At 37.7% G+C, this 130,641-nt stretch overlaps 2 protein-coding genes across 2 annotated transcripts; one reads left to right on the top strand and one right to left on the bottom strand.

The window, feature by feature from the left end:
• Positions 1–17,120: 17,120 nt before the first annotated feature.
• CEP85L (centrosomal protein 85L) lies at positions 17,121–102,578 on the bottom strand. The gene is made up of 13 exons (XM_081094582.1): positions 102,156–102,578; positions 90,047–90,208; positions 72,885–73,672; positions 44,896–45,017; positions 42,874–42,991; positions 37,967–38,146; positions 34,258–34,410; positions 30,215–30,369; positions 26,926–27,043; positions 26,372–26,422; positions 25,421–25,528; positions 23,380–23,611; positions 17,121–19,600 (listed from the first exon to the last, which is right to left on the bottom strand). The coding sequence occupies exons 1-13, from the start codon at positions 102,226–102,228 to the stop codon at positions 19,437–19,439; spliced, it is 2,424 nt and encodes an 807-aa protein (XP_080950708.1). The 5' UTR covers positions 102,229–102,578; the 3' UTR covers positions 17,121–19,436.
• PLN (phospholamban) lies at positions 66,826–69,088 on the top strand (the record flags this gene model as incomplete). The annotated part of the gene is made up of 1 exon (XM_081094583.1): positions 66,826–69,088. One exon carries the CDS (start codon positions 66,826–66,828, stop codon positions 66,982–66,984), a length of 159 nt encoding a protein of 52 aa, XP_080950709.1. The 3' UTR covers positions 66,985–69,088.
• Positions 102,579–130,641: the final 28,063 nt, after the last annotated feature.

The following is a 130,641-nucleotide window of genomic DNA, read 5'->3' as shown; positions in this document are numbered from 1 at the left end:
CTGAACAAAATTGTGAAATTTCTATTGTTAGGAAAAGTATTGGTATATTTTGTCCATGAATAGATAAAGAAGAATGAATGGGCCCTTTATGGTAGAGGGCCCATACCAACTGTTAAGCTGACATGGTGAAAAATCCCAGTGGAGCCATCACATCCTTAAGGCCAAAGAGAACATTTTGAAAGGCTGTGCTGGACAACTCTATCTCCAGGAAGTAATTTTGTTCAGACTCAAGGAGAAAGAACATCAATGTAAAACATGGGTTGGATCTTAAACATGATCAAAGGGGACATGAGAATAAAATTACACTTTCCTTAGATGAAAAGTTGGAAGTCTCACCAGGCTTTTAAGATAGGATTGGAGAAAGCAGTAGGATGCCCATCTATTTCCATTCTAAGGACACCACAACAGATTGGCAATGCCAAAGACGTCTGTGGTTAGACCATGGTTTAACTCAGCCGTGAGCAAACTATGGCCCGCAGGCCGGAACTGGCCCGTTTGAAATGAATAAAACTATTGAAAAAAAAGACCGTCCCCTTTTATGTAATGCTGTTTACTTTGAATTTATATTAGTTCACACAAACACTCCATCCATGCTTCTGTTCCGGCCCTCCGGTCCCGGTCCCGTTTAAGCACCCATTGTGGCCCTCGAGTCAGGAAGTGTGCCCACCCCTGGTCTAACCACTGCAGCTGCGCTGTCCATTGTAGTAACTCTGTTTTTGACAATTAAGTGCGTACATTTGAAGATCAGATGTTGAATGTTGTTAACCCGATCTCTGTAATAGGACCATCTGCCATGGGCCTTGGCTCTACCCAGGTGTGCTTACTGCCTGAGGTCAGAAAGCAAAGGATCCAGCTGTGACGGAGAAGGAGAAAGGCCCTGCACCTGAAGAGAGGGAGGGGAAGAAAGCAAATGGGTGGAGCCTGAATCTTGCTTCCTGGCCCAGTTACTCTCCCACCAGCAGACTTGGCTCAAACTCAACAGATGTCAAGTTCTAACTAAATTGCCCCCTCCTTCTCCCATAGGGAAGGGAGAGTAAGAAGATGGAGAGAGGCAAACTTTCCAATCTCAGCACTTACCCTGGTGCGAGAAGGGTGGAAACCAGACTCCTAATAAGAGTCTTGATGAAAGAATAGGGTTTGGATTAGTTGAAATGAGAGGGTTCAAGTGGTTAACATGGGAAAATCAGTAGTCAAGAGCACGAAGGCAGGAAAGGGTGGGAAATCAGGCAGGCTCTGGTCCTGCCACGTGACCTGTACTTTTTTAGGGCTCCCACCCCAGGAGGGAGCTAGATGTCAGCGGGAACCAAAGCCTGACTTGTGATACGAATTGTGCAAATGTGTAAGTCGTTAGGAAAGGGAAGTTTCAGATGTCGCCTGGATACACAGGGTCACTACCAGGATTTAGAGCAACAGAAGTAATTCCAAAGCAATCCCCAATCTACAAGCAGAAATTTCCTAAAGGGTATCCAACACTTACTAGCTGAAAATTAGGCAGCTATTCCCCAATAATCCCGACCTCCTAAAAATGTGGCCCTTTAGGCAAGTTCACCCTGAAGTTGGCACCTTGCAAAAATATTCATTTAGGGCCCAGTGAGTCTCCAATAGACCTCAAAGCTCCAGTGCTTCTACAGGAACCATTCTTGTGGTCTTAAAAATCAACTAAGACTTCAATTTGCATTTCATTTCTCTACTTGCCAGACAACGCATTTCCTGGTACCAACCCACAAATTCCAGTTCAGCTCCAGAAGCTGAAAGAATAGGACCCCTGCCTTCTGTCTGATGCAAAAGCCAGTGGGGAACTCTGCTTTGAAAAAGCAGCTAAGAATAAAGCCGGCACAGGAAAGAAACCAGCCCAGCTCCTGCCCAAAATTGTTGTATTATATGCTAACTCCCACTTTAAGGTGGCAACCACAATTTAGTCTCTTTCCTTTATAAGACTGGGTGGAATTGGAGTTGTTTGGAAGTCAGCGGGGGCAGCGTCTGCCAAGAGCAGCCAGCCCAGTTAAGTGGCATTTCCATGGTGCTCTTTTTCATAGTGACAAATGGACCTGGGTTGATGAAATCCCTGTGAAAACGAGGCATTTACATGGAGCTCCACGTGACTGGCCATGTTTAGGCAAAGACTCACCAAGGAGTTACGTGGAAAGGTTCTTGTTCAAGGGGAGAAATGTGGGTGTGGAAATGGTGGGTGTGGGGGAGGTGGGATGTTGGGTCTTTAAAATATTCAGGACATCAAAATAGGTATGCAGGTTTGGAATATCCTTCAGAAATACCCAACCTAATGGCACCTACTCTTCATTATGGAATGCTTTAAGATGATTAATAAAATGACCGTTCACTACCTTCTTTTTGACATATTTTTAAAGCCTTCAATAATAAAAACAGTTGCTTCTTTGTCAATTTCCTATGATTAAAGGAAAATGTATAAAGTCATTAGCGTTGAAATTGCGGCATCTAAGCCACCAAGCATTAGAGACATGTAAACATATCATTGAGTTTTGAGATTTAACTTTGAATGGGGGCTCAGTCTTCCTAAAACATGCTCTGATGATAGGGCTTCCTTATATGCTGGCCATATCTCTGCGAAGAAGAGGATAGCCTTATGGGACTACACACCCGTGGTTTAAACTTAGGCAGTTTAAAAGAAAAAAATAATTATTAAGGGAAAGGAGTTGAGGCTTAGATTGGGAATCCAGAAAGAAATATCTGCAACTAAATCTCTCTCTCCTCTCTCTCTCTCTCTCCTCCCTCTGTCTTCTCCTCCTCCCCTTATTTCTTCCCCTTCCCCCTTCCCTTTTTGCTTTCCCCTCTCCATCCCTCCCCCTCCAGTTTGTGCGAGGTGCTTTCCTGTTACTCAATTTTACCACTATGGTTGCATCTATCGCATCCTATTGTAACTGTGACTATTTCTCCTACTAGATCGTCAGCTCTTCCAGTGCTGGTGCTGAGAAGTTTCTTTTCCCTAGGACCTGACACATAGCAGGCATCCAACAGTTTCAGCTGAATAAAAGAACGAATAAGTTGCTATTTGAATGGAAGAAAAAAATTGCAAAGGATTTGGGGAAGAAAGGGCAGCTGATGGTTGTAGTGGGTGGAGACAGGGAAAGCCTGGAGGAGCTGGATGCAGAAGGAAGATGAGTTCATGGCCCTGGAGGACAAGGAAAGACATACCAGCTGGGGTCATGGCCACAAAGCAGAAATGCACTCAGTTTATTGTGAAGCAGCGAATTCTCCAGCGTGGCTAGAGCAGAAAGGTCTAGAGCAGGTCGTCGGGAACGGAATTGGGAAGCCAGAGCCAGGCTCCAGAGAGCACCACATGCCAGGCTAAGCTTTACCTTTGTCCTCTGTTTTAGGTTCTTAAAATATTTTGAGCAACAGGCAACGTAACCAAGTGAAGTTTAAAAACAGCTGGCAGATGTATGAAAGAGTAATTGGACGGGAGAAACCAATTACACATAAAAGGAGAAAAGCAATTCTCCTGCCAAGCTATGAGCCAGAGAGGTAGGACCAAGTTTGGCTCTGGAAAAAGCAATTTGGAAGGGATTTAAAGATTATTTACAGATTCAGTGATCTCCTACCCCTAGCTTAGAGTTAACATTCTCCCCGAGGTGACCTGAACCCCACATTCTAATGCTTCACCTCCTGTCAGACGCCATCATTAGCTGTTACCAACATGACCTCTGTTGCCTCATCTCTGGGAAAACCTTGGTGCCAGGAATACTCTCCCATGTACCCACTTCCTCCTGTCAAAATCTGGCCTGTACTCCCACCCTCCTCAAATGCTACCTCACCCGTGATAGAAATTCAAATGTGCATATGCATCACCTGGGGAATCTTGATAAAATGTAGGTTCTGCTTTAGTAAGTCCGATTGGGGGCCTGAGACTCTGCAATTCTACCCAGATCCTGGTGATGAGGATGTAGGTGGTTCCCAGGTTATCCTTTGAGTAGCAAAGACTTAAAGCACATAGTACGCTGTCTAGTCTGCATCTGTGGTTTTCAAAGTAGGTCTCGCTGTCAGAGATGGGCATGGAAGACCAAGGGCTGCTCACTTTATGGGGCAAATAAAGTATAATTCTAGACTTTACTTTTTATATTCGAATAAGTGCTGCTTAGTGATGGGGGTTCCCAGTGGGAGATTTCGCCCTCTGTCAGTGATTGGTAATGATATAAAGTGCATTCATTTATTTGAGACCACCAGAGGCCACTGCCTGTGAGCCAAGCACTGGTCTGGGTATTGGGAGTACATCTGAACAAAACAAGTAAACAAATAAAAACTCCCTGTTCACATGGAGTTTCCATTTAATAAGGGAAATATAATGAATAAAACAAGGCATGCACATAGTTAGAATTCCTACACTTTTAGGAAAACATGTTTTTTATCGTATGTCAGTGTCTCCTTAAGCTGGTCATTGGTGTTTCCAGTGCTGCCATCCTGCCGTCCATTGTAAATGGATATTAGTGTAGCTGTAATTATCAACTTAATTGTGGCCTGTTTTGTGATTCCAGTGGTGGGTAGTGACGGATGTTCGCAGCAGGTTATTTTAGGACTTTACGTTTGAGACTCAATTATGAACCATTCGCATTCCATTCCCAACAGTCAGATTGATGTCACTAGACTTGGTTAACTGGTGACCTGCAGCAAAAGTCACAGATAAACCTGTCCGTCAATTGGACTCAAAGAAAATTGCTCATAACGGCATGGAGCAAATCCTACATTTCTATGAGCATCATCAGCAACAATCCGAAAGCAGATTTACCTTATCTCTTGTCAAATTCTGCTTTTCCAGTGACATTTAATTGTGATCACCAATTCCTTTTTTCACAAAAGGAAGAAATGGGGAAGGTAATTGTGCCTGTTCACTAAATCCTTATGGGGAGACTGTTAGAGGTTGCAATTTATGAGGATTTCTGCCATAATCACAGAGTTCTACCACCTGGAGTTTGACTTTTCTGTTTGGTTGATGATCGCATTAGCCATGTGCCTCCTGAGTTTCTGCTTCTCTATCCTTTCTCTTTAAAGTCAGGGGAGCTATTCTGAGTTTAATTTTCTCCTTGTCCACTAGCCCAGGGTTTCTTTCCAAGTTTGGACATTTTCAGATGTTGGATATTTCCCCTCATTGGGCTCAGTCCAAGTAGACATGATGGATGTCCTGGTAGTAGTTTGGGAGTCAGAGTGACAAGTGGCACCTCACTTTGTCACTTTGAAAATGCATTATCTTTTAAAAATATTCTACTATGAGCACATACTATTTTCATAAATGTAAAAGTATTTTAAAAATAAGATACATGATTTGTTGAGGATGGCTAAGTATGGTCTCTCTGCCACAAGATTTTTAAAATATTCACTTCTTTTTTAGCTGAAGGAGCAGTGATTTTTTATTTTTTTATTTGATTTTTTTATTTTTTTATTTTTTGCTTCAGAAAATCAAGTACCTATTACCCTGGGAATAGGGTTTAACTGGACCTTTTTACTTTCTGTGACTTAGAAAAGGTCCCCACTCTTCTCAGAGCTCTGGGAAGTGTCATGATAATTTGCATACTTCTGGAAGGGGAAGCCCAATTCCAAACCCCTTTCCCCAAATCCCATGGTATTTTCTAACCGATAGAGTGGACCAGACCAAAGGGCTGATGGGAGAGGGCACCCCAGAACTCACCTGGGGAATTCACCTACAATACCAGGGACAATAGCTGGTGGTTCTGTCTCAACTAAGGGCCCATAGGCGTGTGAGAGAGCAAGGGTCTACAGAGCATGTGCGGGTGGCTGCAGGCACCGCCACATCCGGCTGACCTGCCAGTGTCCTGCTGGGTACAAGGCAGAACTCACCAAATCTGACCCAAATCAGCCCCCACATTTCTAGACCAATCCAACGGGGGAGGAAAGCTCACAGGGAAGATGCCATGCTTTAGCCATGAATAGGGAACTATAACCATATTTGTACCCTAAGCTAGTGAAATGAGTTTAGTTGCACTTTTCCTTGGGTTTGCTGTGGGCAAGGGGAGGTGGCAATATTCCCTCAATCAAGTTCAATGCAGATCAGGAGCCTGGATGCTTGTTGATGATATTCTGAATAAAGCTTGAGCAGCAAGTTTCATCTGCACGGTGACTGCACTACACATTACAGCTGTGAGTTTGCACGGCCGTTAACCTGAGAAAAATACTCAGGAGACCCATGGGCAGCACAGTAAATGGTGACAAAGGAATGTGGCAAATTAGTAAATGTCGTGATGCCTCTTTGCAGCGTGGGCCCTCTGATTGGAGAAGAGCCACGCCCTACCTGTGAGGGGAGGCTGTTTGGAAGTTTGGGTGTCCACTCCCCAGGACTTACTTGAAGGCAGGAGGGAGCTATGGCTCCTGCTTTTTTTTACAAAATCCCTTACTCTGGAGAGAAGGGGAGTTCTACAGCTTCTGGGAACATTTCACTTGCCCTTAGGAGCCTTCCCAGGCAGGGGCTGCAGTGAATAACAGGGCACCACAAGCCTTCATTCCTCTGAAATGTGCCTCCCTGGGGGCCATTTAAAGCAGGGGAATGAAACCCACTGAAGAATACCTAAGGGGGGGGGCGGGGTCAGGGAGAAAGAAGCCAAATGCCACCTTGACCTCCATTTTGCTACGGCTCGCATTTGGCTGTATTAGTTTCCTAGGGATGCTGTAACAAAGACCCACCAACTGAGGACCTGAAAACAACAGAAATGTATTCTCTCACGGTTTTAGAAATGACAAGTCCAAAACCAAGGTGTCAACAGGGCCCTGCTGTCTCTCAAGGTCTAAGGGAAGAATCTTCCTTGCTCCTCCTTAGCCTCCAGGATCACCACCAATCCTTGGCCCTCCTGGCCTTGGAGATGCATCCCCTCAATTTCTGCCCTGTGTGACATGATGTTCTTCCTCTGTGTCTGTGTCTCACTTTATAAGGACATCAGTCACTGGATTAGGGCCCACAATAATCTAGTATGATCTCATCTTAACTAATTACATCTGCAAAGATCCTACCTCCAAATGTTTGAAGTTTTAGGTGGAAATGAACTTGGAGAGGACATTCAACCTAGTACAGTGGCTATACCTTTCAGCTCTATTTGCTATTCCTAATATTCTAAATATAAAAAATTATCAAGTTAAAAAGAGGACGTCTTGCAGCCTGGGTTAATAGACAGTAGATAGACTTTTAAAATTTATTTTTAAATTATGCCTTTTCACTAGATGGGGTCATTCAAGGCCAAAAATCACTTTGCTTGGGGTTGGAGCCCACTGATGAATCTTGTATGATATAGTGTTCCCAGCATTCACAGTATAGGCAAGAAAACAGAAAAAGAGCTTTCCCTCAAATCTGACTTTGGATGTTCCTTTCAGCAAGTTCCCTCTAGAATATCATGATTTGCATAGGTCTCCCCTCCCCATTCGCAACCTTCTTCCTGTTGACAATAATTTCTGGGACTATGGGAATTAAAATAAGCAAATTCATGTAAAAGTATTGCTGACACCTTTCTGCAGACTCCTTTAGGGATACCCTTTCTAAACATCTAGACTGTATGAAGAATCCAGAAAGAAAGAACAATTACTAGTTAATACCATGATAAAAAGTAGTACTTCATCAAAATACAGAGCGCTGTCCCACACTCATTGCCTACATATCAGATATACAAGCTGAAAAAAAAGTGTATCACAAGCCACAAAACTATCCAGCTGATGATAAGGAGAGAGAAACAAAAGAGGCATGCTTCCAAAACATAGAAAATAAAAGCCAAATGAAGTAAAAAAAATATGTATTTTCTAAATAGTCCTATTGTACTATAAGGTATTAACAGCTGTATTTTATACATCTATCCCTGTCTGTTTCAGTCCTTCGTTGTTTTATCTAAAGTCACCCAGTGAGGAAAAACCACATTGTCTGGATCTGGTTCAGGGAGTTTATGAAAGTCTCCTATACCCATAAGACTTAATAGTTTTTGAAGTGATACAAATGCCCTGAATAGTTTTTGAAGTGATACAAATCTAAAGAAGAATAGGAGCACAAAAACATTTGTAGGGAAATTTGGAATAAGAAAAAATGGTTACCGGGTGTCTTCAACAGGAAACGATGCATCATTTAGAGCCTCTGAGGTTATCTGATTTAAACCGGGCAATTGGAGCCATTTTATAACTCTTGGCACCTTGGAGCTCCAAGAATTATCAAGCATTGGAGCTATTTTATAAATCTTATAAGTTGTAGATAACTAATAATAAGGCAAAGTAATTGTCTATCGGCAATTCTTATCTATCAATACACAATAAATCTGACTAGTGGAGGCGCAATTGACTTTCCTTCCCCAGGATGAAAAAGCGTTTTGCAGCCGCTTGCAAATGCATTTCAATATTCCTGATTTATAACTGTGTTTTTTCCTCTGGATTCTCTTTTGAATCAATTGTAATAGCTTTTCCAGTTCCCTCATTTAATTATGAGTTAAATAAAATCTTTGACACATGTTCATTTTATATTCATGAGTCATGTTGCTTTTTTTGAAAATTATCCTTTAACAGATTTATGCAAGAAAATACTCCACCATTTTCAGATTGAAAAGAAGCCTTCAATTTTTTACTGAAAATTGAATCTAGCCATTAGATTAAATTTAAGTGAATTTACATATTTCTGGAATAGCACTCTTGTATTAAAGCATTAATCCCTGCATTGATGGACTATTAGTTCAAGGTTATTAGATGCATTGTTTTTCCATAGTGTCCTCATTTTTTATGACTTCTGCCTGGAATTTTTCAGACCAGCTCTGCTCCACACTTAAGGAATCATTGGGATCGAGTCATGGAAAATGTGAATTCATTTGGTTTGCTTTGTGAATTACAGCCTCAAAGCTGAGATTAACAGCAATGTAATTCTAAAAATAATTTATCACTTGATGACAATGCAATAGCTATTGCATTTGAATAATGAGTTCACAATTTACCTTCACAGTGTAAGTGGAGAAGGAGCCGGAAAGGGAATGCACCCTTCAGTCCAATCCTTCACATTGGGCGTAGGGACGCACCTGGACTAAAATTCTGGCTGCAGGTAACCTCCTCACCCCCACACACTCAGGCCCCAGGCAAAACTAAGAATACATTAGAGCAGCCGTGGGCAAACTACGGCCCGCGGGCCGGATACGGCCCGTTTGAAATGAATAAAACTAAAAAAAAAAAAAGACCGTACCCTTTTATGTAATGATGTTTACTTTGAATTTATATTAGTTCACACAAACACTCCATCCATGCTTTTGTTCCGGCCCTCCGGTCCAGTTTAAGAACCCATTGTGGCCCTCGAGTCAAAAAGTTTGCCCACCCCTGCATTAGAGAGTATGTCTTTGGTATATGTTAGCTGTCAATTTATGTAAATCCATTATGGCTACCTCAACAGCCAGTATCCTATAACTCAGCCCCACCTGTTAATAGAAGATTCTGAATAATTCTTTCAAACTAAAATATTAAAAACTTTCAACATTACCTTTCCCAGAAGGAGCTTTATTTTAAAAGGAATCGCAACCCACACGTATATAGTCAACTGATCTTTGACAAAGAGCAAAGGCAATTAATGAGAAAAGATATTCCTTTCAACAAATGGTGCTTGAACAAAGGGACATCAACATACAAAAAAATGAATCTAGATAAAGACCCTAAAGCTTTCACACAAATGAACTCAAAATAGATTGTAGACCTAAATATAAAACACAAAACTATAAAACCCTGAGAAGATAATATAGAAAACCTATGTACCTTGGGTTTGGTGATGACTTTTTAGATGTTCCATCAAAAGCATAATCCAGCAAAGAAAAAATTGAAAAGCTGGACTTCATTATAATTAAAAATTTCTGTTTTGAGAAAGACGCTATTTAGATAATGTAAAGATAAGCCATAGAATGAGAGAAAATATTTGTAAAACACATATTTGATAAAGAACTTGCATCAAAAATAGTCATGGCTGGTGTGGCTCAGTTGGTTGGACATCATCCCATTCACTGAGAGGTTACCAGTTTGATTCCCAGTCAGAGTACATGCCCAAGTTTCAGGCTCAGTCCGGGTAGGGGACATGCAGGAGGCAGCGATTGATGTTTCACTTTCACATCAATGTTTCTCTCTCTCCCTCTCTCTATAAAAATTATTTTTTAAAAAAGAACTTGTATCTAAAATATACAGAGAACTCTTAAAACTCAATAAGAAACCAAACAGCCCAAATAAAAAGGAGGCAAAAGATCTGACCACCTCACCAAAGAAGATATACAGACATGCAAGTGGGCATATGAAAAGACGCTCAATATCATGTTATTAGAGGCCCAATGCATGAAATTTGTGTGAGGGCCTTGGCCCCTACTCCTGCCCGCCGCTGCCACTGAGGCCAGGGGCCTCTGCCACCTCTGCTGTGTCCCCCACCTGCTGTGGCTAATTAGCATATTACCCTTTTATTATTATAGATTAGAAAAATGCAAATTAAAACAATAATAATGAGATGCCACTATTCCCTAACCTAGCAGAACCAGAGGCCCAGTGCACAAAACTCGTGCACTGGTAGGGTCCCTAGCGGCTGCCGGCTGCTGGCAGGGTACTCCCTCCCTTCCCCTGATTACCTGTTGCTGCCAGCCAGGGCCTCCCTCCCTTCCCTCATCTGGCCCTGCCCTCTGGTCAAACTCCCGGACTAACTCCCGGTCGAGGGGACAATTTGTATACTATGCTTTTATTATATAGGATGGTTAAGATCCAAAGCACTGATGATAACAAATGCTGACAAGGATGTGAAGCAGCATTCATTGCTGGTGGGAATGCAAAATGGTACAACCACTTTGGAAGACAGTTTGGCAGTGTTTTATAAAACCAAACATGGTTTTACCACACAATCCAGCAATCACGCTCCTATGAACTTACCCAAAGGGGTTGAAAATCTATGTCCCCACAAAAACCTGTGGATGAATTTTTATAACAGCTTTATCCATAATTGCCAAAACCTGGAAACAACCAACTGTCTTTCAATAAGTGAATGGATAAACTGTGCATGGGAAGATATCAGGGAATTTTACATGCATACTGTTAAGTGACAGACACTAATCTGAAGTGGTTACATACTGTATAATTTCAACTATATGACATTTTGGATGTCATATAAGGCAATTATAAGGCAATACTATAAGGCAATCCTATAGTAAAAAGATCAGTGGTTGCCAGGGGTTTGGTAGGAAAGAAGTGTAGGTGGAGCACAGAATTTTGGGGGTGACCAAACTCCTGTATATTAATACTCCAAGGGTAGGTACATCACAAAAACCCACAGTACTGTCCAAGTAAAGATGACCCCTAATGCAAATTATGGACTTTAGTTAATAATAATGCATCAATATTAGTTGATTAGTTATAAGAAGTGTACCACACTAACGCAAGATGTTAACAGGGAAACTGCATACTGAGGCAGAGGGAGAGTAGGTCTATTTTCAAGTGTTCTAAAAACAAAATCCATTCAAAAAGAATTGGACAGTGAGTAAACTGTTTAACACAAAAGTGTGACTCGCTAGTTGTGAACTATTGGTAACAGTTTTGGAAAAAGCAATTTCCCCATCTTGTCACTCACATCGCAGAGAAGCCAGCATTCCTTCGGTCAGTCACGTGGCCTTCTCGAGTACTATGGAGGGATTTTGCTTTATTCTTTCTTCTCCAGACCCATCCCTCTTGTCCACTCCTGCCCCAGACTCATTGATGGGCAAACACTAGCACTGAGTCTTACATCATTCCATATTTCTGCACCCTTTGCTTTTATACATAAAAGGTAATCCGATGGCCTTAAAAGAGGGAGATTATCCTAGACTATTGGGGTGGGCCCAATGTAATCACAGGGGCTTTTAAAGGGGAAGAGGGAGTCAAAGAGATGGCAGTGGGAGAGGGACTGGACCTTGCATTGCTGGCTTTGAAGAGAGACGAATGGGATCTTGAGTCAAGGAATGCAATAACCTCCAGTAGCTGAAAAGAGCAAGGAAACATATTCTCCCACAGAACCTAGAAAGGAAGGCTGCCCTGCCAACAGCTCAATTTTGGCCCAGTGACACCATTTTTAAATTCTGACCTCCAGAATTCTAAGATAATAAATTGTGTTATAAACTAATAAATTTGTGGCAATTTGTTACGGAGGCAATAGGATGGGGATATGGGGAGAAAACCACCAGAAAGGATTCTTGCAATGAAGGTGTAACTTACAGGCATAAAGACGCTTAAGGAGGAAGATTAGGGAAGGTGGAGGGGTTTAGCTATTTTTCTTGTCTGATCAGCCAAAAATATATATTTTTTGGCGTGCTGTAGAATTTTAGTAACTGGTTTACCTGTGCCATGAGATGAAAATGGTTGAGAATCACTGTCTAGTGAGTGGTTCAGAGTCAGGCTTGTTCTTATGATAGCTCTGCCTCTAACAAGCTGCTGCCACTTGGTCAAAATATCAAACCTCTCTGTGCCTCCTCTCTGTCTGAAGTGGGGAGAATAATGCGCTACTTCATAGAGCATCACAAAAAAATAAATGGGATACTTAATATGAGGTCCTTGTACTTGGTTGCCACGTGCTCGGATGCTGATGAGGATGATATAGAAGACACTTCCTGTGCAGGTTTTAGTAATCATGGGCCATTAAACAATGCGAACCACTAGTTTTATGACTAAATAATCAGTGTAGGAATAAAAAATGTAATTTACCTTGCTTTCTATTATTTTCCAAACATATACATATATGCATTTGCCTTTTAAGTTGGTATTGTGTTCCTCTTTTAAACCAGCCCTTGGATTCACCCTTACAAAACCTGCACAGCTGGCCCAAAGCCTGATAATGCTATGCTCTTGGGGCTCTGGGGTTGGAAAGTCACCGTGTCCAGTCCTGTGGCCTGGACCCACAGAAGGGCAGAAAGCGTAGTCACATGAAAGATGAACAGGAGATCCAAGAGATGGAAGAAAATGGGACTTGCCCAAATAGGATTTATCATCACTGTATCCCTCTCCCATCAAAAGCTCCAAACAAACAAACAAACTCCACAACCTCCTAGGGGGAGCTATGCTTTGACCACATTTTCTCCTTGCTGCTAGAGTTCTTACTTCCTGGGGCTAAGGGCAGATACTCGCACATCGCGGGAGGACGGTATATTCCAGTTGCTCATTAAACACAAAATTTAATAAGACAAGGCATCACCAGCACCCCAATAGCAAACAACGGCATAGAAAGTTTGTTTCAATAAGGATGCGACCAAGCGCTTCATGTGAATTGTGGCGACATAGAGAACAGAGGTGGCAGCAAGACAAAGGACAATACCCCAGAAGGAAGTATAAACACAAACGCCTCTAGTTAACAGAAAGGCTGTTTTCCAACTCTGATTCTCGACTGCCTTATGTATTAAATGTTACTCCATTTTCCAAAAAAAAAGTATATAGATTATCACTTAGAGAAGTCAAGATGTAGAAAAATGCTGTTTTTCAACTCTGGGTGGAGAACTCATACTGAAAAAGTATTTCCAGTATTTGGTTATTATAAATAAAACTGCTATGAACATTCATCTGCAAGTTTCTTTTTAGGCATATGTTTATATCTTTATATCAAATATCTAGGGTGGAATTTCTGGGTTACAGGGTAGGTGTAAATTCAGTTTAAACTTCTATTATGAGCGAGTCAATAGAGATCATGAAGTGAGGCTGGTGTTTAAGTAAAATCAGGTTGGCTAGAATGCAAAGATTTTTTCTTTTTGCTTATACACTAAATTTTTTTTTTCATCGTCAGCAATATTAAACATTCTAGAAATTTTTCATCATAGTTTCAGCCTTCAAAGTGGACTCTCCCTTAAACCCGGGAGTCTCTACTGCCCTGAGGTTGGAGTGCTCTTTGTGAGAAGGTGTCTGCTCTGCTGACCCACTCTGCCCATTACTAACACCCTTCACACCTCTTTCTTAACTGAATTTCTACATAAAATGGTCGTTTGGGGATTTGGCATAAGAAGCTCAAAAATCACTGAGATGCACCCTATCAAAAGCTATTGCCTCCCCCATCAGAACATTTTTGAAACCAGATCAAAAATAATTATATCTTCCATCCTGAGGGAGAAACCTCTTCACCAACTGCCAAAGAAATATTCTAGGATTTTGTCCACTCTGCTTTTATTTCCAAGACATTTGCTTGCAACCTAAAAGAGTCGATGGTGCATGATTTTTCAGTGCTCCCTCTGTTAACTCAATCAGCTGCCTCATTAAAGACTCTGACAGAGCCATGTCAAGTTAGCTGGGCTGGAAACAGATACTGCTAATCCAAATAGTAACCAGCTTCCTAGAGACACTGAGGCCACAGCCCACATGTGTTACAAGGACCCAGGGTGCCATCCACAGGGCATCTCTGGTCTAGGCTGGCAAACCATCAAAGGTGAGATGTCAAGGTCCCTGCATAGTATGATCTTTTCACAAGGTCACATTCGTAGCATATGTTTCAGTCGGGTTTCAACTTTGATTAGAAGGGGAAATATTTGATTTGCTAGTCCAAGCTTTTAGCAATATGGGAAACTAAAATCAAATTTTCTCTGTTGGAAAAGAAAACACTCGATATAAATGGGGATTTTCGAAATCCAAATGGGGGACACAGCACTATTAGTTGAAATGGATATAGATATGGATTTACAGCACCTGTTATAAAAAAAAAAAAATCTCAGTATCCTTCATGGGAAGGCCATGAGAAAAAGCTTTTTAGAAACTGAAAATAAAGTGTAAGACAGACCTAAAGCAGAAGTCTCCACTTTCTAGTCATAGGTTCTCTTATTTATAGAAAGCTTTTACCTAAAGGACAAGTCAATATAATCTTGTCACTGAAAGTTCGAGTCTGAAATTTCAAATACATTGTTATATTAAAATTAAGCACTTGGAAGAGATAAATCTTTTAGTAAAAATTTTATTTCTCTGTAAATACAAAGTCCAACATCAACAAACAATAATCCAGTGGAAAAATACTTAGCCATTAACATTGAAAACTTTTTTAAAAATTTAATAAATAGAACTTTGGCATTCAAAATTCTAGCTGTAAACCCTATTAAAAAACAAAACAAACAGAAAAACAGCCCCTTTACAAAAAAGAGGCAAGAATGACAGATCAGAAGGCATAAGCCAACCAGCGGCTTCACATTCTTTTTACAAGGACTGTATTTCAATTAAGTCATGACCACTGTATTTACACATGAGGTATTCTGGGTGGTTCAAAACTGAACCTAGTTTACAAAAACCACCAGCCATAGTGACTGATTATACACTCTGCTGTGCTTTTCATGTGACCACCTAGCACCTTACCACTCTTGCCATCACACCAGCGTGATGTTGAATTTTATGTTTATATATTTAAATAACTATTTATACATATATGTACACACGCATTCACACACGACATTCCAAAGGAGTTTCCTGCTCACAATATGGGGAAAAGGCTGGGTTCCAAAGACATATATCCGACACCTCCTGTCATGTTTACTAAGTTATCTACCTAGTAATGAAAAACTGCTCCTTGCTTTAAAAAAATCGTTAATGAGTCTAACAAGGTGCGATAGTCATCAACATTCTTATAGCTCTTGTAAAATAGAAATGAATGCTTACTGCAGGCAAAAAGGCACGAAAGGTTCTCTCTGTATGCAGCTGTAAGAGTGTTAATGACTTACTGAATTGAAAATACATTCCTAATTTACTCAATACTTCCTCTAAATAAGAAAAAAAATCCAAAATCTCTCCCCTTCATGATTAAATATTATTAAATGTATAATATTACCATACAGCAATATACCACCATGGCATTTTGGGGTGAATTTGGAAATTATACTCTATATACCAAATAGTTTTTCTTGCTTTGTGAGTACTGAAAAGAATTAAGAATGGAAATGAAGTGAATTAGCTTTGGCTCAGAGAGCTATAGCCACTGGCAATTTCAAGTGATACGGTCCTAGTGAGCATGGTTATGAGAACTGCTTATTACTGTAATTACATATCTACAATGATAGAGATCTATGTAAGAGGATGCCAATAATCCAAACTAAAGGTATGGCTGAGCTGAACTGTGCTATGTAAAACCACAGTCCAAGTGCTCAGCTGCTATTCAATGAACTATGACTGATATTGAAAAAATGTTTTCCCAATAAAGTAGTTCCTTTAAAAATACCCTCGAGATATTCATAAGTCTTGAACTATCACAACATTAATTTATAAGCTTATTCATAAGTCATAAATGTACAATATCTATTTTAGCAACACTTCCTAGCCCTTGAGATTGTCCCTAACAAACTACTAAAAGAAATCTAATTCAGTTTAATCACTGCACTGTCATAACCAAAATAAATTTCACTAAAATATAATATTGTTAACATTAAATATTGAATCCTATTTCAAATATAAAACAGGGCCACACTTCTTAAAAGAAAAGTTCAGGCATGAAAATATCTAGTCAATTCACTGAGGCTTTTTAAAATGAAAGACCACTGCAAATTTACTAACAATTAACTAGAGTCATCCTTTTTCCCTGACATCAAATGAAAAGACAACCATTGTGCCTTTGATCTGCACAGGTAATTTGGGTATTTTATTGAGACCACTGTTACTTTATCTCTGCTTTAATGTGACTAAGGCCGAATAAGTTCAACTTCAAAACCCAGAAGACTAAGAGTAAATTTTGATAATGCACAAAATACTTCCTTAGAAGACAAGCATTTAATCACAAAAGCATAATTTAAAAGTTTTCATATCTAAGGAAATTTTCAAATAGATTTACTTTAAAATTAGGTTACTTTTCACCTCAGACCTATATCACTGTAATAACTTCCAAGAGTACCTCGTTCAAACTGACACAAGAGATTGTCTTGGGAACGTGCATTTTCTGAAAAATGAAAATCAAATTTAAATACTGATGAATTAATATACTACTAGTTTGATTTTCTCCCAAAATACCTTCCAAGGCCAATCACTTATCTATGTCCTTTCACAAACTCCAGACTCCAAGAGATTACATTTTGCAATTCAAGGCTATACTTAAACTATCACATCTTAATTTCCTTTTTTAATGGAGTTGTATACATTTTGGAAAGTGAAATATATAAACAGTAATTTGTTAATTTCCTACTAAGTTAAATTTTTTTTTTACCTCAAGACATATGAATTAGGTGCAATTCTATAAAAGTTTTAGAAAACTTATTTTAAAAAAATAAAATATTTTATCCCAACTAAGCCACAAACAAAATGTATCTATAATAGATGAAAACAAATGACCAAAAGTTTGTTTAAAACAATAATAACCATAAAATCCCCAAACATATACTGAAAACCTAGGAGATATTTAAGTAAGAACCTAGTGACCCAGGTAAATCAGTGATTATTTGCCCGTTAGTACTATATTTTAGGGTGCCTTAATTTCCAAAACTGTGAAGGTTGGGGTGGAGGGTGGGGATTCTATTAAAAAAGAATATCAAAATACATGCTTCATTTAGATGCTCCTTCCTACTTTACTATAAAGGGTCATTTTTATAGATATTAATTTTTACAAGGCAGAATTCTTTGCCTCAGATTTTGGGCACAAATTTACTACTCTCTGAATATCCTCAACCCACCAACATTAGAAAGCAAATGAACACATGAGAAAGCCAAGTTCTTACTAGTGCTCAGTCCCTCCTTAATAGGGCTAGGGGCCTTGGGATACAGAATCACTACCGTGCACTGATTTCTTAGTGTCCAGATCCTAAGAACTAAGAAGAGGAGAGAGGACTCAGGCACTGAACAGAGGGAAGTCTGATGCCCTCACCATGTATTATAATTGACTGCTGCAATATAACTAAAAGTAACTTATTGAGAGCTGTACGTGAACCAAATGCTGAACTGGGCAGTCTTCTTCAAGGCCTTACACCGTGTTTTCACTGCTGAAAATATTTAAGAAGAATCTCTTCCGGGAGCAGCCTTTATACCAGGATATAAGCCTGGCAAGAAAACAGACATGTGATATGCTCTTACCTTGCTTGACTCACACCCCTTATTCTGTCTACCTCTTACGTCTTGACTTAATGAGACTTAGCTGCATCAAAGAAAACACACCAACTTATAAAGGACAATGACTGTCATAACAAAGTATATTCAAAACAACGTAATTAATGCTCTGAAGGAAATAGAATATATAGTCCTTCCACATTACCAACTAAAACAGAGAGATAGTCGTTTGGAAGTTTAACTGATTGCATGTCTACTTAAATAACAGTTCCATTTCTTAGTGATAGCATGTACTCCAGTAGAACTACCCTGACCAAGTCTGTATTCTATGAAAACGCCTGTTTTTAATGTACCTACCTAATAAAAGGAATTGAAATATCACCTAATTTTAAATTTTGTTTTCTGTTTGTGATGATTCAAATATAAAGAGGACAAGCTGGCTTTTTCTTAAAGTAGTTTCAACTTTAAAACATATATGAAACTGTTAAAATGTAAACATTTGAGATTTGGATAAATAGGCTATTGTTCTAGAGTCACTTTGTTAATCTTTTACAAGAATAGGGAGGCCTTAAAAGGTCTGCATTAATTATATATGGCTTTGCTTACATTAAACAAATGTATATAACATATAAGTAGAAACCATAAATAGTAAGGAACATGTCAAAATTAGTTCAAATTATGTTAAATTGCCTTGTGATATATACTATGTGATTTTACTATGCTAATGAAAAAGATCACATCAAAATTTCACACCTTTAAGGCAATCAATCCTTCTGGAAAAAAAGTTGACCTATCTACAGTACTACAACCAACTCAACCCTACACCTCATCATCTTGGCACAGCGGCTGTTCAAAACACAATGGGTTTGCCTCCTGTGCTACTATTAGAACACCTGCCTGCTGTGGGAACTCTTGCTCAGCCAGCCTTTGAAACCCCAAAGTCTAACACAAGCTTCTACATGAAAGAAAAAAAAAATACAAGTGCTTGTCTTTCTCAGAAGCTTTGCTCTGACCCTAGAAATCCTTACTATTTTATGAATAAACACACATGCGCGCGCACACACAAACATGTAGTCACATAAAAACATAGGATAAAAAGAAATCCTCCCCCCTTTATCCAAAGGGCACTCTTCACAGCTTGGTCCTACCCTCAGTAGTTTGAGAATACAGAATTTTTTTCCCTTATATACTTAATCACATTTTCAAATTGTAATTTGATTGATTGTCCTGATTAGATAAGCCCTTTGAGACCGCCTTATATCCCCTTTCCCCGCAACAAAAGAAATCCACAGAAAAAAGATCCTATGTGCAAGTCATATGTCACTTGCAACTTTCCAACACGGCACCTTCAGAGATCAGACGAGACTGGGTGTGTTCAGGGTGGTGTGGCCGTAGACCCACATGGCTCCTAAAAAGAAATGTGAAGACTAGCACAGCAGCTTTGAAGAACAGGTCATTATTGCTGTGGGACTAGCACTTGATCACTGAGTAATGCAGTTGTCGCCCATGTCCTGAGCATAGCGGTCTGATATGGTAGTCCTCAGCTCATCAATGTCCCTCCGTAACTGGCAGACATCGGACAGTTTTTTAGTGAGTGTTTCTGGGCTGTGGTCATTCTCAGTGTCTTCAGCTGAACAGTTCAGTGCTGTGGAAATAAAATAGGGAGAGAAGGTCTCACATTTTTTTGAACAAAGGCATTTTAGGATTTTCCACTTAATTATCATTGACGATACAATGTTATTCATGGAACACCATTCGGGGTCAGATTTAAATTATGCATCATTCATTATTAAATAGGTCTTATCTACTTGGTCCTTTCAAAACTTTGTTAATTAAAATGCATTAAATTCGTACAGTAATGCACACAAATTCATGTTTAATGGATGACAATATTCCAAAAGTAGAAAAAAAATCATCCTCTAGCAACTCTATTACAGCTTACCTAGACCACTTGGTTCTTCCCATCTGACAGAAATCTGAGAATCATTTGTGTAGTGAGGGTGATACCTCACATTTTTATACACTGCAAAGTGGGTTTGTTGGCATGAAAACAAATTTTCAAAATATATGGCAAATATATATATATATTCACACACACATAACACATATATATATATTAAACTGGGACCCCCAAATCCCAAGCAATTGAATTAGGCTGATTGCTAGGTACCCAATGGCTGAATAACTGAGGGTGAGGCCCTAAGCCAGATAGCTTTTAATCATTTACTCCAGTTCCTCTGTCAGCATATCTCAACATAAAAGCAGGTGGAGCCAGTGACTGTAAAATAAACCTTTCTTTATATCTTCATTGACCTTGGTAGCTTATTAGAGCCATAGAGACAGATAACTTATTTTAACAAACATTAAGTGAATACCTGCCATGATCCAAGATGTTGAGGTTAGCAAAAATAATGTAGGGTAACCCCCCAAAATGTACACACACTTTGAATAATTATAAAGGCAGTGTTTATTAAAATACATTTCATTTTCAAAACTGAGCTATCAGCTGTTAAAGTGTGTATACATTTTGGGGGGGGACACCCTGTAGATATAGTGGCTTATTCTTTCATTTTATTACTTTTTTAATCCTCACCCAAGGACATGTTTCCAAGGAGGGGAGGGGACGGGAGGGGAGGGAGGGGACGGGAGGGGAGGGAGGGGACGGGAGGGAAAGAAACATGGATGTGAGAGAAACATCTACTGGTTGCCTCCCATATGTGCCCCGACTGTAGAGGGAACAGGTTCACTGGAAGGGCCAAGGAAGCAGAGTAAGCAAAGGTATAGAAGCAGAAAACCAAATAGTCTGACAGAATTTGAAAAACTTCAAGAAAATCAGTAACCAGCTCTAATACAGTAAAGCACAAATTATGAGAGAGGAGAGTGCCAAGAAATAAGGCTGAAGAGACAGGTGTGAGCTACCCGCCTATACTTTGGGGAGTGTAAGTATTAGGAAGTCCACAGATCACTCTGGCAGCACTGTGAAAAATGGACTGGGGGAGGGGCAAGATGGTTGACAGACCAGTCCAGAGGAAAGCTTGAATTAAGGCCACAGTGCAATGAAGTTGTAATGGCAGAAATACACAATAGGAGCAGGAAGAGACTGATAAAAACAACAGAGTCCAACTACCCTCAATATGCATAGGGGCCAGGGATTGTGTATGGGACACACGACAGAGGAAAGAGGATAAAGTCCAATTGGGGTGACAGGTGGATAGTGCTACTCACTAAGAGGAAGAGTTGGTTTACAGAGGGAAGGGAAGTAGGCTCTGCTTTGGACATATTGAGTCTGTGATGCCTATGAAACAGCTGGTCCTAACGTACAAGTCAATATAATCAGGAGCCCAGAAGGGACATTCTAGGCAGAATAAGAGATAAATGTCTCTATGGGTCAAAGGTACAGTGATAACAGAACACACCAACAGGATATTAATAAGATTATTCAAAGAAAACATCTAAAAAGAGACAAAAACCCAACAACACAAGGTATCTGGGGGAGCTCAGTATTTCAGGGGCAGAGAATTCCATAGAAGTCTGAGACTGAGCAGTCATAAAGGTAGCAGCAGACCTACAGGGTGACGTCATGAACACCATGGTGGCAGAGCGTTTAAGAAGCATGGGTGAACATTGGGGGGATAAGGACACATTTGTATTATTTTATTCAATAAAGGGGAAAAAACCCAAAAACAAACAAACAAAAAAGCATGGGTGAGCAGTGCCAACAAATAATACACAGAGTGAGGAGATGGAGATTCAAAAGAATTAGCTGTACAATGCTGAACTCCAAGGTAAGAATTCTGGGGTTAAATTGTGAAGACTGGAAAGAGTATTCATGGAGAGATGACTGTGGCAATGTTCTTAAATCTCCCTTTTATTCATATTAAGATAGCTCTCTTATCCTATTACTAAAAACATTAACAAATTATTATATAGGTGTAGATATAGGTTACAGAATAAGTAAAAGAGTGACCATCTCTGAAATGGTGGAGAAAATGAGTTCTGACACTGAGCTTTTGCTTCTTGTTCCAAGAGATCATTGCTAACTGAGCCACCCCATATTCACCTAGCAAACTCCTCCTTTAAGATTCAAGCCAACACCAGTCACTCCATGCCGTCTTCATAGCCCTTACCAGGTCGATTCAGTTGCTTTCCCTTGTGCTCCCACTGTCCCTGTGCCCATCTCAATTATACTTATCACAACGCTCTCAGAATGTGGTTAATGTGGGAGGCAAGGGCTATGTTCCAATTATCTGCATTATCACGCCTGGACTGAAGAAGGCATTTGATGAATATGAGGGAAATTCTGCTAACATTTCTGAGCACAGTTACGTTTCATTTAACAAGTGATACATTTTGATCAAGAGTATTATGTATTTGGTTTGACAAAATAATTATTGTGATACAAGATGGTGGAATCTTTTTTTAAATATATTTTTAATTGATTTTTTTACAGAGATGAAGGGAGAGGGATAGTTAGAAACATCGATGAGAGGAAACATCAATCAGCTGCTTCCTGCACACTCCCCACTGGGGATGTGCCCACAACCAAGGTGCATGCCCTTGACCGGAATCAAACCTGGGACCCGTGAGTCCACAGGCCGATGCTCTATCCACTGAGCCAAACCAGTTAGGGCAAGATGGTGGAATCTTTATAAAACTGGAAAAAAACCTAGTCCCCTCTCTAGGTACATATTTACTATATTATTAGGTAATTACTCAATACAACATGTTGCTGCATAAATGACCTGACTCCTTTCCTACCTCCTCACTGAAGTCCATTTCTTCTGTATTAAAAGGAGACTAACACGCCAATAATAAAATTGAGAAGCACATGCAGAAATGAGTGTCCCTGCAACAGCAGCACAGAAGGGACGTGACACTGGGACACCCTGTGGCAGCTGTCACAACTCCGTGTGGAGGAAGGCAGAGTGGCCAGAATGGGTGGTGTCACACCAAAAGGGACAAAGCCAGCAGGTAGGCATGACAAGAGCAAGAGACCTGTAGGCATGAAAACCTCCACAGAACAAACGCTACAGAGGAAAGCGAGGGAGTATCTTTACTCCAATATTTTCTAGTGGACAGATGGCTGGGTCTATTGAAAGCCAACAGAATTATCATATTTAGAAGAGTGGTCAGGAAACCACACCTATCATCACTCCATCAGAGATCCGCACAGCTCAGCACGCAGGTAGATTTGCCATTCCATATCACCTAAGGCCACGCTCACTTCTGTAAGCATGAGGTAAGTCCTACTAATGAAGTAAAAACATGTATTCACGACCCACAGAATGATTCAGAAATTTAGAAATCTACGTAAGAAAGGAGATTAAAAACAAATACGGAAAATGCAGTCCGAAGTTCCTAATTCATGAAGACCGGTTTCTAACAGTTAAGCAATACCGTAAGGACAAGTCATGGGCCACTTACATCTGATTCCCAGTAATAATGAAAGATTTGGCTCCTTGCCCTGAGCCCGCTGATTAAGAATACTGCACAATGCCTTCAAGTCAAACAAACAATAGGACATTTCCTTGAACAGCTGGTCAATCACACTCAAATCAAAGAGTGGTCGTTTGGAAAGAACCGTCTGCTGCCTGGGTTGGTCTGCTTCCTGGCCCTCATCCAACACAGAGCATGTCTCTTCTGTGTGTCTTTGGTTCTGCAATGGATGAAGAAAACATGGTTAAAACAGAGGATAGGTACTCAAAAGCCATACAGGTTAACATTCCCCCCACCAAGTCTATAAACGAAACAATGGAATACTATATGCACATGAACCAAATTTAGTGGGGGAAAAAAAGAAAGATAATTTAAATAATGGAATGGTTCCTTTGCCCTACAGAGGAAATACAATTCCAAACCGTCTTAGTTTCTAGGAGTCTCTCACATAATGAGCATCTTGGTTGTATATGTACTTTTTTAAAACAAGATTTATCCTAAGAACAAAATGAACCACAAAGGAACTTACACCTCATCCTGTAGTTTTATGGTATTAGTAGCAATAGTGATTTAGTTACTAAGTATGTATGTTGTTATAGTAACCAGAACCAATATTTTCAGTGTAAGAGAAAAATACAACTAAAAACTCAAAGAAAAAAAGACCCTGAACAACTGTAAATTGTTAAATTTGAATTATCAATATGACTCATGATTTGCTACACTTCAAGAAAGTTACCCTCGCCTCATCTCCCAAATTGTCATCATCTACTCCCATCCTGAAAAGTGCTCATGAACGGTAAGTTTAATTAGCTTTCCAACTGAGACTGTATTTCAGAATAACCAAATAGCCTGAGTTGATGAGAAAAAGATTTTTTAAAAATAGATGAGTGCCAGTTGGTAAATGTAAAAGGAATGATGCAATTAGAAAAAAATACCATTCTTTTAATCATCTAATGATGCAGATAATGATCACCGTTGGATACTAAAACCAACAAAGTAGAGGGTGCTGGCAAACTACATATTCACACAGTTGCCTAAGCACCACCCACAGAATGCCTGCTGTTTGCAGAGGCTCTAACATGACACTGGAAACGATCGGCTGTCACCCTTCACCCAATGAGATGAGTACTGGTGTCACTAACAGTGATATAACCAAACATATAACTTGATGATGTGAACAACACCTACAAAAAATGCTTGACCTGAATCTAACGATGTGTTTAGCTCTAACTTCTAGCTCACAAGAAAATAGAGGGGGTAGAGAACAAGACAAATGACACCACGAGGAAGCAATCAGACAAACCTAGAAGTCTGACAAATAACAGTCTACAAGACAAACAGGCATAGTTTTATCAACAAGTCACTAACTTGGGAGAAGGGGCCTTCGGTTTATAAGACAAAAGGAAATGCAACTCACTGTGTTTACTGAATGCTAGTTTCAAGTCACTATAAAAAGCATTTGTAAAGAAGACTGGGTATTATCAAATATCAAGACATATTATTCTTACTGGGTGTGACGATTGTGATATGGTTATACAGGAAAATGTCCCAAATTTTTGGAAATACATTCTGAAGTATTTAAGTGCAAATGTCACAATGACAGTTAAAAACTAAAATTAAGTATTATCTGTATAACATGTCCTGAAATGCAAGCCAAGTAGTTCATCTCATAATTAAGTGAAGGAAGTGTAATCTGTTCCAATGACAGTGTCAACACTGCATCTTCCTTAAAGATTCCCTAGGGTAATTGTGTACATTCAATTTACGCCTTATTCGATGATTTTGGGCCTAATCTCTATCTAACATTTGACTTAGAGTAATGTCTGTGAAATTGTATTCTAAGACAAAAAGATAAGTCTGTCTTTTTATTATAATTTTAGTAAGAAACAATAGATTAAATTAAATGGCACATCAAAATCAAATCTTCAATTTAAAAATGTTTTTTGAATATGTACAAAATAAGCATCTGCTTTAACTTAAATAGATACTGAATCATCCTTTGAAAGTAATTTGAATTTCTTCTACGCACATCAAGCAATGTTTTTGTTAATCTCTGCAGGCTTCTTTCTTTCTTTTCCAGCTCTTCCATCATCCTGTGAGTGGTCAGCTTTTCTTCAGAAAGTTTCCCTTGCATAGACTAGAATAAAAAGAATTGTAAACAAAGCATGTTAAAATTGAAAGCAAAATGCAATCTGTTAAGTAACAAGGAATATTGATTCTGAATAGTTTAGATCTATCATCCCCCCCAGTCCCTTGGAAGATGAAGTGCTCACGTTTAAGTCAAACCGTATTACCTCTAGAGCAGATGTCTATAACGGGAAAAAAACACCATCTTTTCCAAGAATGTTTTTAATCTGGGTAAAATATATTAAATCTACATAATACATAAACAAATAAACTTATGTCTATGTTTTGATAATAAAGGAAGAATACACATAGAATTATTACGAAGGAGAAGGCTCTTGCACAGTGGACTAAAAATAGACCACTGTCAGACCTCCCACTGGCAGGTGAACAAACAGAAATGAGGACAACACCTCATAAACTAATTCAAGCAGATCATTTTGGAAAGAAGATGAAAAATCCTATGAGGTTTTTGAAATGTATTCCTATCTAATAAATATTATAATAGATAATAGTAATAAAAAATAATAAAAATACGAAGTCCATTGTCTTTAGTTAGATCATGATGACCTTAACTAAATGTGTGTTTAGTAATAGAGATAGACTACACCCAATTAAAACAAGGACAAGTAAGGAATAGACAATCTTCACAATTTTTTGAAGAATTGATTCACTGAGCAGCATTTCTGTTCTAAAAAACTGGAAGATTAATATTAAAGAATTTGCAACTTCATCTCAAGTGCTATTAATCTTTTCACACAAATATATACATATGCTTTAATATGTTTAGGTTGTGTAACCATTAAGAGTAAATTGGCAAGTAGCTAAATTAAAATGAGCACAAAACATTTCTTACCTGAATTTCTAAAATCATTCTATTAATCTCATCTTGTTGGCGGTCTATTATCTAAAACACAGAAAACATACCAGTCTGAATCAATTTTTTCCCATTGCTTTTTAAAAGTATTGGTATTTCAAGAAAACAAAGAAAATCACAGGAAATTATAAGTTTTTTTAAAAAATTAGGGTGTAATTTTTTAATAAAAGTATTCATACCAAGTATCCTTTAATAGCCACATATGTAAAATTGCAAAAGTCTTCCTACTTCTTAATAAAAATTTTCTCTAATGCAATTTACAAAAATAACTTTGAAACAGACTTTGAATAATGTAGGAAGGAAAAAGATATCCTTTTGTTTTTTCTAAGAATATAATTTCCCCAGTTTGGATTTTATTTAAGTTTACTTAAATGGGTATTTTATTTCCAAATAAAAACATGCAAACTAAAAATTCCATCAGCTATTAAATATTATAAAAAATATAAATCAAATAACTCTAAGTTATATATCTACACATATGACCATGACCACATAGCATTGATTTCTTGTTATTATGAAAGATACGTACTGACCTTACTAGCATTCTCATTTTTTTCTCTCAAGGTATCATTTTCAGTCTGAAGCTGTTTTGCATCTAACATAGGAAGGCGAATTCCATCTTCAAGGCATCTTTCTACCTTTTGCTGCAAACTGTTTTAGAAAAACAATTATATAAAGAAAATGGGCTCTAGATGCTAACTTTGGTACAAAATTTCAACATAAATACAGCCCCTTCTGAGGGTCTATAATATTTTTTTTTAATATATTTTATTGATTTCCCACAGAGAGGAAGGGAGAGAGATAGAGAGCCAGAAACATCAATGAGAGAGAAACATCGATCAGCTGCCTCCTGCACACCCCCTGGGGATGTGCCCGCAACCCAGGCACATGCCCCTGACCGGAATCGAACCTGGGACCTTTCAGTCTGCAGGCCAACGCTCTATCCACTGAGCCAAACCAGTTTTGGCAAGGGTCTATAATATTTTTTAATCAAGACTTACGGACAGTATATAAATAAGTTTGAGTACCTATAGTTCATGAAAGTAAGAAACATACTGAAGGCTGATCATCTCTTCAGGAATGAGACCAGAGTCAAGCTGCTTAGTATGTGGCATCCTCAGGCCCTCATTACCCTCACCCGAGCTCTGAGGTCTAAGCCCTCTTCTCTTCCTCCCCCACCAAAGCAGAGTTCCTGGGTTAAGATGACTGTGGTATGGAGCCTAAGAATATGAATACACATCTTTTGCCCTTCACTCTGAGCTCAGGAAAAGTTTGTAAAGATAGCTGTTGCCTAAACCAGCAGAATTGCATTTCTCCTTTATTAATAAGAGAAGCAATCTAATATATGTATTACTTCACCTAACAATTTCTCATGCTAGCCATGAAACAGAGTTGCATTTTAGAAGAACAAAAGACAAAAGACCCTCTGGCACACTGAGAATAAAAGGGTAAATGGGAGGATGGTATTAGCCCTGAGAAAATTATAACATTTACAATAATGACCAAAACCAAAATATAACAGAAAGACACTTAGGAATAGCTCCACTTTAGCTTGTGGTCATCCTCAAGAGTTACAGAATAGTAAAAGAAATAGACTTCATCTTATTTGGGTTTTGTTATTTTCATTATTTTTCTCCTTTCAAGTATTATGGCTATCCTGTGTTTTCTGCCTTAAAAAAAAACAAAGGAGCATTTGTGATCTTGCTTCCTGACAATGTCCTCAGTTTGGCTCAATGCATGCTTACAGAATTTCAAAAGAGAAATGCCATATTCAGATTGTGGACAAAGAATTGACAGTCCTAATATACAATATGGGCTTCAGATGTGTTGGTAAATAATGGCACTAGAGAAGTTATATGTATTACAAATGTAGTGTACTGCTTTGTAATATATTACCTGCCATGAAAAAATTTGCTTTCTCAGTCTAAAAGTGAAAAACACATTATTTCAATTTCAGAATACATTTTCCCCCAATGCAGTCAAGACACAACTATGTATTTATAACATTCCAAAAGACATAAAACTTTTGAAAAATGAGCCAACAATGAGGAAGGGAAAATGTATTGTCATGGAAAAATACCAAGTAAGTCTTCTTTCATATATCAATTCTCATTTTCTTTTGTGTTATAAAGCATGCTCACTTAGAAAAGTAATAAATCTCTTGATCAGCAAAGGTATCAACTATTGCATTATTAGGGATCACACCCACATATTTACTTACTTTTCTAATATGAAAACTTTTCTCATTTCTTTTGAAATCTCAAAAGTTCTTATGTATTCATAAAGCATTATACAAAACCGAAAACTGTAATGATATAAACAAAGTCACATATACATCTGCAGTTCTGGCACTTCAGGAATACTGTATCATTTAGCTGAGGAAACGGAAATAACACTTCTGCCCACAAAGTCAAGTGCTGCCATAGCCATACAAGTACTGAAGAATATAGAAGACTTTCTCTGGTTCTTTGCACCCATTTGAAATTGAGCAAAATTTTCTGGGATAATATCATCTCAGAGAGTATCAAGATAAAATTAGGAAATGGAAAATGTATTCTGAAATGTACTGTACTTAGTCTTTCCAAATAAAAAATACCAGTCTCAATGTCTCCAAAAACCTAATAAAAGCGAAAAATCTAAATAAAAGAGAAGGTATAAAATCATATTAAATATGTAAAAGCACACACTGGAACAAAACAAACATTCAAATTATTTTCAAGTGTTCTTAATTCTATATTCATAAAACAACACAGCTTGAGTTTACAATCATAATGCCCTATTAAAAGAGAACAGATACATTACCTCTTTTCATTTTATCAGTCAGATGACAGAAAAAGATATATGGTAGAATTAGTGGAAGTCATAAAGCTATTTTGAGACGAGAGATAGGATATACGATGTGGAGTTATAAAAAGTTCCCTTAAAGAGCAAGAAAGCAGAAAATAGGAGAAAAGTAAAGGTAGAATCAAAGTGTATGAATTTTTCTGGAGCTTAGCTGAGGAACACTGAATTGTCCCAGAAATTGGAATTTTCTGCACTGAAATCCAAGGGAAAAAAGGAGACCAGACATACTTAAGACTCTGAAAGTAGTAAAGCAATATTAACATGGAATCATCAGATAGATTTTGATTAAATAGCTGAGAATACTTGAGTTATATATAACTGATATAAGCATGAAGAATATATTTCTTAAATTTAGTTTTTTGTTGCTTTTTTGTCTCATTCTTCAGGATATTTTATCTATTTATGATCAATAATCTAATAAATTTAAGTTTTACAAGACAGAAGAGTACGTGTACATGCATATTTAACACAGTTGTCCAGATTTTTCAGGAATCCAATATTAATTTCCCAGCTTGAATACAGTAGCTAAATATATTAACAAATAATATTCCCTATAATTCTAACTGCAGTGATTTAAAAGCAAGATCCCATGAGGCAAGATGTGTCAGTCAAACTGAACCGTCCGTGGCAAACGGCCCTATCTGCCCCTCCGCGGCAAGGTGCAGAGGAGCCAATCAGGTCACCGGACACACCTCACTAAGGAGATCAGTCTGAGTACCTGGCTGCCCCTCTTCCTGACACTTCGCGTTTTCACTTATCTCCCTTTGGAAAGATGTCAGTATGCTGCATTAAAATGTTAAACAACAACTGAGACAACCTGTTTTAAGGACACAATTACTTCTGGTTCTTAATAATACCTCTTTAAGATAAAAAGAATAAAGAGTAATAATTATAAATTAATGTATTTTTAAGTGAAATGCTTTATGAAAAATATAAATAATTTTAAAATAACAAAAGAATTACTGAAGGTTTTCTTACTTCTGAACCGTAGTTACCAACTCCTTTTCTTTCTTTTTCTGGCATATTAACTGTGCCTCTTTGTCTTGACCCTGTTTTTTCATCTCTTCAAGCTTTTTTTCCATATCTATCAAAGTCTCTTGCAAATTCTTGTTTTTTTCTTCTAGAACCTGCAGCTAAGAAGAAATGTTTTAAATTTCATAAAACATGAAATATTAAATGTCTTTCTACTAGATATTGTTACTGTGTTCTCAAAGATTAATACACTGGTTAAAATCACACTGTATTTTCATTTCATCCCCTTACTAACACTTTATTTCCTCCTTTGTGTAAAGAGAGCTGGGAGAATGAAATTATGGAGAAGAAGAGAACGGAATCAAAAAGTTCTAGAGGACAGCGAGAGAAGGTGAATGATCTCAATTTGAGGGATTTTTTAAAATTATATTTTTAATTGTGGCAAAATATACATAACAAAAAAGTTACCATTTTAACCATCTTTAACTGTGTATTTCAGTAGTGTTAAGTATATTCACATAATTGTACAACTAATAATCAGAACTCTTTTCATCTTGCAAAACAAACTTTATACCCATTAACAACTCCCTATCCACTTCTCCCCCAGCCCCTGGCAACCACACTGACTTTCTGTCTCTCTGAATCTGACTATTCCAGGGACCTGATACAATATTTATCTCCTTGTGACTGGCTTATTTTACATAAGAAATTACCCTCAAGTTCATCCATCTTGTAGCATGTGCCAGAATTCCCTTCCTTGTTAAGGCTGAATGGTGTGCATGTGCCACATCTTGCTTATGCATTCGTCCACTGGTGGGCACTAGCTGCCTCCACCTTTTGGCTATTGCAAATCATGTTATGAACACACATCATGTACAAACATCTGTTTGAGACCCTGCTTTCAATTCTTTTGGGTATATACACAGGAGTGGAATTGGTGGATTGGATGGTAATTATATTTTTAATTTTTTTATGACAAAATTATCATTTTCCATAGTGGCTACACCATTTTACATTCTGACCAATAGTGCATAAGGAATCTAACTCTCCACATCGTTGTTGCCAACACTTACTGTCTTCTTTTTTTTACATTAGCCATCTTAATGTGGTATAAACCCAGGTAGTATAAACCCATGTTTTAAAATCTATATTCCTTGCTGTTCCTGGTCATGCAAATTCCTGTCCTCCTCCTTCAGTCACCCTCTCTTAGTTATAGAAATTATAAAGTAACTTAAACAGAGAATGTGTTGTAGGTCTAGAGTCAGCAGAATAGTGGCACTCTGTGGATTAGACCAATGATTTCAACTGGAGCAAGTTCCCCTCCCAGGAGACATTTGAAAACATCTGCAAACAGTTTTGGTTTGGGGTGGGGGGAAGGACAAAGCAGTGCTATTGACATCTAGTAGGTAGAGGCCGGAAATACTGTTAAGCATCCTTGAATGCACAGGACAAAACCTACAACAAAAAATGATCCGCCCCAAATGTCAACAGTGCTGAGGCTGAAAATTCCATGATTAGAAAGACTTTGAAAGAAGACTGAAAAATAGGTGGTTTATAAATAGGGTTTCAGGAGGACAGGCCCCAGAACTGGTCGAAAGACTAGGGAGGGGGTATCCTTAAGAAAGGAATATGGGGGCTTCCGAAGATGGCGGCATAGGTTAACGCCGGAGATTGCTGCCTCGAACAACCACTTCAAAAAACAACTAAAAGACGGAACGCACATCATCCAGAACCACAGGAAGGCTGGCTGAGTGGAAATTCTACAACTAGGAGGAAAGAGAATATCATACCCAGACTCAGAGGAGGCACAGTGCTGAAGTGAAATACTAAGGTGCGGAGTGCACGCGGAGCGGGCTGGAGGCGGAGGGCGCAGTTGTTGTTTTCAATCTGGAGGGAGTTTCAGACTCTGAGCTCCAGATCCGGACAAGTCTCTAGGGACCCAGACTCAAACGGGAGAAGCGGGACTGTCTGGCTTCGGCTGGAACTCGAACGCAGCTTTCTCTCCGAGGTTTGCAGCAGTTGCTGGGACTCTGTGAGGCAGAGCCCCTAGGGATGGAACTGAGAGCAGCCATAACTGCTCGCTCTGGCCCGCCCTATAGATCCCCAGGGACCCGCCCCGCCCAAGCCCTGTGCAGAGCCATTTGCCAGATAGCCTCAGGCAAACGCTAGATTAGCACAGCCCTAGAGATCCAGCACAGAAGCTCTCCCACTTCAGACACAGCGGACTCTCATAGCCAGTTAGCCTGGAGGTCAAAGCACCCCCGGTACTGCCGACAACAATCAATGCCTAACTACAACAAGACTGCGCACAAAGACCACTAGGGGGTGCACCAAGAAAGCATAAAAAATGCGGAGACAAAGAAACAGGACAAAACTGTCAATGGAGGATATTGAGTTCAGAACCACACTTTTAAGGTCTCTTAAGAACTGTCTAGAAGCTGTCAATAAATGTAGTGAGATCCTCAAGAAATCTAATGAGGCCCTCGATGTTATGATAAAGAACCAACTAGAAATTAAGCATACACGGACTGAAATAACAAATACTATACAGACTCCCAACAGCAGACCAGAGGAGCGCAAGAATCAAGTCAAAGATTTGAAATACGAAGAAGCAAAAAACACCCAACTGGAAAAGCAAAATGAAAAAAGAATCCAAAAATACCAAGATAGTGTAAGGAGCCTCTGGGACAGCTTCAAGCGTACCAACATCAGAATTATAGGGGTGCCAGAAGATGAGAGAGAGCAAGATATTGAAAACCTATTTGAAGAAATAATGACAGAAAACTTCCCCTACCTGGTGAAAGAAATAGACTTACAGGTCCAGGAAGCGCAGAGAACCCCAAACAAAAGGAACCCAAAGAGGACCACACCAAGACACATCATAATTAAAATGCCAAGAGCAAAAGACAAAGAGAGAATCTTAAAAGCAGCAAGAGAAAGAAACTCAGTTACCTACAAGGGAATACCCATACGACTGTCAGCTGATTTCTCAACAGAAACTTTGCAGGCCAGAAGGGAATGGCAAGAAATATTCAAAGTGATGAATACCAAGAACCTACAACCAAGATTACTTTATCCAGCAAAGCTATCATTCAGAATTGAAGGTCAGATAAAGAGCTTCACAGATAAGGAAAAGCTAAAGGAGTTCATCACCACCAAACCAGTATTATATGAAATGCTGAAAGGTATCCTTTAAGAAGAGGAAGAGGAAGAAAAAGGTAAAGATACAAATTATGAACAACAAACATGCATCTATCAACAAGTGAATCTAAGAATCAAGTGAATAAATAATCTGGTGATCATAATAGAATCAGGGACATAGAAAGGGAATGGACTGATTATTCTTGGGGGGGAAAGGGGTGTGGGAGATGCGGGATGAGACTAGACAAATATCGTGCACCTATGGATGAGGACAGTGGGTGGGGAGTGAGGGCGGAGGGTGGGGTGGGAACTGGGAGGAGGGGAGTTATGGGGGGAAAAAAGAGGAACAAATGTAATAATCTGAACAATAAAGATTTAATTAAAAAAATAAAAAAAATAGAGAAAAAAAAAAGAAAGGAAAATGGTCAGAAAAGATGTCGAAGGAGTAAATGGAGATCATAAAATATAAGAAAGAATTTGTGGAAAAATTAAGAAGGATGAGGAAAACAAATCAAATATCTGGAAAGATAGCAAAAAAAAAGGTCTTGTTGAATCTTGTTGGAGAGATCTCACAGAATGCTGGGAAAAGTCAGACTGCGTGAATGTGTGTATGGGGTAGGTATGTCAGACTGGTTTGGAAACTACCTTTGAGAGTAGAACATAAAGTGAGACAGTTAACATACAGGTTCATTGGGAAGGTAACATTAACAAGAAAGATCTACTTATGCTCAGATGAACAGTTTCTAATTAAAAGTTAATCCTAAAAACAGCAATTAAACAGATTTAACTTATAATTAGACAATTATATAACTACAATTTTATATTATAGAAGTTATGAAATTTCTAAAGCATTAACTGAAAATATGTTCTTCATGCCATTTAAAGACGAGCACTGGATTTCCTGTTACCTGGAGACTCTGACTCTGGACATCATCTAGAGTTGGAAGATCAGCCAGATACTTCTCCAAGGTCTCAATTCTTCTCTGCTTTTCTTTGTTTTGTTCAGATTCCTTCTGGCATTTCTTTTTCAGGCTATTGATGTATCTATCTCTAGTTTTAAGCTATAAAAAGATGATAAATCTTCAGTGGTTTTGTGCCATTAAAAAATAATAACAAAACAAACATTCTAATCTTAGGCATCACTGAATTCTCCAACAGTTCTAGGTTATAGTTGATACTACACCAACTCAAGTAAGATTTACTTTATTTCATCAATTCTAATATTCACATTTTTTCAAATTTCATAGCACTGAAATCAAGTTTTTGAAATTTTTTGTTTTAATTTACAGCTGATGGCATCTTTTAAATTGCAGTAAGCCAGGTAGCAGTAATAAAGTTTTTATTGTATTATTTACTCTAGTTTTTAATGCCTGCATATGTGAAAATTTGGTCAAGGCTATTCTTATTTTTGGCATTTCAAGAGTGTTATATACATGTTGAAACTATGTGTTGAAAATTTTACATTATACTTTGGCACTGACAAAAGTTATTGGGTATTCAGCATGACACAGAAACAGAGCCACGAGGTATAATTTCAAAATCAGTGAAGCAAGTCATTCTCTGGAGGAATGAGTCCAATTCTTATTTCTTGCAAAGTTATATCCAAATGTTTTGAATTAAGAAAGGAAGATAACTACAAATAATTAAATCTGTTCTGTTACTAACAAACTTGCAAAGGAATTGCTTATCATGGACTAAAGCAATACAATCAAAGCTAGGACTTTCAACAATAAAGATTTTTTTTAAATTAAGAAAAATCTAGGAGGACTTACTAAAATTATTAAATACTTGGGAACTGATAAGGGGACTAGCCATACCAATCCATACCTCAAGCAAGACCATTGTTAAGGCATTGTGGCATAATTAAGCTTACAGCCTGTGTACTAAAAATTACATAAAATAAAGCTGTGCCTTACTATTAATGTCATTTTAGGATTGATGAAATATGTTAGCTGAGCACCTACTATAGAACACATAGGGCACATGACACTAGAAAATCCCAATCTATGTAGGCCAGACCTCAGATTTCTATGTAGTAATTTTTTTCACCTTTGCATGAAAATAAGCTCTTTAAATTCCACCTTATATGCAAAGCTCTTTCATACTTAAGATCAATTAAAAACAATATGCACATATAAGCAGTTGCCTAAAAAGTGAACTCCAGACTCATATTTACCTTAAATCACCAGTCTTCCAAACATTTAACATTTTTTAGAAGTTTACAGGGTTTTAAAATATTTTTGCAGCCTTTTCCCATTTTCACCAGGGAAATAAATGCTAGTAATTAGTGGAATAATGGAGTAGTCCTTCATATTTTACTAAAGCTAACACTTGTCTAAAATTTAGTTTCTTCATGCCTTATCTAATTTCTTCAGGTCCAATGTATAACAAATTTTATTAAAACAACTTCAATTGGAAAAATGAATCACATCTCATTCATTCTATCAGTAACATCAGAATCCATTTATTACCTTGGGTAAGAAGCAAAACTGGTAAAACAGACAAATCCCATTATTTAGTGGGGCTTTCTCAGGACTAAAGGCAAGTGTGCTGGTATGACAACTTAACTTGTGATCTATTACAACTCACAGACTGCTGGCACTGATGGTGACCTGCAAGACCACATAGTATATAATTCGCTTTCAGAATATGAGGCCTAGAGATCTTTTGCGACTTAACCACAAATCCCAGAGACAGAGTTGGGATTTAAGCATAGATTGTCTGACTGAACACTAAAGCCGATGTCCTTTCAGTTCTATACCACGAACCAGATTCCCATAAATTCTCTTACAACCAGCTGTGCTGGATCGCACATCAACAAAGCCTGCTCTTCCTTAGCAAATAACTCTGTGATAGAAGTAAACACAACTACCAGTCTATTTTACTAAGTGTTCCAGAATTTACACTTAGTTGTTTAAGTGTCTTAAACATGACACAGTGATGTCCTCAAAAAGCAGCCACTGGAATAGATCAGCCATGTGGTCTTCAATGCGTTTTGGTCGGTCAACTGTCTTCTTTGCTATGTTGCCAAGCTTGCTGCCCTTGATCACAAATCTCTGCCAACACTCTCCTACTGGATAACCTCCGTTATTTGTTGACCACAAGTTGATAACCCATAACCACTGGGTCTTGTTTTTTTCCAGCCTTGCTCACTAACGAGAAGCACTTTGTTTTTGTTTTATTTTATTTTTTAACTTCAAAGTTTTGTGTTGTTTTAGGTTCACAGAGGTCACTGAAATCTGAATTCCAGTAATTATCCCAGGTAAATGAGGCATCACTAATAAATCTTTCCTATCCTATTTATAAAAGTTAAATGTTTTTCCTTCCAGGAAGTATTATGCAACACTAAGATCATTCTTAGAAGGCAACAGGAGGGCCAGGCCTGTTTTAGAAGAAGTTAACAAACAAATTTATTTTTCTTTATTTTAAATACAATAATTAGAACAGAACAGGTAAGTGAGGAAGTGTTTTTCTGTAATTTTTTTACAAATAATTGTTATAACCAAAGCATCAGCTGTGGAGTTAAATTGTCTTGAATTTTACTCCTAGCTTTTTGACAACTTCTATCTACATGCAACTAGACAAATTTCTCAAATTACTTTTCTCAAAGCTTGAGTTACCTCATTTTTTAAAATACGGGCATAGTATAAATCTCACAGGGTTTTCTGAAGGTTAGGATTAAATAAGAAAATGCCCTGAATGCACATTAACATGCTGTCTGGCACATACGAGAAAGAGCTCACTAAAAAGTAACTTCTTTTATTATGCTTATTATTAGCACATTAAATGTTTTTCTGTAAAAAAAAAAATCAGTCTTGATCAGCATTAGAGAAAATACATGAGGAAGAAAACAATGCAATCCAATCTCATGTGGGCCCAAAGTGCTGTGTAGCTGATGCATTACCAATGAGTGTATTTTCCAGCTGCTACACTCCCTTCGGGAGCTCAGCTCCATGTGGTCTGATACACACTTTACCAGGGGTGGGCAAACTTTTTGACTCGAGGGCCACAATGGGTTCTTAAACTGGACCGGAGGGCCGGAACAAAAGCATGGATGGAGTGTTTGTGTGAACTAATACATGTTAACACTGCTCCTGGTGAAGGAGTGGAGGGGAGAGCAAGAGAACCCTCCGCTCTTTCGGCTCCGCGGGCCGGATAGAACAGCCGAATGGGCCGAATCCGGCCCGCAGGCCGTAGTTTGCCCACGGCTGCTTTAGCCTCTACATTCACCCCTTCCTCAAGTTTCCCTGGCACAGACATGTCCATTCTTACCTGCTTCACTCCACAGAGGGCAATTCCTCTTCCTTTCCAAGAGTGCCTCTTCGACCTTGTTGTCTGTTACCAACCTTTCCCTACTTCTCTTAGAAACTCATTTCATCAAGCACCCACTCTGATATCTTTGATATCCCTAATTATTCTTTCTTTAGTCCTTCGTTCTCCAGCCCAGACTGACAGGCAAGTACCCCCCACCCCATGTTACCCTGACGCATGCACCTATCTCCCTCTTCTCCCCACAATAATGAACTTTTTTAAGATTTTGCTCACTTCTGATGGGGTCCGCTCATGCATGTTGAAGAAATGTTTTTGGCCTAATTTAACTTCATTAAAAATACTTACTTTTTCCTCTAATTTCTTCTTCTCTTCACTAAATTGGCTTATTCTTTGTTTGAGAAACTGATTAAGCTGTAAAACCTCTTTCTCAGTAGATGCAAGCTTTTGCTCAAGTTCCTCTTGCTGGGAACTGGACACTGACGGATCTGAAAATGGAGTCTGGAGTGCAGTGCTCTCATATTGTGGCTATTAGGAAAGAAAAACACAGTAAAGACTTTAAAAGCTTACTTGTCTCGAATAAATGAAAAGAAATTGGAAAAGAGGTAGAGCACATATAAGCTCTAGCAATAAACAGATCTTGGCATAAATTCCAGTTTGCCCCTCATTTAATAAAGTGTCACACACAAAAATATAACAAAACTGTCAAAGTGCTAAGATAACTGTCCATGTAGTAGCTACAGAAAGGCTTTATAGATAGGCATACATATAAAAACTCAAATGAGGTGTTGAAGAACTCAAAATGTCCCAAAGGTTTTAACACTGTCCTGTACTAGAGATTGAGTGGTATAGAGGATCTACCTAAAACATAATCACAAACCCAGACAGACAACCAAAATGAGGAAACAAAGAAACAACCCCCAAATGAAAGAACTAGCAAATTCTCCAGAAGAAGAGATAAATGAAGCAGAGATAAGAAATTTATCTGAAATAGAGCTCAGAGTAATGATGTTAAAAATGCTCAACAGTATGAAAAAAGATAAAGCAACTATGAAAACGAACAGTCTGAGATAAAGATGATATAACACAAATAAAGAAAACATTGGAAGCAATATACAGCAGATTAGGGGAAGCTGAGGCTGGAATCAGTGAATTAGAAGACAGAGGTGAAAATATCACTCAATTAGAGAACCAAAAAGAAAAAAAAAACAATTAAAAAAACAGGAGGACAGCTTAAGGGAGCTGTGGGACAATGTGAAATGTAACAATATTAAAATAGTAGGTGTGCCAGAAGTGGCAGAAAGAAAGTAATAGAGAAGGTGTTTGAAGAAACAATGGTAGAAAACTTTCCTAACCTGGTAAAGGAAAAAGTCACACAAGTTCAGGAGGCACAGAGAAACCCAAACAAGAAGAACCCAAACACATCATAATTAAAATGCCAAAAATTAAAGACAAAGAGAGAATAATCTTAAAGGCAGCAAGAGAAAAGAAAACTGTTACCTACAAAGAAGTTCCCATAAGGCTGACACATGATTTCTCATCAGAAACTCTAGAGGCCAGAAGGGAATGGCATGAAGTACTCAAGGCAATGGAAAGCAAGGATCTGAGACCAAGATTACTATATCCAGCAAGGCTATCATTCAAAATAGACAGTCAAATAAAAAGCTTCCCAGACAAAAAAAAAAAAAAAGGCTAAAGGAGTTCATCATCACCAAGCCAGCATTACAAGAAATGCTAAAGGGATTGCTGAGAAGAAGAAACAGAAAGAGAAACCTGGCCATACAGAATTAAAATGGCTATAAATAAGTACCTCTAATAATAACCCTAAATGTAAGTGGATTAAATGCTCCATTCAAAAGGTGTAGCGTAGTGAATGGATACAAAAACACGACCTAACTATATGTTGTCTACAAGAGACCCACCTCAAAACAAAAGACACAGGCAAGATGAAAGTGAAGGGATGGAAAAAATTTTTCCATGCAAATAGAAAAGAAAAAAAAAAGCTGGAGTAGCAATACTCATATCCAACAAAATAGACTTTAAAAGCATCATGCTAAGCGAAATAAGCAAGTCAGAGGAAGATAAACATCATACGATCTCACTCATTTGTGGAATATAATGAACAACATAAACTGATGAATAAAAATAGAGCCAGATGGAAAAAATATTCTAGAATATAACAGAAGTAATCCTGTTATTTGCAGATTTTTAATATTTCCTATAACTTTTGTGATATCATACTATGTTAGTACAATTTTGGTAATATTACTATACTTAAAATCCTTTTATTCTTGAAATATTTATGTTTATTGCATGTATTATATGTAAGATCATTTTTCTTGAATAATTGGTGTTTATTGCATGTAACATCACATTTAAAATCATTTTTCTTGATATTAATGTTTATTGCATATAACATTATATTTAGGATCGTTTTTCTTGAAATATTAAGGTTTATTGCATACAACATTATTACATTTAAAATAGTTTTTCTTTAAATGAAAAAAACTAATAGTAGCTACATAAAAATCATATTTTATCTCTGAAAATAAATTATGACATCTCTTCAAAAAAAAGCAAGCTAGCTGTGTGAGACCCTGAGTAAGATCCTGGAACTGAAATCAGACACACACACACACACACACACACACACACACACACACACACACACATGCAAGAGTCTATAAAGTCTATAGTTGAACTAATAAAAGTCTATAGATAGTTGAATTAATAAAGAACAACAACAACAAAAACCTGACCCAAAGGTGAAGATGCAATAAAAAAGCATATAAATAGATTTATCATGTTCAGGGTATGTCAAAAATGACAGTTGGGCACTGCCTTTTATAAACTGAAACTAGAGGCCCAGTGCACTGCAGGGGGCGGGGAGTCCCTCAGGCCGGCCTGCACCCTCTTGCAATCCTGGACCACTGGCTCCTAACTGCTTGCCTGCCTGCCTGCCTGATAGCCCCTAATCACTCTGCCTGCCTGCCTGATCACCCCTAACTGCTTGCCTGCCTGCCTGCCTGATCACCCCTAACTGCCTCTGCCTCTGCCCCTGCCACCACGGCTTCATCGGGAAGGACGTCTGGAATGACATCCGGAAGGTCATTTGGCTGTCCAGTCTAGTTAGCATATTATGCCTTTATTATTATAGATTATGAGAGACATAAAAGAAACCTTATATAAGTATATATTGGACACAATATCATATGGCAGACAAAGAAAAGTCATATTAAGTGCAAAGTCTCAGGAAGTGTGAGGATAAATGATGACAGCACTGGGAGAATGAGAAAAATGGGTTTACTGGGAAAGTGGCTTTTGAGATAGATTTTGAAAATAGGAAAGATAATAGCGGTAATAAAAAAAAGAAAAAAAAACATTTCAAAAAGGCAAAGGATGGAATATATGCAGAGAATATTCATGTCTGTTTAAGGCATAGGTTATAAGAATGGGGAGTATAAAGAAACATTTAAAAATCTATGTGGATCATATTGTAGAACAGCACGGTTCAGAGTTTAACCTTAATTCACAGAAAATGGAAAGCCAGTGATGCTTTTAGAACAAGAAAGTAACATGATTTCAGAAGACTGTGAACTATGTTTTGTAAATTCCCTGGCTTTTTGGTAACTTCTTGGCATTTTATGAATTCCCTGGTATTTGGCCCGGTCTTTCTTCTTTAGTCTTTAACAAAAGAGTCCACATTTTGTTTTGTTTTTCCATGAAGTCCTTTTAACCACAGGTTGGCATTTTAGTATAAGGCATTATAGTACAAATCACTTTGGTTATACCAATTCTGCCATCTAAACAATCTAGGAAGTTTGAAGTTCAGGGTAAAGACCTAGTTCTCATTTCCTGCCTCTGAGACTTGGTGATGCCTATGTCCCAGGTCATCAGGACTGTAAGGTTATTAAAAGTTTTTAATGGGCAAATAAAAATTACTTCTCAAGAACATGTTTTTCACCTATAAATCCATAAAAGAATGTTATTTTATTTCAAAAACTTGTTTTATTTAACCTAGAATATACAGAATATTAAAGGTATTATTTTCTTCGTTTAATGTGTTATGGAATTAGGATGAACAAACTATGAACCCCAAAATGTACATATGCAAAATGCTGTGCATTAAAATTAATGTTGTTCATAGATTCAAGGTAAAAATCCCTTTGCTAAAGAAATGTTTTATCATCATATTTGTTGTTTCTTCTAACCCCTTCCATTTAATTAGCTCTCTAGATCTATCTAGTTAATACTTCAGGTATCTCCCTTTTATTAACTATCCTAATCATTTAAAATCAAATTTCTTAACAATATTTTAATTATCCACATAATTTAAAATCCTTGTAATAGTTTTAGTAATCTAGCCCCTTTTCCATATCCTTGCTATTTCTATCTGTCCTGGCTGACTGGCTTTGAGAGCCCTCTACTGGCCTGATGCTATGTCAGAAAGGATTTTATTCAGCTTTCGCATACACATTATATTTTACATACCATTGGTAATATAATAATTGTATCATTCAAGTAAAGCCTTTATTCAAAATAATAAAATTACAAGGACAAACTGCACAGTTCTATTACAATACGGTTATCAGAAATAAACCCTCACATATACAGTGAAATGATTTTTGACAAGATGCCAAGACCAGTCAACGGGGAAGAGATAGTCTTTTCAACAAATGGTTCTGGGAAAACTGGATTGTCCACATGCAAAAAATGAAATTGGATCCTTATCTAACATAATATATAAAAAATAACTCAAAATATATCAAAGATCTAAATGTCAGACCTAAAATTGCAGAAAAGCTTAATGTCATTGGATTTGGCAATGATTTATTGAATATGACACCAAAGACAGAGGCAAAAAAAAAAAAAAAGTAGGTAAAGTGAACTTCATAAAAATTAAAATATTTTGTACATGAAAAGACACTATCAACAGACTAAAAAGGCAACTCAGAATGAAAAAATGTTTGCAAATTGCATATCTGATAAAGGATTAATGTCCAGAGTACATAGAGAACATCTAAAACTGAACATCAAAAAACAAACAACTAAATTAAAAAATGGACAGAGGTCTTGAACAGACATTTCTCCAAAGAAAATACAGGCATACCTCATTTTATCGTGCTTGTCATTATTACTTGGCAGTTACTGCATTTTTTACAAATGAAAGTTTGTGGCAACCCTGCATCGAGCAAGTCTAAGTATAAAATTAATATGCCTTTTTAATAAAACTATAAAATCCTCTGTAATCTTACCTGCAAACTAGACAAATAAGAATCCCCACAATTTACATAGTGTCCTAACATGGCATGTTGTGCCCGTAATTCATTATCCCTTATCCGCTCGTGTAGGTGGGTAATTTGTTGCTTCTGCCTGCAAAACATAAATTGAAGTCAGAGTATAAAAAATGTTTTTAAAAAGTACAGCATAGGAAATACAGTCAATTATATTGCAATATGTATGATGCCAGATGGGTACTAGACTTATCGGGGTGATCATTTTGTAAAGTATATAAATGTCTAATCACTATGTTATACACCTCAAACTAATACGATACTGTCAACTGTAATCCTATATAATAAAAGGCTAATGTGCAAATCAACTGAACAGCGAACGACTGGTTACTATGATGCACACTGGCCACTAGGGGGCAAACACTCACACAGGAGCTGCCCCCTGGTGGTCAGTGTGCTCCCACAGGGGGAGCACTGCTCATCCAGAAGCCCTGCCATACGCAGTGGTGGTGGTAGGAGCCTGTTTCGCCTCCATAGCAGTGCTAAGGATGTCCAACTGCTGGCTTAGGCCCATTCCCCATCAGTTGGACATCCCCCAAAGGCTCCTGGACTGTGAGAGGGTGCAAGCAGGGCTGAGGGACCCTCCTACCCCTGAGTGCATGAATCTTGTGCACTGGGCCTCTAGTTGTAAAATAAATTTTTTAAAAAATTAAAGTATTGCCGAAACCGGTTTGGCTCAGTGGATAGAGCGTCGGCCTGCGGATTGAAAGGTCCCAGGTTCGATTCCGGTCAAGGGCATGTACCTGGGTTGCGGGCACATCCCCAGTGGGAGATGTGCAGGAGGCAGCTGATCGATGTTTCTCTCTCATCGATGTTTCTGGCTCTCTATCTCTCTCCCTTCCTCTCTGTAAAAAATCAATAAAATATATTAAAAAATAAATAAATAAATAAAAATAAAAATAAAAATAAAAAATTAAAGTATTAATTTCAGGATTGTACAATGCACTAAATTGTAAGTGTTCAAAATATATACAAGCTGTGACTACTCATATATAAAATTCACTTGTATTAGAAATATCAAATAATTTTAAAGCTTTTTCATAAAATCAATTAAAACTATCTTTTAGAATCTTCATTATCAAGCATTAAGCATATACTATATGTCAGGCTCTGTTCAAGAGAAAATAGTAGAAAATAAGAAAGTCCCGATGTCTACGCTCTAGTTCATACTCTAGTAGGTCTTTAATTCCTAAGTAAAATCTTTTGAAATTTCAACTCTAAAGTATATTTAAAAGTTTGAATTAGTGTTTAATTTTAAAGCTAAAATGTTTGCTACTTTATCCCATATAAGCATATGAAAATAAGTGTAACTAGCACTGATTAAACACCTCCTCAAACTATTTCCCAACCACCATGATACTGAGCATGTTTAATTATCTCAAAAGTATGCATAAATGACAAAGAACCAATACATATCGCAGATAATTAAATAATATTAGATTTATTGCTCAAAATAATCAGAAAACTATTAAATATATCAGAATTATTTTTCATAGCTTTGGTACTCAAACATACAAAATTTTTGGAATATACCCCCATATCCAAAATTCTTATCTGTAAGTCATCTAACTTTAAATATTCATGATTTTCATAGTTTCTGTGCCTTCATATCAAACATACATTAAAGGAAATAATATTAAAGTAGCTTTCCAATTTGATATTTCCTAAGTCTGAAATGCAAACATTTACTTGCAGCTTTGATAGCTCATTAACATTGCAGCTAACTTGCAACATGTACAAAGAAGATGAGTTTCCAAATAACTGGGAGTATGGTAGAAGACAGACAGACAGACAGACTGACCCACCAACAAACCCTTAGTTCTGTGTGTGGTTCTTAAAAGGACTGAGATTGGGGAAAGACAGACAATGTATTTGGTAAAGTTCTATTTTTTTAAAGTCTACATAGTGGATACAAAGGTATTTTTTTAAATCTACATTTCTGTATGCCTGAAATATTTAGTAATTAAAATAAAATAGACTCACCGATCAATTACAATTTCTTTCTGCCTTAGCAATCCTTCCTTTATTTTCAACACTGATTCCCACTTTGTGAAATCCTGATAGCCAGAAGGTGAATAACTTTGACGAGATGATCCAGCCAAAACCTGCACAAACATGTTTATACTGTTAGTATTCTAAACGTGTCTAAAGGAAATATTTATATAGCATCTAGTATTTTCCCAATGATTTTCATTAAAAAAGGGAGAACACCACCTTTGAAAAAATTTTAAAGACTATCTGAAATCATACTTGTGAACACAACACAACTTGAAAACCATCAAGGAAGTTCCAAAGTAAATGTACAAGTCTAAGAAAGAACTAGTGACAATGGAACAGTTAATCTGGCTTACTGTATTACTATATATAAAATCTTGTTCTCATTATCTTGTGGAAGCTTTCTGGAAAAGAGATTCATCATTTCCTAAAAAAGGAGTGCAGTAAAAGAATATACAAGGGCTAGACTAGACAAGCAATACCAGAAGGGTTTCCAAAAGGAAGTAAAAACAGTGTCTGTAGCATTCAGATTTCAAATTGTCATTCATCACATCATCACTTAATTACATTAAAATTTCAAAAGCTAAAATGTTTGCACAAAGTAGTAAATATATCCATAGAAAATATATCCATAGACAATATAACTATTAGGCAGATAATCTAGGTGTCTACTGGCCGCTAGTATAAATATCATTTAGAAAAAAAAATATTCTTAGAATTTAAGAAAAACTTGAGATATTTAAAACATATCAATGACTATAAAAACCAGTATGACAGATATCCTCAAACTTCTACTGCTGAAACAAAAATTTAATACTGGTGTATTGGGTTGAACTGTGTCCCGTCAAAAGGATATGTTGAAGTGCTTAACCCCCAAACATCTCAGAAAGAGGGTTTTTGCAGATATGGTCAAGTTAGCATGAAGTCATCAGGGTGGGCCCTAACCAAGCATAACTAATGTTCCATGAGAAAGGGAGAGCTGAACACAGACATGCACATGCAGAGGGGAGACATTTTCACCATGCGAAGATGAAAGCAGAGATTGAAGTGATATGAGCCAAGGAAAACAAAAGATTGCCAGGAAAGTACTAGAAACATGGCCTGGAACGGATTCTTCCTTCACAGCCCTCAGAAGGAACCAACCCTGCTGACACCATAATGTGGGACTGCAAACCTCTAGAACTGTGAGAAGGTCAATTTCTGTTGTTTAAGTTACCTGGTTTGTGTTCTTTGTTATGGCAACTCCAGGAAACTAATACATTGGTAAATCAAATAGGAACATAAATTCCTTGTCAAGCTAAATGATGCTATATAAACATCACAAAGCAACTTTAAAAGAGTTCAAATGTGCAACGATATTTTTATCCTTTGTTTTTCCAAAGATGATACTGACAAGAGCTAGTTCTGAATAAACCACTAATTGTGTGACATCAACGAGTCATAGATTAACCCTTCAAGTTAAGATGATTGCCAAGTATATCGGACGGGATGCTTCGGGCAGAAAGACAGGGCAAGGTGAACAGACTAAGAGAAGAAACTAGGTTATAACAGAGTACCTGACTGTCAGGTGGGCAGATATCTGGAGTGTGACACAAAGTGCTACAGGGGCAGGTTAATCAGATACCCTATCTCTGCATTTCATTCTTTCCCTTGCCTAACATACAACTCAGGTTTATATTCAGCTAGTATACACCAATACAGACATGTTAGTTGTTACAATACTAAGTTACTTTCACTGTGGTTGGTAACTAGCTACTGCCCAAACCCTCTGAATGTCCTCTCCACTCCCCAGGCCACTGCCTAGGACCTTCCATCGTACAAAAAATAGTTACCTCTTGGCACATAAAAAAGGGCCTCTCAAGATCCTGTTCATTCATAAATGGCATCCTTTCTGTTTGATTGATTCCTGCACTAGTCAGTCCCCCAAATCTGCCAGCTCAACACTCCTACCAACATATATTTAGTTGGAAGAGCTAGTATTCATACCCAGGCAGCCCAACAAAAGAGCACCAAATTGCTTCTACTATGGTCTAATTAACTAAGAAGGTCTTGCAAATTTTATCACAAGGGCTAGAAAAAACAACAACCTGAAACTAACTGCTCTTAGAAAATAAGAGAAGATTCGGCACCATAAACAAATATTGTTGACATTAAGAGAAAGTCTCTACTTATTTCAACTCCATGTTACTTAATGACTATCAATTTATTAGGCAAACCATTTTATAAAGTTTACTTTGTCAAATGTAGCTCAAACAGAAATTAAAACAATAAAAGCTAAGCAAAACAAAAGACCATATCAATAATTCCAAAACTCAACATAAAATCTGGAAATTACCAGAATGATTTGGTGAAACATCTGTGCTATAGCTTATCATACTAAATATATAATTTATTTGGTGACTAACAATAACTATATTTTATTTATATACTGAGTTAGATATTAATATACTTTTACCAGTTGACAAATATATTAAATATTGGTTTTATACATTGTTATCACACCTAACAAAAAACATATAAGGTAGCTTAAAGATCTATGGTCTCTTCTTCCAAAGATCTAAAAATGGCTCCTCCATTTCTCATCATCACACGTCAGGAAAGACCTATACCATAATATTTGAAGCTATGTTGCCTTATAATCTTGTGCCAATTTGAGTAAGACAAGTGCCTAGGCAACAGACGATGAACGTCTCAAGAAGACATTATTCTATTCTTTATAAGTAATCTCAAAAAATTTCCCATGCTAACAACTTCCTAAGGAGAAGCCTTTTCTTGATTTGGCATCAAGAAAGAGAGGGAGTAAACAGAAGGAAAAAATAGGTCTGCAAGAGAAAAGCAAATGACAATACTACTTGGTTTAATACTACTTGGTTTGAACCACTGGCAGAATAGACCACTACATAAAGGGCTTGCCAAATACAATACTAAATAGAATGGAGCTCTTATTACACTTAAGGCTAATACAGTTAGGCATTTCGCATGTAGACATTAGATCTCAACAAAAACAAAATATATAATTACCACACAGAATACCTATACTTTATTTTTCTTTACACTTTATTTTTCTCTCTAAAGTAGAACTGAGGGGAAATGAAGACCCTGTCTGCTAGGGGAGAATATTTAAGTACTCAAAGGTACACTACTTATGACACAATGTTAGTTTCATCTTTTCATCACTTTAGTGCTATTCTACACATGCCAATAACTGAGATCAACGACCAGATGAAGTAAATACTGTATGTGCCATATTTTGGTATGTCGAAATATGACTGTGGGATTTCAGGGCATGCCGCTCCAAAATGTGCTGTTTTGACATTATTCTGAGCTGCAAGCACTGAAAAAAAACATTCAGGGAGAGGCTTTTCTGAACTCCATTCATCTGCCTGAAGATCCTCCAAAAGGAACCTAATTGTCTTTTTGAGTCCCTCCTTTTCCCTGGGTATCTTCCATGTGTACCTGAGAGATATATACATATTAACAAATTGATTTTTCTCTTGTTAACCATCTTTTATTACAGGGGTCGCAGCTAAGAACTAACTCAGAAGGGTAGAAATAAAATTATTTTTTTTCCCTTATAACAACCTACAATTGGTTTTAAAGATTGTCGATACTCTAGGACAGGGGTGGGGAATGTCCGGCCCACAGGCCATATATAAGGCCCACAAAATCATTTGGTCTGGTTCTGACAAGGCATTTGGTCTGGCTCTGGTCAAATTAAATGACCAAATATAGCAGGCTAATTTTTAAGTTGATAATTTTGTATGGCCCACCAATGACGTTATAAATATTCAAATGGCCCTTGGCAGAAAGAAGGTTCCCCAGCCCTGCTCTAGGAGAATAAAGAGGCTTTCTGTTAGAGGACAGCCTTGCCAGTGTGGCTCAGTGGCTGAGCGTGACCTATGAACCAGGAGTCAAGGTGCAATTCCCAGTCAGGCACATGCCCGAGTTATGGGCTCTATACCCAGTAGGGAGGCTCCCTCTCATCATTGATATTCCTATGTCTCTCTTCCTCTCTAAAATCAATAAAATATACATATTTTTTAAAAGATAGGGACAGCCCTGGTCAGTTTGGCTCAGTGGATAGAGCGTCGGCCTGTGGACTCAAGGGCCCCAGGTTTGATTCCGGTCAAGGGCATGTACCTTGGTTGCGGGCACATCCCCAGTGGGGAGTGTGCAGGAGGCGGCTGGTGGATGTTTCTCTCTCATCAATGTTTCTAACTCTCTATCCCTCTCCCTTCCTCTCTGTAAAAAATAAATAAAATACATTTTTTTTAAAAAAAAAGATAGGGACAATCCTGCTTCAAAATATGAAAAAATAGAAAAGTAGTTTATATTCAAATACCCTTTCCTCCTGTGACCCATTAGTAACACATTTTTATCCTGAGTAGTAAGAAAACAAATAAGAATTTCTATTCAATAAAATTATAACTTTCAGGAGAGGCATACCATTTTGTGGCAGTTATATATTGGTAGTAAAATATTCCAGAATGCATAGGTATTGCTTTGATAGAAGCCGAATAAGACATTGAAGAGATATTTGAATATTTCTAGAAAAAAACGCTTTAAAATTCACATATCAATAAAGTAGAAAATTACTATTATGCTGCTGTTCTTAGAATTTCAAGCAGTTAGTCATATTTCTACTTGACTGTTGCCAATATGAGTAATCAAGAAGAACATAATAGCTTAAACTGATGAATACCCAATTCATATTTATAGCTTTTAAATAACATAATTTCAACTGACATGAACATGAGATCTAAAAGATAATTACAAAGGAATGTAACTCTCATCATTGATATTTCTATCCCTGAAATAAAAAAATATATACATTTTTTAAAAAGATAGAGGACAATCCTTCCTAATATGAAAACTGTCTGAGCTAATTTAAAGTATGGAATAAAAAGGATGTCATCAAAGTAACAAACATCAAAATCTGTACAGGTGGAACTAGGGCACTTTTTACAAGTAAATATTTTTTTAAATATATTTTATTGATTTTTTACAGAGAGGAAGGGAGAGGGATAGAGAGTTAGAAACATCAATGAGAGAGAATCATCGATCAGCTGCCTCCTATACACCTCCTACTGGGGATGTGCCTGCAACCCAGGTACATGCCCTTGACCGGAATCGAACCCGGGACCCCTCAGTCCGCAGGTTGACGCTCTATCCACTGAGCAAAACCGGTCAGGGCACAAGTAAACATTTTTCATATATATTTGGTAGTTACCAAACTCGGACAGAAGAGAAGTCCTCATTTAGATGTTCTACCTAAAAATGCCTAAGATACAGTGTTCCAATGATAGTTTAGAGAATAGTAGTTTATCATCCAAGGAGGAATCATAACTCTCTGCATCTAGACGCAATCATCCAGATTCATAGGCCTATAATACACATACAATCTACCTGTTATTGTAAATAGCAATTTCCACGCTCATAACTGATTAGGGATAGTGGGCATCTACAACAACCCAAATACGTGCTACTTAGATGAGACCCAGTGATATGAAAAGTTGCCAAAATGTCACTTAATGGTCAAACATGCTTCTAAAATAAGCTGGCTTTTTGCAGCTGAAAATAGCTCCAAATTCCTTGGTCTCGTCCTGGACATACTGTTAAATTTAGATAATCTAGCGCTACCACACTTAGTTGGAATACAACCTCTGCGATTCTTCAAGTTTGTTATCTCGCCTTCATTTGCTTTTGTTCCTTAGCTCATTCACCACTCACAACATGTCAAATAGCACAGCAAATCTTCCTCTGTTTCCTGGAATAGTCTATCTGAAGAGATACCCTATTAAGAGCTTTTTGGTAAAATAATCATAATGCTTCCCCCCAAAATAAATTCATAAAGCTCAAAAATAAAAATGAACTATAAATTACATAGAATTTAAAGAGCTTTTATTCAGCAAGAAAAGGGAAAACATGGATTATATGATTACTAAAAGAACTGTGCATTAAAATAAAATCTGTACCTTACTATATTACTAAGAGAGCGGTACAATAAAAATCTCTATATTAACTAAGTCCATGTAATTATTTATGAAGTATATTACTACACATTTTCTAACAAAATAAAAAAAAACATATAAAAAATATTCAATCTGTAACTTCTTCCTTAGAGTGACCTATTAAAGACCCAAGTCCACATCTTAACACTTGAAATTTAAATTATAGAAGGAACTGAGCTGTTAATGATATTATTTCTTTGTTTTGTCTTTATTCCTAACTCTATGCTATCTTCAATGGTAAAAGACCCTAGAAACAAATGATAAAAAAAAACTAATGAGAGGAGTGTATATCTCTTTTTCTATGTCATAAAAATACATGTGCATAAAAATAGAGAACCCAGAGGTATTACTGATTTCCACTGTGCTAAACAGCTAATTACTATTAAACCCTTTATTTCCAGGAAGGAACATGTCCCCTCTCAAAAATCAATTTGTTTAATGTCCAATATGTGTTTGTATTACCATGGTGTGTTTTTTTGTCAACAAAGGAAAGATCCATGCACAACACACAATCTTATTACAGTCACAATGCAAAAGTGAAGGGGGAAAATAGTATATCCAAGACTGAGGAGCAAGTCAAATTCAAGATTATAAAATCAGAACAAGTTGATTGCTGTTCAATTTAACATCCCTTTATATATTTTTCTAAAATGTTTAAGAACCAGAGATGTTAGTGATTTGAGCCTAGTTTATTACTTGGCCCAGAGCACACAACAAAAACAAGCTGATTAACTATAATCCCTCAAGTATATTTCTCAGCCTTCAAAAAAAAAAAAAATCTAAAAATATTTCCAACAGCACAGGAAGGTACTGTAATTAGAGTATTATGATAGTAATCAGGACAGTGTTTCCTTTTCCAGTTTAGTCTGTATCATGGTAAACCAGGCCGTAATCTTTTATAACCCCTGGGACTCAGCACAGAACCCAACAATCTTTGCTAAATATTGAGCAATCTAAAAATTATCTACAAAAGGCTGCCATCTTCCAAGTTATCATTACTTAAAATCTCTATTATCATTTTTAGAGCAATGATGTATTAACACAAATATATACACTTTAAAGATACAGTTTAAAGAACAGTCCACAAACTTAACATCTGAATAAAAATCATGTTTTCCACCCTTGATCTAGCTTCATTTCTCTCAGACCCAGCAACTTTCTGAGTAATCTACATAATTAATTTAATTTTAGCTTGCATTTTAGAGAAAAATGTGAGATAGTCATTGGTGGCCATACTGGGTTCTATTTTGGAGGTGTGAAGTCTCCAGCACTTTCTGATTCTCTCACATACATTACACAGATTTTTAATTATCCAAATTTTGAATTATTTTAAATATGTATTTTATTGATTTTTTACAGAGAGGAAGGGAGAGGGATAGAGAGCTAGAATCATCGATGAGAGAAAAACATCAATCAGCTGCCTCCTGCACACCTCCTGCTGGGGATGTGCCCACAACCTAGGTACATGCCCTTGACCAGAATCGAACCTGGGACCTTTCAGTCCGCAGGCCAACGCTCCATCCACTAAGCCAAACCGGCTAGGGCCAAATTTTGAATTTTTAGATATTTTATTTTCTCAGGTTAGATTTTTAAATGTTAATATATTAATGCTGGAATCAAAAATAAACTCTTCAGATATCATGGCCCCAACTAAACAATAAACCTATAAAAATGAATACATTAACAGAGAAGCCTAATAAACAACTCTGCCAAATCATCTCTGGAAACTGACGCAGGGCTGGTCCTGGAACCCACTTACCACCCACCTTTGACCAACTCAAGGGCAAATGGAAACAGCAGATGATATGTTCACATCCTTTGGCTGTGTTTATAAACTTTTAATTCAGAGATGGTTAAAGATAAAGCCCAGATGTCCTGAGATATATTAAAACAATGTACAACTCTCAGTATATTTCTGATAAAAAGTTACAATGTCTCCACATCAAGAAATTAAACTTAATATTTTTCACTAAGACACTTTACATCTCTTGCTTGATAAGGTAAACATGAGTTCCACATATCAAAATCCATTTTACATAACCTTCTCAAACAATGCATCTATACTGAAAAACCAAGGTTCTGTTGCAATTGTGTTCTAGAAACCTAACGAGGACTGACAGTGTAACTGAAGGACAAAGGCTATTATCTTTCAGATGGTCCCACCTGAGGCAATCAAGGACTGAAATGTTAAAATCAAAGTCTTTATATAAAAGCTCAGACCTAAATCAAGGTAAGGGTAACTCCCCCATCCTTAGAGCAGGAGCACAGTTAAAAAGGCCACCTGACCTAAACCCACAGTGTGACTCCTTCAGTGGGCAGGGTGATTCAGTCATATCACTCTGCATGTTGACCAGTTTCAGTCTAATCCTCACCCAAAAAAAATTCTATTCATAGATAATTTTATCAAAGAAGTTTATTGATATAAAAGGAACTGCTGTCACCTAACTACCAAAACTTTCAAAAATTACTAAATTGGAATTCAAATACAAATCAAATTCATTTAAGAGCTGGATCATCCTTGAATAAACTGACATTTAGTTATAACAAGCTTATAGAGTCAAGACTAAAAAAGACAAAGGAAGGTCAAATTTATTTACACAGATGTTCATCGAGGGTTATTTATATATGTTTTATAATGGCAAAAGTTATAAATCACCAAATATCAAATAAGAAACTAGTTCAATATATTATGGCACATTGATATGAGGTAAAAACAACACTCATTTAATATATAATCACATAAAAATGCCCAAAATATAAATACGTTTAGAGAATGTGTGCTTATGGTTTGGCCTTCCTTCACTCTTCGCTCCTTTTTTTGTTTTTTGTTTTTGCCTTCCTTCATTTTTATCCTCCAAATATATTTAAACCTTTTTAAATGACAAGAAAAAAGTTACTTTCCCAGTTATTCTACTCTAATCCCTAATCTCCCATCCTCTTCCTCCTCCACTACAATAAGCTTAAAATGGAAGATTTTATCATTGTCCCTAACACTTACTTCTGCAGGACCACTCATTCACTACCAACCATGCAATCTTCCCTGACTCTCCCTTTATTCACTCTTCCAATCACTCATTTAATCAGTATTTAAGAATTATTATGAGCCAGGCTCTGTACTAGGTAATACTATTCAGAATAAATAGCAGTATAAATATGAGTTATTGGATCAGCTCTCAAAGAGCCTGCAGTCTAGGCACATATACTTATAAATGCAATAAAGAGAGACATGAGAACAGAGGTACATGCAAAATTGTTTGACAGAAGGCAGGGAGGGCTGCACAGCAGATATAAATTGAAACAGCACTTGATGGGCAGAAAGGTTGGTAAGAAGGACATTCCTACAAAAAAGTAGCGAGGCTTAAAATAGAACAATAGCCTGTTCCGAGAGTCGCTGGCAGCTGCACAGGGCCAGAGCACACAATACAAAGGAATGTGATAAGAGATGAAGCTAGAAAGACAGGGCCTAAAAAAGCAAACTAAGAGGTCCGGATTTGAGCCTGCGTGAGAAGTCAGTCCTCCTCTTTCAAATAAGGGCTGCCCCACACAGCTACAGAAATACGCTCTCACACAGGAATTCTCAACTTTTCACGCCATGGACTTTTCTGGAAGACTGCTAAAGCCTACTGATTTGTTCTTAAGATGTTTTATATACATAAAATACATAGGATTCCAAATAATGTTTATAGACATTCCATTGTAAAGGCAGAGAAATATAAGTGTGGGCTATGCATAATGACTTTCTTCTGTGGATACAGTAAGGAGGGTCAGGGAGTAACCTTACAATGTAGAAATCTGACAGACATTACAGCTCAGCCGGGTGATCAAGGTTTAACAATAACAGTGGTAAATCATGTTGACAGCATGTACACTTGATTTGTGATGAAAATGGCACTTTCCCTCTATGGGCTTCCTCTCAAAAACACGTTAACCAGTCTCACCATGAGGAAAACATCACACAGATTCCAACTGGGGAACATTCTACAGAATATCTGACCAGCTCTCTTCAGAATGTTTGGGGTCATCAAAAAAGGAAAGTCTGAGAAACTGTCACCACTAAATGTAATCTGGTATCCTGGATAGGATGCTGGAAAGGGAAAAGACACTACAGAAAACTGAGGAAATCTGAATAAAGTAGGGGTATTCGCTAAACTAATCTGTCTCGGTGCAACTCTTATGACAAAGGTGCCATACTAATACAGAACATTAACAACAGGGGAAATGGTGTGTGTACACAGAAACCCTCTGGACTATATTTGCATTAATTCTGTAAATTTAGAATTGTTCTAAAAAAATTAAATGCCCCCTGAAGAAGGGGAGGAGGTTAGGAAGCCGTACCTTGTCATGCACCATCAATACAGTTCACTGTACCCAGCTTGGAAAAAAAAAAAAAAAGCATAGCACTAGAAAGAAAATGAATTATCCTAAAATAATTCTTTTTAAAAAACAAATCTGTGATGTAATACTTGAGCTTCTTTAATACATTAAATTACAATATTTATAGGCAGGTCTAATTATGGTAATTTCAAAGTAGTGAGGAATAAAACAGTATTTTAAGCTCTGAAATTTTCTGAGATTTCTATCATGACATCAAGTGTATTAACATTTCTGCAGTTTGTGGTCTACAGTCAAAACTTAAGAAGGGCTACATCTCATGTAGAGTTTAGTAAAAAATAAACATGTAATCTTTCCTATCCAAGTTAAAGACCATTGAACTCTATCCACGGACTGTAGGTTAATTAAGGATCATCTTCTAAAGAAAAAGAGAAAGTAAGTACTAACACTAAATGGACACTGTGTTGCAGAATCTCTGTCACTACACATACTTCATCTCATTAAACCCTCACCACAAACCCATTCCACAGACAAGGCAGCAAAGGGAAGCTGCATATGGTCATGTGACCACAAGTGGATTCGAATTATATAGTGACTCCAAATTAATGCTCTGACAGAGCACCTCCAAAAACAGTTTCCAGGCCCTCGTTGTGGAAGTTTTGAAGAACACTCTACTGATTATACTGTAGCTCACCAATGCTCCTATTTATTAAACAACTTTCTGCTTAGGCTGCATCAGGCTAAAACCAAAATGTAACACTTCCGAGAGCTCCCTTTGGACTAATAATAATTAGGAGAAGCAGCTAATCAAAAGGAAATGGGTAAACAGAAACCTCCCACTTTTATACAAATCTGAAAGGTAAATTTCTGCGTCTATTCACCAACTCGGACACACACCGTTAACATCCTTCTAAGGTGGGTGTGTATGCATGTGAGTCACACCTATGTATGCTTCTAAAGCAAATACAGTAACATGTGAGATATTCATGGCATATTTTATTCAGTCCATGGCAGTTCTTTCGTTTATCCAAGTAGATATTACTAGTATTATAATTCTCTTTCCAGAACTAAAGGTGCTTATACTATAGTGAGCTACCCCCTAAGCGTCATTTTCAAATGAATGTATATCTGGCAGGCAAACTTAAAGCAGACTCAAACATGCCAATCTGGCAATGAATTGTAACTCAACATCTGGATTGGAATCCTCAGTCTCTCAGCAGATATGTCATACTTGACAAATAACTGTAAACCACTTTATGCTTATATTTTGAGCCTAGGTTTTGAATTTAAGTCATCACTGGCAATTGATAATGAGATTATTATTATGAAAAGATTGAAAAAAATGCTTATAGAGCACTGAGCAAATGTCAAACATTATTCACGCAATATTTTTAACATTGGGTTTACTTTTAAGTTGTAAATTTTCCCTTAGCAATGTTCACAGGAGATATTTGCAGAAATATTTTTCTATTAGTTGTAATTGATTCTTTAAATAATGAGAGATTTTGCTCTAGAGAATGATTTCTATCTTTCTTTGGAGGAAACCAAAATCATCTCCATTTAAGGACACACAGCAGCTGCTGCAATACATTTCAGTTACCCATAAGAAAGCAGGCTGAGTTCATTCACCCTGCTTAAGTATTAAAAAATTAAATATTAACAAATAGCTCTCCCAAAATTACAGAAGAGACTTAAAAATCAGACTTTGCAGGTCTGGTGATTTAAGTAAATCTAATATATAAACAAAAATCAGAATAAAACAGGAATGATGCCTGGCTTTTCAAAAGAATTCTTTTCTTACTTCTACCTTAAGATAAACTGTTCCAGGAAGTTCAAAATATCATCCCATTTACTAAAATTTCATTTATACAGTAATTTTGAGGAAAACTGCTGTATTAAATGAGGCACTTCCTTTTATAAATACTACACAAAAATTTCAACCTGCACACCTATTGTCATCAAAGTATCATTAACTAGGATGCCAGTGATTAGGAATTTGTGATTATTTCTCTTTTGCTAGAATGTTACGCTTGATTCTGTGTCAACTTATTAAAATTTTAGTAATATTTTATGGTAATTTAATTGCAGCTATTATAAAATCCTAAATACTTCCACTTTAAAGTACAACTTTTCTTGTGGTGATATGCATCAGTTAAATATGAGAATCACTGCTTATATATTGTTAAAACCCTGAAGGAAACACAAATGTATTAAATACATTTATTACTTCTTACTTTAGCCATCAGAAAAAGCTAATTTTTTAAAACCAAAAATTAGTTATTAGCCTGGATTTCTAATACACATAAGTATGAGGAAGCAATGTAAAAATAAAACAGGAAAAGGTATAAAATTTGTTTTCTGTGAAAATGTTTAATTATTGTCTTGTTAGAAGTTAACATTATGAAGCTGCAGAATTAAAACAACAGCAATTCAACAAAAGTTGTTTGGCTTAAGTCAGTATTGTTATTTTCACTCTATTAAAATTCTTATTAATGTAACTATTTTCATTCTTCAACATTATCACTCTCAGTATACAATCATTTCTAAGCCCAAAGCTGCATGAGTCCTTAAAAAGAGCTTTCTACACCCCAAACTTATTTATTTCATTCATCTATCTCATACTTTTTAAAATTAAAAATAAGAAAATGAGGCACAAAATGTTAATGACCTTGCCACACCTAAAGTAAGACAAATGGCATTCTAAAAAGTTTGGCTGTGATAAGACTATGGCTAACCAATCATAACTTCAGAATTCCTGTGTGACATCATAAGACCTCCCTAAAACACTTTTTCTCCTCCACCTACTTCAATTGTTCCCATAAATCTGGTAACAGAGAAAACTTTCCAGCTAAACGCCGATAAGACTTCATACTACTCACAATACTCTATATATTGGGATCATCACAACAGTCAAGGTAAGATAAAATAGATTTCATTGATTTTGGTAATACTTTCTGTAATTCAAACTTACTTAACTTTTAAAAAAGGAATGGCATATTGTAAATTTCAGTTCAAAGTTAGACAATAAAATGTCTGCTATGACAAAAAGCTGAATTTCTAAATAAATGCTTATTCATTCAGCAACAGAAAGAATAAGACAACCTTGAAATGATAAGGGTTATTCATCTTCAATCCTGATTATTGATCTGTCATTTTAGTTTAACTTTCACTTTTATTTTGCTTTTTAAAAGTTCTTTTCTGCCAAGTAAAATATCGTTCAATTATGTTACTATATTTGGTGATAGTGATGAGTTGATTTCTCCATGCAAAGACAATGGCTTCATTTTGTTGTTGTTACTCTACTAAGAAACAGGATGGGAGTGGGCTATTTACATCTGGAATACTATGAATAGTCGTGTGATTGTACAACATGCACATTATTGGCGTGACTATTCCAATATTACCATTATGATTCCCTACAGGTAATAAACTGGCGTTAAAATATATAATATAAACTATTTTAAAATGCTTTTGAAAACTTTTTTCTTTGCTATAAAGTCCAGTCAACTTTAACAAACACTGCTAAAAAAAAACAAAACAAAAAACAAACAAACAAGCATTTAATAAATTGAGTTACTTATATTAAATTCAGTATTACAGCATCAATGAGTTTGGAAATTTTAAAACACTTGTCAAAAACACATGCAAAATTCTTACTAAAATTACAGAATAGTAATGCAGCACTTTAAAAACAGACATTACTTTGGAAGCAAAACATTCCTAAATATCACATTTGAGTGAATATGATAAAATGAGTGTTTATTCTGCCTATTAATGACTATATCTTTTCCAAGTTACTATCTCCAAGTGTTCTTCAGTTTCCCTCCTGCATTTAGGAGGAGGATAAAGGAAAATGGGAAAAAAGTGAAAGAAATGCTCAGGAATAAAGATACCACAATAAATTGTATAACTTCTATTTGAATTCTACTCTACTCAAGATGTTATAATCCTCAATATAATATATAAAATGTGTCTTCATTCTTAAATCTCAGTCATGGCATAAAGAATAATACTTCAATTTTATTTCGTTATTCTTATATGTATGTCAAAATAAAATTTACCTCGAGAGTTCTAAGTTCCTATGTTAACTCTACTGCTTTACACAGACAAGAACATTGTATATCCATAAGCAGCTTTCCTTAAAGCATGCAAAAACATTTCTAATTTTTGTCTACCACTGAGGCACCCTACTTGCCTCTGAATATCATTATATCCATAGCATGTTTTTCCTTTGATATTACACAGAAGTCACCCAGTGAAGGTGTTTTATATGCATATTTATTCATTTTTACTCAAATACCAAATTACATCCTCACATTTCAAATGAGATGTTTGTGAGTATAATATCAGAGTGTCACATCACATATTGCTCCAAAAAATTGACAATTTCTAGAAAGAGCATAAATTCTGCTATTAAAGTTTTCCATAGTGTGTCCAGATTAACAGTGACTATTGTTCAAATTTCAAATATTATGCATCATTGCCAGACATTTATCCCAACTAGTTTATCTCTATCATAAGGTAAAATTTAAGTATGGTCTTTATTTATAAAGCTATGTGGTTTAAAATTAAGTGCTAAAAAAGTGTCAGATGGAATAAAATGGAAGAAATGCAAAAGATGTTTAAATTACAAAAAACACTTGAAAGAGCTGGAGTACTTTGCTTTATTAAGAGACATCGGTTACATCACTGTCATTTCCTAAAACTCAACTTCCATAATTATTTTAATAGTATTTCAGTGAACATTAAGGAAAAAAATATTCCAGAAAAAACTGCATTTGGTTCATATTTGTACATATTGTTTCTTAATCTAATTAGAGAGAATATTTGTATAGATAAAATAGTTAAAAAGAAAGAATAAAATTTTTAACGTGTTAAATGTAATATTTTAATTATATAAGATATATTAAAATGTCAAGTAAACATTAAATGTAAAGATTAGAACACCTTTCTAAGTAAGACTGTATATTTATTACCAATCCTAGAAATAAAGATTCAATTAAAACTTCCTTCTTTATTCTTGAACATTTTCTAAATGCACTGGTGTATACAAACATTTCATTTGATCCTCTTAGTTCCCTATGTGTTTCACACTGCATCTCTAGTTTATAATTTAGTTAACAGATGTGAAAAGGTGAATTCTCAAGGTCACAGAGCTAGGAAATGGTGGAGCCTTGGCCAAGAGCCAAGATTTTCTAACTCTAAACCACATGCACATCCTATCCACAGATGAACGTGGCTTAAAAATAAATCATGACATTGAAAAAGCAAAATAAAAGTCCTCAAATACTATTAATGGTACTCTAAAAAGCAAAGTGAGAGGATACAAACTTATAATTTAAATCACTCCATTTCATTTAAAGTTTATTTGTGCATACGGCATTAAATCCTTAATAGCCTATATAATACTATCCTGATCATTTTCAAAGCCAGGGATGTAAGAAAATTATAGACGACCTTAGTTATTAAGTAATACACCCTGGAAGGCAAAACTCAAAATAGTTAAACAGACTTTAAAAAACATTAACATGATCAATCAAACTTAAGTTTCCTTGAACTTGTTCCATTGCTGAAATACTCATGCTTTTAATCTATTTAGTTCTGATAACCTAAAATCCAGGTTAACTTTTCAAAACTTTTCATACTTTGTCCCAGTTATATATTAAATCCTTAATTTTTCTTAATTTCATTTCTGACCTCCTCACATTCTACCATTTAAAATATTCAACCCCATATATTTTGGGGTGCTTGAACAGAGGAATTTGTTATTTCTGCTACCGGAATCATTAGCCTTCATCAATGCTGTGAATTAACACAGCACTGACCATACCAGCAAAGGAGTAAACCTTGAAGGTTAGTAATCCAGGAAATAATCCTTCTAAATAACAGTGACCTAAGCCATATAATATATAGTCTCCTTGAACATTTCTAGAAATAGCGCTCAGTGATCTTACCCTGCATAAATCTGGCCCATTTATTACCAAATAGACATGAAAATGAGACCTGAGTGTACATCTCCATCCCAGTTTACTTGTAGTCAACTGAGGCCCTCTAGTGCTTTTTACAGTGTACTCCACCTTCAGGTCGTAAAAAATCCTCTCACATTAGTGGGCATATATTTAACTTGGCATTCATTTTTCCTTAAAAGTTCACCTACACTACACCTCCCCACATTATCTTTTCTCAAAAGAAGAATCTAAAGTCTCAACTACCACAGGGTTAAAAGTAATATTTTAATTGCAAATAAATTAATTTTAACAAAATAAATATAATGAAGACAAGCCTACAGACAAAACAGCAACAGCAAAGTGACAATTTCAAAGAGAAAATCTCTCTGCACTGTTGTTCAATATAGTTTCCTCAAGGCACAGCTTTAAAGCAATGGAAACATTTCATTATGAAGTTTTTTTTTAATCCTTACCCAAGGATATTTTTTCCACTGATTTTTAGAGTGTGAAGGGTGAGGGAGAGACAGAGAAACACCTATGCGAGAGAGACACATGGATTGGTTGCCTCCCGCATGCCCCCGACCAGGGCCCGAAGCCTGCAACCAAGGTATGTGCCCTTGACCAGAATCAAACCCGGGGCCCTTCAGTCTGAAGGCCAACACTATCCACTGAGCAAAACCAGCTAGGGCTATGGAGTCGTTTTAAGGTTTGAGAATAAACTGATTTTTATGCTTATACAATTCTTTTCATAACCAGGCAGAAGCAGCTTGAAGATTCTTTCAAATAGTGTGAACTAACAAAGCTCTGAAATGCTGCTGTCACATTTAATTTCAATTAGAACTTTCAAGTTCAGCATTAGGCAACCTCAAAAGGAAAATAATTCTATCAAAATAACTTTTGGATGCTAACAGAATGATAAATCTAATGATGAACTGTCTTGATTTAATCAATAAATCAAAAATAGCTGCATACACAATCACTTCTAGATTATCTACAAAAATGACAGCAAATAGTAAGATAAAATACCAAAATAATACCAATACATACAAATTCTGTAAGCTCAAATCTATACCGAATTCTAATCTTATGAACCAATTAAATGGGGAAAAAATCAAAAAATATGTCAGACTTGAATTTACTAGCATAATATGCCCACACTTACTAAAAGAATAAATAAGCAGACAAAAATAAGAGGAAAGCATTCCACAAGATTTTTAAATCTCAGGAATTTATAATTCAGTAGAGGGAGCACCCCCAAAAACTGGTTCACAAAGTTCTGCAAAGGACTGAAAGTACTTAAACTATACGTGGGATGAATACTCAGCATACACATTAATTGCCTAACAATCCATAAAGCAGACCACGGAACATTTTCGAAAGTGTGCTGAGGCTCCTTTTGCACAAGATGCACCTGCTAATCCATAAGAAAAGGACTCAGAGGGGCTCCTGCAGAAACCCACGCAGTCCCTTCCACCCAAAATGTGCCTAGCGTGGCACACATCTGTTGAAGGATTCGAGCTGCCTGTGGTGTCTTTTTCTTCCACCTCAACAAAACTGAATACTATCCTGAACTTCACTGCATTTATTTCCCAAGTTCAACTTTTTGAGCAAAAAAAGGAAAAGTAAACAAGCAAAGGCTTTATAAATCCTACTGAGAATAGTAGAGTTATTTCTCCCATCCCTCCAAAAATTGCAGCCGAAACGGGTTTGGCTCAGTGGATGGAGCGTCGGCCTGCGGACTGAAAGGTCCCAGGTTCGATTCCGGTCAAGGGCATGTACCTGGGTTGCGGGCACATCTCCAGTGGGAGATGTGCAGGAGGCAGCTGATCGATGTTTCTCTCTCATCGATGTTTCTAACTCTCTATCCCTCTCCCTTCCTCTCTGTAAAAAATCAATAAAATATATTTTAAAAAATTGCATAATTGTAAATCCCACAGACTCACAAGATAACTCTGTGGGCACCTTTCTTCCTCTTTCATGTTACTCAAGAGACAGGGATCTGGCACTTCTACAACTGAATTCCTAGCAAAGCACCTTTCATATTTTCAATATTCTAATTCTAAGGCTTCAGTAATTAATTTTTAAAACATCCTCACTCCTCTTGTTCCAAATACCTAACTTACACATATCGTCATCCTGTAAAAGGGGGAGAGGGTAAGGGCTAATTTCTGTCTTCATGGCTGTTTAAGCCAGAAGCAATTTCAGAACATCCCAATACAATCTATTGCTGGTTATCCTAAAAGAATGCTCTAAAAAATTCAGATAAAATGAAAATAAAGTGAAACTATTTTTCTAGGTTCTCCACCAATATTACTATTAGAGCTTGGCTCTAAGAAGGGGGAGTTCTAAACTCAGAATGGTTATGACTGCAGAGAAGAATGATAAGCCCCTGAAACCATGTTATTGTGATGTAGTAAAGGTCACAGACACCTCCAAAACAGGACTGTGCTGTTCCCACACACAGCTTTTCAATCTCAACATGAAACAGGAAGCCTCATCTGATAGGAATGAATTTTGGCTTATTATCATCATATGAATTTTAGAAGTTCAGCAGAATAGGAATCAACACATTTCAGACTGTACCACTGTAAAATGAATTGGGTACAATAAACTGAATGCATAGAGCAAACACTTCAGCATGTGAAGCAGAGTTGTTTTTTAGTTTTAGCATAAGATTATAAAGTGACCACAAATCATTTCAGAATTATAACATTTCTAAGTTTGACAAGAAAGAACCCACTATCTTTATACTCAATTTGCTTCCAAGAACAAACTATCCTTTTTCAATAATAGCTAGCTATTGAAAGAAGAGATCATCTTTAAAGTATATTCCTTATACTTTCATCAGTAGAGAGCTCATCTCTTTAGGGCACACTACTTTGTATTTTACAAACACCAAATACCCATTTGTACAAAGCCCAGTACAAGGTTAATGTTGTTAATCATTGACAATAACTTTTCGAAAATTTAATTATCTGATGTAAATGCTCTAAGCCTCACTTTCCTCATCTGTAATAGGAAAAGACTCGAGAAGTGTTTGCAGATTATATGTTCAACTATCAAATTCTGTTACTCTAATTGGTTAATCTGTCAATCACAGCACTATCTTTGATCATTATCAATTTTCCAAAAATACTAAAGGAAATCATAAAAATCCCTTATTCAACTTCATTGAGTTATTCAAATAGTACCAACTATGTACCAAGTGCCAGAATACAAGATAAACACGTGGCTCCTTTTATTCATGAACTAGAAGTCTAGTTGAGGAAACAAACATGTAAATCAAAATTGCAACACAGCCTGAGAGCTATCCTGATATAGGTAACGCTAATGCCCTACTGAAAACTAACAGAGCTGATAATCATTCTACCTTAATAGAAGGTTTTATTAGGAAGCGATATTTAAACTGGGCCTTAAGTATCAACTGAAATGTGCCTGGCAAAGAATCCAAGGTGGAGGAGTGGGGGGAACATTCCAGGCAGAGCCAGAACAACATGTGCAAATGACAGAATCATAAAAGGGAATGAAGTATTTATGGAAAGGTGATATGTTTCATGTGACTGACACACCACTCACCAGTGTCATAATAGGGAATGACTCTTGTATATACAATGCTTCGTGATGAACAACTGGCTAGCTTCCGCCTTTTCCATGTTTTGTCTCAAAACAATTTTTAAATTCAGACCTTTTAAACAATTTAAGTCCTAAAACTGCACAAAAATACAAGCTCAAATAGAAATTACCAATCTAATTCTTATTCCTTTCTTAACTGTACTGTTAATATATCCTTATACATCCAACAATATAAAGCAATGAAGATAATCTTCCCCACAACTACCCAATAGTATAAAATCACCAAATCTACTATAAGCAAATATAAGCAGAAACAACTTAAAAATGCATTTTCTTAAAGAATAAGAGAAACCCCTTTATTTCTATAGCATTTTACCTAAGAAACCAAAACAAAAATAAATTAAATATATAACAAGTTTAAGCTGCCATTTTCTAAGTAGAGAGTGTCATAGATAAATTAAGTAACAGCCACTGGTGTTGGACAATTAAGAATTGGTAGAGAATGTATACTAGATTAACACAGGTTGTTACCATTCTTTAAGAGAATGAAGTTTGTGATATGCTGGCTAATGGGATCACTACAGACCAACTCTATGAAGGAGGCCAGAGTCTCCAGCAATGAAAGTGGGTCTAGTATATAATTCCAATCATAACACAGCCAAGTTGAAGTATTGAAACTACAGAATCTAACTACTATATACCACAGGGTGTCCTTGTAAAAATGAATGCTAAGGTCTCACTGACCCATCTCTTCCTCTTTCCCACTCTCTCATTCTCCCTTCTGCTCTCTTCATCACTAGTCTCTACAGAAATGGAGCTAACACATTAAGTTGGGGTTTCCTCTGATATAGAGAGATGGGGGAAAATTAAATCTGGTCGCTGGAGTAAGGCAGTAACATCTTGACTAAAATGCTATTTCAACAAATGTCAACAGCTATAATCTCTAAGCAGTTCAATGGTTTTTTATTCCATAATTTTTCTTATTTCAAAATTTTTATAGAAGTATCCTGATTGACAACAAGATATCCTCAAATCTTCGTAGCTATTATCTTTCTACAGTGATGTATTGTTTTAGGTTTTATTTTGTTTTGTTAATTATCACAAATAATAAGGCAGCAACTAATTAATTAATCATGCAGAATAACTTGTGGAAGCTCTGAAAGAAAAGCAAATGGCACCCACTGCCTATAAGTACAGGTCATTCATAAACAGTTACCATCTGTGCTAGAGAGTGAGATAATGATGATTTTATTGTTAAGACTTCTGAGCCTGATAGTCTTCAGTACTTAGTATCAAAACTTGTTAAAATGTTACTTAAAATAGCATATTCTACCAAACTATCTATAATAATAAAAGCATAATATGCTAATTAGACCAGAAATACTTTGTGGTGGGAGGGGCGAGGCACGAATTTCGTGCATTGGGCCTCTAGTGAAATCAAAAAAGGAATGACAAGTATTTGAATCTGTAGTACTGGTGAAACAATTCTCATTTAACTATTTTATTTTGGACTAATTAACATCCGAAGAATAATTTATTGCATGCATTTCTTATGAGATTTGCTCTAGCGCTGTTAAGACACGAATGCTTACAATTATGCTCATAGAGAAATACAGTATTAATGAAACTATATGTAAGAACTTTTTGCCCAAGGCAATAGCCCAAAACTAGGTGCACCCTAAAACAAACTACATTTCTAGTCATTTTGAGAGGAGAAGGCAAGGAATAAAGTTATTACATTCCAAACACAAGACAAATAAGATATCATGATGACCTTCACCAAAAAACCCAGAGAGACAGGACAGACAAGGAAACACCTGTGTGTGTGCACACACATGTACAGACTACTATAAGATGTGATAAATACAAATAATGTTGAGGAAGATGAATACAAAACAGTGTTTTACCTGTTCAGAAACCAGGTTGCACATATGATCCTAATCCATTTACTCTTTCTACATTCCAGGCTACCTCACAGTATCTCACATTTGGCTGCCCACTTTTTTCCTTTGTCTTGATCCTTTAAAACTTCAGACTTCCTTGCCTTCCGCGTCATGGAGAAAGTCCAATACCTCACTCGCTCTGCTATAAGAAGAGCTTCAACCATTGAAATGCCTCAACAAGCACGTCAAAATCTCCAGAACCTGTTCATCAACTTCTGTCTCATCTTAATATGCCTCTTGCTGATCTGCATCATCGTGATGCTTCTCTGAAGTGCTGCTGCCATGTCCAGCGCTGCAACCTGTCACCATCAGCTTAAGCCTGTCACCCACGGAGAGGGGAAAAGAGACCACTTCCCATGAAGAGGAAATTCTTCATGCAAACATCAAGGTTCAGAAGAAATGATTAGCAAATGTCTTCATCTGCTGGATCTTGCAACCATGAAAAGGGCTCGATTTTCAAAATTAACTTTAAAATGACTATAAGTGTGCATAATGTAACTGTAAATTTCTGCAACAGAGCTTATAAATTTCAATCCCAAATCTTTTCTGAGGATGAACTAGGAGTTTAGTTTTGAAACTGTACTGCTAACAAGTCACTTCATATATAAAGCATTAGCTTCACTGTTTGGGGTAAATATAATTTATATTGTACTGAAAAAGCCTCTTTGATGTTTATTAAGTATTTTTCAGGCCTTCACCAAGTATCAAAATAATCATTCAAATGACATGTCATTATTTTAAATAGCCCACTGATTCCTCACTTTATCGTCATTATTATTATACAAACGTCTCTTTAGTAACTATCATAACCTCCATTCTAAAATAGAAATTGCATTCTTTTCCTATACTTACCTTAGCATTGTTTGAAGTTCATGAGAATCAAGTAGGAAAAAGAAGACCGTACTATTACATAAATAAAATTTCTCTTAACTATTTTTTAAGAATATAGAATGCTAGTACATGTAGATAACCATAAATCTATTTTCTCTAGGACATTATGATAAATAAAGGAGAAGTGCTGGTTAATTTAACAGCTGACAGTGTGATTAGCCATAATTACTAATACACTAATAGAATAGAGTCTAACCTTAATTTATGGCATGTAGTTGATTAACTGAGTTACAGTATATAACTTGCCATACTGTATCTTTGGAATCATGAAATCTTAAGACTTCATATTTTATAGATTGTCTTCTATTCTATCCTCATACTCAATGTAGGCAAACAAAAGAAAAATGTAACATTTCAAATAATGAAAAATAAAATTTTTGAATTCTCTCTCCCAAATTAACTAATTATTTGATTACATTTTGAAATGAACTTTTTCTTATTAATGTTTGACAGAATATAGCTACTTTCCTTAATCTACCAATCAGATGGTAAACACTTATACGGTAGGCCACTCTACTACACTAAATTATATGTCCCACAATTATTTTCTTGCTGAATACATTTTCTATTTCCCCTCTGGTCATTTAAAATATCTTCCAACTACTCATAAAACAACAGAAGGAAAAATTAGTGATGAAAAATATATTCAACCAAAATTTGGCAATTTAAGTGGACTCAGTTGAAAATGAAGTCTAAAATGGTTTACACATACTGTACCACCCAATAATTTTAACTTCAGTTCAAGACATATTACTAATATAGCAATTATTAAAGGAGTATAGAACATTTAATTTACTGTATGATTTGTTAAAATATGGCTACTAAAAGTATTTGAAAAGTCAAATACTTGATTTGTAACACCAGTGCTGGCAGCGGAATAGTGATAGGGACATTATTTTTAAAATTTTTCTGAATTCCTAAGCAGTACTGGAGATAGGAGGGGGTTTGCTGACAACTGAGGAACAGAGGGGAAATGGATCTCATACTGACAGGGGCATTTCTTGAGCAAAGTCTTACCTATGGGTTAGAGACCCCTAATATCAACTAGAAAGCATATAAGTAAGACACACATTCACCCCACTGGTGTAATTACCCATGCAAAAAGTAACCCAAGTTCTATAATTAGCTGCATGATCTTATAAAAAGTGGAAAATTTAAAATAACAAGCTCTATTCCTTTCAATATATTGTTCATCACCACATCAACTTCAAACTATAAACTGTTCAGATATCAGGTTTTCCTTAATAAATTACAAGTAAAGTTTTTTTTTTTGTTTTTCATTCTGCCTTTAATAGAAATTAAAACCTTATACTTGATGATTACAGAACACTATAATCAGGTATAATGCAGAACAAAAACCCATTCTTTAAATGTAACTTATTTATTCTGTTTATCATGATGTATAATAAAGCAATGTATTTTTTAAAATGTAAATGCCAAATGCTCAAATACTTTCTACTGTAGAATAAATTCCAAACTTCACAGTTCTAAAAACTAATTACTTTTAAAATGTTGCCTTTATATTTTAGTTTACATTATTTATTTAATACAAATCACTTATATTACAATGACCTTCTTGAACTCAGTGAAATCATTCTTTAATATACTCATGATTGATATGATATATTATCATAAAAAATCTAATATAAGCAGTTTTGATTTTTTGGGTTGCTTTTGGTGACTATCCCCATATAAAATAAGATCAAGATTTTCTAATACAGACACAAGAGGGCAGACCTACATAAAATAATGAATTTCCTTCTACCTAGAAATGACTTATACTTTGATTACTTTTCAGTCTTATGGCAAAGTGGGAAAATGATAAATTTTCAAAAAAAATTGTGCTCTTCTAAGTAACAGCACACTTTAAAATGTCTAAAAATTATATTCTAATACTATATAGAAAAGTTGACAGATAAAAAAAATCAAGTATTACTAATTTTATTTATTAAAGCATGTGTACAAAATTCATTTATATGCTTTTTCACTAACTAATGAATGTGTCCAATGGATACTGCTGTGTGTAGAAGGACACATCCTCCATATCCAGCCCCTCCCCCAAAAAAGAAATGCAACAGGAACATGGAAAGACATACATTTTTCCATAGAAAAAAACAAGACTGTTTTCTCTTCTTGTAGGGTCAGACAACTTCTGGGGAGGGAGGGAGGAGAGGGGTGATGTATAATAGAGGAAAGGATCAAAGACACTGGTGGGCATTTCACATGGAAGCCTACATGCCAACCAACCGAATGCACAGAAGGCTTCTCTTCATTCGCAAAGGAAAATGCCTCAGAGCACTGCACGACCTGCACTGCCGCTGATTTGGTAGAAAACGTGGGAATCAACACTACGCATGGAAGACTGTGAAGCTGACTCACTAATTATCCTGGACTGAGTCCTCAGAAGACCAAACTTCCATGTTACAATATTAGTCATCTGAGGAAAATAAGAGGGCAAGGAGGCTGTGAGGGTTAAATGAGATAAAATACTCCAAGAGCTTCAAAGTTCTATATAAACCTACCATGGTGTTAGATCATGACTCGCCAGATTCCTTTTCTTGGTTTTAAATTTTTTTTTTCACTGTGAGAGTTTTGTAATTGTGCTTAAAAATCATACACATTCTCACATGAAAGAATAAGCTGATCCTTATTGTAGCTCTGCCCTCCATGTAAAAATTAGACTAAACAGAAGTCAATGTTTTAAAGAATCTTTTTAAAAACAACTATGATAAGAGCTTTTAAAATAATAAAGATAGCACTGGACACTCCAAGGAGAAAGTTATTTATGAATTTTTTTTCTGACCCTAGCCAGCTTTGCTCAGTGGATAGAGCATCAGCCTGTGGACTGAAGGGTCCCAGGTTCAATTCTGGTCAAGGGCTCATGCCCGCATTGAGGGCTTGATCCGAACTAGGGGGCATACAGGAGGCAGCCAATCAATGATTCTCACTCATCATTGATGTTTCTATCTCTCTCCCTCTCCCTTCCTCTCTGAAATCAATAAAAATACATTTTTTAAAGAATTTTTTTCTGTAATAGTCCAAGAAGGGAATTAGACAAGAAGTGATCATTTAAACATTGCAATTGAAGTGTCTGCGTTTTCTTTACCTAGTTTCATCTTCCTACTCCAAAACTTTAAAGCACTATAGAGATAAACCCAAATAGGGTTAATAAAAAAGTAGAACTTTCCAGGGTGCGTGCAAATTTTGCCGCTTAATAGCTTTCTTCCTCTACCACGTGCTGGGAAGATTTAAAAATAAGTTTTGCTCCACAATACACCTTCAAGATGCAGCACTGTTAGGTTGGGGAAAACTTTGTTTATGGTAGAGATTCATTCATCTAAGCAGAATGAAAGAAGGAATAAATTAATACTTAACCTTTAAATTCAACCAATATTCTCAGTTACCCTTCTATCGCCCCCACTTCAGGTTGGAGTGGAATACTCAGCCTCTCTGGACAACTACAATTCTGTGCAAAGACCAACTGGAGAAATGACTGCTATAACAAGCATTTGAGAACTAAAATATAGTATTTTTAAAATTAGGTGATTCTATCTTGCAGTCACTTGAATTGATAAATCACAAATAAATCTGGTTAAATTGCTCTTTTATGACTTGTAATTCAGATATCACAATGATGCTTCTGTCTAATTATGTGCTTTAAATATACATAATCAAGATTTTAAGAACTAGGGTCCAACCCAATAGTAAAGGCGGCACGTGGGATGTGTTAAGGGTTCTCCCGTGAATGCAGCACGTTAAGCTATGTATGTTTGGGGTTGAGGTCAGATGTGTGAGGTTCCTAGGTAAGTGATCTTTTTCTTTCATAGAATATATTCTTTTAATCTTTAACATTTTTATTAGTACCAGGAATAAATAATAATTTTTTAAAATTGCTCTAGGGAAATTTTGCAGTTTTGTTAGAATTACTTTGTTTATATGAAAAGGTGCTCAATATCAGTAATCATCATGGAAATGCAAATCAAAACCACAATGAGGTATCACCTCACACCTTCTGGATGGCTATTATAAAAAAGACAAGAGATTAAGTGTTAACAAGCATGTAGAGACAGAAAAACCCTGTGCACTGCTGGTGAGCATGTAAATTGGTGCACTCACCATGGAAAACAGTATGGAGGTTCCTCAAAAAATTAAAAATAGAACTACCATATGATCCAGCAATTTCCCTTCTGGGGACTTATCCAAAGGCGGGGGGCATGAATCTGAAAAGATATGTACATGCCCATTTTCAATGAAGCATTATTTTCAATAGCTGAGATGGAGGCAACCATCAGAAGATGAATAGCTCAAGAAAATGTGGTACATACGGTGGGGGGCAAAAGTAGGTTACTGCTGTGAGTTAGCGAAACATAGTTTATTCTTGTATTATTTATTAATTTTTATATTATTTTTCATACAAACAACTATAAACCTACTTTTGCCCTGCCCTATACACAATATATTTTTCAGCCATAACTAAGAATAAAACCTTGCCATTTGTGACAGCATGGTTGAATCTTAGAGGGCATTATGCTCAATGAAATAAGTCAGACAAAGACAAATACCATATGATCTCACTTATATGTAGAATCTTAAAAAAAAATAACTCATGGATACAGAGAAGAGATTGGAGGTGGTTCCCAGAGGCGAGGGGCTAGAGGCCCATATTATAAGTTTGAAAGCTGCTAAGACTGGAAATCTTAAAAGTTCTCATCACAGGAAAACATCATTTGTAACTATATATGCTGACAGATGTAAACTCAACTACACTTACTGTGGTGATCACTTTGCAATATATAAATATATAAAATCCTTATGCTGTACACCTGAAACTGATACGTCAATTATATCTCAAGTAAAAGAAAGAAAGAAAAACTGAGGCCCAGGGATATTAAATCATCTAGGTTCTGAATCTGACAGAAACAAAATCCAAGACCTCATATTCCCAAAATTAATGTCCTATGATAACAAGCCAGAGCCTATGTTTCTGTTTCAAGTTTTTCTAGAATTGATGTTTTCTGTGTTTTTATGTCCATTGCACAAATGAGAAGGAAAGTAAAGGCCAAGTTTTTCATATTAATCAGCCTCAAATATTTTCTAAGTTTTGTCTACCAATGCAATCGTTTGGGCATTGACAGCATCTTAGCTTACTTTACTTTCAGGCAAAAGAAAAAGCTAAACAATAAGCCCACGGACACACTGCCATTGCTTACTGCACATGTGCTGTTACTGTACTCACAGCCTCCACTGGAGGGAAGCACATGCTAGATTTTGAGCCTTACCTGCATTGGTGTTTCACTTTCTTGTGGAAACTCTTCAATTTGCTGCTGTTGCCACGGAGCTAAACTGTAAGAGTCTTCCGTACTTCTGCCTTCCAAAGGGTTTGTCCGCAACTGCTCTGTCAGCCACATCTGTGTCCTCACAGAAGGCTGAATGGGAACTCCACCTACTGCCTGCTGACCAAGCATTGAATATTTTGGAGGTTCAAAAGCCTCTGAACTTGCCATATTGGGCTTGCTTTCGGGTAAGGCACTATATGTCATGTCCAAGGCCTGTCTCCTAAGAGTGGAAGCAGCAGCTCTAAAATCCTCTTTGCTACAGCTCTCAAATTTATATTTACAGTCCAGAGTTGATGATCGTTTTTTATTTATTTCCTTGTCCTCTAGCTTAAGCATCTCCATGCTATCATGTAAGCAGCTGGGCCCAATCGTCCTTGGCTGTGATGTTGAAGCCCTGCCTCTCCCTGTCTTTTCCAGGCCACTCCTCGACTCCTCAGTGTGTGCAGCAGCACCCTGACTGCAGTTATCGGGGGCAGTGAGTTTGGATAAAGATGACCATTTCCGGAGGGGCCGGAAGTCCTTCATGTCTAGTGAAGAGTCCTGCTCCCCCTTACTGTGGCTTCCCAATGTTTGCAGGAGGCTTATAGTCCATTTTGAGCCATCTGATGTCAATGACTCCCTGTGTTTGGAAACAGAAGCGCTGGAGTGAGACGGCATGACATGGGCAGTAGGAAGAGCAACCAATGATCGACTAGACTTAAAAGTTAATGTGCCACTTGAAGTTGAGTGATCTGGAAAGAGAAAAGAATTTCAAATTAGTGTAATTGACAGGAAAAAAGAGGCAAAGTGCTAAAGGCCAAAACAAAACTCTGCACAAGGTTCCCAGCACTTTTTTAGAGGCACTTTATCAAAACAAGGGAGTAATTATTATTACTATTATTATTCCTTTAAGTTTATCTGAAACAGATCAAGCTTTCAAACATTATTTTCTAAAAATGGACTCATAACAAAATGTATGCCCATTTACCATCTACTGAGATATGGTATATTCATCCCATTTAATCTAAGTGTTGTACCTTTAAAAGAAAAATGCATCTCCCCACTGACAGGTCTTACTCATAATCCAGCACTGACAACTCAGACACAACTCTATCAGAAAATTGTATTTTTCATCATTTTTCCTAAACTGTGGAAATGTGTGCCAAATCTAAGCATTTTAGTGCTTCCCCTGAACTCTAATTCAAATCAGAAATATGGGTAAAGGAATTCTGGCAATATCAGAAAATAATCGGAAAGGGTTCCAACAATGTATCTGCACATACTGAATAGTTCTTATGGTCCCAGTCTTCCCTAGTGGCATCATCAATGATTTATTTCCCAAATTAGAACTCTTGTTTGGAGTATACTTTGGTTCCTATCTTTCTCTGCACATTCACTTCCAAAATGATTACACAGCTACTGCTGTAGGTGGGCCTTGACATAGCATTATTCTACACACAAGAACAGTTTTAGTAGGCTCTATGTAAGCCCAAAGAATGAATAAGTGCCTCTATACTCAATGAACTTACCATCAAGTGCCAAATAATCATCATACTTGCCAAATTAAAAGCAAAAATTAATTATAACTTTTACCAGAGGATATCTATAAAGGGGATAGCCATTTGAAGTGTGGGGATAGAGGTGGTGATTGGTAAAAAGCAACTTTCACAATTTAGTCTATATTTTTCCATAACTGTTTGATTCATACTAGAATATATTTAAATATTACTTCTGAGCTCTTACATTGTTTTAAAGAAATAAAGTAATGGGGAAAGAAATGTTGAAAAATTCATAAGAAAATTCAGATAAAGAACCAAGCAGACTAATTCAAAAATGAAATTCCAGTAGGTCTTTGCATGGAATTTATTAACCTGGAGATGAAGAGGGAAAATATTATGATGGAGGAATATAAGCAAAAATATTATAGTGGACATTTATCATATTCAAGCTTCTCTTATCAGCTTCTGCAGAATCTTCTGAATTCAAGAAAATTCATACCTTGTAAGCCTAACCTCCCGAAATAAATTTTAGACCTCAAATTACCAACATATACCCTGCAACTATGATGCAGACCTTCGGAAGCATGCGCACAAGATTTCAGTGTGGAGGGAGTCACATGAGAAAAAGGGATGACTCTGTGGAGCTACCATTTTGGGCTGGCACAGGCAAGGGCAGAGGCACAGCCTTCCACAGTGGCGGCAGCAGAGGTGGCAAGCCAAGTGCCAGCCCAGAGGTGGCAGCAGGTGGGCAGCAGTGGTGGTTTCCTTCAGCACTTGGTGGCACAGGAGAGGGACAGTTCTCAGAGGTGATTTGGGGCATATTACCTGCAGGCTTAACCTTAACCCTGGTTCTCCAGCTCTCCCCCCAAATTCTGTGAGGTAACAAATACCATTACATAAACTCCTCATCTGCTGCTCAGACAGTCAGCTTCTTCTGCTGATTAGAAATATGAATTGATCCAAGTAGGAAGCCAGAGAATGTGGTTCGAAAAGAAGGAAAACAAATGATCCCATTTATCTGCAGTATGGAGTAAGTGTCAAGAAAAGTTGCTCTAGACAATTCTTGAAAGGTAAAGGTGGAGCAGAGTTGTACAGGTCTTCAAAGGCTCTCAAAGGAAAGAGCCTGGCCTTCACTCAGCAAGAAATGTGATAGCACTGCAAGTTTCCAAACAAAGGAATGAGTGACTGGTAGCCGGGCTGAGGATGGACTAAAGCTAAATGATTGGCAAGAGGGAGAGTAACAGGCTATATGAAATGAGTAGAAGAAGAAAATGAAGCGGAATATGCTACTGAATGTCAGTTCTAAATAGAAATAGGGCAAAAATGTTCCCAGAGTATTAGGATATTATAGTACTAGAGGCCCGGTGCATGAATTCGTGCACAGGTAGGGTTCGGCCGGCCTGGCCCACCCCAATCTGGGCTGATCAGGTCGGGCTGGCCGGGGGGAGGGGATGCAGGAGGTTGGCCGACTGGCCCCACCCCCTGATCAAACTCCTGGTCGAGGGGACAATTTGTATATTGGCCTTTTATTATATAGGATTACATCTATTTATCATATTTATATGTTTACTAGAGGCCCGGTGCACAAAAATTTGTGCACGGGGGGGGGGGGGTGTCCCTCAGCCTGGCCTGTGCCCTCTCGCAGTCTGGGACCCCTCAGGGGATGACCACCTGCTGGTGTAGGCCCACTCCCTGGGTGATTGGGCCTAAGCTGGCAATCAGACATCCCTCTGGCAGCCCGGCAACACTCGGGGGATGTCCACTTGCCAGCAGAGAGCAGACCTAAGCTGCAGTTGTACATCCTTAGCGCTGCTGAGGCGGCAGGAGAGACTCCCACCACCACCGCTGTACTGGCAGCCATCAGCCTGGCTTGTGGCTGAGCAGAGCTCCCCCATGTGGGAGCGCACTGACCACAAGAGGGCAGCTCCTGCATTGAGCATCTGTCCCCTGGTGGTCAGTGTGTGTCATAGTGACCAGTCATTCCCAGTCTTTCTGCTGTTAGGGTCAGTTTGCATATTACCCTTTTACTATATAGGACAGAGGCCTGGTTCATGGGTGGGGGCCAGCTGGTTTGTTCTGTAGGGTGTCCCAGATCAGGGTGGGGGTCCCCACTGGGGTGCCTGGCCAGCCTGGATGAGGGGCTGATGGCTGTTTGCAGGCTGGCCACACCCCTTTAGGGTAAGGGTACCACTGGGGTGCCTGGCCAGTCTGGGTGAGGGGCTGAGGGCCGTTTTCGGGCTGGCCTGCGACTGAAGCTCCCAGCCTCTCCTTTTTTTCTTTTCTTTTTTTTATTCTGGGATTTATTTACCTTCTATAATTGAAACTCTGTTGCCTTCACTGGCGCTCCCAGCTCTGAGGCTGCAGCTGGCTGAAAGCAGGTACCTGGGGTTTGTTTAGCTTCTATAACTGAAACATTGTTGCTTCCAGAGCTCAGAGCTGGGCTGCGGCAGGCGGGGAACCTTGGCTTCCTCCATCACTGGAGTAAGCAAACCTCCTGCTCACTTCAGCTGCATGGCTGCCGGCCGCCATCTTTGTTGGCAGTTAACACATTGTTTGCGGGTAGTTTTTATCGCGCGCTAACAGGTGGCGTGGGCCATTTTTGCTAATTTTTTGCGCAAATGGCAACGTTCAGTAAATACGGTAACTTTAGTTTACATATATGTTACTCGCATCCTACCGCTAGTCTATAAAAAACGTATTAATACGTGTCCCGCGATCTACTACTACAGTCAACGTAAAACGTATAAATACGTTTGCCACATACAATGTGTTAATTTGCATATTTCACTGATTAGCCAATGGGAAGCGTAGCAGAGGTACGGTTAATTACCCTTTTTTGTCTATCATTAGATTAGATGTTATATTCCTAAATATTTATATTAAAATCATGCAGCCTCTTACGTAAACATATAGTGGAATGTTTTGAAATAAGTGTTTTTACATTGAAATCCTGGCTCTACCACTTAGTAGCCACGTGTGTTCCAACCAGTTATTTAACCTCCTTGCATAACAGTCACCTCGTCAGTGAGGACTCAACAAAAGAGCACACGTGAAAGACTCCGAGAAAGAATGGGCACAAAGCAAGGTGTGCGACACCGGTGAAGAGCTGGAAGTAAACGTTATTCCAGTGTAACAGACCAAAGGCTAAACGTCTGGACTGCACAAAGAACTACACGAACAAACAAAAATAACCACAACCAAACTTTAACATAGGCAAAAGAAATCAGTAAGCAAATCACCGAACAAGAAATGTTTCTTCAATGATGAGAACATAAATTGTTATAGCTTTTGGAAGAAAAAGGGCAATCCATATATACATGCAAACATATACGTGAATATGTACAAACACAATTTTACTTATTCATGAGCAGAGAAACGGCCTGAAAGCATACACCCAAAACTTAACAAAGGTAACCCCTGGATAGTGTAACAGATCAGTGCGTTCCAATTTTACTTTATACAAAGTCTTGTTATAATTTCTTTTCAAGAGCATTACCGTTTAGTCAAACTTCTGCAAAGATGTTCTGTTTTGTGACCTCAAAGAGTTTGAAATATCTCAAAGAACACTGTTCTAAAGTATGAATAATATATCAGGTGACTGACTGGCTCACTTTCCATGTCACAGCTGAAACCTCTGAGCGCAGAGATCACCAGTCTTTGCAGCTACTTATATCTGATAATGTGCTACTTTCTTGTCTCTCTTTGGTGGCTCATTATTTCCCACCTGCAGGGAAAATCAACAATTGGTAATAAAAAAAACAACACAATTCCACATCAGGCTAATATTTACTTCTACAAATCTGAAAATAATTAAAACTTTTTAAAATTTTTATTTATTAAATTTATTGGGGTGATGACATTGGTTAACAGGAACATATAGGTTTCGGGTGTGGGTTTCTATGTTACAAGATTTGTATATTTCACTGTGTGTCCACCGCCCAGAGTCAAGTCTTCTGTCACCATATATTAGGACCCTCTTCTGCCCCCACCCTAAAAATTCAAACTTGAGCATACAAACCAAGTTACCTGGCATGTAGAGCCTACTCCAAGAGACTGTGATTCAGCTAAAGTAAGAGGGGGCCCAGGAAGTAACACTTTTAATAAGGGACTCTGCTGCTCTAGTCACTACAACATTACTGCACCTGGGTCTAATTCCAGTTCTGAAGCCTTCAAGTGTAATATCCTAAGTTCAACCATCACCAACATCTGAGTTCTAGTGTAAAATCTGATTTCCTGTGACATTCAGAATTCATTACTGTCAAAACTAAGGATTAAAGCTTAGGCCGTTCACATACATATGCACATGAATACACATGTACACACACAACATGAATTAATGAACAAGGAATTAAAAATTTGGCAGGATGAGTATCTGAAAAAGGACCGTTATATCTTAGACAGAGATGAGTCCAGAAAATACTAATTTTAACAATTTTGACACTTTAAAAATGTTATCTTGGCCCAATAAAACACCGTCAATTGGAGGTAGATGCAATGCAATTCCTAATGTGCTTTTATTATACAATCTAATTGTAGCCACAAATCCCAAATGCAAATTATTACAATAACATCTAGCCCACATGTAAATTACAACAATGAAATCTGAAACCAGCAGAGGGCAGTTCTTTTAAAAGCCAGAGGCAAGGTTTATAACAGTCACAGAGCACAGAAGAGCTAATGGTCTCAGACAGATTCCAGTTTGTGAGGGAAACTCTAAGAGGACACTGCTGTAATCTGACAATGCAAGTTCATTACATTTAGGATAACATATTCTAAATTCTGAAGAAAATCCCAGCCTCCTGCTTTACTCGCATGTTATTCATGCCTGACAATGGATAAATACATTGGTTATATCATCTCTCTTTATAGGGAGAGTCTATGTCTCTGCTCTATCCTCCTTAAAGTAAAAAGGAATAAGACCGCACCCTCCAGACCTATAGTTTAACAATAAATCATGAGTCTTTACAGTCAAAAGAAAAAGTAATCAGGAAACTATACAAACCTGTATCTAAAGTATTCTGATTTTAAATGTAACAGCTTAATGTATTTATCAGTCGATAGTAAATACTATATTTCATATTTTTAAACAAAAATGTTAACTCTAACCCAAAGTCAGTAATTCAATTTTATACAACACCATGATACTTTTTTCCTCCTCTACTATTGTCACAATCATATGAGGGAAAAACAATTTTTTAATGCTACATGTAACCTCATTCTTCTTTAAAAACAAACAAAAAAAAAACCGCAAATGAACATTTCTAAGCATTCACTATATTTTCAGGTATATATTTTAGCACATTCTAAACTACACTCTGGTAGGAAAAGGGCTATCTACAGAATCTTAACGATAATCAACCAAAGACTCTCTGAGGAATGTATTACGTGCAAGGTACTGTGCTAGGCAGAAAAAATGATGCAAACATATTCACAATAACAATATGAATACAGTTCTACGCCTAAGGGTTTACAATTTCGCTGTTACACATGCAGCTGCAGAGCAGGACTAGTTTATTGTAAGGAAACTACAAAACACCAGACAACGAGAAGTGAGCCAGAGAAAAGGCAGGCTATTCATAAAAGAACTCTCAGAATGACAGCCAAATGCTCAACTGCAATAATGGAATCCAGAGCACAGTGAAATAATACCTTCAAAGGGTTAGAGTGAATAACTGGCACCCAAGAATTGTTTGGAAATGTGTGCTATCTTTCAAGATTGAGGGCAAAATATATTTTCAGCTAAGCAAAAATGGAGCTTATCACCAAGAGACTCACTAAAAGAACTACTAAAATCTCCTCAGTTTCTTTCAAGAAGAAGAAGCCCTGAATTATAAAAAGGAATGAATTTTTTAAGTAAAATTACAATTAAATTTAAAAAACTAAGGACAATGATTGCATAAGTCAATAAAAACAATACCAAATTTGTAGGTTTAAAAAACAAAACAAAATATTTGACAATTGCAATATACAACTCAAAACAAGGGTGGATCAGCATTCCAGGGTTTAAAAGTCTTTGTGAGAGAAGGAAAGAGATTCTAACCACCATTATAGATAGCCAAGTTAGGGTTGCATATTATAACCTCTACAGTAACAACTAAAAAAATAGGTAGAGCTAGTGTAGTTGTACTACCACCAGAAAAAATAATCAAGTTGGATTCCTACTTTTTCCCATCCACATGTATTAACTCAAAATGAATCACGGCCTAAATATAAACTTTTCAGAAGGAACCATAGGTGCAAATCTTCATGTCAGGCAGTGGTTTCTTTGCTACAGCACCAAAATCCCAAGTAACAAGAGAAAAAAATTAGACATCATCAAAATGTTTTAAATTTTTGCTGCAAATGAGACCAGCAAGAAAGTAAAAAGAGAACTCATAGAATGGAAGAAATGTTTGTAAATCATGTATCTAATAGGGACTTGTATCTAAATTATATAAATAACTTCTACAACTCAATAATAAAAATACAAATGACCCAATGTAAAAATGGGTGCAGGATCTGAATAGGCATTTATCCAAAGATACACAAATGGCCTTATTAAAGCATAAGAAAAGATGCTCAGTATCATTTGGTCATCAGGGAAATGCAAATTAAAACCACAGTGAGACACCACACCACACCCACTAGGAAAGCTATCATCAAAATGAAAGGTAATGTGTTGGTAAGGATATGGAGAAACTGAACTGTTCATACAATGCTGGAGGAAATGTAAAATGGTGCCCCTGCTTAGGAAACAGGATGGCAGCTCCTCAAAATGGTTAAACATGGAGTTAGTACCATATGACCCAGCAATTCCACTCCTGGGTATAAACCCAAGAGAAATAAAACCACATTTAAAGGGGCTTTATTCCTGATAGCCAAAAGTAAAAACAATCCAAATGTCCATTAACTGATGAACAGATAAACAACAGAATATAGTATATGGCAAAAAAAAAAAAAAAAAAAAAGCACTGATACATACGACAATATTAATGAATCTTGAAAACATAGTAAGTACAAATCAGTCACCAAGGAAATTAGATGATCCCATTTATGTGAAACTAGAGGCCAGATGCACGAAATTTGTGCAAGAGTAGGAATTCCTTCCCCTGGCTGCTGGCACCAGCTTCCCTCTGGCACCTGGGACCTGGGCTTTCCTCCGGCCACCGGCAGGCACCAGGGATCTAGGCTTCCCTCTGGCCACCGGCAGGCACCAGAACCCAGGCTTTCCTTCCACCCCAGCTTCGTCCGGAGGGTCATCCGGAAGGATGTCTGGTCTAATTAGCATATCATGCTTTTATTATTATAGAGGCCCGGTGTACGAAATTCATGCACAGGTAGGGTCCCTAGGCCTGGCCGGCGATCAGGGCCGGTCTGTGGGGTGACTGATGGGGCAATCGGAGGGGCCCCCCAGCTGGCACCTGCCTTGGAGGTGCCGCCCACTCACTGGCCCCACCCCCCGCCACCGCCGCCAGTCACCTCCCTCTGCAGGGTGACCAGCGGGCAATCGGGGGGCCCCCGCTGGCACCCACCTTGGCTGGCCTGGGGCCTGCAGCTGGGGGCAGCTCCTGCATTGGAGCATCTGTCCCCTGGTGGTCAGTGCGCGTCATAGCGAATGGTCATTCCGCCATTCGGTCGATTTGCAAATTAGGCTTTTATTATATAGGATGACCAGAACAAAGAAATATATGGAGACAGAAAAAGCAGTGGTTACTTAGGGCTAGAAGGAAAGATAGGGAGTGACAACTAATGGATTTCTTTTAGGGAGGCTAAAAATGTTCTAAAACAGTATTGTTGTAATAGTTTCACAATTGTGAGAACATATTAAAAAGCATTAAGTTGTATACTTTAAATGAGTGAACTGTGTGATATGTGAATTATATCACAATAAAGCTATATTTTTAAAAGATAGGTAGAGTTTATAATTTCTAATAGACTAGAAAAAATGACATGAAGAAAAGAGTCAATCAAAAGAAGGCAAGAAAAATGAAAAAAAAATGAGAAAAGCAGAAAAAGTGTACAACATGATTTTTTAAAAGATAATCATTACAGTAAGTGAAAATTCACTGAAAAAAACAAAATTGTCCGAATAATTTTTTTAATCCAACTAAATGTTTACAAAAGATACACATAAAATATTAGGTCCTATTTTGGCGTTATTGTATCTGCAGAGTCTGAGAATGATTGGAAAAAATAAATCATACAAAAATAATGGTTAAGAACATTAGGAAAACTATATGCCAGGTATTAGTATTATAAAAAGTGTGCTTTCTTGAACTGCTTGCTTTTATTCTTTATATTTAAAGATAGAAACTTCTGTTTCCCAACAGCCAAATGTATGTCCTATTAGCCATTGTACATGATTAGTAACAGTACGCAATTCTGTGCAAATCTTAGCTCTCATTGTGTTACTGCCTAATTATTATTATGTTTTCTTGTCTATTTTATATTTTTTCAATTGCATTTTGTTAAGCCACTTCAAATTCTATTAAAATTAAAATATGAGCAAAAAGTTAAAAGTACTTGTTAAAAATAATTACAGAAGTCTACCATCCGCAAATTAGACAGGGTATTTCTAATCTGCACCAAGATTATTGGCAACTTATTTAAAGCAAAATCTGAGAGATACAGCTTAAAGAGGTCAACAATTCAAAGATAAACTCATTTGAAAAGCTGGTCAGTAAAAAAAAATCACTTTTTATTTACACAAAAACTTAAAATATTTTTTTCTTCAATAACTTAAAATTTCATAAAGTTGTACCCATTTTCTAGATATCTCCCACTAATTTCAATTTAAGATTAAGTATCATCAGGCATTTTACTTGCAGAGAGCCATAAGTATTTTCTCTCTTCTATAACAATTTTTACAAATCAACGTATAACTCTATCTCTTAAATTATGGGATATGATTTTTGAAAATGCAAATTTTCTCAGAAACAAAATTATTATTTAATTACTGAACAGACAAGAAATTATTTGCAAGTCTGAAGGGAAGTAGAGTCACTATCTCTTCCCTAAACCCATGGCTCATCACAGGTCTCTAAATTCAGCTCAGCTGGTCAGGTACAGCATTCATATTCTATCAGCCAAGAAACAAAATGATAGATAAAAAATGAGTGAATGAATAAATAAATGGATAGATGGATAACACTGTAGGTAAAAACGACGCCCATAAACTGACAAAATATACCTCCAACAAACAATTTTAATTTCTGCAAACTTAAGAGAGCTGTAATGCTCATTTCATTTTAAGCAATAATGTAGACTACCAAAAAATTAAGTAGAAATAGAGGGCAAGTGAAAAGGGTTATCTGGTTTGAAATAAAATGTAAATCATAATTATTTTGAATACTGCCTTGAAATTACTTGATTTCACAAGCAAAAAAAGTATTCTGTGCATAACCTTTGACCTATTCCATATGCAAATGAAGAACTAAAGTCCATAAAGGTTAAATTACTTGACAAAGTACAAATCTCAAAATAGAATCCTGGTCTCCTGTTTCTCAATCTAATATTACCAAATGCTCCTACACTACACCCCTAGGAGCTTCTCCCCTCCTGGATCTCCCTTCTGAGGACAGATATCTAACCTAGCAGGGCCAAGGGCAGAGCTTTGGATTGACTTGAAGAATCTTAGCTCTACTACTTGAACAGCAGTATATTCCCAGATAGGTTATCATCATGCTGAATCTTAATTTTTCATCAGTAAGTAAAATAAAAGTAATTATATTTTACTGCAGAAGGATTTCTATAAAGAAAAATAGTTTAAATCATGTATAAAATAAAAAACATAATATTGTAAAAATGTATAGTATTTTTGTTAAGTGAAAGCCAAATAACCAACTAATCCACTGTAATATCCGGAAGTCATGTTATTGAAGTATCCATCATCAAAGTCATAGAAGTTTCAAAACTATAAACTTTCAAAAACATAATTTTACTTACCAATGAACTGACCACTACTAAAATAAAACAAGGATAACAGGTTAGAAAATGGTCTAAGTATCACTTACTTTACCTTTAATATGGTATATAATTGTACCTAACATCTAACTGCAACAATCATGTAAACTTCTTATCATAATGCCTTTTACCTGGTAAGTGCTCAATAAATGTTACTATTATTATAATTAAAAGGTTAAGAGGACATGAGGGTAAGCAGAGAATAACTGAAATAAGATTTGTGCTATAATGTGTAATTGTATAAATTTGATGTTGTGTACATTTGGATTACCATCTTATCTTATTTCTACTATTTTATGTTTGAAATTTTCTGTTAAAAAAGGGGGGAAAGACAGAAAAACAAAGAATGAGGACAAGAGAATATTTTACATTAAGATGGGTTGTTTTAAAGAAACTATTTGGCAAAATAAACTAATAAAACCTAATCACTGTAATATACAAGCAAAGAAGAGAGAGAGCCTGGGGAACTTGTACGAAGTCTCGCAGAATCAGTGGTTGCCTGGAACTCAGGGGAAGGTGGTGTTGGTGGATGATGGCTAAGAGAAGTAGGGTTTCCATTTTGGGGTAATGAAAATGTCTGAAAACTGACACCAGCGACAACTGCGCGAATAAACTAAAAGCCACTGAACTGTGCACTTTAAATGGGTGAATTTTATGGTATGTGAATTCCATCTGAATAAAGCAGTTCAAAAAAAAAAAAGAATGTATGGTTTTTGTCTCAATATCTCCTGAATCATCTCATTTTCTCCTTTCCCACTGCTTCTTGTTTATGAACAAGTCACCACGGGCTCCTACTTGCAACAGGTGGTCTCCTGGCATCACCCAGTTTTACTCTCCTCTGACCCATGCTCAGAATGTCCTTTCACCTGCCAGCCTTTGGCCACGCTGTTCTCTCAGCCTAGACTACTCTCCTCCCCGCCCCCCTTGGCCCTGCCAGTCCTAACTTACTTTTTGGGGCCTCGGCTGAAATATCACTTCTGTCAAGGGTCCTTCCCCTCATCTACTGGGCTTAGGTATGTCACCTACCCTGGCACTTCACCTGTTACACTGTTCAACATATTTGATGATTTCCTGTCTGTCTTCTCCACTTTATATATCCAATGAACAAGGAAAATGTCTAATGCTAACGCCTAGTATCGTATCTGACACCTAACACACACTCAATAAATACTGGCTACGTGAATAAATAAATGATTGAACAAGTCCTTATCTTAAAAGATCTTAGTTTCTTCATAAGATAAAAACAATGCACTAAATGGTAACTTTTCTTCCTTTATGATCTATATTCACATGATGACCTCAAAATTTGTATTATTCAATGGCCCTATTATTTCTTAGTAGAAACAACTAATGAAGATATGATTAAATTGAAGTCCATTTTTATCAGTCCCTCCTATTTGAAATAAATGAGGTTAATTAGATAAGAAAATTATCTCCAATACAAATTAGCAGTTGGAAATTAACAAAAAAATATTTAACTCTATCTGTACCTTTTTTAAGTAACATGTATAAATATGCTTGAAAATTAGCCCAAACAGACAGTTAGGAGCTACATTTAAGAACGCAGATGTTATGAGATAAAGAACTGCCTGAAAGCCTGCCTCTCTGGCGCCATGTGATACAGGAGAGAAAGACTGTCTGGTAGAAGGCTTCAGAGTCTAGCCTAAGGCAAAATTAAGTTCTTTTTTGGTCTCAGGGTCCTATACTCCACTCCTGGTTTCCTCTGCTTCTCCCTTAATAACTCAACTCTGGCACTACATCTATAGGTTATGCCCTACACAACATATGCTGCATACATACTTCAAAAACAACTCCCTCTCAAACGCATTTCTGTGGCAACAGCAGCTATTTACATGGCCTTCAGGTCTTGGCAAAGAAAAACCTAAGAGAAACTGGTGATCTGCTGATGTGGCTTGTGTTACAATTTGGTAGGCTTGCAGATGCATCCAGCCTCATGTCACAGATCTATTTCCTACCGACCTGGAACTTGACACCTCATGAACAAATTACCACAGCTAAAAAAGTGATGCTGCTAATGTTAAATTAGTGTTTCAACTTCTTGTTAAATGTAAAAATCTCACACCCTTATTTAGCAGTATTTTAAATCTCCAAATACCACAGCTAAAAGCAAATCACCCAATGGCAATTTCAGAATACTGTTCTGTCCTAAATCCCATCCCTGCCGAGATTCCGATGTAATCCTCTCCTCCATTTTGCTCTTTCCAGTTCTGCAGTTCTTGAAACACAGTAATAACTGAATAAGTATTTATTAAGTGAAAAAACAAATGAACCTCTAAAAGCTGTAGTTTAGAGAAAAAAGGAAAGGTATCTCTATTTATATAATGGTCACTTATAAAACTGTATATTTGTAATTCATAGTGCATTTATATTCTGTGTTCAGTTACTTTACATTCATGTATGAATTTTAAGTTTTTAAACAATTAAAATACAACATTAAAATAAAAAAGAATGCAAATTACTTTTCAGATGAGTCACAGGATGCTTAGAGGATTTAACAGTGTCCAAAGAGCATCACTTGGAATATCAGCCAACAGAACTAAAGAGCAGAAAGGGTTTTTGGGAGGGGGCAGTGAGGGTCTAACTAGACAGTAACATTCTGTTTGAGGATGACTTGCTTCACAGATGTACTCTTTACTTAAAGCAATGCACCACAGAATTTAAATAAAAACTATTCCATGTACTTTGATCTATACCTCCAAAATTAAATTTACATTTTTATCTTTTTTTAAATATATTTTATTGATTTTTTACAGAGAGGAAGGGAGAGAGATAGAAAGAGTTAGAAACATCGATGAGAGAGAAACATCGATCAGCTGCCTCTTGCACATCCCCCACCAGGGATGTGCCCGCAACCCAGGTACATGGCCTTGACCGGAATCGAACCCGGGACCTCTCAGTCCGCAGGCTGACGCTCTATCCACTGAGCCAAACCGGTTTCGGCATACATTTTTATTTTTTAACATATATTTTTATTAATGTATTTTTTCAGAGAGGGAGAGGGGAAGAAAGACAGAAACATCAATGATGAGAGATTCACTGACTGGCTGCCTCCTGCACGCCCCACACTGGAGATCAAGCCCATAACCCCAGGCATGTGCCCTGACCGAAAATCAAACCATGACCTCCTGGTTCATAGGTCAATACTCAACCACTGAGCCATGCCAGCTGGGCTTAAGCTGTATGTTTTAGATCATGGTGGGGAACGTCCAGCCTGCAGGCCATTGTATAAGGCCCATGAAATCATATGGTCTGACCCTGCCAAAGCAACCATAGGCAGAACTTTGAAATTCAATAAATCCAGGAACATTTTTCGTAGCAACATAAATTTATATTACGTGAATTACATTAAGCGAATGATGTTATAAATATCCAAATGACCCTTGGCAGAAAAAAGGCTCCCCACCCCTGTTTTAGTCAACTGATATTACATACAAGACCATAATAAAGTTAAGATTCTATGTAGTTGCTAGCAAAGTTATGACAGTAGTTAAACAAGACTTTGTTAATGGTCATAAAAAATTATTGTTAGATGGAAAAGATACCCTTCCCTATATTTCCCACTAAGAACAACTAAAAGCCCTGGACATTATAATATAAAACAAATACAGACTTTAAAAGTTGGAAAGAAGGCAGCAAATTGGCTAAGAACCTCAGGACCCAAGGAACAAGACGGTGGTAAATTCCCTGGGTTTTCTTCTTGCCCCATAACTTCCAGAACTGAAGCTGAAAAAGTCAGCAACACTAAGGAACCAAAAGGCACCGCCCAGAAAAGTCCCAACAAAACCTGCTCTCCCTAGTCAATGGACCAAAGCAGCAGCCTAACAAGGCTGAAAATTTTCAGACAGGAGCTACTCTTCTCCAGACAGGAGCCGAAGAGAAAACTAGCCCTTCCTCCACCCACGCCAACAAAAGCCAAGTAGGGAGCCTGGACTTTGAACCTTACCAATCTGTAACAAAGAAGGTCAAGCAGGGAAACAAAACGTCCATCTCTCTTAGGTATAAAGTCCCTCACCCTCACCATGCACACACACTCAGGTTATGTCAGAGGAGGCCTAAGCATCTGGCTATTCACCATCATCAGCAAGAACGAGGTGACTGCCTAGCAATGCTCCATATGGGCATAATTCATCACTGCTGGGAGAGTGAAACACTGTCCATGCAACTTCACTGGGAGAGACCAAACTGTTGTCTCCTGGACCCTGCCCTTTACCTTCTATTTTTATTGCTGACTGATATCTGTATCCTTTTGCTGTAACAAATCATAACCATTAGTATAACAGCTTTTCTGAGTTCTGTGATTCCTTCTGGCAAATCACTAAGACTAAGCGTGGTCTTAGGAACACGTAAACACACACACACTTAACTTCATCAAATTTAAAACTTTTGCTCTGCAAAAGACATTGTTAAAGAATAAAAGACAAGCTACAGAGTGGGAGAAAATATTTGCAAACCACATAACCAACAAAGGATTAGTATTTAAAATATAGGGTGTCCCAGGAAAACATACATTTTGGGGACACCCTGTATATAAATAAGTATAAAGGCAGTGTTTGTTAAAATACATTTCATTTTCAAAATTGAGCTATCAGCTGTTAAAGTATGTATACATTTTGGGGACACCCTGTATATAAAGAACTCTCAAAATTCAACACTAAAAAAAGGAAATAATCCAATTAGTACATGAGCAAGACATGAAGAGATCTTTCACCAAAGAAAATACAGAGGGCAAATAACCATGTGGAAAATGTTCAACACTGTTAATGAGAGAGCTGAACATTAAAACCACAATAAGATATCACTTAATTCCTATCAGATGGGCTAAAATTTGAAAACTACCAAATGCTAGCAAGGATAAAGACAATATTGGGTTACTCATTCTAATCCATTTCCATTACTGATGTAAATGGAAAAGTCACTCTGGAAAATAGTGTGACAGTTTCTTTAAAAAGTAAACATGCAACTGCCATATGACCAGCCATTGCATAGACATTTACCACAGAGAAACACAGATGTAAGTTCACACGAAAACACATACATGAATGCTGGGAGCAGCTTTATCCCCACTAGCAAAAAACTGGAAACAATCCAGATGTCATTCAGCGGGTGAAGGTTAAGAAAAATGTGGTCTATTCAATACCACCATTGCTATGTAAGTACTACTCAACTATAAAAGGAAGAAATTACTGATATACATACACAACCACCTGGATGAATCTCCAGTGGGGAAAAAACAATTCCACAGGGCTACACATGGAATGATGGTGTTTATCCAGCATTCCTGAAATGACAAAATCATAGAAATGGAGATTCATGGTCTCCAGGAGTTGAGGAGGGGAAAGTGGGTGTGAACAACATTAGGTATTCTCTGGTGATAGAAATGTTTTGTATTTGGACTGTAACAACTCAATATCCTGGTTGTGATGTTGTACTGTAGTTTTGTAAGATATAACCATGGGGGAGAGAGGTACACGGAATCTCTGTATTATTTCTTAAAATTGCACGTGAGTCTATAATTTATTCAAAATAGCAACACTGAACATCATTAAATATTCAAACACTACTTATACATTTCTTGGTCTCAAACAATAAAACATATCCCTTGAATGTTCTCAACTCAACCATTCTCCAAACAGGCGTATCAAAACACTAAGAATTTTAACTCACCTTCCACGCTGTCAGAACAGGAAGTTCCGATGCCAGTGTCACCACTGTCAGAAGCTATACTATGTCTCCTGATGTGGCTATTTCGATGGCTGGATGGAACAGTTGTGGCCTGCCACAGTGATTCACTACCAGGTAACCATGCTGATGAAGAATAATCTGGGCCTATAAAGAAAAATGTGCAAAAATGACCACATTTATAATTTCTGTGAGTAGAAAGAAGATATCTTTTTCCACCTTGTAAAAAAAAAACACACATCAAGTTATATTCTGCCCAAAATAGTTAAAATAGGTCAATGGTAGATAAGATTCAACATGAATTCAATGCTGATTTAGCAGCTTCCTCTGGCTAAAGGACTCTGATATCTGCATATAGATATCTGAACTTTCAAACACATACTGTTCTCTTACTTAAAATATCAAACACATCATCTATCTATCTGGAACTGCTCTGCTCTGGAATATTTGATAGGTAGGTATCTGTGATTCCACACACAGGCATTAGCTGAGAACTGGGGCTCAGATAAAGTCTAACTGAATCATATGGCATGGTAATATAAGTAGATTATGCTCATGAAAGGTCAAAAAAATTTTTTTTTCTACAATATCCTAATCACTTAAAATTTAAAATTATTTTGGATTATTTTAATTGATTTTATTTCTTCAGTTATCTTTCGATAAATGTTTAACACCACATTTCCCTTTCGAGTTAGATTAATTTGTTTATGAGGCTATCACAATGATCTTATTTTTGTCAAACTTTTCCTTTAAAGAAAACAAAGCAATTCATTCAGGTTTCCCAAAATGACAATAACATAATAAAATGATAGAATTATCTATATGTTGATCTCCTCCAGCCTGAACTCAGATTTATCTTAACATTTAAATATTCCTCTTTTAAAAAAGACTCAATATATTTTATGTAATTAGAATACTGATTATAATTAACAAATGTCATGAATAAAATAACATTCTAATCTTTATTTTAGATTGACTGCATCAGTCAAAGAATAATATGTCTTGTCTCTATTCAAGTCAATCCAGAATCACAAAGCAGTAAGAACTAGCTGTGAAATATACTCACCAGTGATATAATAAGGATAATTTTCTCACATAATAGTTATGACTATGCTACTGAAAGGGGAACTACTTAATTTCTAGGTATATGCTATGCACTTAACAAAAACTTAAGGTTCAGAGAACTCTGACAATCAAGTCTTACCTAGGTCCTATCATATTAGAGCAACTGAATAATTGTGTAAAATCAGTTCTCTCTAGAACAAAGACAGAGCATTTCTGTAAGAATAGCAAAGATCCCAAAACAGCATACATTTGAACTTCTCTTTGGAAGGCAGTACAATATGTTACATTTTTTAATATAAATTTCAATTCTTTTACACAGACTACTAACTGCCCAGTAGTAGTAAAATTCACACTGAAAATATAGAAAGATTACATTAAAAAAGAAGTAACCTATTATATCTTATTTTGTTTCTGAAGCTTTTATTTAATTGGAAGCAAAAATGCATACAATATCAAGTCTTCTACAATATGTTAATATGCCTGTAACTACATTTAGAAAAACTAATCATATTTTTTAATGACAACTCTGAGCCAAAAGAAAATTTAAAAAAGACCACTGACAAAGCAGATTTACATTTTTACATAAAAAGCTAAATACATATTACAAATCATAAATACAAATTGCAGTGTTGTGTTTTTTTCAAAATGAAGGTTATCACCAATTCAGTAGATTGAGACCAACCTTTTTAAATAAAAGAGAATTGAGCAGAAAATATCAAAGCACATTAACCCTTATATGACATCATAAGATGCACATACTAGTATCTCACATTTTAACATCTCTGAAATGTCAACAAGTACACAGTACTTCTGCACAAAGTTCAGAGCAGTGGCCTTCAATTGCCCAATTCTACCATCAATAGAAATTAATGTACAACTAACTTAAAAAGAATAAATGCAGGGAATACAAGAAAAAAATCTCCTTTGCTTAACCCACACATCTAATCTATTTCTGAAACTGTTCAGTCCATTGCAGAAGTGCCAACTGAATTAGAGCCCTCCAGTCCATCCCCACTGTCACAGATCATACCTTTTGGCTTGACTACTGCAAAGAGCTCCTGCTAGAGTAACTCTATCAGAGCCGGCCTCTATGCTACTATCAGAGTTATCTTCTTAAAATCAACATATTTATGTCATTCTCCTGCTTACATAGGTCTGTTGGTTCTTTACTGCATATTAAATAAAACTCAAACTCATTAAGTTTGGCAAAGTTCTTCATCAATTAGAAGCTTCATTTTCTAAAACTTCGCAAACCCTACCTCCCGAATTCCGGCTCCCCTACAAACACTCTCCAGCCAGACATACCTAATCACTGCCTCCAAACAAATTAGGTTCTTTGGTGACTCCAAGCAATTTCCCTCCTCTGCCTTTTAAAAGTCCCAGTATGCAGAATTAGCTTGCTCTCCGTGTTTTCTGGTTCCTCCAGGTGGTATTAAATAACTACCACTTTGTGCTCTCCCAATATATCATTCAAAATTCTATTCACAACATTTACTAATTTAAATTAACCCATATGTATATGACTTTCTTCACCATAACCAAACTGGGAACACTGAAAAACAACTTTTTTTTTCTTTTTTTAGTCTGTAGCACAGAGCTTCACAGTTAGGCAGGGTCTCAATAAATGCTGTCATTATTACCACTGAGTACTCAATAAATGTTCATGGTATAAAATTAAAACTCTCAAAGACTTATAGTTAGATCTAAAAAATATCCTTCCATTTAAAAGAAGAAGGTTTTCTTTTCTTTCTTTTTTTCTTTTTTGGTTGTTATTGTTGTTTATTTTTAAATCCAGGAGATTTTAAACTATCCCTGGAGCTAGTGTACATTTAAGTATCTATTTAAAGATCAGTAAATATTTTCCAAAGCAGCTAAAAATATACTAATAATTATAAATGGTTTGAGGAGTTTATAGCCAAAATTCCAAATAAACATGGGAAAACAATCTCTAATAGGATCAAAAGACCAAAAACGTAATAAAAATTGTAAATGTAAAATTAAAACACATTTTAAGATATTCATATTAATAATAACCACAAAAAATGGGGGAAGAAAACACAGCAAATCCTGCTCTACACAGGAGATTTCTAGGTAAGATGGAAGAAACTTTACTTTCTTTATTCCAGTTCCTCAAGTAACTAAAAATAAAACTACCTTATGATCCAACAATCCTCACTTCAGGGTATATATAACAAAATCTCACAAGAGATATCACAACCCCCATGTTTTACTGCATTATTTACAACAGTCAGGACAGGGAAGCAACGTGTCATCAACAGATGAATGGATAAAGAAAATGTAATGTTTATTCAGCCATTAAAAAAAGAAGAAAGTCCTGCATCCATTTTTGACAATATGGATGGATTATGAGGGCATTATGCTACCTTAACTATGCCAGACAGAGACAAATACCATATGAGCACACTTAAATGTGAAATCTAAAAAAAGCCAACTCATGGAAACAGAGAACAGACTGGTGGTTGCCAATGACAGGGGATGGGGGAAAGGGCAAAAGTAGCCAAAAAGCACAAACTTCCAGTGAAAAGATAAGTAAATTCTAGAGATTTATTTACAGCATGGTGACTACAGTCAACAATGCTGTGTTGCATATTGAAAGCTGCTAAGAGAGTAAAACCTAAAGTTCTCATCATAAAGAAAAAAAGTGTAACTATGTCTGATGATGCATGTCAACTAAACTTATTATGGTAATCACTATGCAGCATACACATATATCAAATCATTATATTGTATACCTTAAACTAATACAATATTATGTATCAATTACATCTCAATCAAACTGGAATTGGCTTTCTTGCAGTTAATGATTTACTGAATTCTAAGTAATTGACAGCTAGTATTCTTTGCTTTCTAAATTTTAAAAAAAATCTGGAAGTTCATTCATTAACTATTGTAACTAACTTTAAAAACATTACTACAAAAGGTATAAAACTATATTCTTCAGAAGTGATTCTGAATTTCCTATTTTCAATTCTAGTATAACAAGGAAGAGCTTCAAACTAGGTTGGTTCAGGTTGAGGTGTAAACTACCTCAATTAAAAATAGTCAGATAGATAAGTAAGTGGTTCACCTTTCACAGTAAAAGTATTAATTCAAACCAATAAATATTCACCCCAAGTACTCATTATATAAACAAGGAATTTAAGAGTTAGGGTAGCAACCAACACAGATAAGACTATCTCCTTCTATGAAAAAGTACATGCCTGTTGATTTCAGTGTGTGACAGGCCAAAAAGCCCTATCTTCTGGTTACATGAAATGCTGTATTCAAAAGTTCTTTGGTAGATATGAGGAATGAGGGCCACATATTTAATTTAGTCTCTCACAGCCTTTGTTTCTGTTTATAAACTGGAAAAACAAGGTATGGTAAAAACTAATAAGTTGTTTTTAATACAACCACTACAAGCATGAGGGAGTATACAAGTGGTATTCCAGAGGGGTTTAAATATAATTATTAAATATTAATATATATTTAAATATAATTATTTAATAATGTCAACTAATAGAAAAATATTCTACATGGTAGCAAATTATGGGAAAACTAAGAAGGAAGTATTATCAGTACCCAGGAAAAAATTAAAAGAAACTTTCCAAAATAAAAAAGTTGTTAGATCTAATTCTGCACATGCTACTTTTATTTATGTAGCATCGGCTTCCAAAGGAAGCAGAGTAGATTAGCAATTATTTCTCAATTAGCCATTTATTTTCTGATACCTCGGAACCTAATGCTGTATACAATACATTTAAAGGTAAAAACTAAAACAAAAATTTTGGTTATTAAATTTATTGGGGTGACATTGGTTAATAAAATTATATGTTTTAAGTGTATAACTGTATGATACATCATCTGTACATTTCATTGTGTGCCCACCACCCAAAGTCAAATCTTCTTCCATCACCATATATTTATCCCCTTTACCTTTTACTACCCCTCAACCTTTCCCTCTGGAAACCTCCATACCGTTAATTGTTCGTCTTGTTTGTTCACTTGTTGCTTTCAGTTTTATATCTCACATATGAGTAAAACCATATAGTTCTTAACTTTCTGACTTATTTCACATAGCATGATATTCTCAAAATCCATCCATGTTGTCGCAAATGGCAGTATTTCATCTTTTCTTACGGCTGAGTTGTGTTCCACTGTATATATGTACCACATCTTCTCTATCCAATCACCTCTCAAAGGACACTTCGGTTGTTTTCATGTCTTGGTCACTGTGAATAATACTACAGTGAACATTGGGGTACAGATAAATCTTTGCAAATAACATGTGAAAATTTCTCAGGTAGATGCCCAGAAGAGAGGTTTGTTGGATCATACGGTAACTATTCGTAATTTTTGGAGGAAGCTCCACACTGTTTTCCATAGTTGGCTGCGTCAGTTTATATTTCCACCAGCAGTGAATGAAAGGCTCCTTTTTCTCCACAACCTCTCCAACACTTACTACTTGTCTTGTTGATAATGAGCCATTCTAACAAATGAGAGGTGGGATCTCCTTGTGGTTTTGATTTGCACTTCCCTAATAGTGAAGATGAGCATCTTTTCATATATCTGATGGTCATTTGTCTGTCTTCTTGGGAGAAGTGCCTGTTCCGGTCCTCTGTCCATATTTTCATTGGATTATTTGCTTTTTTTGGTGTTGAGTTGTATGAGTTCTTTATATTTTTGGATGCCTTGTCAGAGCTGTTGTTTGCAAATATCTTCTATCATTCCATTGGTTGCCTTTTTGTTTTGTTGGCAGTTTACGCGCTTTAGTTTGATATAGACCAATTCATTTAATTCTGCTTTTACTTCCTTAGCCTTAGGGTCAAATTCAGAAAATCCTCCTTAAGACCAAGGTCCATACATTTTGTACCTATGTAAATACTTTTTCTTCTATGGAATTTACTGTGTCAGGTCTTATATTTAGGTTTTTTTAATATATGTTGAGTTAATTTCTGTACATGGAGACAAATAGTGGTCTACTTAAATTTCAACTTATTTTGGAGTGCATTAAAACTAACACCCCAAAATAAGTTGAGTAAATTTATAAATATCTCCCCAATAATAAGAAACTTAATTTCTAGTCAAACTTCTCAGTAAATTATTCCTAAAATGAGATGGAATGCTCAGTATTAATGAAAAGGCTTCAGAAAAGCTTCAGTAATGTCATGGCAAGGCAATATGTATTTCTCATGGTCAGTAAACACACAATCTTTGCCTCTACAAGAGTAATGTAACCAATCACCTTATATACCACTTTCTCCATAATAAAGTCAGCTGGTTGGATTAGAGAATCTCTAATCTCCGCCAGTTTTAAGTTGCTCCATTCTCTTCTGACATCTTACATGGCCTCCTGGAAGCACAGACTTCAGTGATTACTCCTTCCTCCATCAGTCTCCTCTCTTCTGGAACACCACACTCTTACATCACCAGCTCTCCTCCCCAGTCTCTCTGGATGGTTCCTCTTCCTCTACCCGACCAGAACATCAAGTGTCCCAGAGCCTGATCCTCTGCTGTCTTATCTTATCTACAGTCTCTGCTATCTGCTCTCTACTCTCTCCATATGATCACCTTTAAACACCAAATACACACAGGTAGCACTCAAAATTCCTACCTCCACCTCGCCCATGTCCTTACTGAGCTCCAGACTTGTATGCCCACCTTCCTCCTCAACTATCACATGAACCTCTAAAAAAGCATCCCAATCCTCACATGGCCAAAATAGAACTCTTTAGTCCACTTATTCTCCTCACACCCTTCCCCCACTTCGGGAGACACCACCATCCATTATAATTACTGAAGCCAAAATTAAGATACCATCTTTGACGCTTCTCTCCCTCATTTACCACCTCTAAACTATCAGTAAATTCAGTTAGCTTTGTTTCTCAAGTATATATTCCAAACACATCATCTTCTCTCCTAATCCAATCTGACCACTCCAATCCCAGCCATCATCTCCCACATAATTAACTACAATGACCTATTAACCTGCTTCTCTACTGCTATTCTTTCCCTCACTCCTCCACAATCCCCACCCCCCACCCTCCCCCACCCCCACCCCCCCAAAAAAATGCCAGGAGAGATCTGTAAATACCAAAGATAAGGAATGCCTGCTTCATTCTCTGGTCCATAAAACAATGTCTGTCTCATAGCAGGCACTCAATGTGCACTGAGTGAAAGAATGAATGGTCACCTCCCATGGGTAGCTTCCCCTCATGTAGAATAGAATCCAAACTTCATGCAATGCCTTCCATTACCAGGCCTCCCTCACCTCCCATCCCTGCTCACTATGCTCCAGATTCTCTGGTTTTGGCATTCCTCAAACTCCCCAAACTCACTCGCATCATGGAACTTCTCCCCTCAGGTCTGGCTCCTTCTCATCCTTCAGGTCTCAATACAGTGTTACCTCCTCAGAGAGGCCTCCCCTGACCAGCCTATCCAAAACGGGTTTCTCTACCCATCCCCTGCCACCTCACCCTGTTCCCTTTTCTTTGTATACTTAACACTAGCCGAATTGTCTTGTTGTTAGTTTACTTATAGATTATTTATCTCCACTATAATGTAAGCTCCCTTAGGGACCTGGGACCTTATGGTTCTTATTCAATAATGTATCCTTAGAGTCCAGCACAATGCCTACCACTCACAAACATTTACTACGTGCTTATGTGCAAGCACTGTGCTAAGTAACAACAATGGAGTTTTTTAATCATAGAAAAATAGATACTGGAAATAAAATATTAGTTCGAAGAGCAATTTCATGCTCTTTTTATGTTGATCATTCCTGTTCTTAAAATGAATAGCCTTATATAATAAATTCTACTTTTTAGAATATTATTCTGCCAGTGTAAAATATGAATATCCTTAAAGTAGTCAAAATAATGAGTATCTCACTGTAGCCTTAGGAATCATCTAGACAACCACATTCTCCATTTTTCAATGTACAATTTGAGGGAACTAATTAAGCTATCACTCAATAAACTACTACCTAGGAGCCTTCACGTCTTCATCTTTTTCTCCGAGTACACATACAACACATTTCATCCAGTCAGAAAAATCATGGCTCTGTAAAGCCTTTCTGTCCGCAACATACAGAAATATTCACAGTGTAACAAAAGAGGTTGTCAACTCACCATTTATTGCCTGGCCTCAAATTAGCTTCATTCAAGCCAAGAAGTGACAGAGCTTCAATTACTAATCAAGTTCATTTCACAAAAGTCATCACTGAAGTTGAGATGAAGCCCTCACGCCCCCACTGACTATTATAAAAGAACATGTCCAACGGCCTTTAGGCAAAAGAGTTATGTTTCATTGTTACCATAGTACTTATAGGTCCATCTAATTCAGAACCACAGCAGAAACCTTTAGTATTTGCTGTGATCACACCAATTGCTACCACACTCATTATGACATCACTAAATACCTTATGGCAATGCAGCAACTAGGCCAGCGGTTCTCAACCTGTGGGTCGCGACCCCTTTGGGGGTCGAACGACCCTTTCACAGGGGTCGCCTAAGACCATCCTGCATATCAGATATTTACATTACGATTCATAACAGTAGCAACATTACAGTTATGAAGTAGCAACGAAAATAATTTTAGGATTGAGTCACAACATGAGCAACTGTAGTATTTAAAGGGCCAGAAGGTTGAGAACCACTGAACTAGGGAAAGGTAGATTTAAAAGCTGGAGGCACTGAACAAGTGACACTCCTTCAGATGACGTAAGTGTTTCTATAACATTTTACTTTTAACTTGAAACTGGCATATCCTGCCGCCACATGAATATATTAATATTTTTAAAGTATGACTTACAAAAAGGAACAAATTCAATATAACTAAGTATAAGTACTCAAAATAGCTCTATATCATACTAGATTTTTAACACCTAAAGGAAATGCATCCATCCTTCCAACTTTGGCACTATTCCCAACTACGGCCCGTTGTGGGGAATATATCCTTGAGAAACACTGGGGGCTGCTAATAGGTTGTTCTCGAAAAATCAACCCAATGCATAAAGACAAACCACGCGTTCTACTTAAAATTAGCCTTTTTTTTTTTAACCACGCTTGTCAAGGCAATAGAGAAAAAAGGGGGAAGGTCTGTGATTGTACAGAAATATAGAAAATGTTTATCTTATTTTAATTTATAACACAGTTACTCTATAAAGCTGAAATATTGTTGGTAAAGCCAAAACAAAGTTAAATCCTAAAGCAAAGGTCAAAAGTTCAGTATTTTCCAAACCACACATTATTTCTATTTGTTTTTACTGGCATTACTTTAAAACAGGGGTCCTCAAACTACGGCCCACGGGCCACATGCAAATACAAACATTGTATTTGTTCCCGTTTTGGTTTTTTACTTCAAAATAAGATGTGCAGTGTGCATAGGAATTTGTTCATAGTTTTTTTTAAAACTATAGTCCAGCTCTCCAACGGTCTGAGGGACAGTGAACTGGCCCTCTGTTTAAAAAGTTTGAGGACCCCTGCTTTTAAAAGAAAGTGTCCTCCAGTTTTTTAGAACACTAGTTCTATAATTCCTTTATGTTTCCCTTTAGTTACATATTTGTATAAACAAACTAGTTTTAGAATTAACCCACATACTGAGATAAATTTATTTAAATAGCAGAAATTATTTATCCATGTCTTCCCACTGGCACTCAGGACCAAAATGATTGCTGACACATTGAATCAGAAGACTGGTTCTCTTTGTTTTCAGAAAAACTGTAAAATCACTCAAGTTAGTCAAAAGATGTACTGGACAATATTTCAAAAACTATGAATTTTCTTCAAAGTCTCAGAAACAGAAAAAAATCCCTACATGAATCAATTAAGAGGTCATTATCTTGACCTTAACCATCTGCTCATTTGCTAAAGAAACCACACAGTTTTTCATCTAAATGTATAACTTTTTTTAAACTAAATAAAAAATAATTTTAATATTTGTTTGCTCAAGAACAGAATAAAGAAACATAAATATTGTCATCACTATTACTATAAAAGTAGTCAATTACCAGCATACAGCTGAAAAAATTTTTATTGGAAAGGCAAGTCCTGACTTACCAACAATATCAAAGCTGAGATAAAATATATGCTTTGTAAAGCAATCGTGTCCAAATTCCTTAAACTTGGGTAGATTTATAAAGTATCTTCTTCCATATTCTTTGCCACAGCAAAGATTTAGAGACTGCAGTATAATCTCAAAGCTTTAGTCACTTAACTTCTAAGCACTATGGTAGTTTTCTATCATAGATATAACAATGGAAAAACTGATACAATGCTTGGATGACATTACACCACTAAACACGTTATTATTACAAATAAACTTTAAGAGGTTAAGTCACAAAAACATTATAGATGGCTTTTGACATGTACACATAATTGAAAGACTCCCTCCAGCCCATTAGGGATAAAGAAATGTCTTCTCACTTGAGTTACTTTGATTTCAGGATTGTAAATATTCGGTAAGCATCAGAAACTTCTCAACAGCTGTCTCCTCTATTATGTATATAAACATTATACATTTTAGAGAAAATAATTCCCTATTTATATTTTTTTACTATTATTTCTAAAAGTGTTGCATGATCAAATTTAACGAGATAATTTCAAATCGAACGCTGGGTTATAAAATGTATGCGTATTTAGGTATAATATATAGTATGTTGACTACAGTTAACAATACTGTATAGTATGATGGAAATCTGCTAAGAGGGTAGGTAGATCTTAAGTGTCCTCACCATACACCAAAAAACAAAACAAAAAACTGAGGAGATGAATATGATAACTAGTTTGCTTGTGGAAGTCATTTCACAATGTATACATATGAAAACATCAAGTAGTACACCTTGAATATATACACAATTTCCATTTGTCATGGAATTGCATTATTTGACATTTTAATTAGCAATCTTCTGAGTTTGTATTCAATACTTTTTAAACAGCAGAAACTACTGCCAGCAAAAAAAAAAGAAAGAAAAAAAAAGAAAAGCCACTTCCAAATACTGCTTCTGCTTTTTTGTTTTGCAAATAGCTTTGAAAAAGGTATACAAAAATGTCAGTGACACAAGTTGAGCGCAAACATTTTATGGAACAGGGTTACTTATTAGGAGTCCTAGAACCACCTAAAATAGTGGGGGGGTTGGGGGGAATGTGTATGTACATACGAAGTTTCTTTCTGAATAAAGGGTCCATATAACTTCCAGCTTCTCAAAGGGGTTAAAAATTCAATTAAGATTAAAGGGCCTGGAGGACCTGTCAACTTCAGACAACTTGTCACAGACTGCCCTAGCCTTTTTCTTTTTTTTAAATCCCAAATTGGGGTAAGATTTATCCTGATTTGGCAGCTCCTATGCAACTTCTGAGCGACGCTGGCATGAAATGGCTGTCCGACCCAAACAGCTCCCTTCATACACCCAAGCCGGCAAACCCCCAAATTACCCTGAAGAAGAAAGGGAGATGCAAAAGGCTTGCAAACGGATTCACACCCTCATTGCTCCAGGATGCACCGGCTCCTGCGGAGCGTGTGGCATCCCCGACTCCGAGGGGGATGCGGGGCGGTCACCGTGCCGCAGCGCGGGGCTGACTCCCCTCAGGGGTCACTTGCGGCGAGGGCATCACCAGCAGCGCCCCCACCCCCAAACGCGCCCTAAAGCGGCGGCCGCGGGCGTGGGCTCAGCGCCCCCCGAGCGCGCCCCCAGACGCCGCCGCCGCCGCCGCATCACGGTCGCAGCGACCTTCCCGCTCGGGTCCCCGTGAGCCCCGTTATCCACGCCCGCCACACACCCCACGAGGGGAAGAGAGGAGGATGGACAACAAAGCCAACCGAAGAGTCCCGGAGAGCTCGCCGTGGGGGCCGCGATGCCGCGGGCAGGGCCGGGGATGTCAGCCCGGGGGTCGGGGGCGGGCGGGCGCTGGGCGGCGTCGGGGAGCCGGCGGCGGGAGGCCAGGCCCGGGCAGGGAGGGGGCGGCGGGTCCCCAAGCGCAGCGCGCGGCCGCGACCCCCACCCCAGCCCGGGGACGGTCCCGTTACTCACCCGCCGGGAAGCTGCGGGCTCCGCCCGGGCTGTCTCGGCCGCCGGCCTCCGGGGCCAGGAAGCGCCCCCACATCGCGGGCGGGCGGGAGGGCCGGCGGGCTGGGGGCGCCCGATTCCCCGCGTCCGTTCTCCCCCGCCTTCGCCTCCCGCTCCTCCCGCGGCGGAAACTTGCGCGGAGCCTGGGCCGCGGCGGCCGGGCGGAGGGCGGGCTGATAACGGCTGCTCAGCGGCGAGCGGCGGGCGCGGGGGCCGGATGCGCGGCGGCGGGGGCCATGCCGAGCCGGCGGGGCTGGGGCCCGGGCCGGGGACGCGGCGGGGACGCGGCGGCTCCGCGGCGACGGCGGCTCGGCGTCCGGCTGAGCCCACGCTCCGCAGCTCCACGCGAAGTTGCAGCGGCTGCTTCTCTCCGCCCCCTCCGCCCGCGGGGCCGGGGCCGGAGCTGGGCCGGGGGCGGGGCCTGGAGGGCCGGGGGCGGGGCTAGGGGCGGGGCCCGGAGGGGTGGGGCCTCGGCGCTTACATAAGGCGTGCGGGGCGCGCGGGGCGGTACTGCGTGCGGGTCGCGATGGGTATTCCCTGGGTCTTGCTGGAATAGGTCGGCCCTACCTGCTAGCTGCATCCCTCCTTCCCCATCTCCGTGCCCTGCGAGATAAGAAAAAGGCGATAACGGGGCCCGGGACCCCATCTTCAGCCACCCCCTCCCTTGGGTAATCCCCGAGGCCCTGCAAGGCACCTCTCGAAAGGGACCTGCAGGACCTGCATTGGCGACACAACTGCTGAGATACAGACTAATCTAGAAGGGAGAGGGAGTCCCGGCCTCATTGGGGATTGGGATTAACATCATCCTCGTTCATTACACAAACATCGTTTATAGATCACTGTGGGGGTGAAAAAAGGTCGTAACTATTATACATGCACCTTGGTCCTTTGAGAATGTAATAAATACTTGTTATTCCCAAACCCTGCGAACTGCCACTCAATCCTAAACAGTATTTTTTTAAAATCGTTTATTCCAGTTTCTCACGTTTTTGTCAATGTGAAGGGCATGTTACTACACACACACAAAAAGTACATAAGAAGTTGAGACTATGTAAAATATTTCAATACCCATTACAAGAGTAAAGGCAAATAGTAAAAAGAAGTTGCTATTTCGGCAATTGGCACCAAAAAGAAATATTTTTGTTTTCCTACTAATTAAACTGGGATGATAGAGGTTTAATGCAATTAAAATAATTGAAATACTAAGTGAAACTATTATGTATATGAAGTAAATTGTAACCATCCATTTTTTAAAATATGGATTCTGAGAATATACTGAGCTTATATTTTCCCCCACATTCATTATATATCCAGTATCCATGGTTCTCAAAATTATTAAAATTTATCAAAACATAAGATCCAGAGCCTAGGGACTACCTAACCAGTACTAACCCTAATGTTGTAAATTGGCATATTTTTGTTTTGTTGTGACAGACTGTAAAGACCACAAGGAGAATCTCAAGCAAAAACATTTATTACTGAACTTCAGTATTTTGGTAATTAATCTTATAAACCAAAGTAATACAAGTAATGAAAATAGTGACTTGTATGTTTGTGTGTGTACATGTACATAAATTTATTTATGTTAAAGTCAGATACTTAATGTTTTATGAGGGAAATTTTAAAAATATAAAATATATCACAAAGTAAAATGTACTTAAAACACCATATTTAATATCAAACCATATTAAACTCTTTATTCTAAATGTTATATTCAAAGAAGGTTATTTAAAAATGAAAAATAACCATTCCGCTAATAAATATTTAATTCTTTAGATATGAATCTCTGAATTAATTAAGTTGAACTTACACATATTTTTCTTATATAAATTTATCATATTTAGCGAACAAGAGAACTGAAGAGTGATATAACAATGGATTAAAGTAATATTTTAAAATTAGAAGAAAATTTTGTGCATAATATGGGGAAATCTCAAGAGAAGTTAATGTTTACAAAAACAAAAAAATACCAAAACAAAAAGAACATAGAAAAATCAAACAAACCAATAATGATTAAAATAGTTCCTAAAGAACAATTACTATTTGATAGAAACAGATTTATAACTAAAGTCTAAAAATTCCAAGGAACAGATACTTGTGGTGTATCAGGGTATAACAAAGACCATGCTATAACCTCTTCCAGATCACAAAAAGGACAAGTTACTGAATTTATTATGATTAGTATAATCTCAAATAATCATTTATAATAATGAAAAAGAAAACTTAGAATCAATGTGTTCTGATGATGGATTTGAAAATCTTAATTGGATTCCTAATAGATACATTCAACTATACCAAGGTGAATGGAAGACATATAGGTTACTAAAACTGTCTGTGCCTCAATGTTTTCATTTGCAATTTGGGGTTTATAATAGTAAATACCTCATATGATCGTTGTGGGGATTAAATGAGTACTCCTTAGAACAACTCAAGTGTACACCCTATATTGGTGATACAGGCATACTGTCTAGAAATGGAACTCTGATATACCTCATCAAGAAAAAATAACATCCAATGGTATATCCAGGTCAGTTATAAATGATGCTTTGTATATATGTATCAGAGTGGATTAAAGTACTGATTGGCTTTGTTTCCTGACCTTTTGAGGTTACTAATTATTCCAGGGATTCTGATGCATTGATACACTCAAGAAATATTGACTAAAGTCATTGAGGCCAAGTTCATTGACACCTTCATTCTAGGCTGTGATTCTCTGAGCTCCCCCTGTGGGTGTCCGCCTAGCGATTGGGTTTCCTGCCCTGCCTGTCATGACCAAATTAGAGGAAGGAAGATTAGAAAGAGGTAGCCAGGTGGTGTGGCCCAACCAAGAGGGCAAGGACACCTCATCTTAAGTCCCTGATGCCTGGGAGATACAGAAAATGAATTCCAACTGCACCTTTGGCTCCAGAGTTGGGTTGCAATAGCCAATGAGAAAATAGATAAGCTATGGGCCACTAAAAAGGTAATATATGGAGCAGTCCTTTGGGTGGGAGATGAGGCTGGGAGGGATGGAAGTCAGCCAAAGTCTTCCAAGGGACCATCAACGTCTACTGGAACTCTTTAGGACTAATGTCTTTGTCAATGGAATTTATTACGATAACTACCTGGTCATACTTAACCCTTAGAAAAGATTCAAGGAGAGGACAGCAATCTTGCCAATGTATAAAGAGGGAAATTTTTCTCTGCCTATTTTCCTTTTCAGATACCAGAGGTATAAGTGGAAGGAAAGAAGTGTATCGTTCAAGAAAGCAGACCATGCCTTCAATACACACATAGACACACACACACACACACACACACACACAGCCTCCTATCTAACCTTCACTAGTGGAGAAGAGGACTTGAAATAACTTAAAATGCCCAAACCATTATGGAATTGGATTTAGATGTACTCAGTGGAAAGGGTTTTTGTTGTTGTTGTTTTATTGTTGTTAATCCTCACCCGAGGATATTTCCTCCATTAATTTTTTAGAGAGAATGGAAGGGAGGGGGAGGGAGAGAGAAACATTGACCGGTTGCCTCCTACATGCACCCCAACTGGGACCAGGGATCTAGCCTGCAACCAAGGTGAGAATCAAACCTGAGACCCTTCAGTCTGCAGGCTGATGCTCTAACCACTGAAAAACCAGCTAAAGTTAAAGGGGTTTTTATAGAGTTGGTAGCAGTTACTGGGGAAAAGCCTTAGAGTATTTACTAGTATGTTAGATGATTTAACACATCTCCCTAAACCATATTTTCTGTCATCCTCAAAACAATCTGTCATCGACAGTTAATATCAGCTCCATTTTAAGGATTGAGTAAGAAGACCCAGAAAAGTCAAGTGAGGCCTTACAGGCAGTGAAGTGCTAGAATTCAAATCTAATCCATGTGACCCCAAAGTCCATGCTTTCCCCATCATGCTCTCGAACATGTTGCAAAACTAAAATTATAAGATGTGTCTTCAGATGCCATGTAAGAAGGAAGTACCTAATTATAGGATTTCTGTACAATGTTTAGGGTTCAGCTAAGATTGGAAACCATGTGACATTAAGCTGCAGTGTTGTATGATTTTCTTTAGCTGCAGCCAACAATTTGAGTATAGGAAGAAAGAAGGCAGATAGACAAACAGAGTCTTGCAATGTGGGCACTTGGACAAAGTGGCAAGGAATTTAAGAATATTGGTTGTAGAACTGATGAAATGATAGAGAACTGAGGCTAGCCTATCTGGAGAAAACAGTAAAATCAAGAGAGAGTTGAAATGTTGAAAGAATGTTGAGGGAATAAGAGAGTAGAAGTTTCATACGAAATCAAATAACAGATATGAGAGTAAAGGAGTGAATGATGAAAAGATAGGGCATTATGGTGAGTGCTAGGATGTTGGAGTTTAAGATTTCAAAGGTGGCACAGTGGAGGAATTAATCTATAAGGCAGTTGGAGTTGCATCTCTCTGGTCTCCCTTCCAGAAAGACCTTGATGGTCTGCCTCAAGGAGTGCAGTTGGCTGACAGTCTCCAGCTGTTAGCACCTGTGTGATCTGCCTCAGCGTTTGAGTGGAGGCCACACTTTTCCTAGATAGCCCCAGCCAGTGAATAAGGACTGCAGAGACCTGTGGCCTGCCATTCTTTCCCATGCAGAACTTCCTAATCATCAGGCTCTTCTCTAGCTCACCATTGAGTTGACTGAGACCTTGTCAGAGCCTTTCATTTCCAATCTGATTCTTTGCCCCTTTTATCTTTCACTAGAGGTCCTGTGCACGAATTTGTGCACGAGTGGGGTCCCTTGGCCTGGCTGGCAATTGGGGCCATTGGGGCTATCTCGCCCAATCTCGATCAGGGCCAATTGGGGCCAGCTGGCCAGAGGGAGGGACTGCGGGAGGTTGGCTGTGGGAGCACACTGACCACCAGAGGTTGGTCTAACCACTGCATTGAGTGTCTGCCCCCTGGTGGTCAGTGTGTATCATAGCAACTGGTTGAAATGGTTGCTTAGGTTTTTATACATATAGATAGGTTACCCTCCAATAAACCTCTTGCACTCTTAACTCCATTTTAGCTTCTGCTTCCCAGAGAAGCCAACTGACGCAATCTGAAGAATATAAAGGAGTTGGGTTTCCCTCTATTGGTTTGTTTTAAATAGTAAAATGGAGGTTCTATAGAGCATGATGAAAAGATTTCTGAGGACCACAAACCCAGAATGGGTTATCAGGAAGGCAGCACATAGCAACATGGACTGAAACCATTCAACAGTACAGATAAATCACGCCTTACATTTTGAACAGCACAGGAAGGCAGGATTGAGAGGAGCACAGGTTTAAGTGGATTCAGAATACCACATGGGCACACATGAAACTCCTGGGAGAAAGGCCTCCATAGTCTTGGCTGGGCCGGCCCTGGCACCTGCTGCCCTCGTTAGAAAAGTTTGCCAGTTTCCAAAAGTACTTACACCCGGTGAAACATATTGACTTCATTGAGGTCAACAGGATTTTAATTCAGAGTTAAATAAGAGTTAAATTGGTTACAACTTCACTACCCAAATAAATTTGAAAACATTAAGACAGTTGCATAGAGACTTCCATACTTGTAGGTAGTTAGAGAATTCCTTTCAATAACTGTTAACTTTGGTAGGTTTTCATTCCAAAGAGTTTTCCCCTTGTTGCTGTCACAATGCAAGAACATAGGGGTCTTTGGAAGTACGGATAGAGTTACTAGCACTAAAACAATCCCTAACATGATCTGGGCTAATTTAAGGATTGGATCTTTTTGCCAAAATTTCAATGGAGGTCTGAAATTTTAACAAGTATTCAGAAAATGAAACACACGTCTAGCTACAATTTTCAGGTATATGGGGGAATAAATTTATTTTTGTGTCTTTTTTTCTGCTTGTAAAAAGAATACCTATTAACAAACAGAAAGAAGATAGTATAAAAATATTCATTATTTATTTAGTAAGTATTTGTTGAGAACTTTAGTCTGGCTTACATCACTAAAACCCTTTATAGTTTTTTAATTTCTATTGTGTAAACATACATATACACTGAGTGGCCAGATTATTCTGACCGGCCAGATTATTATGATCACCCCATCAGTACAATGAAGTGAATTAGTTATGCAAATAATAATAATAATAAAACCTTGAGAGTATTTGCTTAGGAAGTTTTCAATATTCAGTATTTTTGGAAGTGTCAATGAAGTACTGATGGGGTGGTCATAATAATCTGGCCACTCAGTGTATATTTACTAGAGGCCTGATGCAATTATTCGTGCAAGGGGCTTGGCCCTCACAGCCACGGCTTCATCCAGAAGGTCGTCTGGAAGGACGTCCAGAGGTTGTACAGCCATCCAGTCTAATCATGCTTTTATTATTATAGATAAGGTGAGAGCTGTTTTAACTTTTTTTTTTTTTTAACCCAAATTACCTCTCAGAAAAGATTAAGTCACTTTGTACTCCATTTCTTACAGCCTCTCATATTAAGGGGTCACTCTTTTAATTACTTTATTTTGAACAACAACATACTGATGGGAGAAGTCACTTAGTCTAACATAAATTCAATTTGCAAAATCTGAGCTTTTAAAAGATAACTTTAAAATGTAGTGCAATAATTATTATGTTGTAATAATTTAAAATATATATTAAATGTGACTGGAAAAAAGCAACATTTACAAATACAAACCTAAATTTGTATATTTAATATATCTAAGTAAACTAATATTGTGTGGACATTTCACTATTTCACTTATATCTCAACATTTTAACATATTAAGCAGCCCAAACATATTTTTTAAATACACCTGAAAACAAATGGGATCACCTTATATTTGGACATATCTAGACTAAATTAATTAAAATTGTGTTTTTTTTTCTCTACTTTGAGCCACAGACAAGACATTTTTAAAATATTTCTCATATGTTATAATCTTATGGGAGTCTTTTTTTTAAAAATATATTTTATTGATTTTTTACAGAGAGGAAGGGAGAGAGATAGAGAGTTAGAAACACCGATGAGAGAGAAACATCGATCAGCTGCCTCCTGCACATCTCCTACTGGGGATGTGCCCACAACCCAGGTACATGCCCTTGACCAGAATCGAACCTGGGACCTTTCAGTCCACAAGCCGACGCTCTATCCACTGAGCCAAACCGGTTTCGGCGGGAGTCTATTTTTAACATGCCACCTAAAACAATTCAGAAAGAATAACATCTCATAGACTTTTCTTATACTCCTGGTAAGGCTTAAAACTTTTTTAAAATCTAGTAGAATAACTAATTTATACTTTCATTACAGTAATTGAGGCCTTTTGCTTTTTAATGTTTTATGTTCCCTGAATCACCAATTATTGAACTGCAAATGAAAGCACTGGAAAGCCACCTGAATATCAAATGCATTCATCATCATAAGTTCTTACAGAGAATATGAATTAACAATGAATAAAGCATTTACAATTAAATTTTTACTCTTCCCACATGTACTGTGAATGATGACAATAAATTACATACATATATATGATATACATTTATGACACTTTCCTAATTGGGATATAATGCAAATATTTATATTAATTGTTCTTGATACTAAATAATTTTGTTTTCCATTACAGATAATTTCCTAATGAAGTTAGGGAGCAAACTTTAGCCTTAGTAAAACTGAGCAAGTTACTTAAACTGTGAAAGATTGCTGAACGATCACTGTTTTTCAATTGATGTCAAAAGATAGAGATAACAGTTAGCATTTATTTCCATAATCTTAAAAAGGTACATGATTTCAGCAGAAGGGACCAATAGTGACACTAAGGGGGGAAAGGAGTCTGGGACATTGGACCAGCGTTTGGGAGGGAAGAGAGAAAATTATCTAGAGAATTCTGCGCAGCAGATGCCTGAAGGCTGCTACCCTCTTTGCTCACCCTGGGACATCAGTCTGGTTCTGGCCCAGGCTCAAAGGCTCAAGTTCAGATCATGGCAGGCTTAGGAGAGCAGTGCAGACTGGAACATCTAATCCCACCGGCTTGCCCTAACATGGCCCCTGAACTCGTCCAACTCCTGAGCCCGCCGTCTCATCGAAGCGTAGAAGAGCAATGCCACCGTCGCCCCGGTTCTGAGTTTGGGTTTCACTACCTCATTTTTCAAAGCATTTTCATCTTCCCACCTGCCATCTTTTACACCAGATTGCTTAACATTTCTTAGAGGAAATGACTCATAGTTAGCCGATGAGAGTGTGCGCATCTATCGCGTGTTTCTCTAAATACCTACCTGCTACCCAGGACGCCGGTACGGGGCACTGTAGTGTTTCTGTGGCCTTTTCATCCGGGCGGCTGCGAGGACTGCCAGCCTCCTGGAGAAGGTGTCCGCTGAAGGAGCCCTCAGCTGAGAGCTACAGTGAGGCTCAGATGCCTTGATCCCTTTTCAGAGACTGGCCCAAGGCCAGGCCCACGGTACTGCTACCGTGAGTAGCTGGATGAACGGGCAGATTGCCAGGGGAGGGGCAGACTGTCATTTATAAAGTGATGGTTTTATAGACTGTCAGAAACCTTACTGCCACGTACCTGAACTCTGTGGTTTCTGGGGAAAAAAAGGACCTGATTATTCTCCTATTGGAATAAAACCAAAACAAACACCGGGTTTAGGCAGGCTGGATCTGTATTGGTCTTTTCTAAATATTTCAGCATTTATTTCACTAAATGCAATACCGTGTGTCCACTAACTCACATTTTTTCCTGAATCTTGAGATGAGCTCTGCTCCTCCAATTGCCACTACACGTCCCTCCTTTCACCAGGCCCCAGGCTTTGCAATGTTGTCTGTAACTGCCTCGTTACCTCCAGCCCTCATGGGTGCTCTGAGTCTGGTTTTCTTACAGAATGATAAGGAGAATGTCACTTAATGGGAGAGATGTCAGACTATTCAAAGAAACTGAGTGTTAATAAACTGAGAAAAATATGATTACCATAAAATGACAACTTTAAAACTTTCTTGTAGTCTAAAATTTGTATAAACAAAATGAATATTTATTCATGTGACCTATTAATGCATGCAGGAGTATTTTGTAATCTATATCCAATATACTTTTTTCTTGTGCCTTGAAAAATATAAAAAATAGGGTATGAGAAATATGGTTTAGAAATATACTTAATAAGGCTTATTATTTTTCTTTTTCTTTTAAAATTAATTTTTATAAATCATAAAATTGCAATGCTATTCCAGCTAACTATTAATAAATAATCAGCATTATTATTGGGTTATTTAAATTGAAATGTTTATTACGAATACATTAATGGCCCAGATAGTGTAGCTCAGCTGTTGAGCGTTGACCCATTAACCAAATCGCTGGTTCAATTAAACATGATCATGTTTGATAAAGTATTTCTAAGTTCTAGGTCATCAAATCTTTTTAAGAAGATGGTGGGAATAAAAGAGAGAATCTAGAGTAATAAAGAAAGGTATTGAGTGCTAAGAATATTACTTGCATTGTCTCATTTAATCTTCATGACAACACAATAAAGAACAGTAGGAATGACTATTATGTTCATTTTATATATGAGGAGACTGAGGCACAGAAAGGTCCAAGAAGACAAGGTTAGCAAGAACCTGAGTACTTTAATATTAGCTATGCTATGGAGAAAGGCTTAACATCGTTAGTAATCTAAGATTTAACAATTAAATGATGAAAATGGAAATGCAAAAGAATGATAAACATTTAGTTCTAGTTGTCTAAGGAGAGGGAGGGAAGGAGTGGAATTGGGAAAGGGCACACAAAGACTTCAACCATATATGTAATATTTTATTTATATAAAACTAGTGAAATATGGAAATGTGCTGCAATGTGATAAACCAGGGCCATAGGTTAATAGTCGCCTCTGAAAAAAAAAAAAAGGTCAAAACATGAAATTGCATATCCACTAGAATTAAATCAGTGAAAAAATAAGCATAGAAAGAAGTTTAGAAAAAAAAAAAACACCCTAAAATGATGCACACAGAATTAGTGTTAGGATGATGAGATTTGAATATTTTTCTTTCCTCTCTCTTTCAAATTTTTCATAATATTGATTTCTGGCTAAATGTTTTTGTAATGCAAAATTATTACATAGGACAAATCTAGCTATAGAAATGATGAGACAGCTGGTGTGGCTCAGTGGTTGAGCATCAACCCATGAACCAAGAAATGATGAGATCTACATGAAAACAAACTAGAACTCAAGGGAGAGGATGAAAAGTTCCAAGGAAGGTTGTAGACAACACACAATCACCGTAGGAGTTCAGAGGAAGAGGAGACCCGTTAGTCTGAGGTCTTTAGAAATACTGTCAGTGGGCCTCAATAATTGGTAGAGCAGGTAGGAGCTGAGGCCTAGGAGAGGGCCTAAGGGAAGGGGACGTGCAAGCTGTAAAAGTAGAAAGATGTGAGGTGATTGAAGGAGAAAGCACTTCATGTCATGGAAACTGTTATTTAAGGGTTTTATTTGCTGATTTTTTTTTTCCAGAAAATGTGGTGACTTTAAAGTTGTCACGGTTGAGTTAATTCCTCAAAACAACTGGTTGTCAAATCATAGCAACATAATTGTGAGCTGTGCTTCTGGCTCCAAATCTTTTATCTAAAAATAATCGCAGTGACTACATCTTGGGAAAACAAAGCCATTACCTATTCTTGTGCACCAGCTATCTTGGTAGTCTCTTACTGGAAAATGGATCATGGGAAAAATAACTGCATGTTTTTAGAACACTGCTTGTCACTCCTACCTTAACTGAGTTGATCATTTTAAACCTCGCAGTCTACAGGCATTGTAGCATGAACATGACTTAGGGACAATCGTTTATAATCACACAAGCGGGCTCCCCAAGAATCACAGCCCTGGAACTCTAGAAAGCTGATGTTGTTCCTTCAGAAAGTGTATTTTATCGTGCAGAAAGAAGACAGGGGTCAGAGGTGGAGATGTGGGAAGGAGGGGGGATGGGGGAGGGATGGTAGGTAAATGTCCCTCACAGGGAAGATGAATGAACCTGTATGCTCCACTGCCACCCACATACACCAGATGCTCTTTGCCCAGCTTCCTTGGCTTAGATATATATTCACTGAATAATATATGAATTAGCAGGATGAATGATGATAGTTATCATTTACAGAATGATTACCTTGTACTAGAAGTTTATATCCATTAACTCTAATTTTAAGAATCCTGCTGAGTGTATAACTCTAATGCCTAAGGGTACTTAGGTTCTTCAACTGACCCTAGTTTTGTTTTTGTTTGTTTGTTTTAAATATATTTTTATTTACTTCAGAGAGGAAGGGAAAGGGAGAGCGACAGAAACATCAATGAGAGAGAATCATCAATCGGCTGCCTCCTGCATGCCCTACACAGTGGATCGAGCCCGAAACCCAGGCTTATGCCCTGACCAGGAACCAAACCATGATCTACTGGTTCACTGGTCAACGCTCAACCACTGAGCCATGCCGACTGGTCTGTGTGTTTGATTTTTATCCTTTAAGATCAGTGTAAAATAACATGCCCGACTGCCATTCACACACTGGTGAGAAATCTGCTATTCCTCCTTACATCTTTGGGTTTCTCTTCCTCACTATACATTCTATTTTTCTGCCCAGGCCAAATTCTCCCCCTCTTCTCTACATCTCCCAATGTTGGCTTTCTCTTCTGCTGCATCGCCTTCCAACACCATAAACACATCACCCCCATTTCTTCACTCCCCAAAGTATCACCTATGTATGCCTGTTGGTGTAATAAACTTCTATTTATGTTCTGGTCAAAAAGTAAGGAATGGTCCACTGCGATGCCAATTAACAAACAAATGAACATTGTATATTTAGACTATTGCACCAAAAAGAGCCCCAGGCTTTTGGCTATTTTGCCCAACATCTCTCCTTCCTGGGGTTGGTGCTTTCATGTCAAGCTCAGGGATTCTCAGAATTCTTACTTTATCATGCAAGCGATTCCGTTCTCTGCCTGGGTCTTCTTCCTTCATATCCAAAGCAGGCCCATCAGGTTGTTTTCTCTCCTTAAGAGTCTAGGAGTGAGGAGGCCTGTAGTCTGCTGTAGTGTTAAGTGGCATTCTCCCCGGACTGCTATGTTATTATCCACATTTTACACAAGATGAAACAAGTTTAGTGAAAGTAAATGATTACTCAAGAAAAAGGGGCAGAGTGTGAATTTGTGAATTAAAAGCCTGCCTTGCCTAATTCAAAGTTTATGCTCCTTCCACTAAACCAGGGTGAATTCATGAGAGTCGGTACTTATTGAATGTTTACAACATGCCCGGGTCTGTCCTAAGAGCTTTAGGGGCTTTAAATCATTAAATCCTCATATTAGCTAACATCCACTAGATAGATACAGAGATAGCAAGTAACTTACCCAAAGGCACAGAGCTCACAAAGGGAAAGATCAAGATTAGAACCTGGGTCATCGGTTTCTGGTTCCCATCATTAGCTGCCATGATCTACCAGCCTCCTGCTTTCAGTGACTAAAAATGAGGCAGATACTGGGTGACAGTTCAATCTGCACTCTCCAAATGATCCCAGTGTGATCTGGAAACTCAAGTTTTCTGAAGCCATGAGAATGCAGGGGCATTGTTGAGGACTGAGAGTCTCATCTAGATTTGCTGAGTGACAAACTAAATTATAAACTTAATAATTGCTACTTTCGAAAATAATAATGTAATCCAGTCTCTTCTTGCTTAATGAGTTTTCACAAATTCAATTTAGTCATTCAAGTGTCTCTGTAAGGCAGGGACTGTTAGGCACCTAGCAAACAGAGATGAATCCTTCAGGTCCAGGCTCAGTCCTGGAGTAGTTCAGAACCCTGTGCAGTCAAGAGCAAGCTGTGGTATGACGTATTCACCAGACATCTACACAGTTGACAAGACTTGAGGTTACGAAGAGTCATATCTTAGGTAAATGTATGAAAGAAATGTCTAAGAATTACTCTTTGGAGGAAAGAAAAATGGCTGTAGCACCAGTGGGATCAAACCCTTCAACATAGAAGATGGGCAAGCAGCGCCTGGATGACCACCTGGCCAGGATTCTATAAAGAGCATTCAAACATGATGACCTGAAAAACTCTCACCCTGGAGTTCACGATCCATATTCTGAATGTTAGGAAGAGAGTCATGTCGATAGGCGTATGGAGATCTACATGGAGGCATAAAAAGACAAAGGGTAAGATTATGGTGAGTGTTTCTTCCAGTGCTAGTCTATGGGGAATGGTGCTGAGAGCCTAGATTTTCCTGTCCAGTTCAGTGGAGAAAAATGTTATTAGCATAATGAAGGGCATCAAATTGGTTCACATTGTTTGATGGAACTAGTTCTCAAGAATATAGAATTTGCTTTGATTTATTTTATGCTCAAAGTTCTCATCTAAGGTTTTATTTCCTGAGTAGACATGACCACCAGGGCAAGATGTCCCACCAAGATGACCACTGGCAATTCTTTGGGCAGGAACACCTCTCCCCTTAAATTAATAAATGGACATCTTCCTTCAGAGCTGGATTTTAAATATGATCTAAAACAGTGGTTTTCAAGCTATACTCCTAGGGCCTCATCTGCAAACAATGAAAGTTTTAAACTGCATGTGAATATTGTTTATTGTTTTGTATTAGGTTTATATTTTGGAATTTCACAGTATTTTCTTTAGGAGGGGAAAAAAGAGCCTCATTGCAAAAAGTGAACACCTCTGAGATTTTGGCCCATTTCTCTATCAACAAAGAACTGAAACCAGAGAGGTTAAATGAGTCACTGAAATGGCAGAGGTAAATCTTAAAACGAGGCCCATCTACTGCACAGATCTTCCAATCCCTGTCCCCCAAGCCACTGAGCCTGGAGAGCATGACATTCCCCCAGGCCGATTCTGGGTGATTGCTAGTACTGTGACAGCAAAGAATTGAGCTCTTAATGGGAAGACTGTACTACAATACTGACTGGCCAGCTACCAATTATTGTTTCTATAATTAGGTGCTACATAATCTAAGTTGATCCTCACAATAATCTGTTGAGTTGAACAGAGCAAGTATCTCTCCAGCCCTCATCCTTAATTTTGAAAAAGGTAAACCAGTCTCAAAGATATTGATTTCCTCAGAGGAACATACTAGTAAATTTTTTTAAAAGACCCCACATTCCAGCCTTCCGACTTTTAAAAAGACAGGACTCAGTTCATTATATTGTTCTGTTTGATCCAACTAGCAAGAATATGCATGTGTAAATGGTAGACCAATGGTATCACTGATTTGGATAGCTCCAAAAATTGACAGGCATATGAGATAAAGGACAAAAGTTTAGGTCTTTATACAGTTTTATTGATTGATTGATTTTATTGATTTCAGAGAGGGGAAGTGAGAGGGAATCATTGATGAGCTGCCTCCTGCATGCCCTCTACTGGGGATGGAACCAGTAACCTAAGCTGGGAATTGAACTCTGACCTCCTGGTTCATAGGTCAATGCTCAACCACTGAGTCACACCAGCCAGGCAAAAGTTTAGATCTTTAGATCCCAACTGATGAGCCATTCACATCTACTGGCTTTAAAATTATTATAAGAGGACCCACAGTTCCATGAAGTACACTTACCTGAATCTTAAATAAGGTGGCTTGCATTGATATGTATGCCTATTCTCAAATAAAGGTAAATGCTTTTTTGTTAATAAAGTATGACTTTCATTATAAGCATTGCTAAACTTATAACAATGTTTTGTCCTATATTTTCTCAAATTCTAAAAAAGCACAATTACTATTATGTGGGGTTCTATGACATTCCTTTGTTGTTGTTGTTGTTAACAATGGGATCATTCTTGAAAGTTTTGGGATTATCTGTTCCAGGCTAAAATAAAGGGAACAGAGCGACATTAATATAGGAAATAATTATTTTAATACATATTTTGTATCTTCTCCTGTGTTTCTATTTGAAAGTTGTACAGCTAAATTATTGGTCTTGTTTTTCATGTTGAATGACGGCTTCTTGTCTGGCTTTATTATGTGTGGTCAGATCACTGATTCTCAGAAAAACTACCCTCTCGCCTAGCCCTACATTCCTCCAAGATAGTATCATCGACAGGGGTCAAGTTTCTTGCCAGGAGAGCTGATTCGCAGAAGTAAACTAACTGGATGTAAAACTAGGAAACGTTAAAGAAACTGTCAAACTTGGGCAAGGACATTAATAACAAATACTATCTTAGCTATTAAGTGTCTCTAAAAAAATGATAATATCGGTCAAACTGACCTACACAAGTGGAACAGTAAACAGAATACAAAAAGGGCTGTAAGCAATACCATCTAGGAACGCCGAGGCAATGGCTAGGCTCCATGTCTGCTGCGGACTCCGGGCGGAACAGCTGTTCCCGTCTCTCAAAGCAAACCCTACTTCAGTGCATTTCTGCTCGCTTACCAGCTCAGATCTGCTTTTGAGGAGTAAGCCAAACACATAGCCACGAGTGGTTTACCTTAGGGAGGACATTAGGGAAACTTAAAAAACAGCAGTCAACTTGAAAAGGCCTGTTTAATATCTTTCCTCCATCTCTGGCAAGCTTCCATCCTCAGTCCACCTACCCACTGCCCTGCCCCTTCTTACGCTTGATTCTTTGTCAGATGAAATAGGAAGACAATAGCAAACAACTGGGCAACAAGCTAAACATTTCCTTCTGGAAACATTACCTATTTTTAAATAACAACTCAGACTCTATTAATAGTTCCTTTAGAAAAACTCTCTGAAAAAACCAATGTCTCAAAGTCAGACGCTAGATTTTAAGGTCTCCCTTCGGTGTACTACCAAAACTCTTTACCTCTGCCGCCAATCTAGGCTTTTCCCTCTGGAGATTGAAGTTTAGAACATTAATCATATATTCATCTCATGCACTAAACTCATAGGGTTCCATGTAGACTTGGTTTCGCAGTTCCTTCCACCCAAGTAGGCAGAGTCTATTTCCCCACCTACTGCACACTGGGCTCGGCCATGTAAATTGCTTTGGTCAACTGCGGTTAGCAGATGTGATGCAAGCGGAGGCTTTAAAGCTGTTTGTCTTTGCCTTTCTTCCTTTGCCTCTGTAATCTACTGGCAGAGCCACTGACTCAAGAATGAGGAGATGTGGAGCGGACCATCGCCTTCAGCTACAAAAGCAAGCATTTCTTGTTTTAAGCCTTTAAAAGCTGCGGTTGGTTTTATGCAGCACTATTGTAGCAGACTGACTGATACCATAGATCTCTTGCACTTTTAGTTTTTTAGTGAATTTTATCCAACAAGATGTCCTCTGATCTGGAAATTTCTTCAAGGCTATTGAGCTCCATTAGAGGTGTCGAGGCATTTCCATTTGACCATGGACATGTTCATGAGGGCCACCGGCAGGATTGTCAGCTGAAAACACTGCCCAACATAAAATTAGTTTACTGAACGTTCTGTATAAAGACCTGTGTGTCCTTAGCCTATATTGGAAAATGACTTCTATGAAACTTCTGTGTTGGCTGTAGAATGGTGTCAGACTACACTTAGCCTTTGGAGAAATTTCTCTCTGGTTTCAGTAAGTTGGGAGAAATTGTGCTCATCCCCAGCAATTTGAAAATTGGTTGTATAACTGGTTGTGAGCCTTCTTGAAATTTCTTGGAAAAGTCAGAGATGCATTGGGAACAGATCTAAGATATCTAATTTTTTTTAAGATGATAGCATAATTTGTCAAAAATATATATATTTTTAATTTTCCTGAGCAGAAGGCTAAGGTAAGTTAAGATTCAGAGACACTGGTGAAAGTTATTTTTTAATTTCTTTGCTATTATTATTTTTTATTTTATTAATTTTTCTACCCTCGTTAGTTGGCTTGAAACTTCCTGTTTGGAAAATTGTGGAGTCACAATCCCATGTTGTACTGCAGTAGAACATTAAGCCATGCTGTAGGTCTGGGTCCCAACTCCCAGTAACCAGGAACATGGCTTCAAGAAAATTATTTAGCCTCTTTGGATCTCGGGTTGTCATCTGATAAAAACAAAGAAAAACTTGAACTACATTACTTTTAACACAGTTGGCTTTGACATATGATATGCACCAGGGAGTGGTAGGAGGTAAAGGAAGAAAGCTAGACAGAGGGGGATGATGAAGTCCTGATCTAACAGAACTAAACAATGGGGGTGGGGTGGGGGAGGGGGGAGGAGGCAAGCAATCCTGCCCCTGTCCATAGTGCTGACCATCATTGTTTTGTCTGAATGCTATTGGAAGGAGTTAGGAATTAATTTGTTAAGCAATGTAGAGATCTGACCACTTTAGAAAAGAACAGTGATAGTTTGAGATCATGCACATCTGTTTTAAATTCCACATATATACTAATGGTACCCAAACCTCTATGTCCAGCACTAACCTCTTCTCATCTCTCAGTGTGTATTTTCCACTATCTGCCAAGCATCACCTGTATTTTACTGCATTGAGCTTACTTCAAAAAGTGAACTTTTCATATTCATTAATGATCCTGCTTCTTCCACTGTATTGTCCATTTTGATTAATGACATAAAAATTTATTCTTTCTCCCAAGTCAAAGATCTGGTAGAGCTCCTACATGATTTTAGCTTGTCTGCCACCTATAATCAATCACCAAATTCTGCCAGTATTTCCCATAAATACCTCTTACATCCATCTCTTTCTCTCCATTCCACTGTCACTGTCTTTATTCAGATTCTAAACATTTCTTGGTTGGACTATTTTAACATCCTCCTAACTAACCTAACTTCAGTTTTGCACCCTTTCAACTTACACCTATGATCAAGTTGATCCTCTGTGAGAAGCCCTCTCTGGCTCTAATTGATTGCAATACAAAACCAAAGTTACTTAGAATATCATTCAAGGATACTTTATAATCTGCTCAGGAAAGAAAACTCTGAAACATAGACTAATGTTCGGGACATTTATTAGAGAGTTCCTTGAAGGTCACTACTCATGGGAGGGTGAAGAAGGAAGCAGGATTGGGCAGAGGGAGAAGTTGTGCTGCAGTTTCAACAAAGGCCCCTCAGCCCATCCCACAGAGAGCTCTGTAGCTACAATGGCCCTTCAGAATAGTTCGAAGTTGGAGTGAGGGAACCAGAGCTTTATTTAACACCTTGATCAGTCATTAAATGCAGGATGTCCCTGAAAGGAAGCAATGACTTGAGACAACATTACAATTTGAGGTTGTCTTCTGGAAGCACTCCCAGAAGCTGGGAGACCAAGTTCTTCATTCCTTAAGGGGGATCTGGGCAGCACATCAGAAAATCTACCATGCTCTACTTGTTCACATCCTTCTGTGCTTCCTTGACTCCCACTATCCTATCTAATAAAGAGGGAATATGCTAATCGACCCTCACACCATCACAAAGATGGCAGTGCCCACAGCTAATAAGGTGGGAATATGCTAATTGACTGTCCCACCCTCAAAGATAGCAGCACCCACAGCCACAAGATGGCTGGCAGGGGAGGGCAGTTAGGAGTGACCAGGCCAGCAGGGGAGGACAGTTGGGGTGACCAAGCCAGCAGGGGAGGGCAGTTGGGGGCGATCGGGCCAGCAGGGGAGCAGTTAGGCGTCGATCAGGTTGGCAGGGGAGTGCTTAAAGGGTGATCAAGCTGGCAGGCAGAAGTGGTTAGGGTCAATCAGGCTGGCAGGCAGGCAAGCGGTTGGGAGCCAGCAGTCCAGGAGGTGCAGGCTGGGCTGAGGGACACACCCACCCCAGTGCTCGAATTTCATGCACTGGGCCTCTAGTTTATTATAACACTACACTTGATTATATTGCCTCTTTATTCCTCTGTATTTCTCATTAGACTGTGATCTCTGTGCAACACATGCTTTGACTATATAAGTCACTGTTGCATCCTCAATGTTTGGCACACAGAAAGTCACTAAATAATTTTTCAAATGAATCCTTAAATAAATGAATAATACAGATTTCTTTTCTCCTCATTCCTTACTCTTTAGTGCTCCAGTCAAACCAAACCAATTGCAGGTCCCTGAATCTCCCACACCTCCCATTGGACCAATGCTCTTACTTTGGCTTGGAATGCCTTCATCTGACCTGATCATCAGCTGAATGCCCACATCTCTTTCAGGAGTCAGTTCAGTTGTCACACTTGGAAAACTTTCCCAGACATATTCACAATATTCATTCTTTGTGTTTCTACAGAAGCAGTTCGTATCAACTACCTCAATCCTGTTACTTTAAATTTGCACATCTGATCCCCTTCAGGGGATATGAGACTGTGATCTTCTTATTCATTTTTACTTCCTTAGCACCTTAAGGGTCTGGCACATAATAAAGAATGAAAGAATAAATGAATAAACAATAAATACATGAGTAAAATTAAGTTCTAAGAATATCAGCCAGGAAGTGTGTACAGAATGAACTAAACAGGGAGGAAGAAATAGGGGAAGAGATTATAGGGTTATATAAGAGACATGTACATGGAGAGTGAATTAGCTGTAATTCCTTATTTCCAGAATTAGTTTTTCCCACATACAAAATGAACAACAGATGATGATATTAGCACAATTGTTGCTTTGCCTAACATAGCTTAGTCTCTTCATCTCTCAGCCCATATTTTTACTAGATGCTAGTCCAGTGATGGCGAACCTTTTGAGCTCAGCATGTCAGCATGTTGAAAAACCCTAACAACTCTCGTGCCGTGTCACATATAGAAATTTTTTGATATTTGCAACCATAGTAAAACAATGACTTATACTTTGATATTTATTTTATATATTTAAATGCCATTTAACAAAGAAAAATCAACTAAAAAAATGAGTTTGCGTGTCACCTCTGACACACGTGTCATAGGTTCGCCATCACTGTGCTAGTCCAAGAATGTCAAATGCCTTCTAATGCCAAATAGATTACCTAAAGGTGTGGTGGGCCTGTGGGGAACCAAATGCTCATGTGAAGGGCATTCAATTTCAAGTTTTAACTCATGTGGTCACCAAACAACACAGGTTTGGGGCTTGACGTGGTCTGAAAGATGCTGGTTTACCTCCACTCTTATATTTGAAAATCAAGTATTTTCTCAACTATAATGAAACTGAGTGAGAAGAGATGTGGGCAACCTATTTACCATGTAAAAAAAGAGGATGCTTCTATATTTCTAGTAAGAAATAAATACTTTCTGCCAGAATGTTAGATCAGAGATTTCACGGGTGGCCAAAAGAGGTGGTGGTGGCGGGGGGGGGGGGGGGGGGGGGGGCGGCGTTGAGAAAGATTTTGCTTCTATACAAAATATCTTGATATCTACCTTTGGCATTGTTTTTGTTTTTCTCCAAACAAACAAAAATGGTCTTCTGTTACAAAATTAACATAAGCTCTTTGGAAAATATAGGGAAAAGTTAGAAAATAATTTCTCAAAATTTCACTACCAGTGAGCAGCCTCTATTTGGCATTTTAGTTTATGCATGAGGTGCTTTGTAGAACTGTGGCATTGATATTCATACTCAAAGCTAGGTAGCTGGTAAGCAGGACAAAAATTTGTTCTAAGCTGGGTAACTGCACTTATGACCAACCGAGCTAATAAAGACATCCTGAGGTGACCGTGAAGGGAAACCAGATGTCTGTGGGACAGGCCTGGAGAGGAGGAGTTTAGTGTTGAAATGGAACTTGGTTATGAATCCACAGCAGGACTATTGTGTGTATGACATTTGCCTTGAGAACTGAATTCTGGATGGACGGTAAACAAGAGCTTTTGAGTCCAGTCCGTAAACAATCTTCACTTGGTTGCCACGTTATTCAAAAAATTTACAGTAACTCAACACAAAAAAGTAGCTTTTTATCTTAAAGCATTGAGTGCAGTCCTGAAAATTTTTAAATGTAGATTTATGCAAGTCAAATGAGAGAAAACAATTAAAAAAAAACCTACTTTTTGTTTTTTACAAGAAACTGCTGTTTTTATTTAGAGTGTGTTATGTTCAGGTATTCTTGGGTTCATCTATAGACTCATAACAGGGAGAAGGGTTGGGAGGAAGGAATTGGACTAGTCTGAATACTCATTATCAAGGATTTGGAGTGGAAAAAACAATATGTACATTACTAATCATAAGCAGACCTAATGTTAATATTTTCAAGAAAACTTGAAAGATTTTAAAATATTTGTAGTTCTTTTTTTTCCACTGAATTTTTAAATTTTTGCTATTTTCTATTTAATAGTGTTTATACAAGCTTAATTTCATAAACGGATTTTATTAAGTAAGACCTCACACTTCATAGTTACAGCAGTTTGTAAATACATGGTTACTATTTCATTGATTTCTTTTATTCATCAATTTAGTACTTTATGTAATGGAATTCTACTAGATGCTGGGATTCAGAATCACGGGCTCTCTGGGTGTGAAATATGGGCCTCACCTCCAAGAGCCCACAGTATAATGCCATAAAGAAGCATTAAAGAGGTGCCTTTGCAGCGTATGTGCAGTAAAGAAACAAGTGATTTGGTCCGGCACAAGGAACATAAGTGTCCCCTTCACTCCTAATTTGTTTACATTTCTTTGGTTTGCGTGCTTCAGGTAGAGGCAGGTGAAATTTTGAATTCAGGGATGGGCAAACGAAGGTACAGTTGTGAGTACACAAAACACAGAATTTATTCTTGTTTTAATTCTTAAAAAAAAAATTATTGATTTCAGAGAAGAAGGGAGAGGGAGAGAGAGATAGAAACATCAATAATGGGAGAGAATCATTGATTGGCTGCCTCCTGCGCGCCCCATAGTGGGAGTAGAGCCTGCAACCAGGCCTGTGCCCTGACCAGGAATTGACCCATGACCTCCTGGTTCATAGGTCCATGTTCAACCACTGAGCCATGCCAGCAAGGCCAGAGTTTATTCTTGAATTATTATTTATTAATTGTTTTATTTATTTGTATTACAACTGTAAACCTGGTTTTGCCCACCCCTGTATTATACCCTAAAGTTAAATCCTCCCACTTTTGAAATACCCAGACACACCCACACACTTTCAGGTTGCTCTAAATTTTTGCTCTTGAATATCAAGTACATAGTCATGAAACGTTATTTTTACAGTTCACAGATCCAATATAGAAAGGTTGCTAGAGTCTACCAGGGGTGGGCAAACTTTTTGACTCAAGGGCCACAATGGGTTCTTAAACTGGACCGGAGGGCCGGAACAAAAGCATGGATGGAGTGTTTGTGTGAACTAATATAAATTCAAAGTAAACATCATTACATAAAAGGGTACGGGTTTTTTTTTTTTAGTTTTATTCATTTCAAACGGGCCAGATCCGGCCCGCAGGCCGTAGTTTGCCCACAGCTGGCTTAGATCCATCAGTTTGAGTTCTTCTTGAATTTCCAGGGTGATGATAATATCCCCAGTGAGGACAAGGGAACCAGAACAATGCCAAACGGGAGATATGGCCTGAATTTGAAAAAGCATGAGTTTATACAGACATGGAGATGAGGCAGTTGGAATCCAGTAGTTGCTACTCAGAGAAGTTGTGAAGTTTGTGGAGTCCTCCGCTGAGAATTCCATCCTAAATCACAAAGGTGTGTATTTTTCTGAAGATTCCCGGCAAGATGATTTTGAGGGTTCTTAGACTGTCATTAGAAAAATCTGATAGCTACATTTAAATATACTGCATTGTGTTTTTACTACTTAAGATCACAGCAATTCGATCAGACAGCTTTCTTTTGGGAAGTCTTCCAAACCAATGTTTGGAGGAGAATCTAAACTTTTCCATCTCAAGCTGATTGGAGTGTCGTCCCCGCCCCCCCCTCCCACCACCACCCCCGTTTAAATGTTTATATGGAAAGACATAAACCATAAACATTTTTATATGAAAACTTAACTTTTTAAACCTCTTACTGGCTGCATTTCCAGAAGTCATTGGCCCAAAGGGCAAGGAGAGTAATATTCCTCAAGGTCGGTGGTGGCCGGTCTCAAGTCTCCTTCCCAGCTCCAGGGGTAAAGCAGGTTCGGGTGCATTTGCAGTGTGGTTTGCCAAAGATCATATAGTGACAGACCAATGGCCATTTGTAAATTCCAATGTTTTTCTTACTGAAATAAGTGATCAGCACCTGGGTGTAACCAAGTCTACTACAGCTACCTCGTGTTGTGAAGCATATAGTTAATTAAAGGGCAGAATTCAAAAACATGGCCAACTCCTGTAAAAGCCCCGGACTTAATCATCTGTCTCCTGCAGACTTCAAGCTGTGGGGGGAAAAGCATCTGTGGCTCTTGGCCTGCTCCTGTCTGGAGAGGATCTTTCAAAAGACGGGGTTCTCTTTGCGGGGCGCCTAGGCAGAGGCCTCGGGGCCACTTGTTTTGCCAAAGTCCTTTTTGCCTTGCCAAATGGACTTTCCTGTCAAAGACCTAAGTGGAAAATTAATGTTTCATTTTTCCTAATAATATTTTTCTCTTTGTTTGTTTTTCCCCCCAATGGTCTCATATCTGTGCCTAGCATCCATCCCAAAGGACTGATGCAGGAAATGGGAACCCAGGCTAAAACAAACTCACACCCTTTTCTATGGCAGCCTATTTTATAATTAGCAGTTAAAAACCAAAACATAAAATTCTGCTGAGATACTCTCCCCCTAGGTTACATTAAAAAAACCTACCCTGGCCCTAGCTGGCTTGGCTCAGTGGATAGAGCGTCAGCTTGCGGACTGAAGGGCCCCAGGTTTGATTCTGGCCGGGGGCACATGCCTGGGTTGCGGGCTCAATCCCCAGTGGGGGTGTGCAGTGATTCTCTCTCATCATTGATGTTTCTATCTCTCTTTCTCTCTCTCTTCCTCTCTGAACTCAAGAAAGAAATATATATATTTTTAAAATCTACCCTGCAGTTAAATGGAGTTTTTGCTGTTTATGATCTTAGTTTCATTATTGTGGCTTAACAAGTATATGTAAAGCTTAAAGATATTTGAAGCTGCAAAGACATTTCATAAATTATGAGCAACCTACAGGAAATGAAAGCTTAGCATTTCTCTCTACACTTCTCCCAACACGGCTAAACAGTTTCTTTATCCCCAATGAAGTCTGCCACAGCATGTCTGAATATATCCATCTCCCTTAAGGCAAGATATAATAATAACCCTGATTTCACATAACAGGGCATGATGACCTGCAGTCCTGACTGTTGTTTTTAAAACTGAAATTAGAATCTCATTTTTTTTTTTTTACATTCTTGTTACCAAGAAATGAACTCTGACAACAGAGACTATTAGCATGCTAATAATTCCTAGAATGATATGTTTTATGTGAAAGGAAGACCAGAAAATTAAGAATCTGTCATATATTCTACTGCCAGGGAAATGTGGTTTTCTTTGTTATATCTATAATTGTCCTTTTGCTTTTAAGAATATAACAGAAGAAAATTGCAATTAAACAAGATAGGTGTTGGCCAATAGAACAATGACAACATAGTACTTAATACAACAAAGTACTTAAGAATCAGTGTAGTAATGGCAATCTTCAATTAATAAACCAAAAATAAACTCTAAGTTATTGATTGGACTTAAGACATTTTTTTCTAGAGAAATAATGTAATAGTGTTCCTTTTACTGGGTCAGTCCACTAAAGTACAGTGATATCAATAAAATACGTTTTGTGATGAAATATTGTTGTTCATAATAAAAAATAATTTTAAAATACAGTGATATGCTAATATGCAAAACTTTAAAGTATGATTTAATAACAACATTTTTATTTTCTGTTAATGTTCTAGGGAGAGAGCAAGTTAAATGCACAACAGTGAGATAAAAAGAAATTTCTAGAATATTCCTGAGAAGGACTTTTGGGTACTTTCAAGTTTAGAAGTTGATATGGCAATGTATTCCTTAGTCTTTCCTGTCTCTTGATAGTAATGTGTTCCCAATACTGTTCTCCCACATACAGGCCATCATTTTTATAGTTGTTTTAAGGGGTCACAAATGGAACAAATACAGAGAAAGTATGATTGGGGATAATGAAGACAATAGAGGCAGAAAAGGGAGGAAGAGAAGAGAAAAAAAGAGAAAAGGAAGCAGTAAAGACATTTTCTTACAACAGTTGGCAAGTGGTAGAAAAGTGAGAGAAAAAAAGTGAATGAACTAAAGATGATAGACATTTCTTACCAAAGAACCAACCAACCTGAGAATTCTGAAAACAGGAGAAATGGGGAAAGCTTGGAATTTGTATGATATCTCAAGAGGAAACAGTTGAGAGAGGAAGAAGAATTAACTCAACTGGTTCTCAAAGCAGGCCACTGGTGACTGTGGAAAGCGGGCAGCTTAGGGGGATGAGGGGACTCTCAGGTCAGGCCAAGCACGGTCAATGGAGACCAAAGGTCTATATCAAGGATCCTCAAACTTTTTAAACAGGGGGCCAGTTCACTGTCCCTCAGACCGTTGGAGGGCTGGACTATAGTTTAAAAAAAAAACTAGTCGGCTGCTAAGCAACAGGCAGCGGAGGCAAAAACACCCAGCAGGCCGGATAAATGTTTTCGGCGGCCACATGTGGCCCGCGGGCCGTAGTTTGAGGACCCCTGGTCTATATGATCTGAAGATATATGTTCTAAATTTAGAAATATCTATACATTTTTAGAAAAATATTGAGTTTTTATTTACATGCCTTAAAATTCACCTAAGTATGAAATTCAATGATTTTCAGTAGGTTTATTACCATGTTGTGCACTGGTACATTTACCATCATACACTTTGGGGGATATTTTCATCACTCCAGTAAGACCCTTTCTGTTCCTTTACAGTTAATCTGTTCCAACTTCCAGCCCCAGACAATCACTAATCTGCTTTCTCTATATATAGATTTGCTTTTTCTGGACATTTCATATAAATAGAATCCTGTAATATATGGTCTACTGTGTCTGGATTCTTTCATTTAGCATGATGATTTTGATGTTCATGTTGTAGCATTTATCAGTATTTCTTTTTATTGTTAAACTAGAGGCCCGGTGCATGAATTCGTGCATGGGTGGGGCTCCTCCCGGCTGATTGGGGCCTTCTTGCCTGGTCCCCATCAGGGCCAACCGGGGTCAGGTGACACAGGAGGTTGGCTGGCCAGGGGGAGGGACTGAAGGAGGTTGGCCAGCTGTGGGAGGTTGGCTGTGGGAGTACACTGACCACCAGGGGGCAGCTCCTGCATTGAGCATCTGCCCCCTGGTGGTCAGTGCACATCATCACTACTAGCTGGTCATCCGGTCATCCAGTCATCTGGTCATAAAGGTCACTTAGGTTTTTATATATATAGATAGCTTTCCATTGTATAGCTAGGTGCTTGAGGATGAATATATTTTGTTTCTCCATTCACAAGTTACTGGTCATTTGAGTTATTTCCACTTTCGGTTTATTATAAATAACTAGAGGCCCGTTGCACAAAGAGATTCGTGCAATAGGCCTTCCCTTCCCCTGGCTACTGGCACCGGTTTTCCTCCAGCACCCGGGACCCAGGCCTTCGCTGCTCTGGCCGGAGCCGCCTTCGGTCTTTGCTCCACTGCTTCGGGCTTATGTATGCAAATTAACCACCATCTTTGTTGGGTTAATTTGCATACTCTCCTGCTTGGCTGGTGAGTGTAGCGGAGGGATGGTTAATTTACATGTTTGTCTATTATTAGGTAAGATGCTGCTAAGGATACTTGCAGGCAAGTCTTTGTGTGAACATCTATATGTGTTTTAGGCAAAACATGATAGAGAGATTCACTTGTTCATGGAAAATACACATACTCAGCACAGAAAATAGTGCAGTGAAGGCCTGGGGAGGGGGAGAAGAGGCGGGCCAATGGGGAGAAAAAGGGGAACATCTGTAATACTGTCAACAATAAAGATAAATTAAAAATAAATAGACATACTCAGGTCTGTCATGTACCACACCTCGGGGAGTCACAACTGCCTATGGATACTTTCCACACAGCAACTAGAGTGAACTTTTTTTTTAAATTTTGTTTTATTGCTTAAAGTATTACAAAGAGTATGTCTCCTCTTTCTTATTCTCCCCTTGACCTTCCCCTGGCCTCCCCTACCCCCCAGTGTCTTGTGTCCATTGGTTATGCTTATATGCATGCATATAAGTCCTTCGGTTGATCTCTTACCCCACCCCACCCCCCAACCTTCCCTGGCCTTCCCTAGAGTGAACTTTTTTTGTTGTTAATCCTCATCTGATGATATTTTTCCATTGATTTTTAGAGAGAGTGGAAACGAGAAGGAAAGACAGAGAGAAACATCGATGTGAGAGAAACACATCGACTGGTTGCCTCCTGCACATGCCCCAACCAGGGCTAGGGCTGGGGAGGAGCCTGCAACCAAGGTATGTGCCCTTGACCAGAATTGAACCTGGAACCCTTCAGTCCGCAGGCCGATGCTCTATCCACTGAGCCAAACCAGCTAGGGCTCGAGTGAAGTTTTTAAGACAGAGAATCAGATCACATCCCTCCTCTGATTAAAATTCTCCCGGTGTCCTCCTGTCTCACTAGGAATGAAGCCCCACTGCTGCCATTGCCTGCAGGGCCCTGTCTGGCCCGACCTTCGCAGGCGTGTTTCATTTCATCTCTTTCCGCTTCTCCCTCTCAACTTCAACAGTGTTGATTTTGTGAAGTTTATTCAGCCCTCAGGGCTCCTGCAAAAGCTATTCTCCTTGCCTAGTATGCTCTTCCCTGATCTTCATTTGGCTCTCTGCTTCTCATTCAGTTCTCGTCTCAAATATCATGCAGGTACAGAAGCCTTCCCTGGCCGCCCTACCTAAACTAGCAGCCATGCTTCTCTCACTATTAGCTTCAATTTTTTGTTTTCCACTCACACCTAAAAATGAATAACCTACAATTCCCTTTCTTGTTGTTTACTGACTGGCCACCAATCAGAATCCCAGCTCAATGAGGCAGGTACTTTTCTCTCTTGTTCATTGATGTATATCTCCAGCACTTAGCTTTGGTAAATGTTCATTACTAGTAAATTTGTTGAATGAATGCATAAATAAAAAGCAAAGCCCGACTGGCATGGCTCAGTGGTTAAGCATCGAACTATAAACCAGGAGGTCACGGTTCGATTCCTGGTCAGGGCACATGCCCGGGTTGCAGGCTTGATCCCCAGTGGGGGGGCGGGGGGAGGGGGCACACAGGAGGCAGCCAATCAATGATTTTCTCTCATCATGGATGTTTCTATCTTTCTTTCCCTTCCTCTCTGAAATAAAATATATACATATCTTCCATACATATATATGGAAAAAAGCAGAATTTTCCCCTCTTTTTACAATTAAATATCTCTAGAATCTCTGGGAAGTGAGTGAGATCATGCTATGAATTCATTTGTGAGCTTCTAAGCCAAGGGGCTAAAAGTCCGATACTGGCAAACCAGGTACCATATTTGACCTCCACATGTTTGTTTTATGTAGCAGACACTTTGGAGTCCTATTTCCATTCCTTTGGCCACCTTTGTGTCAGTGGCTGACACTAGATTTGGAGGGTTTTACATTGTAAATTATTTGTCCAAGTTGAAAGCTCAAAGTATCTCAGGTTAAATGGGTGTTCAACTTTTTTAGAAAGGAAAATTATAGCTCATAGGGACATTCGCTTGTTTGC

Source organism: Myotis nattereri, assembly GCF_964212035.1.
Source record: "Myotis nattereri genome assembly, chromosome: 6".
NCBI classification, from domain to species: domain Eukaryota; kingdom Metazoa; phylum Chordata; class Mammalia; order Chiroptera; family Vespertilionidae; genus Myotis; species Myotis nattereri.
This window is presented reverse-complemented; position numbering and strand designations above follow the sequence as displayed.

Excerpts from the sequence above, each read along its gene's own strand:
- CEP85L (XM_081094582.1), bottom strand. The coding sequence starts at position 102,228 with ATGTGGGGGCGCTTCCTGGCCCCGGAGGCCGGCGGCCGAGACAGCCCG. Across the intron at positions 73,673-90,046 it reads CTGTTCTGACAGCGTGGAAG|ATCACTCAACTTCAAGTGGC; the intron begins GTGAGTTAAAAT and ends TTCTCTTTCCAG. Across the intron at positions 26,423-26,925 it reads AAAATGAGAATGCTAGTAAG|ATAATAGACCGCCAACAAGA; the intron begins GTCAGTACGTAT and ends TCTGTGTTTTAG.